The sequence below is a fragment of the Drosophila rhopaloa genome, unplaced genomic scaffold (assembly GCF_018152115.1).
Source record: "Drosophila rhopaloa isolate 14029-0021.01 unplaced genomic scaffold, ASM1815211v1 contig_203, whole genome shotgun sequence".
NCBI classification, from domain to species: Eukaryota; Metazoa; Arthropoda; class Insecta; order Diptera; family Drosophilidae; genus Drosophila; species Drosophila rhopaloa.
This window is the reverse complement of record NW_025335088.1, coordinates 3707647-3836162: the sequence shown is the minus strand read 5'-3', so window position 1 is coordinate 3836162 and position 128516 is coordinate 3707647. Positions and strand designations below refer to the sequence as shown.

General features: G+C 37.7%; 5 protein-coding genes across 11 annotated transcripts; 4 read left to right on the top strand and 1 right to left on the bottom strand.

Moving 5' to 3' along the window:
* The first annotated feature begins 28790 nt into the window (after positions 1-28790).
* On the top strand, positions 28791-35994 carry LOC108052471 (forkhead box protein J1-A). Of its 3 annotated transcripts, XM_017134855.2 has the most exons (6): positions 28791-28932; positions 34443-34780; positions 34853-35036; positions 35099-35485; positions 35552-35653; positions 35709-35994. In XM_017134855.2, exons 2-6 carry the CDS (start codon positions 34446-34448, stop codon positions 35964-35966), a joined length of 1266 nt encoding a protein of 421 aa, XP_016990344.1. In that variant the 5' UTR covers positions 28791-28932; positions 34443-34445; the 3' UTR covers positions 35967-35994. The 3 variants fall into 3 exon arrangements, with proteins under 3 accessions (XP_016990344.1, XP_016990343.1, XP_016990342.1); XM_017134854.1 differs by having other exon boundaries at positions 28792-28932; positions 35099-35653; positions 35712-35994; XM_017134853.2 differs by having other exon boundaries at positions 28792-28932; positions 35099-35653.
* Positions 35995-56716: 20722 nt separating this feature from the next.
* On the bottom strand, positions 56717-57968 carry LOC123037888. The gene is made up of 2 exons (XM_044460665.1): positions 57482-57968; positions 56717-57420 (listed from the first exon to the last, which is right to left on the bottom strand). Exons 1-2 carry the CDS (start codon positions 57786-57788, stop codon positions 56717-56719), a joined length of 1011 nt encoding a protein of 336 aa, XP_044316600.1. The 5' UTR covers positions 57789-57968.
* A 9608-nt stretch (positions 57969-67576) lies between these two features.
* Positions 67577-71513, top strand: LOC123037887. The gene is made up of 2 exons (XM_044460664.1): positions 67577-70696; positions 70761-71513. The coding sequence occupies exons 1-2, from the start codon at positions 67577-67579 to the stop codon at positions 71511-71513; spliced, it is 3873 nt and encodes a 1290-aa protein (XP_044316599.1).
* A 20914-nt stretch (positions 71514-92427) lies between these two features.
* Positions 92428-106332, top strand: LOC108040293 (serine-rich adhesin for platelets). 3 transcript variants are annotated; one of them, XM_044460673.1, is made up of 5 exons: positions 92442-92525; positions 92702-92887; positions 95965-96018; positions 105701-106026; positions 106083-106332. In XM_044460673.1, exons 2-5 carry the CDS (start codon positions 92713-92715, stop codon positions 106290-106292), a joined length of 765 nt encoding a protein of 254 aa, XP_044316608.1. In that variant the 5' UTR covers positions 92442-92525; positions 92702-92712; the 3' UTR covers positions 106293-106332. The 3 variants fall into 3 exon arrangements, with proteins under 3 accessions (XP_044316607.1, XP_016973196.2, XP_044316608.1); XM_044460672.1 differs by lacking the exons at positions 105701-106026; positions 106083-106332 and adding an exon at positions 96392-103561 and having other exon boundaries at positions 92428-92519; XM_017117707.2 differs by lacking the exons at positions 105701-106026; positions 106083-106332 and adding an exon at positions 96392-103561 and having other exon boundaries at positions 92434-92525.
* LOC108047790 lies at positions 106216-115098 on the top strand. 3 transcript variants are annotated; one of them, XM_017128144.2, is made up of 8 exons: positions 106216-106277; positions 110181-110413; positions 110471-110600; positions 110661-111160; positions 111223-111707; positions 114663-114732; positions 114794-114871; positions 114942-115098. In XM_017128144.2, the coding sequence occupies exons 2-8, from the start codon at positions 110198-110200 to the stop codon at positions 114975-114977; spliced, it is 1515 nt and encodes a 504-aa protein (XP_016983633.1). In that variant the 5' UTR covers positions 106216-106277; positions 110181-110197; the 3' UTR covers positions 114978-115098. The 3 variants fall into 3 exon arrangements, with proteins under 3 accessions (XP_016983633.1, XP_016983632.1, XP_016983636.1); XM_017128143.2 differs by lacking the exon at positions 106216-106277 and having other exon boundaries at positions 110135-110413; XM_017128147.1 differs by lacking the exons at positions 106216-106277; positions 110181-110413; positions 110471-110600; positions 110661-111160; positions 111223-111707 and having other exon boundaries at positions 113670-114732.
* The last annotated feature ends 13418 nt before the right edge of the window (positions 115099-128516 follow it).

Sequence of the window (128516 nt, the reverse complement as noted above, 5' to 3'; positions counted from 1 at the left end):
CAGATCCGTGAATCGGCTCGGTTGGCAATTCAAAATCGACGAGCGAACAACAGAGGTCAACAGATATTTAATGTGCGACGCAGAACAAGGGATTTATCAAGTGTTGATTTGCATCGAGCTGCGTTTCGATACGACTGCAGCTTCCATCCTAGCGTTTGCATTGGGCAAATGGGCGTTCTTTGCGAGTATTGTGGTTCTTTTTGGGTACATATATCCTTTATTTATTGGATAGTCTCTTTAATGAGACTAACAATAAGTAAATCAAATCTTAAAAATAAAACTTAACTAACAGTCATGAAGATTGACATTAGACAAATAATTACACAGGCCAACAAAATTTTAGAAAATCCCGGACCCAAAAACTGGACCCACTTTTTCTTATGCAATTTTTCGCGCTGAATCCAAATCCAAATTTTGAACATTAGCACCAATTTTACCTCAAAGTGCACAACCTAACCTTTAAAATTCTTTTCTAGTTTTTTAAATACGACTATTCGTTCCTGAGATATGACCATTTAAAGAATGCCACTTTAATATTTTTATTGAACCCCTTAACGCCCAAACCAAAATAAGAATAGTTATTTACAGAAACTTTACGAATAACCGTATTTAAAAATTTGTATTTGGATTCAGCGCGTTTCGCATAAGAAATGCGTGTCCAGTTTTTGGGTCTAAAAATTGTTGGCCTGTGTTATTGATGGGCTGATCGAGCTTATTTGGGTGCAGTGTAAGTTTGTTGTAGGCCGCATTCTGCTTTGATATTTCATCTTCAACAGGCGGTATGCCAAGATCCCTGTGGATGTTTTCGCAAGATTTGTGATCGTGAGCGCTGTATGACGTTGCTGTTGCTTCAGTTCCCCCAAAGCTGGGAACCGTAAGCCCAAATTGGTTTAAGGGTGGAATTGTAGAGCAGAACTTTGAAGTCCACACACGGAGAAGAACGAGAATTTATAATCCAGAGTAGGCTACTAGCTTTAAGTTTCAGATGTATTTTCTTGCATTCACTGGGCCTCCGCCATTTTAGGCGTCTGTCGAGGTGGACGCCAAGATTTGTTACATCGCTGGCTGGGCGATCTGCCTACTATTCAAATTGAAGCGGGGGGCAATAATGTCTGTTAAAAGTAATCGTTATATGTTTACACTTTTGTTCTTTAATTTTGATTCGCCACCAAGTGATCTGCTAGTTGAGCTGTTGCTCTAGTTGGGCATCTCGAGCGGCTCAGGATTGTGGTGTCGTCAGCAAATGTGGACGTAGTCATCCCCTCCTTTGTAGGAATGGGTGCTGTGTATATGACAAATAAAGTATGGCCCAGTGCGCTACCTTGTGGAACGCCAGCTTCAATGTTATACTTGTTGGATGTTTAGGCTTTACGAATTTTTATACGGTTGACTTGCTCTATGGTTCCGTGGCTTTACATTTTGAGCTCTTAGATATGGTCTTATGCGCGTGAGTAGGCATTTTTTTAATAATTTGGAAAGGCACGATAATAAACTTATTGGCCTGTACGATAAGGGAATTGTGTGGTCTTTCCCAGGCTTCGGTATCATTATCCCGTTATCCCGTTAAATAGTTTGCATATAACATCGACTGCACAGGTTGGGAAGTTCCATTATCATTTTGTTGGTTATCAAGTCACCTCCGGGAGGCTTCTTTGGTGTAAATTGCTTTCTAATGAGATTAGCAATTTTAGGTGCTCGAAAAACAATCGGCTCACTTGCAATTTCAGTGCGATGTGACGGTACATCAAAAAATGTGTGGCGGTGTTTAACTGAAATACATTTCGTAGGTGTAAGGCAAAAGTTTTGTCTCTGTCTTTGTCGCTGCGGGGTTAAATTTGAATGAGCTCTCCACAAAGGATGTTTTGTACTGGTCGGCGATAATTTCTCAATGTACCGGCGCTGCGCAAGCTCTTCTTTTGTTTGTAAGTCTGTGGCGATCTGCTGGATTACCATGCGCGTCGTAGGCGTCGTTGTTCCCGAACAAGTATTACTATTTGCAGATCAGTTTTTTGGTTAGTACGCACAATTGTCTCTTTCTGTGCTGAGATTTTGGCTGCTGCCACGAGTACGGATTCCAGGGCATCAGATCAGCAGTTGATGTCATTATCAATGTTGAGCGGTGGTTAGATCAATGTGGGAACTTCCTTACTTCTTGTACATTAGCCAGTTAGCTCTATGAGAAGTCAGCCTTACTTCGGGGCTTCGAAGAAGAGTTATTAAAACCAGCGAATGGTCCCATGATAACGATAGCGATTTGGCGCTTACTTTCTTGGGAGGTTCTTTGTCACAGCGAAGTCAATTAGGTCCGGAAGTTTTTTGGGATCAGCTGGCCAGTACGTAGGGCTGCCATGGGAGACATAGTCGAGATTGTTGCTCAAATTTATAATTGTTTTATACAGCTGCCTTCCTTCCAAGCAACAGTTTAAAAATAATGAAAACTGTAGAGGGCACAGGAGATTGTAGAGTTCTCACTCTTGTTAAAAATGAAAGCATTAAAACCCTGGGGCTTCAATGGGAACCTCAGAAGGATTTATTTAAATTCAAAGTAAATTGCGGTTAGTAAATTGTGTTATCAACATTATCAAAAATATATGACCCATTGGGATGGTTGGCTTATGTGACTATTTCAGAAAAACTTTTTATTCAAAAATAATTACCTGTAATCTTTGCTGCAAAGGTCCGATATGGCTAGCTGAGTCCAAAAAGCATTTGGCCTCGCCAGCAATCCACAAAAGTTGTACTGAACAATTCAATTTTAAATAATAACTCCGATGATCCTATTATAATTTGTTTAAGAAGCTTTCCAGCAAACAAAATATACGCATAATACTATACGTCACAAGATTCTTTCAGATTAAAATAAAGAAGGAATCCAATTTTTCCCTTCTATTTGTAAGGATGTTAATAGGATACTGTCATTGAATCCGTTATACCATCCTATCCTTCGTGTCGGAGGGAGACTTCAGAACTCCTGTGCAGAATTTGGAGCATCCAGTAATCTTAGACAAGTGTCATTTAGTGTTTACTAAATAAGTTTATTAATCTATATCTATCTATCTATCTATTTATCTATCTATCTATCTATCTATCTATCTATCTATCTATCTATACTTGATTTGATTTGCATAGTTCTTGGGATATAGTTCGGTATTGACAAATGAAAACCATCGCAATTTCCTTTAATAGAAATCCTTATCGAGAATTAACGATGACTCTGTTGAGCACCTTGGCCAGCTGTTCCAAAGTCATCCGTTAGATGGCGCTATTGTATTGCGCGTTAGAGTGGGCGTGGCAAACTTTTATTAGGCCAATCGATAGGTATTGACGGAACAAATACATATCAATTAAAATTTTCATAATAGCATCAAAACTGTGGCCACAGCTTGTGGCTTGTGGGCGTCAGAGGGGGGTGGCACCATTTTGAAACAAACTTGCGCTGCGTAGAAACTCCTAAAATCTACATGCAAAATGCTAATCTTCTAGTGATCCTGAACAAGAATATATATACTTTATAGGGTCGGAAACGCTTCCTTCTACCTGTTACATACTTTTGCACGAATACAATATACCCTTTTACTCCACGAGTACCGGGTATAATTAGTCTCTTAGAAGGCATAAAATCTGTCGACAGAAGGGTATCTGTCTCGGAAGAGAGAAAACCAGAGATACAAAAAAGAGGTACAGCGAGAATATCTAACCATAGTTTTCTAATGTCTATGCTATTAACACATGGATCAATAAGTCCCGAGACTACCCAGAGATATCGCTCGTAGTAAACCAGTAACCAGGTCTTTCTAAAGTACTATCTTTTACTTAAAACGTGTTAAAATTTTAAGTCGATCGGACTAGAAACAGCTGAGTTAACGAGGTTGGAGTAAAGTCGTTTTTAAGTTTGTTTAAAAAATGGAAATATCAAAATTGAACGAATTGGGCTTTCATCTGCTTCCCCACCCCCCATACTCTCCAGATGCTCCAGGGAAAAAGATTTGGCTCAAATGAGGAGGTCATCGCTGAAACTAAAGCTTATTTTGAAGCGAAAGATAATTTTTTTTATAAACATGGTATTGACAAATTGGGAAAGCTTTGGAACGATTGTATCACCCTCAAAGGTGATTATGTTGATAAACAAAAAAAATTTTGCTAAAAAAATGTTGTGTTCATTGTCTCGGGACTTATTGATCCATGTGTTATTTATATTCTGACAATTTTCTTAAGCTTCAGCTAAAGTTGATCAACCCGAATATGTGATAGAGAAAATAAATAAAGTTTTCTGGATAACACAGAACGGCAGATCTCAGACCCAGAAGAAAATAATAAGCTTTTTATGGCTCAGGGTAATTCAAGAATTATCTTATGGCCATAGAGTCCATTCGTTCAAAACGGTTGGGATTTTTTACAAATGTGAAACTCCGATTCCCACAGAGCACATTCACCATCCACCTTCCGATAACAGCTGATCTGAACAGCTGTGGTTCATCATTTTAGCCCGTTGCATTTTGCACAACATTTGAAATGAGCACAACAGCTCTATAACAGTAACAGGCTGCAAGTGATCTACGCGATCAACCAAATCGAACTAATATGTCTGGGCTTTTGCCCAATATTGTCTAAATGGTAACAAATCAAGTTCATTATATATATATATATGTTTGTTTTATTATAATTTCATATTTTATTTTATTTTTAATGTTAAGGATGGCAGACAGCCAAGCTCAATTCAATGACATGATCTCGGTCTGCACTTGCTGCTCCTACAGCTTTTCTCGAGCGCTATCTCCACAGGCTCGGCCTTGTGGTCAACCTTTTCGCGCTTTGCGGGGTCCGCAGAGCTGCCTGAGCGTTGACGTTCGCTGCAGAGGCTTCCAGGTCAGCGGGGTCCACATCTAAGACCTTCAAAAAGTATTCCCTAGTACATGCAATAAATAAATTTAAAACGAAAAATATAAGTCTGGGGACATATTCTCTTTCTCCAAGGTGTTCTGCTCGATGTTGTGAGTACGGTATGCGCCTAGGAAAGAGTGGAACAACTGTTAATGCTGCTACACGTATGGATCAGTAATTAATTAATTATTACAAGTATACACAGCATTTTTTGATTTGGCGCCTTCCTTTATAAAAAGTGGCCCGCCATTATTTTTGAAATTTTCGTAGTGAATGTTTCAATTTTCACTGTCAAGAAAAAAAACAACAAAAATAAAGTCCTTTTGCTGAAGGCATGAGGTTTGGTTCTACTACATTGTTAAGGTCTTAAAGATTGTACGGGTTCTATGTTTACAAAGAAATAATATTACAAAAAAACTGTCAAGAAAAAGAACTCAGAGTTGCACCGAAAAAACATCGCCTAACTATCGCATAAAAAGTCCGTCAAATTTGGATGGGGAACTAACTGGGAATTTTCGGAACGGCAAAACCTTATGGACCATCCGTTCAACGAATGGTGGATGGATCTCTGTGGGAAGACAGCATTAACGGGCTGCCTTTGGGATCGGTATGTCACATTTTATTTGGGATAATGGAAAAAGACGACAGGTTACAGATGAAGAATAATATGAAGAATGTTTTAAGTAATGAGCATAGCCTCAACGAGTTAAAGAGAAAGCAAACCTCCTTAGTCGATTCTACGACTAATATATTGAAAAAAAAATGACTAATGAGGTTTACTCCAATTTTAAGGGATTAAACAAAATAGTTAAGAATATGACGAGTGTATACAAGAATCTTATTATGTGTAAAAGGAGTCTATCAACTTTTTCATGTTAACCAAGCCCTTAAGTAACGTCATTGACGAATGCAAGAAAATCCAAGATTGAATCATAAGAAAAAAAGAATAAAAGAATAGGCACATGATTAAAGGAGGCGAGGGGCTGACTGTAGACGCAAGAACAGAGCTGAATAAAAAATCCGAAAAGTTGGGTAAACGAATCCGCTGCTTTCGTAAGGCAAACTTTCACCTTTTATATATCCGGCTATGACTGGTCCGAATTTTATTCATGCACTAACGTGGCTAAGGCCGTTAATATCTTTTATAATGCATTCTTTTATCTGTGTGTTCCGTTATACTATCCGTCAATTTCAAATAAACCTCCGTGGTTTAATAAAGAGTTGTCACACCTAAAAAATATTAAGTCCAGACTTCTCAATAAATTTAAAATGTGCGGTTCACAATCTGCCTTCTCTCGGTACCTAAGGGCTCGGTCAAATTTTATCGTGCTTAACGCCCGGTGTTATAAAAGCTATTTGACTCGTTGTAGGGTCCAATTTTCACAATATCCAAAACAGTTTTATAATTTTGTTAACACTAAGCGTAAATCAGCCTGTTACCCTGCATCGCTATCATTCGAAAACTCTACGGCAAACTCTGATCAGGCAATTGCCGATCTATTTGCCCAGTTTTTCCAGACAACATATTCTGTTTCATCCCGTCCAAATCCGTCTTATTCAAATGCCATACCCAAGTCGAACTTGATTTTTTGTCCGAGGTTAAGCAAAAGCTCCCTTCTTTTGGATCTCCATAAAGTTAAGCCAGTCTATTCACCGGGTCCGGACGGAGTTCCAGGCTACGTGCTTAAATACTGTGCTGAAACTCTGTGTAGACCTCTGTACAAATTGTTTACCTTGTCTTTAAAAACATCTCATTTCCCACTTATTTGGAAGGAGTCATTTGTCATTCCCCTTCATAAGAAAGGAAATAAATGCAATACAAATAATTACAGAGGCATATCCATATACACCCCATTTGCAACATCTTTGTAGATCGATTACATCTCCATGTCAACATGGATTTATAAGGCGAAGATCTACGACGACAAACCTCTTGGAGCTAACGTCTTTTGTAATAAATGGCTTTAGAAAGAACATGCAGACTGACGTAGTTTACACTGATTTTAGTAAAGCGTTTGATTCAGTAAATCACTCGCTTCTTGTATTAAAGCTAGACTTATTAGGGTTTCCATGTGATCTCCTAACATGGATCTCAAGTTATCTGAGTGGTAGGACTCAACGAGTCCTCTTTAAAAACTCGATCTCTGATTTGATCCGAGTTACTTCAGGCGTGTCCTTATGTACGCAGATGACGTTAAGTTATGCCTGCAATATAACGAAATTTCTAGCAGTTCAGACTTACAATCTGACCTAAATGCTTTTCAAAAATGGTGTTGTGAAAATCTTTTGGATTTAAATAGCGCTAAGTGCAAAGTAATGACATTTTTTCGGGTGAACCCACAATATGCCACGTATACGCTGGGTGGTTGTGCGTTGTCTAGAATTACGCATGTTGATGACCTTGGCGTCCTTCTTAACCTAAAACTTAAGTTTTGTGACCATATTACATCTATGGTGAATAAAGCCAGGGGAGTACTTGGATTTATTAAAAGGTGGTTAAAGGAATTCGATGACCCTTATGTTACAAAGACTCTTTTCATTTCACTAGTCCGTCCAACTGTTCAGCAGTTTGGAGTCCTCAGTATGGTGTACATATAGACCGGATAGAGTCTGTCCAAAATAACTTTTTATTATTTGCTCTACGGGGCCTTAACTGGAATGCAAGCCTTATTTTACCATCCTACTCTAGAAGACTTCTCCTTATTAATCTACCATCCTTAGTAAACCGTAGAACGATGCTTGGCACAACTTTTATCTATAAACTTATTCACGGGGATGTGGAGAGTCCCGAGTTACTGGGTCGCATAAGCTTCTCCGTGCCTAATAGAATTACCAGGAACTATGTTCTTCTTACATTAAATATTTGTAGATCCGTTTAGAGTACTGTGTAGCGACTATAATAGACTATACCATATTATTTCTACTACTGACTCTTTGCCAAGCCTAAAAGCATCAATTTTATCTTACCTAGCACAAAATTAGTATTAGTATTAGTCTCGTACGTATTTCTAATCTTAGTCTGTCCGCTTCTACATTGCGCTTTTTAACTTCTCGCGATCTCGTTTTTACGCCTATTTGGCTCCGCGCGTAACAAGCACTGCTTGGTGTCGTAAGGGCCACTTGTTTGCGCTGATCATAGTGCATCAACGTCCGAAATGAAATAAACACAGACTTATAAAAATAAAATTCATTGTTACCCATGGTTCCTCTGGTATCTGAGTTAGCATTTTGCTGGCCGCCTGCAGTTGATTGGGCTTGTACTTCAGGCCAACTTTGCCCTTGCGCACATAGTTCATGGCGTCTTTGTGTGTTCCTGGCCAGTAGTACAGGGTGGCCAACCGTGCTATGTTTCTTCTACAAGCCCGTTCTGTGTAGTATGTGCCTATATAGTGATTCGCCTTCGCTCGCACATCGTTCTGACCCAACTGCAGCCAGTTCTGCCGATGTAAATTTCATGCCTCTATGGGTCTCTGGCAAAGGTTCTCTTGATAGGGCTTCTGCCATCACGTTTAGCTCTCCCTTCCTGTACGCTATCTCGAAGTGCCCATCGTGCTATCCTTCCAGAAGGGCTTTCGATGCTGTTTATCCATTTTAATGTCATGTGGTCCGTTACCACTTTAATATGGTAGCCTTCTAAGTACGGTTTCTGTTTCTGAAAGATGAACCTTTTCTCAACCGGCCACCAGTCTTGCCTTCTCTTCTTTAAAAGTCTGCTGGTGCTCCGGCGTCCATCTCCACCTTGTGCCTTTGCGTAGTAGATCATTAAGTGGTTTTACTATCCGCGCAAAATCTGCCACAGATCTTCGGTACCACGAAGATACATCTAGGTATTGTCGTAGTTCGCGTATCGACGAACGCGGCTCTAGTTCGGCTATAGCTGCTACTTTCTCGGGATCTGTGCTTATTCCTACGCCAGTAACGCGGTGTCCGAAGTACAGCAGCTCTTGCTTGAAGAATTTTCACTTTTCAGCATTTATTCTTAAGTTTGCTTCCTTAAGCCGGCTAAACACTTCTTTCAAGTTGTCTACGTGATCTTTCAGCGTACGTCCGATTACAATAATGTCGTCTTGATACGCAAACGCGTATGGTGACATTTCCGGGCCAATAACCTGATCAAGAGCTCTTTGACGGGTACTGTAAACGCCGTGAACTGCCAACTGTTTTCTTCCAGGGGGATTTCCCAATATCCGTCTTTCAGATCTAGACTGCTTATGTATATTGCTTCTCTGAGTCCAAGATATAATTGATACGCGGCATTGGGTAGGCATCGTTTATAGAATTTGCGTTTATCTGTCTGAAGTCATTACAATAAGAGAACTGTATCTCCCGTTGGACTCTTGGGTTCTTGGAATAGTATCTCTGCTTGATTGGTTTGTCGTCCTTCATAATGTTTTGGTGCTCGGGCACTATGGAAGTTCCTGTCATGGTCCTAAATTGTGCTAGCTGTTTGTCTAGGAATTTCTCAATCTCCTCTTCCTCAGTTACGGGTTGAACTACCGCCACCGACAACCTTTCCTCGAGCCATCCATTGTGCCGTTTAGTTGCAGATATTCATCATTCATGCCCGGCGCATTTTATTTCCGCACCGACTCCTGTGAGGAAACTCCATCTCAGAACTAACTCGCACACCACTCCTGGAAGTATTAGAAGATTTATGCCCATTCGTTTGTTGCCAATCGTGACCTCGAACTGTGAGTTTATTACGCTGCATCTTCCATCTGCCTACCTATCTTGGCGACTCGTCCTTGTGATCCTTCCCTCACCGGCCAATGTGTCCGCCAGCTATTCGTTGATGAAACTTGAGTTGGCTTCCGTGTTATTTGTGGCCTTGTACGCGACACCACGGTCGCGGACAACTGCTGCCCTTCCTCAATCAGTTTTCCAGTTAGTTTGGAGAGGAAGCATTTTGCGAATCTCTGCGAGAGGCTGCCCGTTTCCCGCTTTGTGGCAGCACTTTACGCTTCTAACTCCCACCTTGCCCTACACCCAGTAGAACAGTAATCGCTAATTTCTGCACCCTCGTGCCCGATGTTCGTGGCCTCCACATCGCGGAAATGCCTCCTGTGGGTGCATTATATGGGTTTGAGCATTGGTGGCTCATTGTAGATTGTGTTATCTGAATGGTGTTTGGTGGCCTCCATAAGGTTTTAAATTGCTGTCTTTGCTGTTTGGGATACGGCACTGTCTTCACATCTCCTGCATGTAATTTGTATTGTAGGTGTCGTTTTGTTTCGCGAAATGTTGTACTCGTGTAGGAATTCTTCTCGCTCTTTGTCCAGCACTTCGCACGCGTCGGCCAGGATCATCAGTGTTTGTATGACCTCTATCTTGTATGTTCTCAGCGAAATCCTCAGGTCTGGCTTCTCAGTGCCATCGAATTTGAAAGACCTAGGTATTTGCTGCTCCACTCTTACTATTTATCTTCCAGCTCAACCCAGATCTCAGCTTATCCTGGGTCATTCTGGTTTCTTGTTAGGCACTCTGAAAGGGCTTTCAGGCTCCTCCGTCCTGCCTTCCAGAGTGATGCCAAGTTTCGTTGCTACTTTTGTAAAGTCCTCCTTCTTGAGGAGGTAGATCCAGCCTTTTTCCATTTATGCTTGATGCTGATTCTCAAAGACTGGACAATCACGTTTTTGTGCGACAGATTTAACGAACTGATTTTGTTTATATTCTGCTTCCTACGAATGTCGTGTGGCTAATTCAGCAGATGTGTGTATTCGTCCCACCAAATTTATACAAAACGTGACCACACGGTTGTCTAGTGAGAATGCACAAAAGACTGGATCACAGACAGGGCTGACAAAGTAGAGAAATGACGCCTTCTCCGCCGTACAGTAGGTGCTCCTTAGTCGTTCTCCTTTCACCGTGGTTGCTCCCGAACGCGTTGATTTGGGTCTCCTCGTTTCTGGTTTCCGGTTTACTCCGTTGTCGTTGACTTCGCGGCTGTGAGGGTTGGATTGCGTTCGCAATGTGTTCTTCAGAATATCTCGAGGCTCATATGAGCGCGTCAACGTGGTTCATTTTTGTTCCGGCTGGAAGAACAATCTATAAGTCAAATTCTTGGATTCGTAGCCACCATTTTGCTATTCGGGGAATGAGCTCTCGTTATTTCATTGCGTTTTCAAGGCATTACAGTCTGTGATAACTTATTTTTGCCATAAATGTAGTAAGTGCCTAGATGCTAGAGCCTCTTACTTTTAACTGTGGTAGTCTTTCTCTGGCTTTGAAGTTGCTCGACAATAATAAGCAATTGGCTTAACCTTATCCTTTTTCCTGTTGTGACGCTTCCCACTGAAACTTTTGATCTTTTCGAAATAGAATTCGCAAGCGCTCTGGTGTAATGGCGTATCCAGCTATAAATTTTCGAAAATACCAAAAAAAGTTTTTTCACGTCGATAACATTGGTCGACTTCGGGAACATTCTATGGCACTCGTGTTAACCTCTCCGGGACTGATGCCGTATGCATGTATCTGGTGACCTAGAAATGTAATGTAATTTATGTTCAAGGTAAGTCCGCCCTCTTGCAAGACTTGAAGAATACGCACAAGCTTCTCATAAACGTCTCAAACGTTTGGCTACCAATAAGGATGTCCTCCATGTAGTGAGTCATGTCACCTTTGTGTACGAGCTTTTGTAGTTCTGCTATGAGTTGATTAAAAGCAAACCGATCGGGAGCCGCTTGAACTCATATGCCTTGCAATCCTGTAGAGAAAACATTGACCCACTGTAAACTTTTCCAATAAACCGGGCATTTGGCCCGGTTTGAAAATTAACAGGAAGTTTTTCGACAGCAGTGACGTTTTAAAGAACTGTTGGTTGATGGAATGTTCGTTGAATTTTGGTATCTCCTCGCTCAAAATTTAAAGTAAGTTGAGCACTAATGATGACGTCTTGTTATAACAGAAAGCCCTCCTGTAAAGGATTGTCGTCTTACGTAGCAGACTTTGGATGTGATCATTTCGGCGTCGATGTCTATATCCAGAACTACCGCTTCTGTAAGAATACATGAACCTTCGCATATGCCTGTAATCTTCATAGAACACTTGTGACGTTTGTAAGGAAGTTTCTAAGGCTGGTGTCGACTCAGTCTAGCTAGGATCACATTACAGAGAATTTAAAAAGTATGAACGGCGAGCTGACGATAGGTGTTAGTTGTCAGTCGCCGTGTTAAATATTTAAGATTAGGGAAAATAAGGCTTTAAATATATTGCTTTTATTCTTCTAGGTACCAATTCTGTCCTGCTGCTTCACTGCGACTGTCTCTGCTGCTGTCTCATTGCCAAACGGCCACCGGACGTATACTGGCTTCTTGGTCAGTGGCAATCGGCTGATCCCTCTGCACCAATTCGGATTTAGGGAAAAGCATGGAACTATCGAACAGGTGAACCGCTTAACATCTGAAATTCGCACGGCTTTCGAACACAAGCTATATTGCAGTGCCTTATTACTGGACGTATCACAAGCATTTGATCGCGTCTGGACCGACGGTCTGGTATACAAAAAAAACCCTCCTACCGGAAAACACACACAAGTTGCTAGAAACAGAGTTTTCACCGTGAGATGTAAAACCTTTACTTTAACCATCCGTAACATCGAAGCTGGAGTACCCCAAGGAAGTGTGCCTATACCAATCTTGTACATCCTTTACATGTTATTTATCCTCATGTCAACCTTCGCTGACGACACTGCCATTATCAGCCGCTCGAAATGCCCAAAAACAGCAACAGCAACAACAGCTCATGAACTACCGCTCCCCCCTTCCACCCGAATATAAAGTACTACTGTATAACTCGTGCTTAAAGCCGATCTGGACCTACGGTTCCGAGCTCTGCGGAAACGCAAGCAGCAGGAATATAGAAATTATTCAAAGAGTACAATCAAAGACCCTACGAATAATAACTGGAGCCCCCTGGTACAACCGCAAAGCAAACATTCAGAGAGACCTGGATATAAATCCCGTAAAAGAAGAAATTGTTTCCAGAAAAATGAAATATGAAGCCAGACTATCAAATCACCCAAACCTGCTAGCCAGACAACTCAACCGGCTAAGCTATCATTCCCGTCTACAGCGGAATGATTTCCCATCCCTTTTCAATAACATAAATTAACGTAACATAGATTAAGATTTGAAAACTTATTGTTAGTCTCTTAAGTAATAGAGATCAAATAAATAAGAATAAAGTATTAAAAAAAAAAAATCGTCCGCTGCTCAAGGACTGGCTTTTGGGTTTTTTGTCAGTCAGTCGTTTAATCAGCTTTTCCTCCATATGAATTCGCTGTGGATATTCCTCTGCCACATACAACTTCCACAGAACGTGTTCCTCCTCGTCTGGGCGTCATCCGATATGATGGTATAACTGTTGGTTCTGTACAAGTATTCAGGAAAATCCTCGGGCTTATCCTGGACTAGCTTCGTCATCCGGTGGAGCCAGTTGCATTGGGTTGGGTTCTCCTCGACCATCTGTAGTAGCTCTAATGGAAAATGGCGTCAACAACTATGTTTTGACTACCCCGTCGATACTGTACATCAAAGTGGTATTGCTGAAGTTCTAGCGCCCATCGTTCAATACGGCCAGTGGTTGAATTAAGCCACTTCAGTGCGAGGTGGCTGGTTATTACTTCAAATCGGTACCCTTCTAATTAACATCGAAGTTTTCCAGAAAATTGCTAGACACTCCTTTTCAGTAGCTTAATAATTCTCTTCAGCGGCTACGAGACGCCTGCTAGCGAATGCGGTGACTCGCATTTCTCTTTGAATTGTTTGGCTTATCACTGGAATCCGTTGGCTGCGCTTAAAGAAACTACTTTTTTTCGAGTTGAGGTGAAGATTCGCTTCCCTCAGTCGTTGAAACACTTCACGTAGGGGCTTAACATGCTCTTCAAGCGTGGCTCCGATGATTATAATGTCATCGAGATATGTGAAAGCATGGGGTTCCATATCTGGCACGATTACACTATCAAGCGCTCGCTAGCGGGTGCTGAATGGAGACCGAAGGGCATCACTTTTCAGTAATACTGTCCTTTTCCAGGCACTGGCATTCAGTTGTCGAAAGTCGACACCTTTTTCCTGTTTTCTTGCCCACAAGTACAAGTGGAGCGCTATGGGGACTCCGTGAGGGTTCTATGCAATCGTTCCCCAGCAGCTCGTCAATCTGTTCATCAATAATCCGTTGCACCGCTGGATTCCTTGGTGATGGGTTGTTTGATGGGTTTCTCATCGCGCATGGTGATGGAATGCTAAATCTAGTCTAACTGGGGTGCCTTCTTTTGTAGTCCTAGTGGGATTCTGCGTTGTTCCCTGCCTTGCTCTGGTGCTCTGCTCTGGATACTCTGGTGCTTTGTTCGATCTCAGGTCCCGTGGGCTTGTAGTTTCCTGGCTCCGGCGGAAAGCGTTATTTCGTACATCTGCTGCATCACTAGGTCCAAGGATGTTGGTTAAAATCGCTGTGGCTTGAGTCCTGCTCTCGGGATTGCAGGCTCTTGATTCGGGTTCCTGTGCCCTGTGATGGGTATAGACTTCGGGATGGCTCCAGCTGGGGGAATAGGTAATAACACTGGCTCGTCTTTAGTGGTGGATCCAAGGGGAGGCCTCAACGCCGCACAGAAAATCCATTCCTAGAAGAACGGCTTCCATGATGGAGAGTAAAACAAGTAACTGAAACCAAATCCACCGCTGGTCTAGTTGGACCTTTGCAAGTAGTGACTTGTTAATCTCCTTCTTCGAACCTTCAACTAGGCTGGCCCGCGTTCATACCGTCCTTATGTTATTGTTGTTTATTGTTGAACGAGTCGCTCACTCATGAAACTCCTGCTGGAGCCCGTATCGATTGTAGGATTGAAAATCTGCGCCCGTGCCTGACGGAGAAACCTTCCATTCTTTTTAGTTTCGGGTATTTCTCTTGGTAGTCGCCGTCCGCTCCCCGGAGGCGCGAAGACCTCTCCCGTTTCACGAGTTAGCTTGACGACAACATTTCATGGTGCGGATTAATAGGCGTCCTCAATCCCAACAGAAAATGATCCTGGGAATGGTACAGTCGCGCGAGAAATGTCCTTGTTGGGCACAATGTCCACAAGCCTGTCAAAAATTCGGAACTGCTTGCAGATTTTCCAAAGGATTCCCAATTCTAGTCTCTGGGAAAAGTGCAGATAATACCGGTTCTCGATCTCGCGTTTCCATGGAGTTGAGTGGAGTTGTCGGACAGTACGGTCAACTTCTCTAAAGTCTCAAACTCGTGTCTCCTAATAAGAAGCTGGTACTCCGGTTGTAGGTTGTCGTAGATCCGATCTAATTCCTTGGTGGGATTGTATCCAGTTCGTTACATCATCAGTTGAAGGCTAACCAGATATTGTTTGAAGGATTACCCGCGCCGCTGGTATCGGGCGCGTATTTCGTCTTCAAGCCGCTGAAAATAATTGGGTGGCAAGAAAAAGTCAAGGGGTGCTGGCTTAAACTTGGCCCAAGATGCTCCGAGTAGCTGGCTGGTTCTGAACCAGAGTCTTGCGGTTCCCGTTAACAGGCCTGTAGGCGTTGGCTCGCTCCTCGAGGTGTGAAATAAACGTGATTGGGTCGGTGGTTCCGTCAAATGTGATTCCCCAGATCCTTAGCTTCTCTGCCAATGTACTTTCCATGGACTTTTCCATTGTGTCCAGTGAGAATTCCGCAAGGATAGCCTCCAGCTCCATTCTGCGAAGGTATGAGATCCAACGGGGTCCCTTGCTTGCAATACGGGATGTTTAAACTGGGTCAAAATGGAATTCCGGCGCAGCGGAATAAATTCTTAAAGACAGAAAAGGATAAAAAATTGACAAAGCCAAATACCAAAGGCTCGAAAGCAAAAGGAATCAAAGTGGAGATTTTTATTATATTTGTGGGTTGGTGACTGTACACCCGCTGGTAACTTGACGAAAGCTAGTACCGTCTTCCCATCTTGGAGAACGGGGGTACGTCCCCAGACTTATATTTGTGGTTTACAATTAACTAATAAAATATGTTTATTGCACGTACTAGGGAATACTTTGTGAAGGTCTTATATGTGAACCCCGCTGATCTGTAAGCCTCTGCAGCGGAAGTCAAAGCTCATGCAGCTCAGCGCACCCGAAAAGGTTTACCACAAGGCCGAGCTCGAGAAAGGCTGGCGGAGCAGCGAGCGCTGACCAAGATCATGTCATTGAATTGAGCTTGGCTGTCCTGCAATCCTTGGCATCAATAATAAAATGAAATATGAAATTATAATAAAACCAAAAACAAACATATTGTATTTACTGAACCTGATGTGTTACCATTTAGACAGTATTGGGCAATAGCTGTTTTTATTTTTTCTGCAGGCTGGCAAAAATCTGCAGACATATTAGTCCGATTAGGTTGTTCGCGTAGGTCACTTCAGTCTGTTACCAAGTATCATTTATAGAGCTCTTGTGCTTATTTTAAATGATGTGCAAAATGCAACAGGCTAGAATGATTAGCCACAGCTGTTCAAATCAGCTGTTATCGGATGGTGTATGTACTCTGTGGGAGTTTCACATATGTCAAAAATCCCAACCGTTTCGAACGGATGGACTCTATGGGAAGAGGATATAACAAGGCAGTGAATTGTGTATCTGGGCTCGACGACGACTGGATCTGAACTCTGTTAGGCGAAGACTTGCAGATTTTGCGATCTTGACTCGATCCGTAGCCCAAGCGATAGGCCTTCGGTAGTCGATCGTGTCAGCGGAGGAAGAGAAGGTGTGAGAGTCAAACAAATGGCGCGCGGCTTTGGCGCGAGTTGCTGTGTAAGTATGAGTGTTCTTTTGCTGCCCTCGTCTTTTCCCTATCCCTCTCTCGACAGGGATGCAAGGTACAGGGATTCAGTTCGCTCTCTCTTTAAATGCATATATATAAAGGTGTTTCACGTGGTGAACTCAGCGTTACTTGCTTGATTTTTCTTGAAATTTGTCTAGGTTATATTTATCAAATTTCTATATATTTCTTCCATTCTCAGCCAGAACTGCTCAAGGTCTCTTCTTCCTTCCTTTTCTGGCTTACCGCGACAGGGTACGCTCGTAACTGTACTTAAATTTTTACCCTATCTTAAGAAATTCACAATTTGGTCTTTGTCCCATTTTTCTTTCATGTCCCTGTTCGGGCGCCATCTGTAAGGAAGTTTTTAAGGATGGGGTCAACTCAGTCCAGGATCACTTTACAGAGAACATATAAGCTGGGACATGGCTTAGATGAACGGCGTGCTGACGATAGGTGTTAGTTGTCAGTCGCAGGGCTTAATATTTAAGATTAGGGAAAATAAGCTCAAGGCTTTAAATACATTTATTTTATTCTTCTAGGTACAAGTTACAATGGAAGTACCAAGTTTGAGGTACCTACTACTAGCCCCACAAAGACAGGATTTATTATTCCCCACTTAAATTTGCAAAAAGGACATTCGTTTGTCTAGGTTATCTCTTCTTACGTAATTCTTGTGGCTGGTCGTCGAAAGGTTGGCCCCCCTGCTATCCTATAGGTACTTTTGAACGAGCCGTCGAAAACCGTTGGCGGGCGTTCGCAAAAGTTTTTCTTTGCTGATTTTTGTTTTCGGCGCATATATCCTATTTAACCTAATTCTAACCAGAATCAGCGGGAAAACTTACAAGCACGTATTCGTGTCCGCGATCCACTATACCTTTTCTAAGTTCTTTTGGGTCACCTGCTGGCCACGCACTCACCCGCTTCTCCTCTCCACACTCGCACACGCTTTTTTTTTCTTCTGCAGGTTTTGCGCTCCGCCGCTGGTCCTGGGCGGGGAATCCTGCCCTGCTGCTCTTTGTTGAGACTTTCCGGCTGCGTTGATCCTCATCCTGGTCCTTTCTGATCATCGTCCTGGTCTCTGCCCGCCTCTGCGACTGTCTCTGCTGCTGTCTCTTTGTGGCGCCAAACGGTTACCGGACGCACACTGTTTTCTTGGTCAGTGCCAATCGGGAAAAATTTTAGGAGTGCGTTTCGTCTGTGTGCGTGTGGTGAATTGTCAGAAAAGCGCGAAAAATTTTGGCAGGCACGATATAAACAACGCCTGTCTTTTCCAGTCTTCGGTATCAATTTGACAACAGACTTTTTCCATTTTTTTGGGTAGTATCCAAGAATGACTGATTCTGTCGGAGAGCTTAAATTTGGATGAGCTCTCCACAAAGAATGCTTTGTACTGGTCGGCGATAATTCGCAAGCTCTTCTTCATGCTTTAGGGTTGCGTGAGTCTGTTTCTTCGAATACGAAGATATGCTCGATTGTCAAGCGCATCGTAGACGTCGTTTATCCCAAACACAATTGTCTCTTCTGGTGTTGAGATTTTTGCTGTTTGCTTTTGACGGTAACACAGACAGGACTTGACTCGTGGAATTTGAAACGCAAGTCGCGACTTTTTCCTTTCTTTTCTTATTTATAATTGAACGCCCTCTATTTACAAAATAAGATTTGCTGTTGGCTATAACTCTATTGGGCGTTGGACTAATTCGGCTCTAGTTCCAGTGCTTAACGCAACAAGCGCTTTTAGTAGGAATATTAACTCGTCCACTCGTCCAAGTTTCCCTCTTTGAATGTTACTGCTTACTTTCAGATCACACGCAGTAATTCCTTTTCTACGTGAGCGACTGAGACAAGTATTGCTTTTATTATTTCGTAACGTTGCCGAATTCAACTTGCGAATTCCTGATGGCTTATATTTGCTCTGCGCGTGGTTTAAATATTTAATAATTTCTGTATTACATACTCCGCATCAGACGGATACTGTAAACACCACTGTTTATGAATGAAGTGGACTGTATTGTTTTATATATAGGTTTTGAGATTTTTATTAATGTTAAGCGGTTTTACAATGTGTTTTGCAATTAGCGAGCTGTTGCGGTGAAGTCAACTATATGAAAGCCCAAAAAGCAGAACAAAGAGAATGCAGAAAAACGCGTGATATTTCAATACTAATGCAGATCTACTGCATTTTCGGCTATGCGTGTGAGTGTAAAGCTTTTATGTAGAAAACAAAACAATGATGAGCGTGTAACTAGGTGCTATTATATGCAGATATTAAATGACCGATCTATTTCTCAACATCCCGGCCCCCCTGAACGACGGTTCAGTTCAAAGGAAGCACAGAAATTTTCGTAATGGGCCGCTTGTATATTCCTCTGGCAGTTTTAACTGTGACCACACGGACCCTCTGATCTGAAGTTGTATGACTCGTCCCAACAGCAACATTCTGAGCATCTTGTTGCCATTTCGTGCGAACTTGAAGTGTATTGAGATACTCTAAGTTCTAGCGTTTCCAGAACCAAACTCTCGGTGATTTCCTGTATATATGTTCCACAGTGCATGCATATATATTGTGCTGTCCTTGACAATATATACAGTCGCGAGAAGACGGACTTAATCCACTTGCATGATAAGCGACTTGGCGGCGACTACTCTGGGGTGGTCTTGGGGGTTGCATTACGTGTATATCCTGACAAGACAAGTATCACAATGAGCAAAAAGAAAAGTGAATAAATCATTTATGGTGACGTCTTCCTTGGACGACAAACTACGGTTGACCCAAACTTGTTTGATTTCGGGGTCTAACTTGGATAGAAAAATATGAATTAGCCACACATCGCGGCTGTCACAGTTCAGCGCGTGTAGGCCTCGAATACATTCGTCGGCGGAGTCAATTACCCTACGTAACTCAGAGATATTCAAATTGTAGGCGGTTGGCAACGAAAGAAAATTCTGAACAAAATATCGAGCAATTAGCGTTTTATTGTTATAACGATTTTCCAATTTTTCCCACGCATCTTGGTAATTGTCATTACAAACGGCAATATGTTTAATTAAGGAAAGTGCTTCCCAATCTAAATAAGATTTTAAATAATGAAATTTTTGACACTTGGAAAGTTTCTCGTTATTGAGCTTAAGAACAAATCACTTAACTGGCTCCCATCCTCGTCTTTTCCAGAAAATGTGGGAATGCGAATTTTCTCAAACCTTAAATTAGCTGCTCCCGATGAATTATGAATTTTTTCCAGAAGTTGGTTTTGTCCCTCAAATAGACGTTCCACTGTTGTTGATAGCAAAATATTCGACTGGTCATTATTCACAAAGAAACTCGAAACAAAACGCGGGAATCCGGCTACTCGAACATATCAAAATTTGTTATGTTTATAAATAAAGTGGACTGTATTATTTTATATATGTATATGTTTTGAGATTTTTATTAATGTTAAGCGGTTTTACAATGTGTTTTGCAATTAGCGAGCTGTTGCGGTGAAGTCACTAGAGTCCAATTTCCGGCAGAATTTTAATTTCAAATTTAATTGACAATTATCATCATCCTATTTTATGTCTTAATTCATTCTCATGATCAATTTTCGGAGAAAATTCTCTTAAGCCGAGATTTAATTATTAAACTCGAGCAGGGCAGTCCATTTTTGCTTTCGAATAGTAAAGTTCACCTCAAATAAATAAGTGAAGAGCAGTGAATACAAAAGTTTGACCTATTGGAAATATTGTAATAGGGAAAAAGTAAAATATAAAATAAATATATTTATTTTTTAAATATTCGCAAAGAAGAATTTAATTTGTATGTATCAAATGTATTTACAGTCAGGCCAGGAAATATGCTAGCACTAGCAATTCATATTCTCGACCAAGTCATACTCAAGTGATCCTTTTTGGTCCACTTGAGCTTATGGATTTGTATATATGTAATTACACTGTAGAAAAAAAGGTGTATCGCTCTGTTTTTTAAGCGGTATATATCGGGTAAGTACCCGCTACAGTGATATATGCATACTACAAGACACCAGAGGCATACTAGAGGTTAAAAAACCAAAATGAAAGAAGTTATAATTAAAAAGTATTATAGTGATATACTAATTACAAGACCTTATGAGTAGAAGTAGAAGAACTTATAACTATAAAAGCTTGGGAAATGAAAATCATGAGGAAGCCGAGAAACAGAGAGTGCCGACTAAGAAAAATAGTTAAATACAAAATTTGAAATTTAATTAAAAAATGGAAAGGTATGGAAAATTTCGCTATTATTAACTTCCGTTTTGTCTGACTAAAATAAAAATTTGGTTACACACAGAAATCGTATAGAAAGTCAGTTGAGGAGGAAATCCGTCTCGAACGACCGAATGATGGGCAGTAAAGTGGTGGCCTTGATCCGGGACAGGAAAGAATGGTAATGAAAGTAAATGCATTCCAAAAGAAAAACTGTGAAAAAAGTTTATCAGTTTATCCTTTATCTTCATGGATAGTGGAGAGCGGAAAGATCTGCTGGGATCGGAGAAGGAGTTCTCTAAAGTAACTTGGGACATAAAGAGTCTTTTTGAAAATTGTCTTTCTAAGAGAAACAATGGAGCCATCTTAGCCCATTTCTATTTACTTTATTTATTAAATACTTATGTATGTATGCTGATGACGTTAGAATATGCCTTATGAAGTCAAAATGTCACCGTTAATGTATACGATATGGTAGGACTAATTTTAAGACTATGCCAAACCATATAAATTTGTTGACTATTGCTTATAATAAATCCATGCATTACTGTATGTTATGTTATGTATGCTAACCTGTATGAGAACGCTATGCTACTTATAGTATTTTAAGTCCAGAACGCAGTCATATTTCTTACCACTATAAATACTTCTACAATTTCATCGATGACCAAAGTAGTAGGATCTTTATAACAAATACTAATGAAGATCCAGCCGGACCATTTGATCCAAGCAAGCATTATTCCGACAAAAAGAATAATTGCTGTGCCTGAAGCTACCAATTCGGGGAACCGCCGAATCATTCTTTAATCAAAGGAATTGTAAAATAAATTGTACATTGCCCTAACCCAAACTAGAAGACTCAATACAATAAATGTACAGGCACAAATGAATTTTAGAATTAAGGTTTATATGGATGATACAAATTTCAAACTATTAAAAACTAAGGTTTGCTCAGCCTTTGGTTGTAAAAACTCACCACACTCTGACCTGCTCTACCAGATTAGAAGGGAGTCCGTACCCCAAAAAAGTCCTAAGGCAACAAGATTGCCACCAGAACGTTCCTGTGCGGTGACTGATTCTAGAGAATCACCTGATTATTTTATAATTCCGCACCTTCCAGTTCCATTAGGTACGCTCTTTGACCAGACAGGGTCTGCAAAATTTAACGGTAACTAAGAAGAGAAAAGTAAATCTTCCACTCCCAAGGAGTGCAAGCGCCAAACTTTCGGATTCGAGTCGCCATCGGGAAAATGGTAGAGACGGAAGGGCCTTTCCAGAAACTCTATATTGACTTTTTGGGAAAGTATCCTAGGGCGAAATAAGGTCATGGTATTATTTTTCAATGCTTACATTCCCATCGAAAACAATTCCACAAAACATGGCCTAAAGGCCATGAAGGACACGAATGAGTCGAACGTGGTTGATTTTTATGAGGTGTTCCATAAGTTCGGTGTTGAATATAGAAATGGTTCATTTGGAAAAGTTCACCTCAAAGATGTTCGATGAGATAATAGATAGCTTCGTCTCATCAAAACGCCAGTACACTCACCCCAGAGTAATGCTGTAGAGAGGGTATCAGGGTGGTCGCATCAATTCGCAGCTTTTAGGACGAAAAGACCGTATTCGGCCCTCGTTTTTTCAACGGTGCGTGTTAAATGCTGGTTGACTTTTATTTGGCTAGCTGTTAAATCGCCATATTTCTTTGGTCCATCAACCCGAAACGTGCAGCCACCAGCCGGCTCTCCAGCTGGACTGGACGGGAGCCCACACTCGACGGCAATCTTCGCCAGTGAGTCCATTCAAAAAAAATATTTGGAAGTGGCAACAATATTGACACCAGGCCGTTCCTGTGCCGTGGCAGTACGTTAAAACCCTTTCTGGTCATTGGCCTCCCGCCTTTTATTTTCCTGGGACACCAAGAAGCCTTAGGACGGCTCTGATCGGATCTCCAATAGGCCCTACAATCGCGCTCAGGTCCATTTTAGCAGCCGAATACCGGGACTACGAGTTAAACAGTTTAATTGACAGCATAAGCATAACCTAAGCAACATAATTCATAAATATATATCATAATTCCGGAACATTCCAGTTTCCCTGTTCTTGATGCACACTTGGTCTGCAAAATTGAACGTTAGGAGGGAAGAGGAAAGTTAATTTTCGTAATCATAATTAACATTACCAATAAGTACTTTTGGAGCAGCAGTAGGGCTTGTAAATGGTAATGGTTGTCAGGAACACCCGCAAGTAAAGCTTGGCAACGAGTTTGAAGGGACCTGGTAGAATCCTCCGGATTATACATGGTCGCATTTTCATAATACAAAATTCGACTAAATTAATACACGTTTTAAAATTTCCGTATTCGGCAATAACAACGCCTGTGTAAACGAAAAACTTAAACAAAGAAACAAAGACTTCTGATAATAAAAAAACCGAGGTAAAAAAGTCGTGGCGATTGCACTCTTAACATACAAATTGTCTTATATCTAATTTACTGACGAATATATAAGAATACACTTTTAAAAATTTTCTTCAAAGGGATTTTTCATTTCCATTGAACAATTTTTCCTCCTAGCGTTATACTGCTTTACCGAAGCTAGTCAAGCTCAGAGTTGAAAAATAAATAAAAAATAAAAATAAAAATACAACACTTCAGGCCAGGATAGGCAAGCAGCCAAACAGTCATTCTTTCAAAACATCAATGTGGCGGCACAATAAACATAAGATGCCACCAAGATACATTTACAAATTTACCACTTTCCTATTTTGCAGAATATTAATAAGTTCTCTTTCTCTGTTTTCCTTTTCTGTTAACCTAAGCATTGTTGTACCAATAAATGCGAAAGAGTGTTTTCAATAAAATCATTTACCACCGCAATCATAAGAGGCTTTCGCCTTGCGTTAAGGACTAGTGCTAGTTGCGTCAACCAACCAGGACATTTGAACTTGAGACCAATCAACTCGGAAAGTAAAAAAACTAGTCAGCAAGGCGACCAAATTGGACAACCATTTGGATTCCGATACATTATCGTCGGCAGTTTGGAAAAACCCCTGTGTTGAATAAACATTGCTCCAATGTAAGACTGTTAAGTTTATTTGACCAATTTTGTTGGAGTTTCTGCAAAGTAAATATTAAAATGAATAAATCGGACAGAAAGCAAAGGCCTTCATATCTTGAGACAAATATGGCAACACTTAAAGAATTCTTTTTGAACATAAATACAAGAGGTCCATTTGAGAATTTATGAAGAGTTTGACAACGCAATTTAGAAAGGCTACTATATAAAAGCCGAACGGAAGTATAATTAAGTGCAGAAGACACTCATGGCCAAGTGCATTTATCACAATCAGCACTGATGTGCAGCTAATAAAAAAACATCCCGAAGTTTTTTGAAAAATGGATAAAATTATCAATTTTTATACCCTTGCAGAGGGTATTATAATTTTGGTCAAAAGTGTGCAACGCAGTGAATGAGACATCTCCGACCCTATAAAGTATATATCTTCTTGATCAGGATCGCGTCCTGAGTTGATATAAGCATGTCCGTCTGTCTGTTTCTACGCAAACTAGTCTCTCAGTTTTAAAGATATCGAATTGAAACTTTGCACACACCTTTCGTTCCTTTGCACGCAGTATATAAGTCGGAACGGCCGGGATTGGGCGACTATATCCTATAGCTGCCATATAACTGAACAATCAGAAATGCCATAACTTAAAGTTAGGAAGTTGGGATTTTGTGAGAGTATTAAGAATGCATCATATGATTTATTTTGGAGAATATAATTTACAGAATATTCGGCAAGGGTGTACAACTTCGGCTCCGCCCGAAGTTAGCTTTCCTTTCTTGTTAAGCATGGTTTCTGATAGGAAAATGGTTCATAAAAACAAGCGGAAAGAGTGACAAGTCGTATAAAACTCAAGAAAGAAAACTTCATGGAAGCTTTTGGAAAGGGTTTTTAGACTTTATGACAGAATACGAGGGATCATTATTTTATATCCCACCACTGTGTGCTAAACCCCGATAGTAGCACAACAAAGATTACTAGTCATATTTTCCTGCAGAAACAAAACTATATATCAAAACTGTTGTGTCGAACACGATAGGGGTGGAAATATACTATGCAAACACATCAATTTATATCACAAGCTGCAACAACAGGACGCCAACCCCAACACCAACGCTAACAGCTGGAGAATTACAAGCAAAATTTTCAATTGATCTCGAATTTCCCAAGCGTTACCAGACGGTAGACTAAGGAAGCAACATCTCATCGTTATCTTCCATAATTGGAGAAATTGAACTAGTCAGAAACAGAAGGAGACTAGAAAAATCTTTACTTCTGTACAATTCAAAGCGTTAAGTATTACTTCCGTAAAACGAACCAATTGTAAGAATGCTTTCTTCTGGATTTTCACGGAGAAAATATACATTACGCTGCTACAATTTTGGATTCTCAAAGATAAAACCATGGCGTAGAACATCATTCGCAGCCGTATAAGATATACTAGAGTCACTCTAGACTATTGTAACCCCTGTGGATAAATTACAAAATCGTAAAGAGGAAAGAGGGTAGAGAAGGCATTAATCATCGCATTTAGCTGTTTTCCACAAAGGCAGTTCCGCTACGGAAGGTGTCAAACTAACACCTTAGAAGAATAAGAAAATTATATTTTTTTGAATTTAAATTCATCCCACTACGAGCACCATTATTTGGAGGCCTATGGGAAGCTGGGTGAAATCCCCAAAAATATAACTTGTCATGACCACGGCAACAGCATCGCTAACATTAGGGGAGCTAAATATACTCATAGCAGAATTTAAGGGAATTCTCAAACGCTCTCATGGATACACCAGCGCTGACCCCAAGACATTTCGTTATTGGGGTCTAGTTGGTGACAAGAGTGAAACACGTGTCCTAAAACGAATGGGCAGCTGAATACTTACAGGAGCTTCAGGCTCTACATAAGTGGAAACTGCAGCACTAAACGAGAGGGAAGGATTACTGGTTTTGGCTAAGGAAGATACCCTTTCGGCTTTGAGTTGACCATGGGGACGAATCATCAAGACTTATCCTATATCCTATACGCCATAATTCTAAAATAGACCAAGCTGTCATCATCAATTTGTGAAGTGACAAAAACGACATGGTGTGGATAAAAGCGTACTAACCAAATAAATGGATCTTTGCGACTAGTCTTCCAATGGACCTCTAGGCTGTCTGCAATGGACGACCTTCCGCAACACACCTTAATGGAACTGAATTTGCACGGTTCATTAGATGTGAAATAAATAATTAAACTTAGCTTCACCCAATATTTAAAAATCTGTTTAAAATGAATGAAGTATTATTACCTTGAGACAATTATACTTTAATATCACATACGATAAAAACGAACATAAAGAAATTAATTCAAGGATATCGCTTGGACGACAACACACGAGGACGTGTGCTCTGTCAGGAAGGCCTTATTGTATTCTTTAAGAGTGAGCCTCCTGTATTTGCAGTGATTTGCAGATCTCTACGTTTATACGGACATGCCTTAATCGGCTATTGATCCTGATCAAGAATAGCGTCGGAAACGCTCCCTTCTACCTGTTACATATTTTCCAACGAATAAAATATACCCTTCGATATCTCGGAAACGATAAGAGCTAGAGATTTGGGATTAGGCATGAAGATTCAAGGCTTTCTTGCGCAGCGCAAGTTTATTTCAAAATGTTGGCGCGCGGAAACGCATTTTTCCAACGAACACAATGGATTTTTATAACTTTACGAGTAACGGGTTATAGTTAAAATTAAAAAAAATATGCCTATTAAAAAAAATATTATTAGCATTAGCAGTTGTTTTTAATGTTATGTTATATAAAACTATAAGTGTTATAGTTATATAAACTATAAATGTTATAGTTATATAAACTATAAATGTTATAGTTATATAAAACTATAAATATAACTATATAAAATAATTCTCAGAAATATGGAAAAAATTTAATTTGTTTCATTAAAAATGTTATTTATTAACTTTTTTTCATAGCCAACAACTTCTTCCGATATCCTTATTTCTACTCTGCGGTATGCAAAATCACAAGAAGAGTTAAAATCAAATTATTATAGTTCGGATATGATGAGTATATTATATAAAACTTCTTCTTCAAATTGTAATAATTAAGTAAAAAAAGATGAAATTAGAAAGGAAGTAAATATCGGCAAACCGAAGTTTTTATATCCTCGAGCTGTTATAAAAATTCAATATTCAATGTTTCGATTTTGATGACTAAAACCAATGCATTTTTCGATCCTTAATTCTGAAATCGTTAAAAATGACTACATCTTGGAATATATGGATATATGTTAAAAAACAACTAAGTTTAATTATAATTTCCATTTTTTCCCGATTTTTCCTATGACAGCTACATGATATAATAGGCCAATCTGTCTCATTCCGTGTTAAATAATACATGCAACAAAAAATAAGTTTTGACTAGTCGGAAGTGTGCCCTTCTATGCATTTCAAAATTTTGACTGATATTAACAAAACCCGATGCAAGGTTATACCAAATTACAGTAACAAAATAATAATAATTTTTTAACTTTTAACTTTTGTAGTTCTATTTTTGTATTTTTCATATACAGAATTTTTTGCAATGCTCATTGTCTCGTTTGACTCAAAAGTTATGATTTTAGCAAAGAAAAAATTAAATTAATAAAAATTAACTCATCCTTTCAAAAAGTCGTTCGTTTATAAACCATTCTAAACAAGAAAGGAAAGCTAGCTTCGGGCGTAGCCGAAGTTGATATACCCTTGCAGAATACTCTGTAAATTATATTCTCCAAAATTATTCATATGATGCATTCTTAATACTCAAAACAAATCCCAACTTCCTAACTTTAAGTTATGGCATTTCTGATTGTTCAGTTATATGGCAGCTATAGGATATACTCGGCCGATCCTTATGACATTCGGTAGGTCGGATTGATTGGCCAAAAATAAAACCCATAGAAAATCCCAACTTCCTAACTTAACAAACACCAAAGTTATGGCATTTCCGATCAATCAGTTATATGGCAGCTATAGGATATAGTCGGCCGATCCCGGCCGTTCCGACATATATACTGCGTGCAAAGGAAAGAAGGGTGTGTGCAAAGTTTCAATTCGATATCTTTAAAACTGAGAGACTAGTTTGCGTAGAAACAGACAGACGGACAGACGGAAATGCTTATATCAACCAAGGAGGTGATCCTGATCAAGAATATATATACTTTATAGGGTCGGAGAGGTCTCCTTCACTGCGTTGCACACTTTTGACCAAAATTATAATACCCTCTGCAAGGGTATAAAAAACCGTCTCCATGAGCACTCATTATCTAAAGTTTCACTTTCACTATCTTCGCTATTTTTCCTGAATCAATTGATTTTCCTTTTGTCTTGTTATGCACACCTCTTAAACAAGATACCTTTCTTTTGGAATATCACTCGCTTCGATCATACCATCACATCAGATTTGCTGCAATACTCGACTGTTAAAAAGTTTATAAAATTTAATTTGAATACTAAACCTATGATTTACACTTACATAACATTATGGTCACATTTACAATTCAAGATTGTAATAATGATATAAATGTAAATTATTGAGAAATTTGACAAAAAAGTGGTGGATATACATAGTTTTTGTATGTGGCCAGCTTGAAGGTAATTAAATGTCTGCTTTAATAGGGTTGTTGCAGTGACCTTTTCCGAAATTTGTGGACGTTATTTCGTCGGAAATAGTCGGCTCGGGATTTGCTGCCGAGCAAATTAAGAACGAAAGCGAGTTCGACGTGGACACGGCTCAGGTGGTAACGTTCGACCACATGAGCAGCGTCCACTTCGACCCTATAAGGCCGAGAGAACTAGCCTAACCTCCTACAACTATTTGGTATTGTAAAAAATGAGGGTTGCTTATAGACCAGAGACACAGGTGCAACAGCAGAGAGTAGCCGTGCAGTACACTTCAAGCAGTTGGTCCGAAGGAGTTAAATATAAAAGTGATTTCTGTCGAAATTAAAAGTAATATAACACATAAAATTCGTTGAAATCGACTAGCAGATAAGTATAAATAGGAGTGAATAGTTTTAATAAGTGTTTTAATAAAATAGTAAAAGTTAGTGAGTCACAAATGAAAATGCTTTCGGTTCTGATAAATGAGTTCTTTCAAGATGGCGTTTAATTGACCCAGAACCATGAGCTTAATAGTATTCTACTTGCATAACACTTTTCCAGAGCCAATATTAGTAATTAAAATTATTTAATAAGCTCGACTATTTCATAAGTTTAAAGGTTGATAATTCATACACTACTTTATAATACATATTATTTTTGGGCAGGTGTCGAAAATGTGTGTCGTCGTGTTCTATGTACAAATTTTACATTTTTATCTGGAGTTTTACGGGTATATGCTAGACATCAAAAAGGATATTTCGATTTTCCTACAGTTTTTTATTAATTTGCGAATTATTCATTTAATGGCTGTTTAAAAAGTCAATAAATTTATTTATTTATATTATTTATGTATATTTATTAATTTATATATGTATTTTTCCAATTGGAAAAAGTTTTATCCAAATAGCCTCAAAACTGATAAACCTGTTTGTCTAGAAACGGACGGACAAGAAGATTTATCCGGTGATGCGGATTAAGAATATATTTACGTTTTAGTGACCTAAATATATCCATCACTACGTTGAACAAAGCTGAAACCTATTCAAGGGTATGAAGATAATATGTCCCTCAGTTTTAAAGCGATCTGCTCAAAAGTTTCCCAAAAGCTGTCTTTCTATTGCAGGGAGTATATCGGATCGGACGACTATATCATAAGGCTCCCATAGAAACAATCGGGAAAAAATTACTGTTTTAATTAAATTAAAATCGGACATCTATATCATATAGCTCCCATAAGAAAATCAAAAAACAAAAACAAAAAAAAATGAAAAAATTTTATTTTTCAGGATAAAGTAATTTTTAACTAGCTTAGAAATTCGCTTTCTATTCAATTTAGTCTTTCAGTTTAACGCTATTTGGATACCGTTTGCGAGCCCAGCTTAAAAGCAAGCGCTCTGAAACTTCTACAGTCGTCCTAAAACATGTGTACACAGATCAAGTTTGAAAAGCGTCTATATCCTAGAGCTCCCATAGGAACAATAGGATATACCTTGCAAGAATTGAAGATATTTCGCACAGTGTAAAAGCTATTGTCATGAATCTTTCCAAAAGCGCGTGTCGATCGGACGTCTATATCCTATAGCTCCCATAGGAACAATAGGGTGATATCGGTCCAAATTTGATGTTTTTCAGAATATTTCGCGCAGTGTATAAGCTATTGACATGAATATTACCAAATCGTTTTTTTATGCATACCTTGATCACCCTTGACATGAATATTTCCAAATCGTTTTTTTATGCATACCTTGATCACCCTTGCAGAGGGTATTATAATTTTGGTCAAAAGCTTGCAACGCAGTAAAGGAGACATCTCCGACCCTATAAACTATATATATTCTTGATCAGGATCGCGTCCTGAGTTGATATAAGCATGTCCATCTGTCCGTCTGTCTGTTTCTACGCGAACTAGTCTCTCAGTTTTAAATATAACGAATTGAAACTTTGCACACACCCTTCGTTCCTCTGCACGCAGTATATAAGTCGGAACGTCCGGGATCGGCCCACTATATTCTATAGCTGCCATATAACTGAACGATTGGTGTTTTTAAAGTTAGGAAGTTGGGATTTTTTATAGATTTTATTTTTGGCCAACCGATCCGATTTTGGAGAATATCATTTTCAGAATATTCTGCAAGGGTATATCCACTTCGTCTCCGCCCAAAGATAGTTTCCTTTCTTGTTAATTTATACTATTGTATTGGTCATTTTGAATCTGGTTTGGAGGGACGGAACCATTCACTTCAGAAATACTGGGATAATCCAAGGAAACCATCTTGTGGTATACTATTATTATTCACTGAAAAAGCATAGTTAACAAACAAGCAAGTGGTTTGGGCAGTGCCTTAGATCGCATCTAGAGTCTGAAGAAAATGACACTAGAGGAATAAATATAATGTCAGTGTGTCTCAGCCGTTAAAATTACCCAAGAGTATATCGAAATTAAGATGAGTTAAATAAGGTGAATAGGTGAATTTAAAAAGTCTGCATTGACGGGATGGCGAAAACATATTGTATTTGCGTTTTGAGTTAACAAAGGATTGCTGTGAGATTCGTTTTTGCACCGTTACTAGAGATAATATCATTATAAAATCACTTTGAATTTTGCAGATAATATTTGGATTTGAAAAACTATACAAACTTCTTATACAGTATTAACAGTTTTATAAATGACCACGGAGGGGTGATAGAGGTTTCATAAGCTAAAGAATGCGAAATTTTAGATAAAGATCCAGATATCTTTGGATAAGGAAGCTGTTGTTCGCGAGTTATCAACCGAGTCAAACATTCGACGTAGCAAAGGTGTCGTAAGAGTATTAGAAACATATAATACCTGGAAATTTATGAAGTTGGATGATAACGGTCCCCTGGAAGGGAAAGCGGAGTGGCGCGATGTATAATGTCTTGAGAAAAGTCTGATACAATAATAAGATCTATGAATTGAGTGCTGCTTGGATATGGAATTATTTAGCCAATTAATCAATACGAACACGAAATCGTTATTATTCGTACATGCAGTAAAATCGACACATGCTGACCAAGATAATTGTATGGTATTTAAGTCACCCAATATAATTGGGTGGTCAAAATCATCAGCGGATGAGGAGGAGATATTCCTGATGGTGGCAGGGTTCTGCAAATCGGAGTTTTGGAATCGGTTACAAAAAGGTTGCATTCAATAAGACGTCACATCGTCGGGGTCCAAATGGTCAATGCACGGAAAGATAATTCTGATTTTACTGCAAAAAGGAGACCTCCACCTCGTCGAGAGGGGTTCTCACGTATTTAAAGAAAATAAATATTGTGATTTGTAGAATTTGTGAACTATTATTTTGGAGCCTTCTGGCCAAAGTCCAGGATTTAATGCTTGCGGGAGAAGGGATTCAGGAGGAATAATTTTAAAAGAGGAGTTTTTTGTTTTCTAAATAATACAAGGTGAAACGCTATATGACATACCTTACTCAGCTAACCAATTTAAAATAAATCAATTTTAGGAAGCGCTATCTGCCTAACTGCAGGGCAAACACCATTCTTTAACTCTCTCAAATGTATGAATCCAGTTTTTAAATATGCAAATATGCTTCATAATGTAATGGTGCGATTCGGAAAGGATAGTGTTAATAGATATTAACTGATTAAGTATTTTAGTGCTAGTTTTGACATATTCCCATTGTTCTTTGTAGCGCAGTCGGTAACAGAAGAGAAGCGAGCCAAGCCAACAACAATTCCAATGATTTCTTTTGTATCGTCTCAACTCACAATTCAAATTGGTGTTGTTCTGTTCCCGACTCTACACTTTTTTGTTACGTGAAGTTCGTTTGATTAGAGTCGGTAAAATGAATGATACCTTGTAGTACCTTGCAATAAATTTTAAATTTGAAAATCAATGCCTTATTATCCACAAGGTTTTGTTAGCGGAAAACAAATATTTTAGGGACAGACATTTTAGGTCTTTTCAAGAGGCGGATCTAGGAAAAGGATTAATTCCAGATCATAATGACTTTTTGATACAATTTTATGACTTTTTTCATTTAATTGAAAATAACTTTGAAGAAGTTCAAGAACCAAAAAAGATTAATATAAATATTGATACTTTTTTAGACCAGCTGTAAAATGTATCTAAATAAAAACATTATTTGTAAGAATTAAACTTGATTCCTTTGAGTGTGTTTTCTTGTATTTTTGTGGAGATGCATTTTAGTTTCATATACAAGACCTATTGACATATTTTATAAACTAAAAATATTGGTTAATAATTTCTCTTTATTAATGGACTCTGCTTCTTAATGGCTTAATAAATTATATATTTTATATCCAATATTTATTTATATACAAATGTATATTTATTATATCCAAAGTCTCAATTTTTACCTTAGCGGTTACAAAAATGTGTAAAACTTCAGGTTGCTTATTTATAAATAAATATTTAAAATTCGGTCGGGGTAAAAATAAACTTTATAAATAAATTTTTAAAAAAATCTTTATTTATTGTATTTTTTTTCATTTTCCGGTAATAGTTCAATTCTATTTCTCGATTTACTCCAGAAGACATAATTGATGATGTTATGAAATGTGTTCAAGAAAAATAGCCACCTCAGAATATTACAGTTGGACAATTTAAATTTTAAATCACTCGTATATTATCCTCATTCAAAATATCTGTTCCCCAAGACGCTTTTTATGTTTTAAATAGTAAAAGTTCTTGATCTGATAATGAACTAATAATAAAATAATTCGTTCCCAAGAGACAGAGATTCCATAATCGGCCTTAAACTTGATATATTATATTATGAACACTTATATATTCTAAGCCTAGCAAAATGTTAGAGGACCTAATAAATATGAAGCTTTATGCTAGCTCCCCTGCCTTTAATGAGCATGTTTAAACTTTTACTGAAACTTGGCTGAAACCGGAAATATCCGACTCAGACATTTGTCAAGCAACTTTAATACTTATATGGTCATTACTGTTAACTAAGCTGTTTTACGTCAGAGATAATACATGGCTCGATCAGATTGTTCATAACAGTCATTGCTATTCTATGTATTTGAATCCATGTATAGCCGAATTTAAAAATGATCCTAAGCAGTTTTATAATTTTGTGAATGCCAGGGTAACAGTCAGATTAAACTCAATTATTGTGCCTACTGATTCTAAAATTGCAGATATAATTGCCACGTTCTTCAAAAATACTTAAATAGAACAAATTGTATTTTTTCCGGTAAAAGCCCTGTATGTGTGCGTAAGTTTGTACTATTAGGTTCTTTACACCATAGTTTTCCCATCTTTCTGAAAAGATTTTTTATTATTCCACTCCATAAAAAGGGAGGCAAGTCGGATGTTAAAAATTAAAGAGGATTTTCTAAATTGTCTGTAATCCGTAAAGTACTTTCATATATTATACTAAAGGACTTAAAAATAAAATGCAGACTAATCTTATATATACCGATTTTACCAAGGGTTTTTCATTCTGTAAACCAATCTCTTTTTATACCCTTGCTAAGGGTATTATAATTCTGTTTCAATACCGTTTGCGAGCTCAGTTTAAGCACGTGTACGCAGATGAAGTTTGAAAATCGGACGTCTATATCCTATAGCTCCCATAGGTACAATATACCTTGCAAGAATTGATGATATTTCGCGCAGTGTAAAAGCTATTGACATGATCTTTCCAAATCGTATTTTTTTATGCATATCTTGATTTGGGTAAAAGCACGTGCCGATCGGACGTCTATATCCTATAGCTCCCATTTTTTCTTAAATTAAAACTCGTAATATTTATGGTTTCCAAGATCTCAATATTATTAAGATATGTTAATATCAAATCACACAATATTTTTATTATTTTTAACGAAAATAGGTCATGACAGACCTTCCGAATAGAGAAGACTACCCTTCCCTTCGGGAAGCAGAGGACTCCGACGAAGAGCGAGAGCTAACCAACCTCAACTGGCTTCTGCGAAATCAAAATGTTGCTTGGCCAAAAACGATAGATTCTAATACAAAGGAAAGTTGTAATATAAAATCCGTACCTCACAACTCTAATATCCGACGAAACCAAGTCCAACTGATTTGTACAAGAAGTGAGAATACTGTTAAAAAATCTAAAATATTTCTTGAGTCTAAAGCACAAAGAACAATAGCAAAGCGACCAACTCCATCGGAACGCTTTGAAATATTTGTTAACAAAGTTAAAAGGTAATTAAAATATCAATTTTTCCACTCTATAATGGTATAACGCAAATATATGTTATTCAAAATGCTTTATAGGGATTTAACAGAATATGAAAAATTGGCAACTAAGTATGAAACTGATGTGACTGAGAAACCGCCTTTTAACTATTCACATATAATTGGGATGGCTATGCTTAAAAATGGTCGCATAACTTTACAACAAATATGCGCATGGATAGAGGCAAAATTTGCATTCTTCAGAGTACGAAAGAAATGGAATGTAAGTACTTTAAAAATTTGTATTCCTTAAATTTGTATAATTATTATGCATTTTTTATAAAGAATTCCATAAGGCATAATTTATCACTACACCACTGCTTTCGCAACCGAAAAAGAGAAGAAAAAGGCAAAGGCGGTTACTGGGAGTTGGGGGTTGACCCAAAAAAGTGTGAAAGAAAACGCATTCGTAATAGAAAACTAAGTCATGCAAAACTAAATCAGACTGCTAAATACCATTATTCACTCACAACACAAAATAATGCCCAACCAAGTGTAACAAAAGGTGAGCCGTTATCAGAAAAAGAGCATGTGAAATTATCTCAACCATACTATTCACGATTAGCTAAGATGGCTAGGGCAAATAACTTCTCAGAAATATCAGTAGCAAATCACTTAAAAAAATTATCGTCAACTCCAACAAAAGTTAATTTTGAGGATTCTATCGCTGAGGTAAATGGAATTCAATTTGAAAATTGTCCGTTACGAACCACAATTAACGAGGACATTTTCCAAAAGAAGTATGAGCTTGAAAAAATTAAATTTAGCGCTGGAGATTTAATAACGGAGCCTCAAAACTTAAACTGTTTCATATCCCACAAGTTGGACAGTACCAACACGGTAAGATGCTAATATATTATACGAATTTTGTTAACTTAAACTATATAAATTACAGCAGATTTCCGGAGATGACGATTTTAGTGCATTCGATAATATAAATATATATTCCGATATGACACCTGTGCTGGCATGTACATTAGAAGACCAAATTATAACATCTGATATATCGGGTCCTTGTCATCCATGCAACATAACAATTAATTATGATTACACTAACTTCCGACCACTAGTGGAAAACATTGATGATCAATATCAGTTTCGAAATGATGATTTATTAGATAACCTTCTTGATGTTTGTATTACACGCTATTAAAAATTTGAATACATTTTTCGCACAATAATATTGCCTGGAATATTTTTTCAGAAATCAGATAAGAATTCAGTTGCGCCATATTTTTAGAATACATGAAGGTAATGAAGATTAACTTTTTATAATTAAATACACTTGTACAGCAAGTAAGTAAACATTTTCTCGGATATTAACAACGATATGGCTTACAATTATATACTCTGTTCTAGATTTTGCCGAACAGCAAAATAACGTGAGAAACACAAATTTTAGGGTAAAGACCACTTTATTAACACAACAATGTATAAGCATATTTTTTGGTTTTCCATACGAATATAATTTGATGCTTTTGTGGATCCTGTGGTTTTGGTTAATGCTTTGCAATAATAGATGGTTTATAATAAATGGCAAGCACTAAGCAAGGGCATCCACAGGACATATATGTCTTATAATTTGTACATAGCATTAACGAATCTGCTTACAATAAGGTATTTTCCTTTATATTTTATTAAATTGAATTTATAGAAGTGGTAGCTCTTTCTGTTTGCCTATTGTATTGCGCCATCTACCCCAAGACATTGGTACCACTGGCCATGAAAGGCGGAAATGTAGACGCTAGCCAGGCTTAAGCGTTTAATGAGTTTTTGGGCGTTAGAGTGGGCGTGGCAAACTTTTATTAGGCCAATCGATAGGTATTGACGAAACAAATACATATCAATTAAAATTTTCATAATAGCATCAAAACTGTGGCCACAGCTTGTGGCTTGTGGGCGTCAGAGGGGGCGTGGCACCATTTTGAAACAAACTTGCGCTGCGTAGGAACTCCTAAAATCTGCATGCAAAATGCCAATCTTCTAGCTTTTATAGTTTCCGAGATCTCAGCGCTCATACGGACGGACAGACAGACGGACAGACGGACATGGCTAGATCGACTCGGCTAGTGATCCTGAACAAGAATATATATACTTTATAGGGTCGGAAACGCTTCCTTCTACCTGTTACATACTTTTGCACGAATACAATATACTCTTTTACTCTACGAGTAACGGGTGTAAATATGCGAGCAGCACCCTCGTCCTGCACTTTCAGTGTTCTCGCTCTCTTCCGCTCTCTCAAATAGAACCCCGTTTTCAAAAATCCAATAACGTTACAATTAACACTCAATATGTTCTAAAAGGTTTGTTAAGCAATGGTGCGATTCGGAAAAAATTGAACAGTGTTGATAGATATTGCATAAAAAGGTACTTTAGTGCTAGTTTTGACATAATCCGCCCAATAACTGGCCTCAACGAGGTCTCTAAAGTGTTTGGTGATTTGCAGAGTGGGCGTGGCAAAATACAGTCAACACAATATTTATTCGGACACCCGTGATTTTCAATTTGATTCATTAATAACTCAACAAAAACGTAACGAAACCAAACAATTTATATTTCATCGTAAAGGCTAACATTCTTAGAATATATTTTAACAAAAAAATAAGGTACTTTCAACAGTAAAATGAGATATTTTCTTAAATGAACTTGAAAAGTCACAATTTTACGCACAGAAATTATTCGTACACTTCATATAATATTAAAAAAAAACATATTTCTTGATGTTTTAATATTTTTAATATTTGGTGGGTCCTCCACTAACATCAATGACAGCTTGTAAGCGTCGACCCATGCTTTTTACCAAGTTGCTTGTCTCATTAGCGCTAATTTGACCCCATTCAGCCATCAATGAAGTTTTTAAGGACTCCCTGGACGAAATGACGTGCTTCCGAATCCTTTTCTCAAGAATATCTCACACATGTTCTATGGGATTTAAATCAGGTGACTGGAAAGGTGTTTTCAGCTGCTTGCAGTGATATAAAAGCCACTCTTGCACCAAAGACGAAGAGTGTTGTCTTGTTGAAACAACAATGTCTTCGGATCTAGACCAAGTTTTATATCACTTGGAATCAAATTTTCGCTTAAAATGTTTTTGTACATATTCTTATTAATTTTGTCGTCAATAACCATTTGACCATTTGACCGACTTCTCCTGCCGATACACACCCCCAAATCATTACATTCCCGCCACCATGCTAAACAGTTGGAATTAAGTTCTTCTCATTCATGGCTTCATTTGGTTTCCTCCACACTTTCGAGGGCCCATAGTGTCCAAATATATAGAATTTGGATTCGTCGCTAAAAACTACGTTCTCCCAAAACGAATCAGGGTGGTTATATGCCGTTTTCCGAACTCCAAACGCTTTTTTTGTTGATGGCAGAAATTAATTGCTTTCGACGAGCAACTCTGCCATGTAAACCAGCTTTGTACAGGTAGTTTCGGACGGTTTGGGCCCAAACTTCTTTTATTTTCGCTTGCTCTACATTCTTTTGAATTGTTGTAGATGTTGTTTTCGGATTTTTCAGGACTATAAACATAAATTTCAGTCCCTCACGTGAATACAGAATCTTAGACCTTCAAGCTTTCTTGTGATTTGAAGCTCATTATTCCGTTTTTAAGTATTTTTTGATTATACTATGTATTGTGGAAGGTGATTTTCCAATAATACGACCGATTTCGCAATAACTACGATTTTCCAAAAATTAATTTAAGATAGATTTTCGAAAATCTAGTGACAAATCTTGAACTCCTTCCATTTTGACCAATCGCATCAAAAAAACACATAAAAACTAACAATAAACAAAAAAAAAAGCATGCAGAAAATTACTCCGAAGTAATTTCAACTAAACTACTTTAAAAAGAATCACCGATTACCGTTGAGTTCAGAAATAAACACAATAAATGAGAAATGTACGAATAATTTTTGTGCAACATTTTAGCAATTTTTTTGCTTTTCTTTCAATATTTTTAAGGCTAATTTAAAAAATTAAATTTTTGTTTGTGAAATGTCTTCTGAAAATCACTGTTTCTATGATACGTACAAAAAAACCTGCTAAAATTACGAAAATTCCTGCAAATAAGCTGTTAAACTTGATAATAGACAGTGTCCGAATAAATTTTGTGCTGACTGTATATATGGAAATAGACGGACGGACGGTCAGTCGAGCATGGCTTTATCGACTCTGATATTGATCCTGACAAGAACATATATACTTTACTAGAGCACCCGGCGAACTTTGTCTCGCCCCAATTTCACGACTTCATATAACCCAAGAGTAATAATAAAACACTGGTAATTCAAATTTCATAAAAATTTATTTGACTCGAAATCAGTGGAGAGCGATGTGATAAACAATATTTTTTGTTTTGTTATTCGGTGCAAAAATAAATAATGATGACGGCTTTCCCACACGCGAACAGGCTACGTATAATTGCCCATGTGAAAAACATTGATATTCCAGATTAATCCCGCAGACATCCAACGATTGGCATTGCGATTTATTGATTGTCATCGCAAATGCCAATCGAACTGGGAACTGAATCCTCTTGAATTGGAATGGAAGATCTGTTGGAATAATCGAAATTCGAAATTCTCCTTTAAATTTGCCCTTAATAATCGTCGCATGAATCACGTTGATCATCAGTTTTTTAACGGACAACCGCGTACCGTTGCATAATCTCGGATGATTTAGATTAAGCAGCATTATAATCAGTTGCAAATTATGCGGCGGAGTTCCTGACACATCCAGTGAGTTAAAAAATTCTGTTGGACAGTTGGTCGCTTCATCCTCGTTGGTCACGCTGTCAACGGATCTGTATGAATGCAGTTCTCCAGCGATTTGACTTTGAGTAACGAAATTCAAACTATCTACGTCCTTATTCTTCGCTGCTAGCATTGATTCTGGGTTGTGGACTCCGCAAGGGCCATGGATCATGCTCGTTGTCACAATGGAATGCAAATTAACTATAACTTTAATTAAAGATTCTAATTAATATCGTAAACAATTTATTTTGGCAGAGCTTGCTACTGAGTTCTCACGGGTTCTTATCTTATAAACATTTCCACCCTCGCAAACGGCGAGCCAAGCTTGAGACAGACGTAAACAAATTTCCCCTAGCTAGCCGCCAAAGGCCAGCCAAACTTTAGACTAAACATCCGTTAGAATCCCAACACCGCGAACCCTCTTTTTAGGCATCGCGTTCGCTTCCAAATTTTCCATGCTGATCACAGCAATCTTAATCGGGAATTAGCTTCGGAAACCAAGACTTCGGAAAATTACGAAGATAAACTTTAAAAGCTTCGATCCCGAGGCAACAAGGGAAGAGAACCAACTCAAGCTTGGGCAGTCGTGAAATAAGTCTAAGAATGATTGTATTCTAAGTCTAAGTGAAGTTTATCTAATAAAAATTATATTTTTATACCCGTTACTCGTAGAGTAAAAGGGTATATTGTATTCGTGCAAAAGTATGTAACAGCTAGAAGGAAGCGTTTCCGACCCTATAAAGTATATATATTCTTGATCAGGGTCACTAGCCGAGTCGATATAGCCATGTCCGTCTGTCCGTCTGTCTGTCCGTCTGTCTGTCTGTCTGTCTGTCCGTATGAACGCTGAGATCTCGGAAACTATAAAAGCTAGAAGATTGGCATTTTGCATGCAGATTCTAGGAGTTCCTACGCAGCGCAAGTTTGTTTCAAAAAGGTGCCACGCCCCCTTTAACGCCCACAATCGCTTATATACGATTTTAACAATTTAAATATTTCGGAAAAGTAAAAATGCAGTTTTATTGTGTTTATCAATACCTATCGAAATGTTGAAGAAATTTTTCAAATCGGACCATTCGTTAAAAAGTTATGCGTGATCAAAGTTTCTATCTCCATCTCCCTCGCACTTCCTTTACCTGAGTAACGGGTATCTGATAGTCGGGGCACCCGACTATAGCGTTCTCTCTTGTTTTAAATACATTCGGTATCGTATTTGTAATTGGCGCTCAACGTGGGGCCCGCGCTGTAAAAAATATCGAAATGAAATAAAAGATAATCGCGAGTGTTCCCATAAAAATAAATCATAGACCTGAAAATAAAAAAGGTTTCTATGTAAAAAAAACAAAACGTACCGGATAAAAAAAACCAGAGCATAAAGTGAAGATATTATTGTGCTGAGAAACAACTAAAGTGAAAATCCAAAAAACACAATTAAAAGTGCAACACTTTAAATAAAGAAATAAAAAAAGGGCCAGAATACGCCAAATAATAAAAGTGAAAAATTACAATAATATATTAAATAAAACTACAAAAAATAATAAATATTTCCAATAAAAAAATAAAATAAAATAAAATAAATATAATATTTATAAAACGCCAAATATAATAAAAAAAGAGGTGCAAAAATTAAATTTACAAAACGCAAGGTGCAAAAATACAGCATAATTTTTAATATTCCTAAAGAGTAATATAAATCATCAAAAAATTTTGTTGTTTTTTATAAAATAAAACAAAATAAAAAAAATTAAAGAAAACAAATAAAAAAACATACAAAAAGCTACACGAAAACAAAAAAAGAAAAAACTATAGAAAGTGACACACACAAACAATTTGATAAAACCAAGAAGTACCAAGAAAAGGAACGAAACAAAATTACTGAGAGAAGACTAAGAAGACCCAGGACCCACCAGGACACAGAAGACAACAAATCGTGAGAGTAGAATTAGCATTATAAAAATATTTAAATAAGAAAGAAATTATTATCTACAATTCTAAACAATATTCAATATATATAAAACTAATCTTCATAAATAAACAAAGATTTTGCTAAAAGTGATAGATTAATCCTGGAAGAGTTAATAAACGCATTACAAAATTTTAAAATGACTGATACAAATGGTCCGTCGACTAGCCGAAGCGCTAACAAACAAACACCCGAACAAACATTAATTACAGATTTAATTGTCCGATTGATTGCTAGTAATGTAACCCCTTTACAAGACGAAATAAAAAATTTACGTACCCTTTAAGACTCAAGAGCTAATTTAGTAACCGAATATCAAGTCAAACAGATTGACGATAACATAACATGCGACGAAACTTTGGAGGTAGTAAAATCCGTTCCCCAGTTTTCCGGAAGTTTGGAAAATTATGTGGGCTGGCGGGAAGCCGCTGAAACCGCAATGGGATTATACGTTCGTAAAAGCCGCAGGTATTTTGTAGCTTTAACCATTTTAAGAAATAAAATACGGTTAGTTATGGACTTTTATAATTTGGTTAATAACCTTAACCTTACTAATAAATAAAACCATAATGACTTACGGGAAAGAAAATCCCATAACCACAGAAACAAACCTCAGACATAGGCAAAATGCCTTGAGAGTGTTTATAACTGGACTAAACGGCTCAATTTCAGGCATGTTATTTTCCCCTCAACCCTCCAGACTTGCCAAACGCATTAGCCAGAGTGCAAGAAATGGAAAGCAACCAGATGAGGGCACAGTTCGCTTATCGTTTTAGCGCTCCTCAACGCCGCTTTGTCGAAAACCCACGAACTTCATATGATTCATATTATAAATTTGACAACAATAATCAGGGCAATCAATTGCGCCTGAATAGAACCAATGATAATATTCAAAATTATCAAGGGCAAAATGCCAACTACCAATACACTAACAAACATGGCTATCAAAATAATAGTTATCAAAATAATAATAACCCTCAAATTACTAATAGCTATAAAAACCCGAATAACTATCAAAATACTAATAGTTATCAAAATCATAATAACTATCTGTATAACAACGCTCGGTTCAATTCAAACCCAACTAATAATGTTTGGACACAAGCGAATAATACTTATCAAAACAGGAGTGAGCCAATGGAAGTGGACGCCAGCATCCAATTCCAAAATAAAAATTATAATCCTAATAACCAATCATTTCCCAAAGGCTGGCAATACCAAAACAAAAATAATAATTTCCAAACAAACTCCTATAACCAAGAAAGAAAACCATTTCAACAAGCAGAACAGCCAGCTAAGCGCACACAAGTTGAGTCATCAGCTGAGTCAAATGCGCATAAATAATATTCAAGAGGACCATTTTTTAGAAGAACAATAGGCCTGCCACACATTTTTCGGCAGGACAAGAAAATAAATAAAAAATTTAATATTTTGATAGACACAGGAGCTACAGCCTGTTATATAAAAAAAGGCATTTACCAAAACGGGATAGAATTACCTATTTATAAGAGAGTATCCACAGTCAATGGATACTCAATAATTAAAATATACCATTACATAACAATTTTTCAAACAAAACACATATTTTATGAAATAGAAGGTTTAAAAGCAGATTTAATAATAGGATATAATTTACTAAGGAAGATAGGAGCAGCTATTGACATAAGCAATAATACAATAAAATATAATGGGAAAATGGAACAATTACATTATAAAGAAAAATTAAACTTATTAGAATCAAATAATGAAACAAACATACTTCCCCTAAAAAAATATATACTAGACTAGCAAGGTAGCCCGCAGCTTCGCCTGCGGAAATTAAGATTAGCAATTTCCTAACTATATCGCTTAAAACTATACTTTTGATTAACTTTTTTATTTGCTACTTTATTTAAACTAAAACCATTCCACATTTCCACACCACCATAGAGGTAGAGGTTTTGGCGCGTTTTTTTTTTGTGGTTTCCCCATGAGGCCTATTCCACAGTGCATTTTAATTAGAAATGTTTAACATTTTTGCAAGACTTCTCTATAAACGATATTTTTTGATTTTCAGAGGAGCTAACTCTTGAACAGGCCACATAAAACTGACCATGAGAGAAGCAATCGTCCCTTAAATCTAGTCCAGCTAGTTTTAAGGTCTGACCTTGCGATTTATTTATCGTTATTGCAAAGCAAACTTTTACAGGGAACTGAAGTCTTTTAAACTGAAACGGTAGATTTGATGGTATTAGGGGTATTCGTGGTATAAAAACAATTTCTCCTTTGGCACAGCCAGTAAAAACCACAGCTTCGATTAAATTGTTATGAAGAGCTTTTACTTGCAATCTTGTACCGTTACATAGTTTTGGAGGTCTTAAATTTCTCAACAGCATAATTGGTGCACCAATCTTAAGCTTTAGAATGTGTAAGGGAAGTCCAGGTGGATTTTGTTGGTTGAGAAATTCAACCGGAAAATGAACTGCTTCATCAACTTCAGTGACTGAATCAATAGAATTATACGTAACTTCAATACCATCAAATGATTTTAACAGTATGTTATTTATTACCACAGCTCTATCATTTCTAGCAGTTAATATTGCTCTCTCCGAAAACCAATCTAATGATTTGGTTGAGATTTTTGAAATTTCCGGAAATATATTTGATGTGAGCTCCTCAAGGGAAGTTACAACAGTTCCTAAACCTGAAGGAATAATTATTTTTCCTTCGACAGTTGGAAAAAGACCGTCTCCAATTCTCAATAATGTATGTGCAAAAATTCCAGCAGTTGTATCGCCTTTTAAATGCACACGCATGTTTTTTGTTAGGCACAATTTTTGAATAGTAGGCCAAAGACCAATGCCATATTACACCGTTTAGATATTGAGCAACATGGTGTTTCTACATTTATTAAATCCAATGGAGTTTAAACACAGAGTGGGCTGTGCGTCCCCCATTTAACAGCGTAGCAGCTATACCTGAAGAAGCAACAGCCAATGCTACATTATTATTATGTCGTAATTTTGCTAACAACAAATTCAATAAAAATGTCTTGCCTGTGCCACCGGGGGCATCCAAAAAAAATATTTCACCGTTTTCATTTTTAACACTTTGTAATATTTTTTGAAATGCCATTCTTTGCTCATCGTTAAGGGAATTTTCGTCTTTACTTAATTCGAATTCATTAATATTGTAATTTATTTCGTTTAAATATTCCCTATTTTGAAGTGGTCTACTAACTCTAATCGGTTCGGGCAAACCATAGTCTAATAGACACGTACCTCCAATGGACAGTGTTATATCTTCGATTAAAATAAGACATTTATTAAACACTCTATCCAGTAGATCTTGATTGACTTCTGCCACTATTAGAGAAAACTCGTACAAAATGTCTTCTGAAAAGCTTTCTTTATACATTTCCCAAAGATGTGCGGCATCAGCCATGTGACAATTTACTAACATCACCGCAAATAAATCACGTAATTGAATTGGCGATTTACATAAAGCTGCTTCCTTTAGGGTATATTCCCAGTGTGTGTCATCTTCTAGTAAGCCCAAAGCCTTACATGCCAATTGAAATGTAGCATACGTAATGTTATTAACTGTTTTAAGAAATAAGAATGAGGTTGGTCCCCGCACTTCATGAAGAAGTAGTCTTAGGTAATAGCATTCCTAAAGAGTTGGTGTTGTTGTACAATGTGGTTTCCTTGCAATTTAAGGGTCGTGTTTTCAAACCGAGTTCTTACCAATCTTGGATTTCACTTTCCAAAAAAAAAAAAATGTCAACATCATTTTTGGCAAGAACTGAAGTGGGTTTGAACCCACGACCTACAGATCACATTACATTTATATACAACCTCTAACACCTGAGCTATATTGCCACTAAAATGCATTACAGCAAAAGATCATTTAATGAGAAGTACAAATGTATGCAAAAGGAGAAGATTAAATGGTTGGTTTTATTGTTGTTCACTTGCACTTGTTGTCGTTTGTTTTTTCCCATAAAATTTTTAGTTTCTTGCTCATCTATTGATTTCACCTGAACACATTGCGCATGTTGCGGTACATGTTGCGCAACGTGTTGCGGGAAATGCTGCGTGAAGTGCTGGACGGGTACGGGTTGCGGGACGTGTTGGCACACAACTGGAGGCGGAACTGCAGCTTGATACGGATACGAATAGCTAGCTGGAGCTGCCGTGTAATTGGGTTGCCATGCAACCCACTGCCCAGCACCATTTCCATGGGGATTCATTTTAAAACTGACAGAATTGCTGCCTAAAAACATATATAAGTCCAAATTTGCCGAATTACGGATGTATGTGTGCGTATTCCATCAGTTTACTTCCCTCTCTTTGAACTTAACCTTTTTGTGCCGAAGATTTTAAATATGGTAGGATCTTTTTCTATAATTATATTAATTTTAATTTTTTTTAAATACCGATCGCTTACATTTTATTTTGCCACATCTTTTGTTTTGCAGTTAAGGGCGATACATTATATTGAAGGACAAAAATAAAAACAAAGTGTTTTTCAAAAACAATCTAAAATTAAGACTCTTCATTGTTTTTGTTTATATTTAGATTAGAACTCTTTATTTTTAATTTTTTTTTTTATTTTTTTTAATTACAAATTGAAATTAAAGAATTAAAATTTTAATTTAACAAATATACATTTTTTTAACATTTAAGCCATGCTATGTTTACTTTCTTCTAGTGATGTTATTGCTTGACAAATAATATTAATGTACTATTACTATTAAGAATGTAGAAAAGGTAATTTTATGCACATTGGTAACGAAAGGGTTAATAAAAAATCACATACTGTTGACGATTTAGAAGAAGTTTAAAAGAGAATCCACAGTAGACAACGCTTATAAGGAAAGCCAATATTTATGTAAGAAAAATTAAGAAATATGCCAAAGGAAAAGTTAAATGCGTCCCCAATAATACAATTTCCTTTATTTTTATCTTGGTTAACAATTTTAAGAGGCTGTCCATCTATCACCTAATTACAGTTTTGGCGTTTTTGGGCCCCCAACCCCTCTTTACACACCTTCTTTCCACACATTAAAAAAAAAAAACAATTGGCAAATAATGAAGTATTTGTACACGACCAACAGGTTATGTTTCACTTGAATAAATTACAGCAAACGGTCATTTAATGGGACGTAAAGAAGTATGCAAAAGAAAAAGATTATATTAATAATAAAGACAGGTGGGGGACGCCGTGAATCAAATTGTTTAAACATTTGCATTTGTTTAAACAATATGAGGCACGTGTAATAAAGAGCGTGAGAATCAATTGGTTTGAATATTTAATGTTCTTTTAATATTATCAATGCGATTTGAATTTTAAATGACAAAAATCGGTTACAAAATGTCTTAAATCTGTTGTGGAAATGTAAATTAAATATTCTTTTAGCAAAAGGATATCAGTATTATCTTGATTTTTTGGATATACATATTTCGTGCGTGTGTGTGTACATAGCAGAGCGAATCATTGTTTATTTTTGTTTTTTACAAATCCAAAGTTTGTAGATAACTCAACATTTGAAAACAAATGAAAAGATTTGCGATATAATCGATTTTTTAACCGCGCATTTTAAATTTTTTGTGACTGGTATTTTCATTTTTTCCCCTGCGCGGTCACACTTAAAATGCTACATACACTCATTTACGACTTAATGCAAAGTGCGCCAGCAGAACATACATACAAACATATGTGGAGGCCGTGACGTCACGCATAAGAGAATTGGAAAATATTGGTGACTTGGTTAAGGAGGCTGAATTTCCAAAAAATTTAAATGCAGTTAGTTGCGGCTATGCCATAAGATTATGATCATAATTTTTTTAAACCATTTTAACAACATTTATAACAGAAAAATGGCAAAAGAAAGAATTAAAAAAAAAACGAATCGAATTTTGGGGCACTTTGGGGTCGTTTATTGTTTTAATTTGTACCTCACACACGTCTCCTAATTATTTCAGAATTATGCGGATTTTTCTAGATTTTTATGTCAATCCGCTCTGGTAGGAATTTACCACTGACCCATTTTTTATTCGAAGACTTTTATATAGTAGTTTAGATTAGATAGATATTTTAACCATGAAAGTTTTTCGAATAAAAATACAGCTAGCATAGAGAGTTTGGGGTATATAAACCCCGAACAAGCCATTAATGACAATTCCGACACAATCAGTTTGGGACAATCAAGTTCCGAACGCGCCGTCGACGATATTTCCGACACAGATGAGTCAAACAGTTTGGGATCTTCAGATTCCGACCACGCAGTAGATGTCAAGCTCGACATAAACAAAATAAACATTTCAGAAGACGAAAATATAGGAAGCAACTTCGACAATACCCTCGATATTAATAATTTAGAAAACACTACAGACGAAACAATAATAACCAATTATACAGAAAAAATAGTAAACACAATAAAAAAAGTACACTCAGAAATAAATACGAATCTTCCATTCCGGACAGATGTCCGATGCGAGATAGACACAATTAATGACAAACCAATTTATTCAAGACAGTACCCATATTCACAAGCAGTAAATGGGTTTGTGAATCAGGAAATAAGTCGTATGCTTGAAGACGAAATCATTAGACCCAGCAAAAGCCTTTATAATTCGCCAATGATTGTAGTATCAAAGAAAGGTACTAATGAAGACGGCACCCCCAAACACAGCATTGATTTTAGAAAATTAAACCTCAACACAATTCCGGATAGATACCCCATGCAGGATCCGTCGGTTATTTTATCTAACCTAGGAAAGGCTAAATATTTTAGTACGATAGACTTAGAATCAGGTTTCCATCAAATCTTGATGAAAGAATCAGACGTAGAAAAAACTTCATTTTCCATTAAAGCCTAGTATCCAGATCGACGAAAACTGTACGCCAGTCATGAGAGAGAGCGAGAGGCAAACAGCTGGCGTTCACTTTTCGTCGGGCCTTTTTTTCACGTCGGTCTCCTGATCGACGAAAAAAATACCAGAAAATTCCATAGCGTTGCCAGTCTGCGGAAACGTGAACCCTAGCGAAAAGATTAAAAAATTTAATCTTTTGGCATGCGCTTCTCACTGAACATTATAAGAAATGGAGGGAAAAACTCAAAAAACTCACAAAAGTCGATTTCAGGTGTTTACATGTGATGACAAAATAACATTAATATTATCTGGGGTGCCTCTTGTCAGAGCAAAATGTTTTTAGGTCCAGAATGTACGAAAAAACACAATAAAAGTGCAGCTATGAACTTTAAATTAGCAAATAATTATCAGTAGATTAAAAAAAACAACTGTTAAATTTAAATTGTATTGTTTTCTAATTTCTTTGTACAGCGGCAGACTTGTCTTGCCAAGGTATTTGATAATATCTTTTAAAGGCTCTTTCCCGCAAATACGATATTTGAATTTTAACTGCTTGTCAACAAACCCAGCTGATTGACAGTACGACCGTAGCACGCTTAAATCTGATGAACTCTCAAACTTTTGGTCACACTGGAAAGATTAAAGTTTTTACGCTAGCGTAATCGTTTGTCGATCTGGATACTAGGCTTAACAACGGAAAATACGAATTCATAAGAATGCCATTCGGGCTTACAAATGCGCCCAGAATATTCCAGAGAGCAATGGACGATATACTTAGAGAACATATTGGAAAATTCTGCCATGTTTACATGGACGATATAATTATTTTTTTTCACTCCCTCAAAACACATTTAAATGACCTCAATTCGATAATTAACATTCTACACGAAGCCAATATGAAAATATCACTAGAAAAATCCCAATTTTTAAAAATGGAAACATCATTTCTAGGATATGTAGTATCACAGAACGTTATTAAAACCGACCCTCAAAAAATAGAAACCATATCGAAATATCCTATTCCCAAAAATATCAGAGAGCTGCGTAGCTTCCTGGGACTCACAGGATACTATAGAAAATTCGTAAAAAATTACGCGTCCATTGCCAAACCCCTAACCAGATTTTTAGAAGGCTCCAATGGAAAAATTTCAAAGAGAATGTCAAAGAATGTCTCAATTACTCTAGATGATCCGGCAATCCAGGCCATTAACGAACTAAAAGAACAACTAATTAGCTACATAGAACTAGTTCAACCAGATTACACAAAAAAAATTACATTAACAACAGACGCCTCTGATTTAGCTATAGGAGCAGTGCTCTCCCAAAACGGAAACCCAATTACCTTTATATCTAAGACACTCAATAAAACCGAAAGAAATTACGCTACCAATAAAAAAGAACTTCTAGCGATAGTTTGGGCACTAAAAAACTTAAGAAATTATTTATACGGAGTATCAGGACTAGAAATACATACGGACCATCAACCGCTCTCTTACGCTATTTCGGATAAAAACCCAAATGTTGAATTAAAAAGATGGTTTAATTACATAGAAAGTTTTAACCCAAAAACGAGGACGGAAGCTAACTTCGGCAAGCCGAAGTTTTAATACCCTTGCAGACTTTGCCGAAATTGCTAAAAGTGAAAAAGTAGTGAAAGGAATAAGGTATACATAAGTAAACTAGATTTGCATCGTTTCAAGTTAATTGCTTTTATACTGCAAAAATGTCATATACAAATAGAAAAAAAGGGATACTTTCGCAGCCTTAAAATTAATTAATTAATTTTTCCTATCTCCTTTAAGATATAGACTTCCGAGCGGCAAGTGCTTTTACCCTAATCAAGATATGCGTAAATAAATAAGAATTGGAAAAATTTATGATAGTAGCTTACACACTTCGCGAAATATTCTGATAATCATCAAATTTGGACCGATTTCACCCTATTGTTCCTAGGGGGGCTATAGGATATAGACGTCCGATCGGCACGCGCCTTCACCTTGATCAATGTATGCATAAAAAAATACAATTTGGAAAGATTCATGTCAATAGCTTGTATACTGCGCGAAATATCCTAAAAATCATTAAATATTAACCGATTTTACCCTTTTGTTCCTATGGGAGCTATAGGATATAGACGTCCGATCGCCACGCGCTTTTACCCTGATTATATATAAGCCTGGTACTACTAATGTAGTAGCGGATGCCCTCTCTAGAATCGAAATAAATAATATAACAGAAGAAGAGAATGAAGAATCCACGGATTCTGGCACTCAACATTCAGCCGAAAGCAGCTTTGATAACATAATTAACGAAACAAAAAAACCCCTTAATCAGTTTAAACAACAACTTCTATTAGCAAAAGGAAACTTTACAATACATGAACAAATCAATGTCTTCGACAACAGAAGCCATATCATAGAATATGACCAACCAGAAAACTTAATTACAATTCTAAAAGAATTTCTACAACCGAATATTAGCACAGGAATCCACTGCACCCCTGAAGTATTGTACGAAATTCAAACTCCACTAAAAGACAATTTTACAAATAAATTTCTATATACAAAAGTTTTTGTTCAAGATATAACAAATAACGAAGATAAAGCAATAATAATAGAGGAAACCCATTGTCGAGCTCACAGAGGATTAGATGAGAATTATAAACAAATCAGCAGGCTATACTATTGGCCAAACTTATACAAAAAACAAGAAAGGAAAGCTAACTTCGGGCGGAGCCGAAGTTGATATACCCTTGCAGAATACTCTGTAAATTATATTCTCCAAAATTATTCATATAATGCATTCTTAATACTCATAAAAAATCCCAACTTCCTAACTTTACAAACACGAAAGTTATGGCATTTCCGATCAATCAGTTATATGGCAGCTATAGGATATAGTCGGCCGATCCTTATGAAATTTGGTAGGTCGGACTGATTGGCCAAATATAAAACCCATAGAAAATCCCAACTTCCTAACTTTACAAACACGAAAGTTATGGCATTTCCGATCAATCAGTTATATGGCAGCTATAGGATATAGTCGGCCGATCCTTATGAAATTTGGTAGGTCGGATTGATTGGCCAAATATAAAACCCACAGAAAATCTCAACTTCCTAACTTTACAAACACGAAAGTTATGGCATTTCCGATCAATCAGTTATATGGCAGCTATAGGATATAGTCGGCCGATCCTTATGAAATTTGGTGAGTCGGATTGATTGGCCAAATATAAAACCCATAGAAAATCTCAACTTCCTAACTTTACAAACACGAAATTTATGGCATTTCCGATCAATCAGTTATATGGCAGCTACAGGATATAGTCGGCCGATCCCGGCCGTTCCGACTTATATACTGCGTGCAAAGGAAAGAAGGGTGTGTGCAAAGTTTCAATTCGATAGCTTTAAAACTGAGAGACTAGTTTGCGTAGAAACAGACAGACGGACAGACAGACGGACAGACGGACATGGCTATATCAACTCAGGAGGTGATCCTGATCAAGAATATATATACTTTATAGGGTCGGAGACGTCTCCTTCACTGCGTTGCACACTTTTGACCAAAATTATAATACCCTCTGCAAGGGTATAATAAAGGAATATATCACGAATTGCGAAATTTGTAATACAAATAAATACAACAGAAATTCTGACTAAGTACAAATTTTCTTATATGTACCAGAAGCTCAATAACAATTCTAAATTAGGTTTAAAGGTAAATCTGAAAAGATCCTGACGAAATTTGGTATGTCGGATTGATTGGCCAAATAAAAAACCCATACAAAATCCCAATTTCCTAACTTTAAAAACACCAATGTTATGACATTTCCGATTGTTCCGTTATATGGCAGCTATAGGATATAGTCGGTAGAAATTTGGTAGGTCGGATTGATTGGCCAAAAATAAAACCCATAGAAAATCCCAACTTCCTAATATTACAAACACCAAAGTTATGGCATTTCCGATCGTTCAGTTATATGGTAGCTATAGGATATAGTCTGCCGATCCTTATGAAATTTGGTAGGTCGGATTGATTGGCCAAAAATAAAACCCATAGAAAATCTCAACTTCCTAACTTTACAAACACGAAATTTATGGCATTTCCGATCAATCAGTTATATGGCAGCTACAGGATATAGTCGGCCGATCCCGGCCGTTCCGACTTATATACTGCGTGCAAAGGAAAGAAGGGTGTGTGCAAAGTTTCAATTCGATAGCTTTAAAACTGAGAGACTAGTTTGCGTAGAAACAGACAGACGGACAGACAGACGGACAGACGGACAGACGGACATGGCTATATCAACTCAGGAGGTGATCCTGATCAAGAATATATATACTTTATAGGGTCGGAGACGTCTCCTTCACTGCGTTGCACACTTTTGACCAAAATTATAATACCCTCTGCAAGGGTATAATAAAGGAATATATCACGAATTGCAAAATTTGTAATACAAATAAATACAACAGAAATTCTAGACTAAGTACAAATTTTCTTATATGTACCAGAAGCTCAATAACAATTCTAAATTAGGTTTAAAGGTAAATCTGAAAAGATCCTGACGAAATTTGGTATGTCGGATTGATTGGCCAAATAAAAAACCCATACAAAATCCCAATTTCCTAACTTTAAAAACACCAATGTTATGACATTTCCGATTGTTCCGTTATATGGCAGCTATAGGATATAGTCGGTAGAAATTTGGTAGGTCGGATTGATTGGCCAAAAATAAAACCCATAGAAAATCCCAACTTCCTAATATTACAAACACCAAAGTTATGGCATTTCCGATCGTTCAGTTATATGGTAGCTATAGGATATAGTCTGCCGATCCTTATGAAATTTGGTAGGTCGGATTGATTGGCCAAAAATAAAACCCATAGAAAATCCCAACTTCCTAATATTACAAACACCAAAGTTATGGCATTTCCGATCGTTCAGTTATATGGCAGCTATAGGATATAGTCGGCCGATCCTTATAAAATTTGCTAGGTCGAATTGATTGGCCAAAAATAAAACCCATAGAAAATCTCAACTCCCTAACTTTACAAGCACTTAAGTTATGGCATTTCCTATCAATCAGTTGTATGGCAGCTATAGGATATAGTCGGCCGATCCCGGCCGTTCCGACTTATATACTGCGTGCAAAGGAAAGAAGGGTGTGTGCAAAGTTTCAATTCGATATCTTTAAAACTGAGAGACTAGTTCGCGTAGAAACAGACAGACGGACAGACAGACGGACAGACGGACAGACGGACATGCTTATATCAACTCAGGAGGCGATCCTGATCAAGAATATATATACTTTATATGGTCGGAGATGTCTCCTTCACTGCGTTGCACACTTTTGACCAAAATTATAATACCCTCTGCAAGGGTATAATAAAGGAATATATCACGAATTGCGAAATTTGTAATACAAATAAATACAACAGAAATTCAACACAAATCCCTATCGGAGAAGCTCCAATTCCAAAAATAGAAGGTCAAAATTTACATATTGATATTTATTACGCACAAAATCTAACGTTTTTAACTTGCATCGATTCATACTCTAAATACCTCGTTGTAAAAGAAATTAGTAACAAAAAAAACATTGACTCAAAAGTATACGAATTACTTCAAACATTTCCACTAGTAAAAACAATTATGACAGATAACGAGCCGAGTTTCGTATCGGCACAGTTTAAATCCTTTTTACAACGTTCTGGAATATCAATTTATTATACAGACCCTAGACATAGCCTATCCAACGAACAAGTTGAAAGAGTTCATTCAACCTTAACAGAAATAGCTCGTTGTATTAAAGACGAGTACCGCCTCCTAGATTATTCTGAAATTATTATAAGAGCAGCAAAAAATTACAATTTGACAATTCACTCAGTGACAAACCAAAAACCTTACGACATCTTGTTTAATAAAATAAATCATAGCGACTTACCAGTCAAATTACAGATAGCACAAACTAAAATGTTAGATCATCAAAATAAAAATAGATTACAAAAAAATTATCACGTAGGAGAAGTAGTATACGAAAAAAGATTCGAAGAGAGAAACAAACTAAATCCAAGATTCAAAAAACAAGTCGTTCAGGAAAACTTACCAAACAAAGTAATAATTAATAATACAAATAGAATTATTCATAAAGATAATATTAAATAATTCATCTCTTAAGCCTAGTATCCAGATCGACAAACGATTACGCTAGCGTAAAAACTTTAATCTTTCCAGTGTGACCAAAATTTTTAGAGTTCATCAGATATAAGCGTGATACGGTCGTACTGTCAATCAGCTGGGTTTGTTGACAAGCAGTTAAAATTCAAATATCGTATTTGCGGGAAAGAGCCTTTAAAAGATATCATCAGATACCTTGGCAAGACAAGTCTGCTGGTGTACAAAGAAATTAAAAAACAATACAATTTAAATTTAACAGTTGGTTTTTTTAATTTACTGATAATTATAAGTGCATAGCTGCACTTTTATTGTGTTTTTTCGCACATTCTGGACCTAAAAAACATTTTGCTCTGACAGGAGGCACCCCAGATAGTATTAATGTTATTTTGTCCTCACATGTAAACACCTGCAATCGACTTTTGTGAGTTTTTTGAGTTTTTCCCTCCATTTCTTATAATGTTCATTGAGAAGCGCACGCCAAAAGATTAAATTTTTTAATCTTTTCGCTAGGGTTCACCCAAAACTCATTTCCGCAGACTGGCAACGCTATGGAATATTTACTACTTAAAAACGAAAACGATGTAATGACTTACGACTCCTTTGAGGACCTATTCCATACTACTAATTTAAGTTTTTACAAAGAAATAATTCAAATTGAAAATAATATTAGTAATAAAAGTCCGAATTCTGAATTAGAATGGGACATTGCACAAAATTTAAACATTATTAAAATCCTCATGTCCCAACTATTACCATCTAGAAATAAAAGGGGTATTAACGAATAGGGAACCGTATGGAAGTGGCCATCAGGTACACCCGACCATGACGACTTAATAAGAATTGAAAATAAAATTAACGAACAAACAGAAAACAATAACAAACAACTTACAATAAACTCACGAATATTTCAGGAAGTACAATTAATCACCAAAACCCTTGATTCAATCATTTTTAAAAAAGAAACAAAAGTAAGACAACATCGTCTGAAATTAATTACACTCGATATTCAAAATTTAATCGATACTATCACTTTAGCAAAAGTCGACGTTTTCAATACAAAAATTTTAAATGAAAAAGACATAAAAGAAATCTTTAGACACGAAAATAAACCAATTGTTCTATCAGATTTACTAGACATTTCAACATTCAAAATAGTAAAAAACCAAGATTTACTTATAATATATATAAAAAACCCAATAATTAATAATATTTGTAGTTTGTATACATTAAGGGCAATTGCCCAAAATAATGGAAAATTAATAATAGACGATAAGACAGCGTATTGTAACGGAATATTTTATAAGATAACAAATTTTAAAAAAGAAATATTTAATAATTATTGTAAACTTTCTAACGAGAGTTCCTGTTTCATAAATTTATTAAATGGAAAAAAAGCAAACTGTTCAAAAATTAGGAAAAAAATAAAAACTTTGAAAATTTAGATGATGGCGCCATTCTCCTCACCGGAGAAAACATTGTTAACGAGACAAAATTAAACGGCGCATTTCTGATTTTATTTAACGAAAGCATCGTCATTAATAACGTAAAATACATTAATGAAAAGCAAAAAATGTTAGAATACATAACACAATATAAATATAATAATTATATGATCACAGACTACATCTTCTCAAACGATTCCGAATTAAGTTTAGATAACATAAACATCATAAATCCATTTTTAAAAATCGGAAATACAAAAATACCCCTAGAGCTAATATTGTTAATATTAATAATTACCTCCTTAATCATATACAAATCACCCAAAATCTTAAACAAAATAATACAACATATTCAAAAAAAACGCACCAAAAGAGCCAAGCTTGAGACAGACGTAAACAAATTCCCCCTAGCTAGCCGCCAAAGGCCAGCCAAACTTTAGACTAAACACCCGTTAGAATCCCAACACCGCGAACCCTCTTTTTAGGCATCGCGTTCGCTTCCAAATTTTCCATGCTGATCACAGCAATCTTAATCGGGAATTAGCTTCGGAAACCAAGACTTCGGAAAATTACGAGGATAAACTTTAAAAGCTTCGATCCCGAGGCAACAAGGGAAGAGAACCAACTCAAGCTTGGGCAGTCGTGAAATAAGTCTAAGATTGATTGTATTCTAAGTCTAAGTGAAGTTTATCTAATAAAAATTATATTTTTTTAAATACATTCGGTATCGTATTTGTAATTTGCATCTCGGGATCAGTTTGTTTATCTGGTATTTCGGCTGAAATAATCGAATCAATTTGATCTGGTCGGATCTTGTCGAACATCCAAAGCAGAATGTGTGCATGTGGTAGGCCACGCTTCTGCCACTCAACCGAGTACATCCAACCACTAACTGCGCCAAAAACCTTCTGCTTAACGATGTAATTCATAAGTACTGTGATCTTTTGCTTGAATACTCGTGCAGTGATATCAGGTCGATCGCTAGATGTTTGTCCTGGAAGCAACAGATTCGTAATTTCGGGCCATTTCGGATTGCATGTGAACGTTATGAATAAATCCGGGCGTCCGTAATTACGGACATACGTCATCGCATCTTGAGCGTACTCATGCATATGGCGCGGGCTTCCAACATAAGTAGCTGGGAGAATGGTCAAACAAACGATGTTGGCCGCGTGACCTTCAGTAGCGATGGCGTCAAGCAAGTGGATGTACTCGTCTGAGCGCAACTTCGACTGATTGAAACGAATGAAATTGAGACGCTCCGTTTGTACTTTGACGTACATGTCGACACAGTACTGATGAAACAATCGGCGGTATCTCAACAGATGATTGTCAACATCTAGGCGAATCATCAATCGATACGCATAAAAATTCATAGAGCTGACCTTCTTATTCGTTTCTTCTCCTAAAATTTTAATTCAAACTTATTTGTAGAATCAAAAAGATGTGATGACTTGTAAACAAACCTGTCGTTGGATTGACCATCTTTATGTTGAAGTGATACCCATCTTCTCCACGACAGAACATCAACGGGTATTGAAGTGCATCATATGACCGATGAGTCTCATAAACTCGCTGCAAGCGGCAATCATCCCGACGCTTGAGAACAATATCGCGTGATTCCACATTCTCGCCAACAATCACCACTGCGACTTCATTAATAGTGGGAGCATTAAATTGGCCTTTTGTCAGCGCTGATAATGATTTTGTGGTCGTCAGAATGCATTGTATCCAATGCGGTTTTGAACAATCCGGCCAATTCATTACGCTCATGCAGAAGATTTTGCAATTGTTGTATAATTTCACGTTTAGTTGCAGTGAAAATTGCACAACGCTGATTTAGTTCATCTTTCGAATCACCAATGAAGTAGATCTGAAGGAATTTATGATCTTTGTTTGGTGGGGGTAACAAAACGCCCGCTCGATGGTGAATTTGCCCGTGAATCTGAATGTTGGGATGCAATTTTGAAAAAATGAGATAATAAAGCGACGCCATTACCTTATAAATCGGATTGTAGCCTGGTTGATGAACAACCTCGGCTCCAATAGACGTCATTTGAAAGCATCCGTTATATTTTTGTGCAAGCTTTAGGAAGCTGTTTGATTGGGCTGAATTTCCATATAGTAGCGAATACAATGGCTCTGGTGGATGAACCAAAACGGGCAATTTAATTTTGCCACCTGCACAGCATAAGCCGGGGGTTTCCAATCGAAACTTCAGTGCAGTGCAATGCTGACATACGACAGACAATGAACCAATAACAACGCAGCTATAATCTTTGTAGGGTGTTTCGGAATGTTATGCGAATGCAGCGCGATTCAAGTTATCATTTGCGGCTGGTCTTCTTTTACTCACATTTTGTCGGGCAAAATGCCGATGCATTTATTTGTGCACGTACCTCTTGCGTTTGATTATTACGGACATTCTGAGAATGTATCGCATTTCGTGAACGCCGTCCAAGTCTTGATCTCAAAGCAGGAATTATTTCCAATTAAAACTTTGGCAATGCTTCGTTAACTCGATTTTTTACAGTTTTATGTACAACAATGAAGGCATTATTTCCAAAGCCTGCTGTTTAAACAGTTTTATGTACAACAAGAAAGGAAAGCTAACTTCGGGCGGAGCCGAAGTTGAAATACCCTTGCAGAATATTCTGCAAATTATATTCTCCAAAATTATTCATATGATGAATTCTTAATACTCATACAAAATCCCACCTTCCTAACTTTAAAAACACCAAAGTTATGGCATTTCCAATCGTTCAGTTATATGACAGCTATAGGATATAGTCGGCCGATCATTATGAAATTTGATAGGTCGGATTGATTGGCCAAAAATAAAATCCATAGAAAATCCCAACTTTCTAACTTTACAAACACCAAAGTTATGGCATTTCCGATCAATCAGTTATATGGCAGCTATAGGATATAGTCGGCCGATCCTTATGAAATTTGGTAGGTCGGATTGATTGGCCAAATATAAAACCCATAGAAAATCCTAACTTTACAAACACGAAAGTTATGGCATTTCCGATCAATCAGTTATATGGCAGCTATAGGATATAGTCGGCCGATCCCGGCCGTTCCGACTTATAAACTGCGTGCAAAGAAAAGAAGGGTGTGTGCAAAGTTTGAATTCGATATCTTTAAAACTGAGAGACTAGTTCGCGTAGAAACAGACAGACAGACGGACAGACAGACGGACAGACGGACATGGCTATATCAACTCAGGAGGTGATCCTGATCAAGAATATATATACTTTATAGGGTCGGAGATGTCTCCTTCACTGCGTTGCACACTTTTGACCAAAATTATAATACCCTCTGCAAGGGTATAACAATGAATACATCTCTTGAGCCGATAGCGACTTTTCCGGCAGGTTTTCCCAATATTTTCTTATGCATTAACCTTCTTCTGGCAATTACAAACAACTGAAAAAAAATTTGAGCCAAATCGGCCCACCCGTTCTCTTGTTTTGCGATGTCGTACATTTTTTGCACCATTTTTATACCCTTGCAGAGGGTATTATAATTTTGGTCAAAAGTGTGCAACGCAGTGAAGGAGACATCTCCGACCCTATAAAGTATATATATTCTTGATCAGGATCACCTCCTGAGTTGATATAGCCATGTCCGTCTGTCTGTTTCTACGCAAACTAGTCTCTCAGTTTTAAAGCTATCGAGTTGAAACTTTGCACACACCCTTCTTTCCTTTGCACGCAGTATATATGTCGGAACGGCCGGGATCAGCCGACTATATCCTATAGCTGCCATATAACTGATTGATCGGAAATGCCATAACTTTGGTGTTTGTAAAGTTAGGAAGTTGGAATTTTCTATGGGTTTTATATTTGGCCAATCAATCCGACCTACCAAATTTCATAAGGATCGGCCGACTATATCCTATAGCTGCCATATAACTGATTTATCGGAAATGCCATAACTTTGGTGTTTGTGAAGTTAGGAAGTTGGGATTTTCTATGGGTTTTATATTTGGACAATCAATTCGACCTACCAAATTTCATAAGGATCGGCCGACTATATCTCATAGCCGCCATATAACTGAACGATTGGAAATGCCATAACTTTGGTGTTTTTAAAGTTAGGAAGTTGGGATTTTTTATGAGTATTAAGAATGCATCATATGAATAATTTTGGAGAATATAATTTACAGAGTATTCTGCAAGGGTATATCAACTTCGGCTCCGCCCGAAGTTAGCTTTCCTTTCTTGTTATATATATATATAGGGTCTGAAATCCTTCCTTCCTTCTACCTGTTACATACTTTCCGACGAATACAATATAACCTTTTGCTCTACAAGTAACGGGTATAAAAAGCTATTGTGCAACTAAGTTATTTAAACTAGTAACAAGTCAAATGGAATGAGCGATAATGATGAGCGATGACGTCAAAAGGTAAGCTTTACTTTTATAATAAGCTAACATATGAATTTATTATTTATTATATATAAATATAAAGCTGGAGGGAAAAGACGGCATAGAAAAAACGTGCAGCTCCCGTGGGACCGCTGCAAAGTTATTCATTACATGGCGGATGGCAGTAAGGTTGCCGCTCATCTAGTAAACGGTGTAAATCGGCTACGTTCCCGGCCCCTCAAATACTTCAGAATGCCTGCTGCGATGTTGGCAACTGCATGTTTTTTGGTTAAACTATACAATACGCAGCCGCATGTGCGTCAATCGTTCGGAACTGGCATAGTTCGACTAGTTTTGATTAGCTGGATCCTAATGTTTGAGCTTCCAATCCTTTGCTCTGCTAGGTTACAATTGGGATTGCTCCAGCTACCACCTCGAGTTGCGCAGCTTGCATTGTCGGATGCACGTTGGACACTTAGTAGCTTCGGCCGATATAAACGTAGCGTACAGATTAGACTTCTGGATGAATGTACTCATTTGTAGCATAGCAGATCTGTACAGTAGTATAGTGTTCTTAAAAAAATACTGCACTCATTCTTTACTGTACAGTGTACTCTATAGGCCAGAAGAAGATAGCACAACATTTTCAGTGTACTCACTTCGAGTGAGTACAGTATATGCTTGTAGTCTTCGAGAGTGTGTACATTTGTCCTTTTTTAAACACGCTGTACAGCTTGTGTGTTGACTGTGTACAACTGTGCAGATGAGTGCAGTCAAAAATTGCCACCACTGAAGATATGGTAAATATAATAATGTTCCTTAATTCCAATATTAATAACTTAAATATAGATTCTTTAATAACATAAAATAATTGTTATAATTATATTTGATTAAAATATTAATAATTTCCAAATTCGTTATTTTATATTAAATACATTTAAAACTTAAATACAAATCAATTTTTTAATCCTATTATTTCTATGACATACACATACGAGATCTATATATGTGTTAAATTTCACTCACTGTACAGTAAGTATACTGCACACCAAAACACTGTACAGTGCGTTGACTACTGCACACCAATTTTGCTGTACTCATCAACAGCTGTACAACTATGGAATGAGTGAGAACACTGTCAATCAAAACAGACAATACTAGCCTACTCACTCACACCCAAATATACTGTGCAGAAAAAAAGTGTGCCCACTTCTAGACTAAGTGATTCTATTGTCGTTTTGGATGCATTCATGCAGAAGTCTAGTACAGATTGGTCGAGGTCACTAATGTTGCCTGCCATGCATTTTCAGGGTAGGTCTTGTAGGTCAGCCGGTGCTCAATTTGCCGGCTCGACACTTTGGTAATTTGAAGGTTTGTCTTTTTTGTTTCATTCGAGAAATGTAGATTTTGAATATTTGTTTTAAAATCACGAAACGGCATCTATATATATAAAACTGTTCATTGAAAACTAAGAATCAACGCACAGCCTAAACTAATTAAATGACCCTATTAAAATTTTTTACCATTCAATTCTTATAACACTAAACTGATTTGCTAAGATTTATTTTGGCCACAAACATGCCCCCATTTTCTTCCAGTGGCAAAAAACCCCCAATTTCTAAAAAAAAAATTTGACGCTAAACGCGTTAATCAATCGATGCGATTTTTGGCCAAAATTTAGTCCTCTACATAATGAAGATTCTATTTAATTTAATATTGGATATTTTTACTATTGTTTACTATTTTTTATCGATTTTTGAAAATCTAAGAATCTGCCTCAATTTTCCTAACGGCAAAAAAACACTGATCTAAGTCAATTAGCAATATGAAAATTTATCGAGGGAATCCTGATACTTTAAGGATTCATATGGTGGTTTTACTGAAGCTCTAGGTCAATTCTAAAAAAAAGTTACATTAGCCTAAAGTAGAAATAATAATTCCAACAAATTATACACAAGCATTGAACACCGAATGCATTCTCTCGCACTGTCTCTCTCTCTCTCTATGACTCTGTGTAGTACAATATTTGTGCGGCGGCTGATCTTGATTTCTTTTTAAAACTTAAAATTAAAAACTTAAAACTAAATTAAACTTAACAATAAATTAACAATAAATTAAAATTAAATTATACCAGCAACACACACGAATAAACCCCGTCAAAGCGTTGGAAAAAGGGCAGGGGGGCAGTCATCATCTCCATATATAAAGCTATCAGTAAGAAAACTGGGAATCAACGCACAGCCAAAACCACTGGTTAACAATATTAATATGCATTTTTATTACATTCTAATAACTTTAAACTGATTTGCTAAGATTTATTGGGGCTCCCCAAGTGGCCCCAATCGCTTCCAATTGCAAGAAAGGTCAATTTTCCTTTCAAAAATTCTGGACGCTAAACCGTTTTAGCAATCGAATCCGTGTTTTCGCCCAAAAATAGTTTAAGACATGATAAATGTTTAAAAAATTTGACCGCTTAGATTTAAGGCTTTTTACTATTTTTAACACCCGTCCTAAAATTACAATTTAGCCAAAAATATCTTCAAACGTCGAAAAATGGCTCTTCTAAACTGAGTATCAAATATCTTCTAAACAAAGAAACTAAGCAAAAAGTCGATCTATTATCGAATTCAAGTGTCTCCATAAGCATCATACGTTTTCTGATATGAGTGCAAAAATGGAAACCGAACGGCTTAATTATATTTGAGCAAATCAAAAAAAGTTGGGAGCAGAAAGTTACATATGTACATCTTCAAGACGCTATAGGTAGGGGAGATGCAGATATGACTCAACTTGGTCAGATGGTGATTTTACCTTCAACTTTTACAGGCTCTCCTCGATATATGCATGAAAAGACCCAGGATGCTATGACTTATGTCCGACATCATGGCCGACCTGATACTTTTATAACATTTACCTGTAACCCTAAATGGGAGGAAATAACGAATGAGTTGTTTCCAGGCCAAAATCCTCAGAATCGTCATGATCTGATATCTCGAGTCTTTCATTTAAAAGTTAAAACATTAATGGCGCTGTTGGTTAAAGGCCAATTGTTTGGTGAAGTACAGTGTTTTATGTATTCTATTGAATGGCAAAAACGTGGTCTGCCCCATGTCCACATACTTATTTCATACATAAGAAAAGTAGGATATTGGGGTTATCCATCGCAAGCGAAGCTGCGTGCATGGTGCCCGCAGCGCCATTAATGTTTTAACTTTTAAATGACTTTTTTCATGCATATATCGAGGAGAGCCTGTAAAAGTTGAAGGTAAAATCACCATCTGACCAAGTTGAGTCATATCTGCATCTCCCCTACCTATAGCGTCTTGAAGATGTACATATGTAACTTTCTGCTCCCAACTTTTTTTGATTTGCTCAAATATAATTAAGCCGTTCGGTTTCCATTTTTGCACTCATATCAGAAAACGTATGATGCTTATGGAGACACTTGAATTCGATAATAGATCGACTTTTTGCTTAGTTTCTTTGTTTAGAAGATATTTGATACTCAGTTTAGAAGAGCCATTTTTCGACGTTTGAAGATATTTTTGGCTAAATTGTAATTTTAGGACGGGTGTTAAAAATAGTAAAAAGCCTTAAATCTAAGCGGTCAAATTTTTTAAACATTTATCATGTCTTAAACTATTTTTGGGCGAAAACACGGATTCGATTGCTAAAACGGTTTAGCGTCCATAATTTTTGAAAGGAAAATTGACCTTTTTTGCAATTGATTTTTACCAAACTTGGGGAGCCCCAATAAATCTTAGCAAATCAGTTTAAAGTTATTAGAATGTAATAAAAATGCATATTAATATTGTTAACCAGTGGTTTTGGCTGTGCGTTGATTCCCAGTTTTCTTACTGATAGCTTTATATATGGAGATGATGACTGCCCCCCTGCCCTTTTTCCAACGCTTTGACGGGGTTTATTCGTGTGTGTTGCTGGTATAATTTAATTTTAATTTATTGTTAATTTATTGTTAAGTTTAATTTAGTTTTAAGTTTTTAATTTTAAGTTTTAAAAAGAAATCAAGATCAGCCGCCGCACAAATATTGTACTACACAGAGTCATAGAGAGAGAGAGACAGTGCGAGAGAATGCATTCGGTGTTCAATGCTTGTGTATAATTTGTTGGAATTATTATTTCTACTTTAGGCTAATGTAACTTTTTTTTAGAATTGACCTAGAGCTTCAGTAAAACCACCATATGAATCCTTAAAGTATCAGGATTCCCTCGATAAATTTTCATATTGCTAATTGACTTAGATCAGTGTTTTTTTGCCGTTAGGAAAAATGAGGCAGATTCTTAGATTTTCAAAAATCGATAAAAAATAGTAAACAATAGTAAAAATATCCAATATTAAATTAAATAGAATCTTCATTATGTAGAGGACTAAATTTTGGCCAAAAATCGCATCGATTGATTAACGCGTTTAGCGTCAAAATTTTTTTTTAGAAATTGGGGGTTTTTTGCCACTGGAAGAAAATGGGGGCATGTTTGTGGCCAAAATAAATCTTAGCAAATCAGTTTAGTGTTATAAGAATTGAATGGTAAAAAATTTTAATAGGGTCATTTAATTAGTTTAGGCTGTGCGTTGATTCTTAATTTTCAATGAACAGTTTTATATATATAGATAGATTATAGAATATATAAACCTTATATATATACTGCAATTTTAATACCCTCTGAAAGTGTATAATAAAAATGGGATTAATCCGGTTGGGCATTGAAGTCCCATTCCTGGATGAATGCCTTTTTGAAGTCATTTATCGTGTCAAATTGGCGACCATTAAAAACTTTATGGGAAAATCCAAGGATTGGGCTTAGATAGGTACATATCTTTCTAGCTGCCATTTGTTATACGAGCCGTGTGGATGAATACGGCGATCTTCCTTCGACAAATATATCCCACGAGGGATTCTGCCGTTTAATCAAAATTATTACTCATTATTTTATTCTACATTAAGCATTAAACAACAATTTTACTTACGTTCCCCTGATTAAAGCATATTTTTAAATCACACTTCTTAGCTTAATCGGTATCAATAGCACACTAATCTGAATTAGTACATAAATTGCGTATAAAAACCGCAAGTTCCAGCAAATATTTTTAAAAACGGTACAATGAATAACGCCTAAAGAGGACAATTTAAGTAGGGGTATTCATAATAGGTAAGAATACAAGCTTGAATACCTACAAAAACTGTAACTTAAAAAAATATAATCAAATTGAAAAGTGCACATATAGGTACTTCTTTACCTGAGGTATTTATACCTAGAGTTTCACATCATATGATAAGTAATTTTTTTGAATCCAAGAAAAAACCGCGATTAATAGCACCTGGGAAAAAGTGGCTATTTACAAAATAACCTTATAAAATGAAAATGATTTTTATAAAAAATCACCCAAGCCCCAATTAGCAAAATTGTAAAAAACAAGAAAAGAAGCAAGCCGAAGTTTATGTACTCTTGCAGCTATTACAAATCGACTACATTTCGATTTCTAGGCCTATATTATTAAAAACAATGAAGCTATGTTGATTTTGCGCTGCATTTGGCCATCCTTTCTATGACAGCTATATGATATTGTTATCCGATTTTAATAAAATTAAAACCGTAATTCCATAATATTTAAATATTACCAAATCCCAAAGAACAAAAAACCACAAAGTTCAATTTTTTTCAATTTATTTCCCGATTGTTCTTATGGGAGCTGTATGATATAGTTGCCCGACCCGGCTCGTTCCGACTTAATAGAAAGGCAACTTTTGGGAAAGTTTCAAGCAGATATCTAGATCGACTCTCCTGGTGATGCTTATCAAGAATATATATACTTTATATGGTCGGAAATGTCTCCTTCATTGCATTGCAAACATTTGACTGAAATTATAATACCCTCTGCAAGGGTATAAAAATATATCTGCCTGTCAGAACGTGAGAAATCTTTTCGTCTCTTTTAAGGAATTATTTAAACAGTCACGTGTGGAGCCCTATTCTCGGCGTAAAAACGAGATCGCGAGTGGTATAAAAGTACAATATAGAAACGGACAGAGTAAGCTAAAATATAATGTTTACAAAACAAAATACTAATACTAATTTCGTGCTAAATAAAATTAAATTAATGATTTTAAGATTGGCAAAGAGTCGTTAGTATAAATAATTTGGTATAGTATCTGTTGGGCCACTATTGAATCTTGAGAAAAACATGAATGTAATTTTGAAGTATTAATTTTCTTGAAGTGTATGGATCTAATTTGTTAACCTGAGCTGCGCTCTCAGTGGTAAAGCTTAAGATCTCGCTCTCATGTAATTCACCACACTGGCCACGAAGGCTATTATCCAACGTAAGAATAAAGAGTTCAATTTTGGTACTGCGACAAGACGGTTGGATTTGCTTCATTAACTTAACTATCCCCCCGACTCCCTACAGTCTCATGTGGGTCAGGAAAACGCTCCTGCTCCATCAAACATTTTGGCGCCCAGCGTGGGGCAGGATAGTTAATTTAAAAAATTTTAAAAATTAAAAAAAAAAATCCTTAGTGTTCAAGTCAACCTGATCGCCCAAAGTTAATTCCGTAAGCCGCGCATTGTTACGTTACGATTCGCGCTACTTCATACATATGTGATGCGCTGCTCAACGTTCACCTAACGACACACGCACACTTACATCCGTAGACACGGCAGTACAACCCCCATACACCATCGTTGGAAGGCGCGGGTTGCTCAGAAGATCTGGATTACGCTACGCTGTTCCCAGTCAGCTACGCCACTTATATTCTCGATTGCGGAGCCGAATCTCCATCGCCCCATCGACAATATCATCTCTAACCTGGAAAATCGTTTTGCTGGACTACGTAACGCCACAACGGTAAGGTTACGTCATCAGTGCCAACGCTGCCAGAGCTCTCACGCCAATCGCTGAGTCTCCTTTGGTCTCATTCCGCCGTCACTGTAGTGCTTTTGGTTTAAACCTGCAAGTCCACTGTACACGCGTACAGTCACCACGAGTGCCAATAGCAGTCACCGCGCAACGCATCAACCTGGAACTGGTTCATTGCGGAACCAAAGCGCTGCCATATATTGAACTACACAAGTTGGCAGCATACGTCTATAACCACACACCAGAAGCTCTAATTTATAATTACATACACTTTACAAGGGCTTATTGTAAGTAAATCACAATAACCATGTGTCCCACACCGCTAGACGTATTAAAACAAAAGCGATCTAACATACGCAGGAGCATTTCCCGCATTGGAGCAGCAGTCGCCAAGACGGAGAAGGTTGAGAAGCCAAATGCCGCGCTGACGCCAGCCGAACTCACGTGTCGGCTAACTATTTTGGAGGCCTACTTCAAACAAATCATGGCCGTCCAAACCGAAATCGAGGCACTCGACTCAACCGAGGAACAGCTAAACTACCGGGCCGAGCTGGAAGATCTGTTCATCGCTACAAAGGTGACCATAAAGGATCAGCTTGGAGACGACGTGCACAATTCTACGCCGCTCGCCCAAGACACGCTACTCAGGCCTGGACCAACATCATCTCTTAAGCTACCAACTCTTGCGCTCCCGACCTTTGCTGGCGAGTACGCGGAATACAGAAATTTTATTACTACGTTCCTGCAAGTTGTAGATCAGCAGGAAGCGCTATCGCCGATCGAGAAGTTTAATCACCTCATAAACTGTCTCAGAGGCGCCGCCTTAGAAACCATCAAGGCGTATCAAGTCACTCCAGAGAATTACAGCAAGGCCTTACTTCGCCTAAAGAGCAGGTACGATAACCCCACCATCGTATTCCTGGACAACATAGCGTCACTCTTCAAATTGCCAACTGTGACCACCGAAAATAGTGTACAGTTGCGCAGCCTGGTTGACAACGCATCAGCGTTGTTTAACTCGTTGCGATCTTTAGGATCCGAAGCGCAGATAGCTCAAACGATGTTGATTGCTATTGTCATGGAAAAGGTAGATAAGAGAACCCGGCAGCTCTGGAACGAATCTCTCACGTTCGCAGCACTACCCTCTTGGAATGCCTGCCTCTCCTTGATTGAACGGCACTGCCAACACTTGGAGTCCTCAATACATCACATCGGCAATCCGAATACGGCTCAAAATACATCCGGCAGAACGCGACAACCGCAAGCTCCACGCATGGGCCACAGCTTTACGTGCTCCACGCAAGCGTGTCCTATATGCTCTGGCAGGGATCATCGGATTTTTAGATGTTCGCGACTGCAAAACATGTCGCCTGCCCAACGTCTAGAAGCTGTCCGGACAAAATCGCTGTGCACAAACTGCCTTGGAAAGGCTCATCATCCGTCAAATTGTCCATCTTCAAATAGGTGCAGAATATGTTCACGGCTGCATCACACTATGCTTCACTTCGATCCGTCAGGACAGGAATCCAGGAGTCCTAGGCGGCCAAGTCCGACTAATGCGCCACCTCAGCACCATGTCGCTGAGGCCGTCGCTCACGCACACGTGGATACCCACCACGACCAAATCATTCTGGCTACAGCCATAATACTAGTGCAGGATGCTGTGGGCAACTACGTACCAGGACGTGCACTACTGGACTCTTGCTCCCAAGTTAACTTCATGTCCGAAGACTTCGCTCAACAACTTCGTTTGCCCCGAAGCAAGGGACTTATCGACATTCGAAGCATTGGCGATTCTTTCACCCGCATCAAGCATCGCATTTCGACCGTTGTAAAGTCACGATTCGGTGAAGCAGAGTTACCCGTCGAATGCTGTATAACCTCGAGAATCGCCTATCAACCCGATGCAGAAATCGACATTTCATCATGGAGCCTCCCAGACAACGCTCCACTGGCTGATGAGAGATTTTATCAGTCTCGCCATATCGACCTTCTTCTTGGCACAGAAACGTTCTTCACCGCTTTGTCTATTGGCCAAATCAAGTTGGGTCCCCATCTCCCCATGTTGCAAAAGACGATCTTTGGATGGGTAGTATCAGGGCGTACCGGCAATCAAGGCCATGCCGCCCAAGCCCATAGTTTCCTTTCATCAGAGGATTCAATAAACCTGAACCTGGAGCGCTTATGGCGCATAGAGGAAGTTTCTACTACGCCATTAACACTTACTCCACCGCAAGCTAAATGCGAATCGATCTTCCAAAAATCTGTCTGTCAGGTAGCGGATGGAAGACTGATGGTTCAACTGCCCTTCAAGGATGACCCTAATCTGTTGGGAAGGTCTCTTGAAACAGCACGGCTAAGATTTGCATCGTTGGAACGTCGCTTAAGCCGAAACGCGAATTTGCGAGCCGAATACACGAATTTTATGGAAGAATATGAGCGCTTGGGTCACATGGAATTAGTAACCAGCCCACTCCTCAACGAACCCCACTACTACATACCACACCACTGCGTGTTTAAACTCAACAGCACGTCAACTAAGCTAAGGGTAGTCTTTGACGCCTCGTGCCCAACAAGCACCTACAAGTCCTTAAACGACATCCTTCTAGTTGGACCCACGATTCAACCAGACTTGTTTACAATCTTACTAAGGTTCCGGACTCATCGTTATGTACTAACTGCTGACGTCGTCAAGATGTACCGGCAGGTATTAATTGATCCATCGCATCGTAAATTTCAGTACATCTTATGGAGAAGCTCCAACGACCAGGAGATTCGCACATACCAGCTGAACACCGTTACTTACGGCACCGCATCAGCGCCGTATCTAGCAATTCGCAGCCTGTCTCACCTCGCCAATCAACATGCAAGTTCACATCAAATTGGAGCAGAAGCCATAAAATCGTGTTTCTATGTGGATGACTTTCTCGGTGGAGCAAATAAGCTAGATCAATTGAACCAGATTCAAACCGAAGTCATCGCTATCCTCACGGCCGGCAAGATGGAACTGGCAAAATGGCACTCCAACCATCAGGATTTCGTCAATGATACAACGGTCAAGGAGCTAAATCTCGACGACTACGCTACGACAAGCACATTGGGACTGAAGTGGGACCAACGAGAAGACATCTTCAAATTCTCATTTAACTGCAGCACAGCTCCGGAAAGTATCACAAAGCGAACCATTCTCTCGGTGGCCTCATCCCTCTTCGATCCGCTGGGACTTGTCTCGCCAGTTATTATGGTGGCAAAAATCCTTCTACAGGAAATTTGGCTTCTTAGATTGCATTGGGATGAATCAGTGCCAATGACACTCCAACAAGCGTGGCTATCGTTCGTGTCGTCGCTACAGCATTTGGACTCTCTGCTCATCCCACGTTTCTGCCTGCAGCCCCATTCAGATGAGCTCCAACTTCACGGCTTCAGCGTTGCTTCAATAAGAGGGTACGGATGCCGATGGCCACGTCGAAGTTCATCTAATCGTCTCAAAGTCGCGTGTGGCACCAACGAAGAAGAAGACGCTGCCGCAGCTCGAGCTCTGTGGAGCGCATCTTCTAGCACGACTCTACAACCAGATAAAGACAGCCTTTCTACAACACACGCCCGAGACGTTTCTGTGGACAGATTCACAGCTGGTGTTGCATTGGATTCGACAACATTCTGCAACACTTTCTACGTTTGTCGGCAACCGGATATCCGATATCCAAGAATTCACTCCAGACTGTCAATGGAGGTTCGTTCCGACACGGCACAACCCAGCTGACATGATCTCCAGAGGATGCAACCTTTCAGAACTCACCAACTCAACATGGTTCCACGGACCTACATTTCTATCAAATCTGCCGACATCATGGCCACCTAATGTACACGGCAATCTGGACATGGATGTCGTATTTTCAGAAAAACGCAAATCAGCATTCCTTGCATCGACATCGACTTCCAGAAATAGAGTCTTGGAAGCCCTCCACAACAAGGAATCACACCAGTCTGGCCTAAGATTGGTAGCATGGATGCTTCGATTTTGCGACCGATGTCGGAAGAAAAACCCCTTCACTACGAGGTCACTTTCCCCACTGGAACTGCGAAGGGCCATGCTTTGCGTCGCATGGAACCTACAACAGCGATATTTCATCGAGGAAATAACTCTCTTGCAAAAAGGCGCGCCGGTTCGTAGCCATCTTAAATTCTTATCGCCCTTCTTGCAGATCACAGATGGATTCAACCTACTTCTCGTCGGAGGATGATTGGAGCTCGCATCGATCCCAGACACCCACAAGCATCCTATATTGCTTCCCGCTAAGGATGTTGCTGTCGTCAACTACGTACGTCATCTACACCTGCGGAACTACCACGCTGGACCAAGGGTCCTGGTGGGACTAATGCGGCTGGAGTTTTGGGTCGTGAATGCCCGAGATGTCGCTCGTCGTGTTGTACGCAACTGTGTCCACTGTGTGCGCTACAGGCCTAAGCTGCTGCAACAACTTATGGGCAGCCTCCCAGTCGAGAGAATTACCCTGTCAAGACCATTTGCTCGATGTGGAATAGACTTCTGCGGGCCGGTTCATACCTATCTACGCGTTCGAGGAAAGGTGCCCGTTAAAAGCTACATCGCAATATTTGTGTGCTTCGCCACAAAGGCGGCGCATATCGAAATCGTCGGAGACCTATCAACTGATTCGTTCTTGGGTGCTCTGAAGCGGATGATCGCCAGACGTGGTCTACCTGCAGACATCTTTTGCGACAATGCGACGAATTTTGTAGGCGCGAGCAACAAGTTGCAAGACCTGAAGGACTTTTTCTTCAGCACCAAGAACCAGCAAGACATTATATCGTACTGTACAAACGAATTACATACCTCCTAGGGCTCCACACTTTGGCGGCCTCTGGGAGGCTGCCGTTAAAAGCGCCAAGAATCTCTTGTACCGCACGCTCAAGGATGCCCGATTGACCTTCGAGGAGCTCTCAACTGTCGCTGCTGAGACTGAGGCGATCCTAAACTCTCGCCCGCTCTCTCCACACTCATCGGATCCCAGCGATTTGGCCGTCTTAACGCCTGGTCATTTCTTAACCGGGGACGCTCTTCGAGCACTCCCAGACTGGCCTGTCAAGGATGATCAGATCAACTGCTCTCAACGATGGAAGCGTGTCAGCGCCATCAAGCAACACATCTGGAGGCGCTGGTCTACGGAGTATCTTCACGAGCTTCAGGCCAAATCAAACTGGACGACTGGATCTTCAAATATTGCAGTCAACGAAATGGTCCTAATCCACGAAGATCATGTCCCTCCTCATCGATGGCTGTTAGGTCGCATCGAAGCAACTATACCAGGTCAGGACAACCACGTCCGGGTCGCGGATGTTCGGACGTCAAAAGGAATCATAAGGCGACCGATTCACAAATTGGCCCGTTTACCAATTAATTTAAAGTAACTAGGTACTTTCAATGGGGCCGGAATGTTGGGCCACTATTGAATCTTGAGAAAAACATGAATGTAATTTTGAAGTATTAATTTTTCTTGAAGTGTATGGATCTAATTTGTTAACCTGAGCTGCGCTCTCAGTGGTAAAGCTTAAGATCTCGCTCTCATGTAATTCACCACACTGGCCACGAAGGCTATTATCCAACGTAAGAATAAAGAGTTCAATTTTGGTACTGCGACAAGACGGTTGGATTTGCTTCATTAACTTAACTATCCCCCCGACTCCCTACAGTCTCATGTGGGTCAGGAAAATGCTCCTTCTCCATCAAACAGTATCCACAAGATTTTTAGGCCAAGGAGGCTTCCTTGTCGAACTCCTGAAATTTAAAATTTACGTTCAGTGTTAACCAAACCATAAAACTCTTACGATCCTGTGAAAATTGGTTAGTTTTTTAGGAAAAGCTCTAAGATTAAATGTTAGACATCGTACAGTAGTTCTCAGTTCTTTTTAAACACCCAATCTGATTAGATAAAATCAAATTGCAATAGTCAAAGTACAAGATTTTTCAGGTAACGCTGTCGAGTTTTTATTTTTTTTCGATTTTTTAAGGCACTTGAAAGTCAAAAACTGCGATTTTTTTTTGTTTTTAAATAATAAATTTAAAAAAAAACTCTACATCGTTACCTGAGGAATTTAGTAGAGATTTATTTGATATAGATTCTTTTTCTGGTTAATTCGCTGCAAAATCGGACCATTTGTACAATTTTTTATTGCCAATACGAATAGTCTCTGTAAAAAAACTATTGAAAAGTAAGTGAGATATAGGCAATCTCTCTCACAGAATCATCTGAATTGAAAAATCAAATTGTTTTATTTAAAGAACAAATTTTCCCAGATAACGCTGTCGAGTTTTAATTTTTTTTTCGATGTTCAAAGAATTTAAAAGTCAAAAACCTTGATTTTGCCTAAAAATCTGAGTTATTTGTTGTTGTGAAAATTATAAATTTTCCCAAAAAAACAAAAACAGGTACGACAGCGTTACCTAAGGAATTCAGTAAAGAAGTACTGTGCAAAATTTCAAAAAGATTCGTCCAATAGGTTTTGCAGCATCGTGTACACCGATTTTGAAAATGGCAACTTTTCAGGAGAGGGTTTTAATGTTTTGGTCACCATAACTTCGGAAGTTCTACTCGGTTCAATCTAAAATTTTAACACAATATTCTTAAAATGTTGTGCATACAGTGAAAAAAAATGGAAACAAAATTTTAATTCTGTACCTTTTCCTTAAATAATTTTGATTGGATTAATCAGCTTATGCGGACAAACTACTTTTTGGAAAACAACAAAAAGCACTTTAACAATAAATTTCAGAAATCTTATGGTCAAAGAACTTTACTGCCAGATAGATGCAATCTTTATAGTCTCTAAAAAGGTCTTTTTAGTTTGACAATTTTGTAATTTTTTAAAAATCTATTAGCTCAGCGGATTGTAGAGTGAAAGTAAAAAAGCACATCGAGAGGGCATAGTGCTGACAATTTAAAATAAGTAGGTATTAATATTTTCAGATTTCTAGGCCAATGCTATTGTGAAAGTTATCTTAATAGCAGTGTTAGTAAGAGAATAACAATGTGTTTTATGAAAGTGCTACAAGTGCTCTTAAAGACTCTGCCCCAGGCATTGAAATAGCCTTGAATAGCGGTATTTTTATGCCCGGGCAAAGCAGAAATTTCATCGTCTTGGTTTTCTGGCGGGTATAAGCAGAAGAAGTCAATATACATGTGTTGCTTTTAGGTGAGCCGCCTGTCCAAAATAAGCTCAAGGTACAGGACACAGCTACCACAACATAATTACGTTTGCCTAACGAATTACGTTCTCCAATGGTGCCCGGATTTCCTTGCCAAAAATTATTTTGCAGAAAAGATTGCTGTCGACCGCTCTAAGGCATGTATAAATTATATTAGTTTCTCCCATATTCTTGGCCACACCACACCTTGATACATTTCCCGAATGCTCAACAAGTTTTTACAGACACGGCAAAACGCAACATTGATTTTTTAATTTTGAGCGCACTTCCCCACAACTCACAGCTCGACCACCACTGGTTCCACCGGGCAGTCAGGTTTAGTTCGTTCTCTCGAGCCCCCTTTTCACGGAAAATTTCGTTCAAGGAGAACAAATCTATGAAGATGATGTACAAAAGGACACGAGACGATTGTCGGAGCACTTTTCAATCTGCAGAAATGGGGCTACAAAAATTGAAAACCAACCATCAAATATACCAACTCCAGATCTTTCTAATAATAACATCTTCAAAATAGACAACAAAGACTCATTCAACACATTAGGGTTGTATTGGCATAAATATGTATACGGGCAATCCTTCTTTCGATCCGTGGCACCAGTCATTATCTCTTTCAAGATACTCTTGAAAGATGCTTGGAATTTTCGTCTACCCACAGAGTCCTAGGATTGGGACGACTCCTTGCCAGATGTACTTGCCAAACGATGGCAACAGATCATACAAAACCGCTCAGATATTCAACATATCTACATCCTCGTTGATTGATAACGACTTAAAGAACGTTTCATCTTTACATCTTCACATGTTTTGAGACGGATTATTCTTGAAGTGTGCTGCATGCTTTTAGGGTCAATGTACTGATAGAACCGTAACAATCCTAGCACTTCACAGTCGCGTCACGTCGACCAAGTCACTAACAAGCCATTTCAAAAGTGAAATTAGCCTGGGCAATAATCTGTACGTAATTAGCCAAGTTGATCTGTGAAATCTGATCTTTTGATCTTTTTCGAAGCGTTCTGTGAAATTAATTTATTTGTGTAAAACACCATTTGAAAAGAAAAAAACAAATGGAAACTGATCTCACAGGTTTGTACCATATGTTAAATGTATTAATTGTTTAAATTGTGCGTGTTTATACTAACATTTTGTAAGTTTATAAATGCACCTTAAGCTGAATTTTGAGGAACAAATTTCAACTTCGGGAAGAGTTTTGAAATAGAAGTTTGTATTAGTTTTCAGTGCGTCCAAGTGTATGTTGTAGCGTTGTCAATTCTGAGCAAAAATCTGTTAGTCTTATTGTGCACATTTCCGGACTATTGGTGCAAATTGAAGTTTTCTTAGATAACCTCACTTTCTCCAACGCGGACTTGGTTGCTGTTTGGAATAGCGAGAAGGGCCGGCTTGAGCAAGAAAAGGCTACACAATGTTTGATGAACAAATTATTTATAATATGAGGAACATTTTGATACGTTTGACCTGTCAGTTGCCCGTCAATTTGGACAAATTCGAATCATTTTGCATAAAAACTGGCGATAGTCGATATGTATACGATATGTATACGTGGCTGCCGATGAGATTTGAGTTTGATGGAATTTTTTCTTTTTGCTTTTGTTGCACTTATTATCATCCACTTTTATAGGCATAGAGCAACAAATTTCAGCTCCTTAAATTTTATAAATTTTTTTTTAGTTTTAACCGATTGTTCCTATGGGAGCTATTGTTTCCTGATCCGAACGATTTTCACAATATATGTGGCAAGGGACAAATAATGACGATTTGTAAAGTTTCATGTCGATATCTCCAAAACTGACCGAGTTATTAATTAATGGCACAAAAACAGGTCAAAAATCCCATAGTGCAGTGGTAAGAGCCTTGGATGAACTAAGCACCTGAAAAATATTGCCAAAGGGCTAGACATTTGCAAGCTAAAGGTTGCTAAAGGTTCCGCCACCAGAGGAGATAAAATAAAACAAAAACACAAAAATGTTTTAAGCACTTAAAAAATGCACTAATAAAAGTATTCGATTAAATTGCAATAGACCTCACCACACACTTCTTTACTATTCAAACCCAAGTAAGGAAAGGGTGAATACGTGTATTACAATTGAGTTATACAATTATAACAAAGGGCTTTGTTATAATCCAAGGCACTGATTCAGTGGGTGAAGTTAGAGATTTGATAGACAATAGATCTCAGAGTACAATAATATATGGGTGCCCTAAATAAAAAAAAGTGACACTATAGTTGCAACAACGATAGAGTGCAAGGAAGTGAAAGAAGAAGAAAGCAAGGAGGATTAGAAGGCCGAGATTTATGATACAAATTTCACAAAAACAACACTCATAGACTTATCAGGACGAATGACGATACCGATTAATAGCCAACCTTAAGGGAATATAAAAGCACAATTTTTAAATATTAGAAAAAATAGTGGCCCAAAAGAACAGAACACATGGATCAAGAGTAAATGATTGAAGAAAAATTTGAGGATACAAATCATTTACCGTATCAAGCTGTAACTAACAATAAAATTAAGCTTTTGATGCGTAGCAAAAACAACTAATAACAAGAAAGGAAAGCTAACTTCGGGCGGAGCCGAAGTTGATATACCCTTGCAGAATATTATGTACATTATATTCTCCAAAATTATTCATACGATGCATTCTTAATACTCATAAAAAATCCCAACTTCCTAACTTTAAATCACCAAAGTTATGGCATTTCCAATTGTTCAGTTATATGGCAGCTATAGGATATAGTCGGCCGATCCTTATGAAATTTGATAGGTCGGATTGATTGGCCAAATATAAAACCCATAGAAAATCCCAGCTTCCCAACTTTACAAACACCAAAGTTATGGCATTTCCGATCAAGCAGTTATATGGCAGCTATAGGATATAGTCGGCCGATCCTTATGAAATTTGGTAAGTCGAATTGATTGGCCAAATATAACACCCATAGAAAATCCCAACTTCCTAACTTTACAAACACCAAAGTTATGGCATTTCCGATCAATCAGTTATATGGCAGCTATAGGATATAGTCGGCCGATCCTTATGAAATTTGGTAAGTCGAATTGATTGGCCAAATATAACACCCATAGAAAATCCCAACTTCCTAACTTTACAAACACCAAAGTTATGGCATTTCCGATCAATCAGTTATATGGCAGCTATAGGATATAGTCGGCCGATCCCGGCCGTTCCGACTTATATACTGCGTGCAAAGGAAAGAAGGGTGTGTGCAAAGTTTCAATTCGATAGCTTTAAAACTGAGAGACTAGTTTGCGTAGAAACAGACAGACGGACAGACGGACCGACGGACATGGCTATATCAACTCAGGAGGTGATCCTGATCAAGAATATATATACTTTATAGGGTCGGAGATGTCTCCTTCACTGCGTTGCACACTTTTGACCAAAATTATAATACCCTCTGCAAGGGTATAATAAAAGTCTTAACCCAAGATGAAAAATATATTATCGATATTTTTTCGATATGGCGTAATTGGCAGTATGTACGTCAGCGGACATTGACAAAATGTATCTCCCTAAATATATCTGAACAGATCAAGAATTTTTGCATTTGTTTTGAAGAAATTTTCCCAAAGCACGAGTTACCTATGTTAATGCATCAGCTCCATATTAACACGTTGAGGACGGCGTGACCCACCGGACTACGAATTATTGTTTCATCTGGCGGTGTGATCCACCAGTTGGTCACGACGGTTTTGATTTAGAACTATTTTTTGCTAAATAAAATAAAGCTACAAATTTTTAAATATATTTATTAATACTTATGAGTTTTTTAAAACCTTTTAAACATAGTGGTGGTTTGTTTTCGCAAACTGCGCCTTCCTCAACGATATGATTGATTCCTTTTGACCAGGCTTCCGAAATCAGCTGTTATTTTGTCGAGCTGGAAAGAAATTTAAAATGGGTCAGGGACCCAATTAATATTAGATCTTACATTGAATTTAGGGAAAATCAAAGTAAGGTGCGAATGATCTTATTTAATGATATGTTAATTTTCGTGAGCCAAAACAAGTTGGATACAAATTTAATAATTTAATTTAATACACCCTCAAAAAAAGTTTTCATTAAATTTAATTAATTAAATTTATATATTTTTTAAAAAGAAAATTTATTTACATTTCTGAAGCTGTCATAGTATGTTAAAACTATTAATACATAATGCTAAAACATATCACTTTATAACGAGGTAAAAGAGTCGTGAATAAGAAGTCGAACCTTCAACATTAAATTTAATTATATTATTGTGTTAACACACAAAACATTTTATAAAATCGTCTCATTAAGTCGTTTATAAACAAAAGACATGAAAAGCAAAAATATGTTCGTCTTGGCTAGTGATTATCAAAAGTTTGTCATTTATGTTTTTTCAGTTCAGGTAACTTAACATAATGCAAAAGGTCAAGGAACCATTTAAATTAAATAACTGGCAAGCCTCAAATGTTTTTAATTATTCTATTGTATTGATGTTGAAACATTAAACCGTACATGCGTCTATTAGTAAAAAACTTCGGCTTGCCGAAGTTATAATACCATTGCAGACATCGCCGAAATTGCTAAAATTGAATAAGTAGCGGAAGGGATAAGATATACATAAATAAACTAGATTTGCATAGTTTCACGTCAATAGCTTTTATACTGCAAAAATGTCTTTTACAATTCTTTCTACGGGAGCTATAAGATATAGACGTCCGATCAGCACGCGCTTTTACCCTGATCAAGGTATGCATAAAAAATACGATTTGGAAAGATTCATGTCAATAGCTTTTACACTGCGCGAAATATCTTCCATTCTTGCAAGTTATATCCGATTGTTCCTATGGAAGCTATAGGATATAGATGTCCGATCGGGGCGGTTTTCAAACTTGATCTGCGTGCACATGTTTTAGGACGACTGTGAAAGTTTCAGATCGCTAGCTTTTAAACTGAGCTCGCAAACGGTATTGAAATAGCCGGACAGTCGGACATGGATATATCACCTCCCCTATTGATCCTGATCAAGAATATATGTATATACCTTATGGGGTCGGAAACGTCTCCTTCACTGCGTTACAAACTTCTGACCAAAATTATAAAAATTGGTAAATTCCAGCAGTTTAGACTAAATGTTTTTCAAACATGGTGTTCTAAAAATTGTTTGGATTTAAATAGCGCTAAGTGTAAAGTAATGACATTCCTTCGGGTGAGCCCACAATGTGACACTTGTAAACTGAGAGGTTGTCTAGAATCACGCATGTTGATGACCTTGGCGTCCTTCTTGACCCAAAACTTAAGTTTTGTGATCATATTACTTGGTGAATAAAGCCACAAAGATTCTGGTCATTTCACTAGTGCGTCCAATCCTGGAGTACTGTTCAGCAAACTGATTTTGGTGTCCTCAGTATGGTGTACATATAGACCGGATAGAGCCTGTGCAAAATAACTTTTTATTATTTGCTCTAGTAAAATGCAAGCCTTATTTTACCATCTTACCCTAGAAGACTTCTACCATATTGTCAAACGGTAGAACGATGCTTAACGCTACTTTTATTCATAAACTTATTCACGTGGATGTGGAAAGTCCCAAGTTACTGGGTCGCCTAAACTTATCTGTGCCTAATAGAATTACTTACTCTTACTCTTACTTAAATTCAGCACGGTAAATCTTAACCGAGCACTAAAATATCTAGTAAAAACAGAATGAGAACCGGTATTGTTATATTTCCTAAAAAGTCTGGACCTTACATTTCCTCTTTGCTAAACCAAGGTGATTTATTGGAAATTGACGAATAGTACCACGGAACACAGGAATTAAAAAATGAGTTTATTGCAGTGTAAAAAACATTAACTGCATCGGACATATTATTGCAATATTTATATAAATTATTTGCTCTTTTTAGGATCTAATGTCTAATATCTAATGGTCTATATTTTAATAAATAGTTAAGGATAGTTTCCGAGGATTCAAAGTTAGCAAAGGGTATATGCAAGTTAACACACCCAGTTCCCACAAAGACAAATTGTCAAGTTGCAGGCCATATCCGGTGGCCAACACGCGCAGTAAAGAAACCGCCGACTCTGCACTCCGAGGGCAGTTGCCCGGAGCCACTCAGAGCACTCGCGGAGCGAGTGATCGCCACCGGCCGGATATCTGCTGCTGACCTGGCGCTTTACTTCTGGCGCTGAGAACACTTACTCAGCGGATGATCGCCACCGGCCGGATACCAAGTGCTGACCCGGCACTTTAGCGGCAGCGCTGCGACCAGGCAAAAGCCTCGAGCCGCGGCCGGACCGGGACCTTAAGTTAGTCTAAATTTGTACTCCGCAGCCTTAGCTGTGTTTTGTAAATCAAGTCTTGTTTATCCTCTACCTTAACAGGTTTAGGAGTAATAAATAATAAACTTAATATCGCACCGTGTCTTTATTATCCTCTGCCTTAACAGGTTTAGGAGAAATAGGGATTAATTAAATACCAAATACCAAATCTAAATAACTGGCGCTCAACGTAACCGATCCCGCGATACTCGGTACCGTGCGAACTGCAAAAAAGTAATTTGCAATTCAAAGTTAAAGTATTAAAAATACTCGCGCGACACCGTGCAGTGAATTTTAAAAAAAAATAAAGAAATAATTAAATTGCCTATAAAAATAAAATAGAATAACGGCAAAATAAATAAAACAAATAAAGCATCGATATTGGCAGCAGAGACATATAAAATAAACGCAAAGAAATCAGCGACGGGAAATAAAGGGAAACGCAAGACCCCTCACCCGCCACCCGAGAAACGACAACGACGGCAGAGACAACTGCAGCGGCGGCAGAGACAACTGCAGCGGCGGCAGAGACGACTGCAGCGGCGGCAGAGAAGGCAGCGCGTTCAGAGCCAACAAATAAAAAATCTCGACGGCGGAGTAATCATAAGAAATGTGAGTAGGCTTCTTGTCTTTTTTTTCACTCGCCAATAAATAATGTATTCGGAGAAGTAAAATTGCCGGTACAGTGGGCACATTATTATTTTCCCCACACAAATTTTTTTATTTTTAATTAATAAATAAATAATAAAGTATTCAGAGAAGTAGAATTTCCGGTACAGTGGGCGCACATTATTATTTTCCCCACACAAATTTTTGTAATTTTTGAACAAATTAATTATTAATTGCCAAGTGAAACAAGGAGTGTTTTTCTGAAAATATTAAAATATTAAAATTATAATAAAATCTATTAACGGTGGGAACATTACTATTCCCCGTGCATTAAATATTTATTTCAATTAATAAAATGAATTATTAATTGAAACAAATAATATATTTCAAAATTTTTTAATTGATTTCTTATAATAAAAATTACCATTCTCACATCTAATTGTCGGAGTAGGAAAACATTAAAACTCATTTACACAATATTCAAGAAAGCTCTTGATCGGATTTCGTCGCACCCATAGAAATTGGTGCTACACCTTTTTATTTGAATTTTTTCTCTCTTCTACTGTCGTTGTGGAAAAAAATAAATATAGAAAATAAATTATTCTCATGAAATATTTCGAAATACGGACCTATGTATAGGGTTAACGAGGGGGTTTCATCGGACGAGGAGGTTCTCGAGGAATATAGGAAACTCTTAAATACAAACGTAAAAAATAACAAAAAAGGAAAGCTAACTTCGGGCGGAGCCGAAGTTGATATACCCTTGCAGAATACTCTGTAAATTATATTCTCCAAAATTATTCATATGATGCATTCTTAATTCTCATAAAAAATCCCAACTTCCTAACTTTAAAAACACCAAAGTTATAGCATTTCCAATCGTTCAGCTATATGGCAGCCATAAGATATAGTCGGCCGATCCTTATGAACTTTGGTAGGTCGGATTGATTGGCCAAAAATAAAACCCATAGAAAATCCCAACTTCCCAACTTAACAAACACCAAAGTTATGGCATTTCAGATCAATCAGTTATATGGCGGCTATAGGATATAGTCGGCCGATCCTTATGAAATTTGGTAGGTCGGATTGATTGGCCAAATATAAAACCGATAGAAAATCCCAACTTCCTAACTTTACAAACACCAAAGTTATGGCATTTCCGATCAATCAGTTATATAGCAGCTATAAGATATAGTCGGCCGATCCCGGCCGTTCCGACATATATACTGCGTGCAAAGGAAAGAAGGCTGTGTGCAAAGTTTCAACTCGATAGCTTTAAAACTGAGAGACTAGTTTGCGTAGAAACAGACAGACGGACAGACGGACATGGCTATATCAACTCAGGAGGTGATCCTGATCAAGAATATATATACTTTATAGGGTCGGAGATGTCTCCTTGACTGCGTTGCACACTTTTGACCAAAATTATAATACCCTCTGCAAGGGTATAAAAATTACCAACATTCCGAAGCAGATTGCCCATCTAGCAGTAGGGCAGTATTCATTCGAGACAGCGTTCTCAACGTCACAAACCCAGAAACCCAGCAAGAAGCACAAGATATGCAAGCAGAACAGATTGCAAATATGGAGGCCGCCATAGCTGGCGCACTCCAAAAACAACAGCAGCTATTTGATGAAAAATTAGCCGCAATTGTAGGGGAGTTAAACTCATTAAAAGTTAAAGATAATGTCCCACCAATCAAAACATTCGAAGAAATTAAATTATAACCACAAAGAGTACGTTGTGACGAACCTCTTGACATGGTCAAGTCAGTCCCAGAATTCGACGGTAAACAAGAAAATTATGTTTGCTGGAGACAAGCTGCCACCGCAGCCTACAAGGTATTTGAGAGCTATGAAGGCAGCAGCCGACATTATCAGGCTGTCGGAATACTGAAAAACAAAGTAAGGGGACCAGCGGCTGCTGCACTATCCTCTTTCAACACGGTATTCAATTTTCATGTCATACTGGCGCGCCTAGACTTCACGTATGCGGACAAAACTCCGACACACGTAATTAAACAAGAATTAAGCTTGTCGAGGCAGGGGGAACTACCTCTGCTCAAGTATTACGATGAAATAGAACGGAAGCTAACGCTTCTAACTAACAAAACTATCATGACACACGATGCAGCCGCAGCGGCCGTCCTAAATGAACAACACAGAGAAGACGCTTTGCATGCGTTCATATCTAGGTTAAAAAAATCACTGAAAATAGCCGTTTTTCCGGCACAGCCACGGGACTTGCCGTCAGCATTAGCGTTAGCGCAAGAGGCTGAATCAAGTAACGAAAGGAGCATATTTGCGGCTACCTTCGCCCGGCACAGTGAAGAAAAATCATTTAAGCCGAGCAACCAGCGACAAGCAGGTTGGAAAAATTATGAGCAGAACCAAAATCAAGGGGCAATAAAAAAAAACCCCCACTTCGTTAGGACCCAGAAAGGAGCCAACAACCAAAATGGTTCTTTCCGTCAGAAGCCATATAATAGCACAGGGAATAATCAGGGCCAGCCAACACCAGAGCCAATGGAGGTTGATACCTCCTCCAGATTTAGGCAGCCCACAACATGGCAAAAAGGGCAGTCGGCACGGTTTCAACAAAAAATAAACTTCATGCCGGAGGAAAATGGACGACGAAGATTATGACTCCATTGCCCAGGCCTGCGCTACTGAGATGGAAGACGAGTTAGACGCAGAGGACTCCTGTAATTTTTTAGGGTAAAGTCCCTGCTCCCCTACATTACGCGTAAGGTAGCAGGAAGTGAAATAAAATTACTACTAGATACAGGCACTTCCAAAAATTATATCACTCCACTCCCGGGGCTGAAAGGCATCGTGGCGGCGGAGAAACCTTTCACAGTGAAATCAATACATGGCTTCACCAAAATAGACAAAACAAGAAAGGAAAGCTAACTTCGGGCGGAGCCGAAGTTGATATACCCTTGCAGAATACTCTGTAAATTATATTCTCCAAAATTATTCATATGATGCATTCTTAATACTCATAAAAAATCCGAACTTCCTAACTTTAACAACAACAAAGTTATGGCATTTCCAATCGTTCAGTTATATGGCAGCTATAGGATATAGTCGGCCGATCCTTATGAAATTTGGTAGGTCGGATTGATTGGCCAAAAATAAAATCCATAGAAAATCCCAACTTCCTAACTTTACAAACACCAAAGTTATGGCATTTCCGATCAATCAGTTATATGGCAGCTATAGGATATAGTCGGCCGATCCTTATGAAATTTGGTAGGTCGGATTGATTGGCCAAAAATAAAATCCATAGAAAATCCCAATTTTCTAACTTTACAAACACCAAAGTTATGGCATTTCCGATCAATCAGTTATATGGCAGCTATAGGATATAGTCGGCCGATCCCGGCCGTTCCGACTTATATACTGCGTGCAAAGGAAAGAAGGGTGTGTGCAAAGTTTCAATCCGATAGCTTTAAAACTGAGAGACTAGTTTGCGTAGAAACAGACAGACGGACAGACGGACAGACGGACATGGCTATATCAACTCAGGAGGTGATCCTGATCAAGAATATATATACTTTATAGGGTCGGAGATGTCTCCTTCACTGCGTTGCACACTTTTGACCAAAATTATAATACCCTCTGCAAGGGTATAATGTCTAGTTTCAGTTTTTAACGTAAAAACACCCTTTTTTATATTAAATAACCTTAAAGACTTTGACGGTATTATCGGGCTCGACTTGCTTAAACAAGTGAATGCGAAACTCGATTTTACTGGCAATATCCTGCTTACAAACAATGGAACTGAAAAGGTCCAGTTTACTAAAGCAGAAAACGTTAACTTTATAAAAATCGATGATGAGGATGTTCCCCTGGCAATTAAAACCACCTTTGACAAAATGATTGTAAAAAATCATAGGGCCTTCGCCGACCCAGACGAAGCATTACCGTTTAATATTAACACGATCGCCACGATTAAAACTGACGGGGAGCCGGTGTACTCCAAGTCGTACCCGCATCCCATGGGTGTAACCGAATTCGTCAATGTAGAGGTTAAACAACTTCTTGCGGACCGCGTAATAAGGCCATCCAAGTCCCCATATAACAACCCTACCTGGGTTGTAGACAAAAAAGGCACAGAACAAAATGGCGTTAAGAAGAAGCGATTGGTTATCGACTTTAGGAAGTTCCCTACAATTTCGACAATACTGTCGAACATGGGCGAGTCACAATTCTTTACGACACTCGACCTCAAATCAGGTTTTCACCAGATAGAGCTGGCGGAGAAGGACAGGGAAAAGACTGCCTTCTCTATAAACAACGGCAAGTACGAATTCTGTAGATTGCCATTCGGACTCAAAAACGCCCCAAGCATATTTCAAAGGGCCATCGACGACGTGCTTAGAGAAGGAATCTCTAAGTTATGCTACGTGTACGTAGATGACGTCATAATATTTTCTAAGACAAAAGAGGACCACGTTAAAGACGTGGATTGGGTACTAACCAAACTCCTGAAAGCAGGCATGAGAGTATCCCAGGAAAAATCAAAGTTCTTTAAAAAGAGCGTTGAGTACTTGGGGTTCATTGTGTCACAAGGGGGGCTTAGAACTTCACCTGAAAAGGTAAAAGCCATAAAGGAATTTCCCCAACCAAAAACACTTTTCGACCTCAGATCCTTCCTGGGGTTAGCAAGCTACTACAGGTGCTTTATCAAAAACTTCGCGACAATCGCAAGACCCCTGACAAACATCCTAAAGGGAGAAAATGGGAAAGCCAGAAAATACCAGTCAAGGAAAATTGACATAGATTTCACCAAAGAACGGAGAGAAACTTTTGACAGACTAAAGGAAATCTTGGCGTCAGAAGATGTTCTGCTCTCGTATCCAGATTTTAAGAAACCATTCGATTTAACAACGGATGCATCGGGCTTTGGTTAAGGGGCGGTGCTATCCCAAGATGGCCGCCCAATCACAATGATTTCACGTGCCCTACGTGACTGCGAAAAAAATTATGCGACCAATGAACGAGAACTCCTCGCCATTGTTTGGTCACCAAAAAACCTCCGGAATTACCATTCCGGAGTAAAAGGCTTACAGATTTTTACCGATCACCAGCCACTAACCTTTGCTGTCTCGGACAAAAATCCCAACGCGAAGCTAAAACGTTGGAAGGGGATTATTGATGATCATGGCGCAAAACTAGTTTATAAGCCAGGCAAGGAAAACCTTGTGGCGGACGCATTATCCCGCCAGAACATAAACGCCTTAGAAGACGGACAGGAATCAGATGCAGCCACAATACACAGCGAACAGTCGCTTACGTACACGATTGATACAACTGACAACCCAGTAAACTGTTTCCGAAATCAAATAATAATTGAGGACGGAAACAGCTTCTCGGTAGACACATTTATCTTGTTTAAGAGTAAGGTGAGGCATACAATTAGATGCCTGAAACTGAAAAACCAACTAAACGACACTATCGAATTAATCATTTTGGCAGCTAACAAATATAACAATTCAATTCACTCAGTAACCGACAGGAAACCAATGGAAATAGTTCACTCAAAGTAGGAAAATTCAACAAGCCCAAGAAAGGAGCCTTGACCACGCAAACAAGGGTAGGACTTATAAGGACTATCAGATCGGCGAAAAAGTTTTTCTTAAAGCAAACAAGCGCCTGATGCCACCGACCATAGAATACCGGTTATAACAACAGACCTTAAGCACATTCACAAGTTGGTAGCTACCCTAAAAATCCATCATAGGTCCGCTAGAAGTATAAACTTAATTGGGACAGCTTTAAAGGTCATTGCAGGCACTCCCGACTTCAATGATTGGGAACAGATAAAATTCAATCAAGAGCAACTAATGAACGCAGACGAGGGGCAAACTGAATTAAATATTAAATTTCAGGAACGTTTCAACGAACTCGCGAGCGCAATGAATCAAATTCAGAAGTTTGAAACCAATAAAGAAACACACCTCTTGGAAATCATTTTGGCAAAAAATAGAATCGTTATCACAGATCTGGAAAATATCCTAATGGGCTTAACCCTAGCAAAATTAATTATTGTAAGTCCGGCAATTCTAGATAGCTCCGACATTGGCGAATTTAGGGACAAGCAGCCTATTAACATTAGTTTAATAGAAATATTAGAAGTATCTAGTATAAGTGTTTTTCAAAATTTCGATATCCTCCATTTTCTTATTAAATTTCCTAATCCTAAGTTCGTATGTAAAAAGATATCGGTCTACCCGGTCCAGCACAACACAAAAATACTGGACTTTGAAAAAGAAAACCTAGTCGCTGAGTGCCAAGGGCGAAATCTCAACATCGGATACTGCAAGACGACGGTTGGCGCCACCTTCTGCAGGGAGCTGCAAAATGGTACTTGTGCCCAGCAACTAGTTTCCGGAGCCACTGCGCACTGCTCCACGCTTCCAGGGCATCTGGATCCAGTTACGGTAGTAGATCACGGCACCCTCATAGTGAACGAGGCCAACATGACCATAACCGACGACCAAGGACGGGACCAAAAAATATCTGGGACCTACCTGGTAACCTATTCCGACAGAATAAGTCTCAACGGAACTTGGTTCATAAATCAGCTGGGAAACTCGATGAAAAAACCCGCCGTATCGGCCATGGCCGTTGTCAACATCACGGCACACCAAAACCGGCTAAGTCTCCCATTTCTCCACGAGCTGAGTGGAGCTTACCTTGGGCTCCCTCCTCAGCTACTCCATCACCCTACTCGCCTCCTTCCTACTGTGTTCCACTGTTTGGCTCGGGTACCACCATCTGAAGACCAGGAGCCCCGTCAAATCAGGGGCTAACGGTGACGTAGAAGCAGCAGGTCACCGGGACGGCGACCATTTAAAAGAGGGAGAAGTTAACACACCCAGTTCCCACAAAGACAAATTGTCAAGTTGCAGGCCATATCCGGTGGCCAACACGCGCAGTAAAGAAACCGCCGACTCTGCACTCCGAGGGCAGTTGCCCGGAGCCCGGTCAGAGCACTCGCGGAGCGAGTGATCGCCACCGGCCGGATATCTGCTGCTGACCTGGCGCTTTACTTCTGGCGCTGGGTAGGATGATCGCCACCGGCCGGATACCAAGTGCTGACCCGGCACTTTAGCGGCAGCGCTGCGACCAGGCAAAAGCCTCGAGCCGCGGTAATAAATAATCCCTAAAGATTATAAAATGAAAGACCGATTTTTAAGGGGATACGGCCACAGCCCAAACCGTAAGAGCAAGAGCAGCCAAATTTTTTCACAGTATTCCATTGGGGGCGTGGGCGCCCACTAAGATCCGATATGTCCCCCCAGTGGCCCCAAACAGCTCCAACATCCATTATTCTAAGCAAAAAAAGTTGATGTATTTAAGCTTAACTTCTAAACTGGTTGGAATTTCGATATTTGGTTTTTTCCGAATTTTAGGTTTTGAAAAGGCCTAATTAGAAATCTAAAAGAAATTTTGATATCCCCCATAATTTGGGGGCTACATTTAAAATTAACTTTTCGATTTAAAAAATCTAAACCGCTGCTCCGATCAAGATGATTTTTCGCTCAATAGTTATTCTATGGCCCAAATGCTTAAGTTTAATTTTTCAAGTTTTTAACATTTTTTTAAGTATTTTTAACGAATTTATTTAGATTTTCTAAGTCATTGCGTTGTATTTTGCGGGAGCCTGTCGAGAGAACGAAACCCAGAAGCCAAGAGAGCGACGGCCGAGAGAGCAACAGCCAAGAAAACTGATGAGGGGGAGGGGTAGTGCTGCAGGGAAAGGGGGAGGGGAAAGAGGCAATTTAAGTTAAATTTGTTTAGGATTTTAAAAACTTAAACTGCTGCTCCGATCAATATGATTTTCGATCAATAGGCAGTCCTGTGGATCAAATGCTTAGGTTTTATTTTTCATTTTGTAGCAGAAGTAAGAGCCTTATTTAATTTCCACCATGGAAGAAAATAGAAAATTACTACAAATTCTGTAAGCAAAGCCAAAATGTTTCCAAGTTAAATATTAATCTTAAGATTCGAACTTTTGACCAAATACGTATGTACATATGTATATTTGGATATGTTTTGATTTGCTTATATGTACAATACATGTACATACATACAATGTGTGTGTATGTTTCTATTCGAAAGTAGATAATGTGCTTAAATACAAATAAAATGATTTATTATACCCGTTTATCGATCAAATGTGGAATCTGAAAATAATACGTTACTTTGCTGTTTTTGTATTGGATGCCAATCTTTTACTGTGTGTACAAAGGTTTTCGTTTCATTCAAAACAAGAAATTTGAAAACAACAAATTCCAATTTACAAACAAGTATACATATTTGTGCGAAAATAAAAATTGCATTGATAACATTGTAACTGATAAAAAGTATACTAGCTCACGACTTTTACTTGGATCACTTTCATTTATTATATAGCTCTGCCAGTATCCTTCTGATTCTCTCTCTTGAAGGATCTTCTACAAAGGTTGTTAACACAAAGGTTTTCAAAAAAAGGGGCAAATAAGAAATAAGAAAGTCCTGACAACCCTAACTCCAAACTAAAATTAAGTCGTATACAATACAAAAAGCGTTGGGGCTGAGATGGGTGAAATATTTTTTTTGGATGCACCTGGAGGGACAGGTAAAACCTTCTTGACAAACTTATTGTTGGCAAAAGTTCGAAGTTAAAAAAAAAATAGCCCTAGCTGTAGCATCTTCCGGTATAGCTGCTACCCTGCTCAATGGAGGTCGAACTGCTCATTCTACATTTAAACTTCCTTTGGATTTAGTTAATTTAGAAGCACCTCATTGCTCTATTTCAAAGCAATGTAATATGGCTGCGGTGTTTAAAGATTGTAAGTTAATTGTTTGGGATGAGTGCACAATGTCACATAAAGGTGGGCTTGAAGCCATAAATAGAACCCTGCAAGATATTAATGAGTACTATGTTGATGGGTGGTATTACAGTCCTGCTAGCTGGAGACTTTCGCCAAACCCTTCCTGTTGTGCCAAGAGGTACAAGAGCTGACGAAATAAAGGCCTGTTTAAAATCTTCATTTTTATGGCCACAGATAAACAAACTAGCGCTCACGAAAAATATGCGAGTGCACTTAAAAGGAGACAGTTCTGCAGGAATTTTTGCCGAAACTCTTTTAAAAATTGGGAATGGCGTCCATCCAACAGCTGATGGAAAAATAGTTATAACATCACGCTTAGGAAATGTAGTCAAAAACGTTCAAGACCTTACATCCAAAATATTTCCAACATATCATGTAAAAGCTTAGATTGGCTATCTGAGCGCGCCATTTTGATAACGAAAAATGAAAGAGCAACCACTATTAATAATTTATTGCAAAACTCATTTGATGGTTTAGAAGTCTCCTATAAATCGGTCGACTCTGTTCCTGATGCTGATAATGCTGTTCATTACCCTGTTGAATTTTTAAATTCTTTGAATCCTCCAGGAATTCCTCAGCATAATCTGTCTCTTAGGATTGGAGCACCCGTAATGTTATTGCGAAATTTAAGTCCCCCAAAGTTATGCAATGGGACACGATTGCAGATAAAAGGTCTTCATAAGAATGTAATCGAAGCAACAGTATTTACGGGGTGCGCGAAGGGGGAAACAGTGTTTATACCCAGGATCCCATTAATACCATCCAGTCTGCCGTTTAAGTTTAAAAGGCTACAATTCCCTCTAAAAGTTTGCTTTGCAATAACTATAAATAAATCGCAGGGGCAGACTTTGAAGCTGGCTGGACTAGATCTTAGAGAAGATTGCTTCTCTCATGGACAATTTTATGTCGCATGCTCTAGAGTTAGCTCTGCCAGTAGCCTTATTATTCTCGCTCCTGAAGGATCTTCTAAAAATGTTGTTTACACAGAGGTTTTAAAGTAATCATATTAATTAACATTATTAAACCTAGAAAGTTTCAGTGGAATAGGTCTAATTGAAGATACCACATTAAAAAAAACGCGCCAATTTCTCTACCTCAGGGGAGGTGTGGAAATAGGAAAGTCTTGACAACCGTACTCAAAACTAATTTTAAGCGAACGAAGTCGCGCCGGGTACAGCTAGTAAATAATAAACTTAATAATAAACTTAATGTCTTTATTATCCTCTGCCTTAACAGGTTTAGGAGAAATAGGGATTAATTAAATACCAAATACCAAACCTAAATAACTTGCACAAGAAATTTAACGTTTCGGCCGCAAGCCAATGACCAAACAAAAACATTAGGTGTAGGGTTTTTCTGCATTTGGTAGGTGTTTTTCAGCATTTGGTAAGAACTGAAATCATTTTTTCTTACCTGTTGTGCCAGTGGTTGCAAATGCTTTCTCTCGAACTGCCCAGATGGCCACATTTAATTGCTGGTGACTGCATTTGCGAAATTCGGGGCGATTCTGGGTTTTGAAATTCAAAAGCCTCAATGCAGGTTTTCTCGTGAACTCGAAATTTTCGAAATTTATTGTCGAAATTTGGGTGATTGGGGATTTTGCTGCGTGTTAAATTAGCCAGAGCCATAAGATGGTGTAAGTGTTGTATGATCTGCACTAGACTTGAGAACATAATTTGCCTAGGAGGTGTACATCTACAGGAAAATGTAGAAACTATGTAAAAACTTGTTTTTTTGATCATTGCATATGATCATTGCATTTAGGCATACAGAAACAAAATCTAAAAAAATATTTACATGTTCTGTTAAATTTTATCATAAAAATGGGACAACTGCCAATCATCAACATTTTAATTGTAATAGTTTACCTTCACTGTATTAAGCGGCAGAAGTCTCACCGCATACTGAGGAAACTCCTAACTTACTCACGGATTTGGCTCAAAGGTGTCTTTAATAATTTGTAAAGGTACAGACGTAGATTATACCGTGAGGTATCAGTTTTATAAATTGTTAAATGGATCTATTGAAGTTGGTCAAACCAGCCAAACAACCTTCGTGTAGCCCGACAACAGAGCAACAACCGGATGAGTCTGTTATTGTGCCAGAGAAATCAGTTCTCTGACTTTCGTTTGTATGGTTAGACGTGTGTGTTCCTCATAGCTACAGCCAATTTTAAAACTCACATAGGCTTTGCATAAGTTGATGTAAAGGTTGAACTAAGCTTAGATACATATTTAATTTGTTTAAAAAGTCATAAAAGAAGTAAATCTTTAATCGAATATATTTGCAGCCATAAAAATTGATTGATTAATATTGTCATTAGACAATAGAAGAGTTTACTTTTCGAAACTCACTTAAAAGTGCATTTCTTTTTAACACCTTTTAGAGGAGCCAAAAATGTTGCAGCCACGCAAAACCAACAGCATATTGGATCGACGTTTAAAAAATGTCCGCTCACTTAATTACAGAAGTGGAATGTTATATTTCGGCTTTTACCATACAAACTTGAGCCTTGCTCTGTTAACAACACTCATTTTAGCTATGGTCCCTATTGAAGCTTCACAGTCAACCAGTGAGTATAACAAATATGTCAAAAACTTTCGCAATGTTTTCGGTACAAGCTTAATAGACCCATATGGTTTTTTTCTTCACAAAAACTCATGCTGGTTAAGACCATGCACGTTTAACATTTTATTAAAAACTGTATATCTTTAACAATATAGTAAGAACAATTAGGTTAAAGTTATGAATGGTCGCAGGATTAAATGTTCCAATAAAGAAGGCCGTATATATTGACATGTATTGTGAAATTTTTATTTCGTACATATGCGTATGTTTATATATGTATTAATCGCTATACAGGCTACCTGAGATATTCACACGTTAAACCTGTTTTAAACTGGTACTGTGGCTGAATTGGTTATTTGTGGAAATCTTCGGAAAGCCGAATTCAATATACCCTCGCAGCTTTGAAACCCCTTTTTGTTAAACAGACCCTTTATAATTAAAATTATGCACAGTCAGGTTTATAAATACAATAGTTAAATTAATTATACAAGTTAAGGGGTATTTTTTATACGAATTTTTATTGGCGATACGGAAGTTTTAGTTCAAGTTTTGTTTTGCCATGTGATAATACAACATTTAAACAATATGTGAAAAATTTTCATTCCATAATTTTGAAAAGTGAGTGAGATATAGGCAATCTCCGACGGTGGTTTACGGTGTACATCGTAACTGGCCACAGAATCATCTGAATTGAAAAAATCAAATTGCATTATTAAAAGGATAAATTTCGCCCGGTAACTCTGTCGATCTTTTATTTTTAATTTTTTTTTCGATTTTTAAAGGCACCTTAAAGTTAAAAACCTTGATAATCGCTCAAAAATCCAATTTATTTGTTTTTGTACATAATAAAAATTATTTTTCCCAAAAACAAAAATAACATCGACAGCGTTACCTGGGAATTGAGTAAAGAAGTACTGTGCAAAATTTCAAAACGATTCGTTCAGTTGATTTTGCAGGATCGTGTACACCGACTTTGAAAATCACAACTTTCGGAGAGCGTTTTGGACTCCCCAAAATCAAACTGCCCATAACTTCGGAAGTTTTACTCGGATTCATATAAAATCTTAACACAATATTCTTAAAATGTTCAGAAAAAAAAATAAATTTAAGCTTTAAGTTTAACTTTTTAAGTTTGAGAGTTGCCTATTAATTATTTTGATTTGCATGATATTTTCATTTAAGTACGGCTTAAAATCATTTTCTATACCTTTATTATAACAACAGATTAAAATCATTTTCAATTTTAGTTTTTAGATGGAGTTTTATAGCTGTTATTATTGGCTTTGTAGTAATATTTTTAATTGTTTTAAATAGTGACTCCAAAAATTGTTGTTTGCTTATCTAATTAATTTATCCATACTTGTTTAATACTTGTTTCGTGCAGTTTTCTTGTGCAGTTGAATAAGAACTATAGTTTTTTAATTGAAGGCTATTTTTTTTTTACGTAAAATTTTGGTATACGTTCAGTTTCGTTTTGCAAGTAAATTATAGGCTTTCCCAAATTTTTATACCACATCATTTTTACATTCAATACAATAAAAGGTCTAAAACAGATCCCTGAAGGGCGTCGTGCCTAACATATAGGAACAAGGCAGAAACTGATTGGGAAACTACAGACAACAGATCACGATAAATTGTATAATTTTTATCACGTTATGTTATACTTTTATTTGTATTAATTCCCAATTGCTCCTTTTTCATATAGCTTAAATTGTAAAGGGCTGTTTACGTATAAACGGAAAGATGGCCGGACAGACGGACGGATATACGGACGGACAGACAGCCGAACGGACGGACGGACGGGCAAACGGACATGGCTATTTACTTTATTTGGAAATACTTGAAACGTAGTCACTTTAATTGTAATACCCTCTACAAGGGTATACAAAGGGAAAAGATAAAGTCAGTGTTAAAAAAAAGGTTTATGACAAACAAAAAAAAAGAGCATGAATTTATCAATTTTATGTCAAATGTATCTATTTATTTTTTTTTTAGTTTTTTTACTTTACGATTTGGTTTTCTAATCATATATCGAATCCCCAATCGCAGTAAAAATAGGGTGATAAAGCAGAGTTTGACGATTTGCCTCTTTTTGGAAAATTTTTAAATAACATAATAAGGTCTTGAAATTGCAATAATAACAAGTCCTATTCAGACGATGTATTTTAATTTTTAGCAAATAGTGAAACAGATTCAAAACATTTGGATTTTTTAGGAACCAATATCCGATTACAAGATAACCAAGAAACTTTACAAAACTTAGATAGCTTTAACTTCAACAATTCTCTTGAAAATCGAATTTATACGGACTTTTAAGCTTGGACAAAATGGGATAAACCTAAATGGACACACAACCATTTTTGTTTCCATTGAACAATAATAATTTTTCTAATCTGAGATATAAGTCCAAGAAAAAAGTAAGATCTAATTTTGTGCTAATGATATTTAATACGAGGGGCAGTGAGTCCAAATTTGAGGTTATAATAAAAAGTCTATTATAGTAATAATCTTCCTCATGCAAGACATAGATCTACACTGATTAAATATTAGGGAAATAAAATTTCTACTTAATCTACTAGGTACAAAAAAGTCTGATGACGCAAAGAAAAAAAATTGAATTGTACTTATTTAATTGTGGGCTCCAGACGTATGAACCAAAGTCTAAAGTCTAAAGGAATTAATCAAGAATTCCTTTGAACACTTTTAAAAAACCCAAGCACACCTGTAGCTTTAAAAACCATGGACGATATTTGATCAGAAAACTATAGTTTTGGGTCCACAATCATTTACAAGAGTTATTGTATCCAAAGAGTTAAAATAAAATAGATAAAATGACATTCATTTCATTCATTTCAGTCGTGAATAAGTAAATTCATGAATTATCTTTCATTATACCCACACGAGAAAAAACTTTTATATTTAACCCAAATTTTTGTATTCGTTTGTAAGTCAGAATTTTTTCAGAAAAATGTGCCATACAAAATGAATTTTTTTTTAAAACGACTGTACTTTTTATGTTAAAGAATAATTATCGGCTAATGAAACGCTTGAGATTTTTTCATGTGATTACTTTATTTACAGGTCACCCTTATCTAGTGAGTCCGACACCAACTTTGGCAGCGATAGCCTCTGATGGTAAGACTTATTATTACCTTATTGCACCATATTATTTAGCAACATTTTTATGTACTTTTTATAAGTAACTTTTTAAATGACGTAGTATTACATTCTTCTATTTTTAATAATGATCTGTTTATAGTATTTTTAAGAACTATATTATAATTTATATAAAAACTTAAATATTTACAATATTTCTTATTAATTTTTGTATTTCTTTCTATGATTTCACCATCTTTTGGAATGTACATTCTGGAAATATTGACTAACCTTTACTTTTCCATTTATCTGCACAATATGATAATGTCCCGTATTCTACAATGTATATATCTGTTCTTTCACGCTTTTTCTGTTTTTTCTTTAATTTCTAATTCTATTTATAAATAACAAGATATAACTACTGTTCTCTTGGTAAATAATGAATCAGGACATCTTGGCGATAGTCATGGACGGTTTTTGACGGTACGCCCAGAATTAGGTGTTTTGACTTCAACAGCTAGGACATTTATTCAGGATGGAATAACAACAGAATTTGCTACTAAGATTGTTGGGACTACTTTAAATAACGGTCGCCTTTACGCACAATATCTCAAAAAGAGTTCGAGAATTCTTTATCAAAACGAACATCTAGCACCATCTGTGGTTACTAGTTGGGTAGGTGAAGAAGATTCTCAGCAAACGCCACTATATTTACAAAGTCACAATGATCTCTTTAACTCGGATGACATTGACTGGCAGGATATCGACGATAGCCTAGGTGTTCATCGAGGCGAGTTTGTTGGTAACACCGACTTTGTAAGCTATCAAAGCACAATACTTAAAGACTCAAGGGTTCCTGCTTATCAAGATAATGAACGTCTAACATCTCTACACGCTGTAGGTAGCAATAATGATACATTGAAGTTTGACTCAAAAAGGACAGACGAAATCAAAAAGATTGTTGATAATAAGGTCTTATCAATTGAATTTTTGGAAACATTTACTGTTAAAAGCAATATTGGTCATTTTGAAAATTCTGCGTTCAATCAAGTCACAAGCGACTTATATGCTCCTAGAGAAGAAAGAAAATACGGACCAAAAAAATCCATTGATTCACGTTCTGAAAAAAATATTAAAGCCCAAGAGCATCGAACTGGCCACCAACAATTCTTAGCTACTGTAACTTACTATGGATTTGCAGAGTTTACTACAATTGTTGGAGATAGTGTCATTGTTTTTTCGCCCAGTACCATTCAGAGCAGCATGCATTTTGGACACGTTACTTCGATAAAGGGCAGCCCCACTTTACAACCCGAATCACTGAGTAATCTGTCAACAGCTAACACGGCGGAAAAAATCGAAGTTTTAAGCACAAGGTCAAGTCTTGGATTAGATATTAGCGAAAGTGCGAATGATAAGGAGAGTCATTCCAACAACTTTTCAACTCCAGAGTCAAACATTTTGCAAACAGAAAAATTCAGCAATATATTATCAGTTGAGGTGGAATCTAGTAAAGTTTTTTCTCAAGAAATCCTTCCATTGATTTCCACAGAAATTAAGGACCTTAAATCAGCTTCAATTGATTCTATTCATGGTTTGGAAAAACCAAAAAGTCACATTGAACCAAATATTCAAAAGCAGGAAGGGGCTACAACTATATATATTGATGATGATCCTTTCACCAGTTTCGTAAAGCTAAATGATTCATCAAGCTTAAAATTAAATTCATCTGTCCAAGAAAAAACTTTTCAATATATTGAAACATCTGAAAGTAAAAAAACAGTTGACATTTTGACTTATCAAACAATTCCGGCTATTATTAATAACAAGAACGACAGTGTGGGTAGTAAACCAGTCGTTGGGACGAGTAATGATAATGACAATAATTCCATTAAACTATGCAACCATACAACGTCACAAGTTTTTCTTACTCAGATGCCTAAGTTACTTAATATAAGCAAAGAGAATAGCATTGCTATCGACGCCAACCCACTTTTCGCCTATGACATTGTAGAAACAACTAAATACTATTGCATACAAGCTTCACAACCGGAACAAAAGAATGAATTAAATAGCGATATTGTAGACCACGAGTCTGTTACAGAAAAATATAAAGAATTAATGTCGACAGAGTTTATAGATGATGTAGATGAAACTACAGCTCGAGATTCAGAGGACTATGATGTGACTACAGAAAATGAATATGAAATCGATGATGATGACTACGACAGTGTTATTAATGACGCTGATTTAGTATATAAAACTCTATATACAACTTATACATATTTAACAACATTCTTTGAAGGCTCTCGCACTACGATATCTAGCCACACTGAGGTCTTAACAAATATCATTTCCTCGACAATTGGGAGTTATGGTGAAGCGAAATCGAGCACCTTAGGTTATTTTGAAGAGAACAAGAATATTGAAAGTACAATTCGACAGGATGACCATAAAGCTGTAGCTTTAGCGTCTAAGTATACTATACCTATTGAAATTGTTAGCCTATTAACTGAGGAAAGTAAAAAAAATATTGCTGAAAATAAAACTACTGATAAGATAATAACTTCTTTTATGGAAGACTTAAAATATAGTAAAACCTTATTCACCACATATACATATTATACATCTATTTTTACTGATAACGACACTGAAGTACAATCACGAACAGAGGTGGTCACAAATTATGTTACAACAACCAGCGATCCCCAAGCCACTAACCAGAATTTTGTAACATCAGAGGTTCTTTCAGCCCAGCACGAAATCGAAAAAAAGGAACATATGCCTTTTGAAAAAGAAGTTAATTCCAGTAGATTAAGTGACGCGCGTCCAGGTACTTTTATTAAAACAAATTCGCTTGATGACCAAATAAGCTCGGAAAGTAACACGGAGGAGATCATACCATCAGCAACTTTTCTTCTTCAAACAAGTTTTACAACATTTACCTTTTATACAACCATGTATGTCGGCGATGACACAAGTATAATCAGTCGTCTTGAGACAGTAACAAACGTAGCTACTGAAACTTTGCAACCTACAAAAATAGAAAATTTAGAGGAGTCTTCGTTTCCTATTACTTATTTTACAACATTTACTTATTGGACTAAGTTAGCTAAAGATGGTGAGATTACTACACTAAGCAGAGAGGAAACATTGTCCAATGTTATTCAACCCACAAATATGACAGTAATAGCTGTTGACGAATCGTCAAGGACAGCAGAAAAAACATCATCGAGTGACATCGAAACGCAGACCCATTTGAATTCTGAAAGCGGTAGTATTTCCTCTTTGACTGATCCAAGCTTTCGATCTGACATTACCACATATTACACTACATATACCTATTATACTACTTCATATAAAGTAAATATGACAATTATCGATTCACGTTTAGAGACCCTTACTAACGTAGTGACATCCGGAGAAGACCCTACTTTAACTCAAGCCACTTTGGATATAATGATTAAACCTAGTCAGCCTGTTACTGGAGAAGAATATCAAATTATAACTAATACACCGAATATTGTTCTATACGATTATAAACAAATAATAGATGCGGAAGAAGTAAGCACTTTGTATTTTACAACCGAAATTATATCTTCACTAAATAGTGAGGGACATGAAACGGAAATAACTAGTAGCACCTCAAGGTTGCACATTGACGAATCCAAGAAGTCTATTTTGGCCACCATCTTAGGTAATATATCGGATGAAAGCATATCTAGCAATAAATTGTATAAGACAGGGTTAGTAAGGCTTATTGAAGGCAAACGCATTCAAAATAGTACAACTACGTTATACCAATCAAAAGTTATTGGTACTGTCATAGACAATCGATATGCGCAGATAATAGAGAGTACATCAAGCTTTTTTTTTGAAAACTCAAAGTCTAACGATAATTTGCTCCCGACAACCGTTCAAAACAATTTTATGGCAACCCAAGACATGAATTCAATTGAAATGAAATCTTTGAAAAATGAAAATGATAACGAAACATTTTCTTTAAAAGACGAAAAAAACTCAAAAGAAGAATTAGATATTGACGTAGATGAGTTGACGACACCACATACAACGAAGAGGCCATTCGCTCCTGTAATAAGGCCGTTTGCTTCAAGAAATAGGCCTTCATTCGCACCAAAACAGAAAACAGTACTTCCAAGTAGCGCGACAATAATAACAAGATCGGACATCACACCGACTATTACGGCAACACCTGCTTTAAAATCAGTTGGTAGATACAGCTCGTCGCGACGGGGTGTGATATCCAATGTACCAACTAATCCCAACGAGTCAAATTTAAGCCAGGGTCAGTCATCGAGGCGCCTTTTCGGACGACCAACCAAGTCATTGACTAGTTTAACAGATACGACTGGAACTCAACAGACCAGCATTGGATTTTCACCATCGAAAAACCGTTTCGCGTCTTCTTCACGCTCATTAGTGAGTTCCAGGCGACCCAATATAAATGTAAATTATCGGTCATCAAATGTTCCTGGTTTTCGTGGGTCTGGAATAATACCCAGCTCGAGGCTCCGCATAAAGCCAACTAACTCAGGATTGCTACCAAGCGATAGGTTGACACAATCCATAACATTCGCCAAAGAGCTAAGTTCAGAAAGTAGTGGCGAAGAGGAGAGTTCAACAGATGAAGTTAACGAAGAGGAAGAAAGTACCAGACGTAATAACAACCCTCTACTGCGGTTTCGTCGGCCTATAAATGGTCCCATTGGATTTACTCCTGTAATAAGACAAAGTACTGGCAGTTCTTCAGCAGTTTCTCTCAGACGAAACCCATTATCACCCCGATCAAAAATCTCGACCACAACAAGCAGCACAACTACAACGACGGTCAAACCCCGTCCTCGAAGCTTTCAGAGACCAGTTGTCCTTCAGCCAAGATCGAGACCACAAAACACACTTTTTCCACCACGAGGACTTTTCCAAAGTGTCCAGAAAGAAGAAAGTCTGAAGTCCAACGATAGTGCTTCTGAAGAATATGAAGACGATGATGAAAATAACGCCGAAGACGACTTGCAAGAAAATGTTCATCGTAGTAAGCGGTCTATCCGATTTTCATCTAGCCCTGGAATTCAAAAAAGAGTACGTCGGCAAACAGATACAGTTAACAGAAGTAGATTTCGATTTCGTCGGCAAAACCAAACAGCGACTTTTACAAAAGAATCAAAGCTCTTGGGCTCTGATGATCGTACTGAAACCACATCAACTCCCCGTGAAAAATCCAGCTCACGATTCGGATCAAGATTTCATTCTCCACAGGGACAGCAACTAAACACGCATACAACACTGTTAGACTCAACGACAGCCCCCAGTCATAGATCGATTCGTCCGACTAGGCCAACAACGAAACGTTCTCAGTTTACGCTTAGAGAGAAAGACGCTACTTCAAAAAGCACTTCACGTGCAAGTTCAACTAATAACTTCCGACGTCAACCGACAACCGTAAATGCTTCAATAAGGCGTCCTGTAGTTCCAAATACAGGAAATTCAAACAGCCGAAGGCTAAAGAGCTTTGTTAGCTATAACAACAAAAATAATGGAGACCACGGGCGACTTTCAAGTACTCCGCGATCCCGAAACTCAAACTCTAATACATTGAATAGAGGAAGAGGTCGTGGCCGAAATCGGAACGAATACTCCTCTGACTTGCAGTCCAATGAACATGAAGTTCAAACTATTACAGTTACCCATTTTTTACCTTCTGAAGTTACGGTACCAGTAGTTAGCGGACATATAACTGAGTACAAAAATATTGTCACAGCAAAAACGAGCACAGAGCTTGTGGGCCCAAATCAGTATATGCAAGTGCTAGGGACAAACGGATTAAGTTCTATTTACTTAAATCGAATGGTATCCAGTGTAAATATTGCTGGTGCCACAGAGCATACAAAATATCTGTTGCATGAATCTATCACAAGCTCTGTAATTTTTACACCAACCACAATCCGCGGCAGAAAGACGTCCTTTTCACATATTATTCCATCTACAGCGTATTCCGTAGAGTACCTAGTAACTACACTACAGCCTCAAATTTCTGATAATGCACCGCTTGCTAACATATTGCTATCCCAGCTACTTTTGGGAAATTTAAACTTACCTGCCCATCCAATAATAGGTGCTGTTGGGCAGCAGCCAGGTGCTGCATCGGCTGTAATACCCACATCTGTTGAGCCTGTAACTGAATATCGCACCCACACTTCCACATATGTAACTACAATCTTTGATGGGAAATCCACCATTCTTCCGGTGACATTTCAAGGAAAAAAGATTCTCACTACTGTCTATGACACTACTGCACAGACAATAACAGCTACAGAATATAGTGTGGATACCATAGTGAACACTGTCCCATTCGCTCAGAACATACAGTCCGTTGCACCGGCTGCACAGGTAAATAATTTATTGTTGCAACAGTTACTTATTCAGCAACAGCAGGAGTCTTTATCACTGGCTCAAGCAATATCGAACACTTTACCACCACAAATATTTTTGAGTGACAATCTGCAGGACCTGAACGATGTTTCACGGTCATCAATAACATCTGATGTCATCGATAATGTAGGATATGATTCGGATGTTGTGCCAATCAGCAATGACTCTCAGCTTACAAAAAGCCACCGAAAAAAGTCACGAAAAACAAGCAGTGGGAATAAGCGCAGTAAACAAAGTCATACAGCTGCGGAAAAACAAGATCCAAATGTAGTAACACTTTATGTATCGGGCCGAAGACCAGGCGAGTTTAGTACTGTTTTGTCAACCGTAGGAAGCGAGTATGATCACTCAGTTTCTTTGCAAAAGAGGCAAGTAATTTTAAAAATTCAGCCAACCGTCACTTCGACAGCCAAAAATGATTATTTGTATTATACCGATGAGAGCGAAAATGTAGAAGAAGATGATATTTCTCTTCCAAAAGATCAAAAAGGTTTTTCGACGGTTGAAGTAGGATTTAACGACTTGAGCGATCGGACGGCATCTTTAGAAAGCATTGTTGGTAATGTAGATCTTTGGTATGCAAACTCGAGTGGACAATTCGAACTGTCGTCGACAATCAATTCAATAGGAATCTAATTCCTTACATTAAATTATTTTGTTATGGCATTCCCAAAAGCATATAAGGATGATTATTAAATCTGTATAAAAGCGAATTAAGACCATCCCCTTTGGAAGATGTCCGATTACTAGTCAGTGATTAAAAAATTTTCAACAGGAATCTTCTTCAATACTCAACTATGCAAAGACAAGAATACACCATTGCAATTTTAAAACTATCAAAACCATTAAATTTGCTTTTTTAATTCTTAATGTTCATAATCTATAAATTTACTAAATTCAATCTAAACAATAAATTAATTATATTAAATGAATCGACAGAAAAATATACATATCCACGAAGCTTGTATGCGCTAGCGTAATTATTCGCATTATTTTGACTATCACATTGAAGTGTACAATTAAGCCAACTCAAGTTCACAGCATGTGTTCACATATTGTGTTAAGTTAAGATTAAAATGACACAAATGTTAACATTTTACCAATATACAATATAAATCTTTTACCAAAATGAGAAAAATGTATTGTTCATTAAACCAACTACATTTTCCTATCATATCAGTTAATAGAATTTATTTTTTTGCCAGTGCCTTGATGATAACTACTCACAAATCCAGTTTAAAAAAAACAATTATCTTTAGAAGAAATTTTGACAGTGAGGCAAGTAATTCAATGATTATTACATATAACATTTCTTGGACTAAAATCTTACATTTTATTTACTGTATAGCAGTGCTTTAAGAATAATTTTGTAATGCTGGTATTGAGTTTTTAATTTTAAATTATTGTGGTACGAAGAAGACCATTTTTTGGGTAACGTAGTTTATTTATATAGTATTACTTTCTGACTTATATCTAGGCAACTGGTTTTCTAGTTTATATATGTAAGTGTTATTATGTGTTTGTAATGAATAAGTAGTGGCATAGTTTCAACATGCCAATAATAAAATCGGAATGTATATATGTATAAATCTACTTTATTTAATTATGTTCCACTAATTTCACATAAAAATGTATATATATATATACGAACAATAAAAATTAATTTAATATGTTTTTAAGTATCTGTATTTATTTTTTAAGGGACTTTTGATGCTTTTTTTTGTGATCATTTAACGAAAACAAAATTGAAAGAAAGAAAACTTCGGCAAGCCGAAATGTGTATACCCTAGCAGCGGTCACAAAAATTAAATATTCTATATTTCGAATTAGATGCTTAAAAACAAAGCTAGGTTGACTTCCTGGCTAGATCGAATTGAGCAAATCGGATAAAACTTTGAAATTCAAATTGACCTTCCATCTGGAGGAACCAAATCATAGCCAAAGGGGGCAACACCGGCTCGACTTTCCTCACTAGGTTATTCTGGTGCGGAGGAGTGTGAAATTGATGTAATTACTGCCGGTTTCCGGGGAAAGCCTAGTATCCAGATCGACAAACGATTACGCTAGCGTAAAAACTTTAATCTTTCCAGTGTGACCAAAATTTTGAGAGTTCATCAGATTTAAGCGTGCTACGGTCGTACTGTCAATCAGCTGGGTTTGTTGACAAGCAGTTAAAATTCAAATATCGTATTTGCGAGAAAGAGCCTTTAAAAGATATTATCAAATACCTTGGCAAGACAAGTCTGCCGCTGTACAAAGAAATTAAAAAACAATACAATTTAAATTTAACAGTTGTTTTTTTTTTAATTTACTAATAATTATTTGCTAATTTAAAGTTCATAGCTGCACTTTTATTGTGTTTTTTCGTACATTCTGGACCTAAAAAACATTTTGCTCTGACAAGAGGCACCCCAGATAGTATTAATGTTATTTTGTCCTCACATGTAAACACCTGCAATCGACTTGTGTGAGTTTTTTGAGTTTTTCCCTCCATTTCTTATAATGTTCAGTGAGAAGCGCACGCCAAAAGATTAAATTTTTTAATCTTTTCGCTAGGGTTCACCCAAAGTTCATTTCCGCAGACTGGCAACGCTATGGATTTTTCTGCTATTTTTTTCGTCGATCAGGGGACCGACGTGAAAAAAAGGATCGCTCTCTCTCATGACTGGCGTACGGTTTTCGTCGATCTGGATACTAGGCTGAAAGAGCTTCGCCCTCGCCGTAAAATACTGGGATGTGCTTGGAATTGAGTACTGCCTCAAGGCAGCTTCAAGATCTCCCGTAGTCAAGTACCAGGCAAAATTTGCATATGATACGATATATAATTTTGATCTAGAAAAAATCACTAATGTATGCTTACACTTGCCGAGTGTAGTTAATAATTTAAAATAAACCACTACAAACATTATTTTTTTCATGATAATTTTTTCATTGTTTTGCAAATATTTTTACTTTAACGGACGATTCTTGCTCTACCGTCGAGTAGTTGTTACACTTTTAGTCAATCATGCCAAAAATGTTAATTTTTTAACACTTTCCTTTTTCTTTCAGTTTTAATATTTTTTTATTTGTATACAACCATTTTATTACAATGTTGTTTTACATAGACACGAAGGGAAGGTCTTCAACACGTACCATCTGGTTTCCCTTAAAGTCTTAAGAAATATATTTGTCCGTCCCTTTCACCCTTCCCGTCTCTTTAAACGCACATGCAGCCGACAACGCCCATGAAAATAAAAAATGTTTAAATTGTCTTTTGAAACCAATATAGGATACAATCGAAAAAACGTTTCTCGTTTCCATGCTCATAGCAGGACGGGGAGAATTAATTCTAGGTACATACTGGACTATGAAAATGAAGTTTTTTATCGCTCTGCTTCGGAAAAAATATTGGAAGAGGCCAGATATAATCTTGCCACTCACGTTATGTCAAACGGAGTCGAGCTAATAATAGCCAGTGAAAAAGGAAAGCCCATTGGAAAAGTAGCTGTGAATTCGCACCCAAATTCAACAACACAGCAATTTTATAAACCCTTTACTCTGGCCCCAAGTACACTTACAAATCAGATGATTTTAACATTGCCTCTAGTAAAACAGGTAATACTTACATACAAGTTTTTAATTAATCAATAACTGGCTAACTCATCCCATAGGACACATTGAATAGTCCCGATAATTCATTTATAACCAAAATTTGTCTTTCTACCTACACTTATCGCACAACCTATGTGGACAAGGGAAGCTCAAAAGTGGTAAGCAAGGAAATGGTTATATCAAACAGCCTTACAGAAGAGCGAAAGGATCTTCATGCAAGTAATCCGTTAGTTAGAGAAGATACTTTCTCAAAGGTAAGCATAACATAAAATACTATATTAAAAGCCTTTTCTTATAATTTGTTAACAAATTTAGACCCCAGAGCTAGTTGTTGCAATGTTGCCAACAACTTATCACTATTATAACACGATAGACAGAGGCCAAACAGAGATAACTCCAATAGTAGTCACATCAGAATATACTATTATAAATACAATCACGAATCCTGGAAATTTGTTGAACCTTCTAGATCCATCCAAAGATCTTTCGCGCACCATAAATACGACTACCGAATACGATGTATTCCGAAAACCGTCATATGTCACAAAGAAAAACAATCTTACCCAAGTCGTTATCAGAGAGTCAATTCCAGCACCAATTTCGACTCATACTAATACCATTTTTGATTTAATTTTGGGCAAAACAACTAGTTTAAAAAGAACTGATGATCTGTTAATATACTCAACAAAGGTTTTATTAGAAACATACACTTTTTGCTCATCAATGTTTAGAAGTAGTTTGACTGAAAAATCTTCGAATATTGATATTAAAAGGACTGTCTGTAAAAGTGATCCAAGTGTTCCTACCCAGAAAAAAAATCTTCTGACTCACGTTCTAAAAAATATTGTTACCAATACTGTGAGTAGTTCTTTATTAAACGCAGATCTAATAGTTTCGTTAAAGTCCGAGCTTATGCTTAAAAAGGGGAAAAACCAACGACAAACTATTATTACAATGGCCACATTGTTGGGAGGTGAAATCATTCAAGTTACAGCAATGAATATCTTCGAAAAACCAAATACATTTACAACTTCAAAAGATTATTTCAATTTAGCAATGAATGCAATCAATGCTACTTTGAATAGTAGTGAGCATAAATTAGCTTTCAGTTCTAAAGAACCAAACTATTCCGAGAATATTGGCAAGATATCAGAAAAAACATCCATTCAAATAAACAATAACAAAAATAATACAGATTTTACATTATCGGAGTCTGAAAATAGTGAGGTATACGTAAAAGATAATACAAAATTAAACCCAATGTATAGTTCGCTTGTATCCCAGGTCAATATAATTGGCAATGTAAACTTAGAACGCTTTCGTCCAATGTTTAATGTTGTGACACACTTATTAAAAAAACAGTTTATTAATATACAAAAAACAGAACATAACCGTAAGACATTTATTAAAAGAAAGAAAAAAAATAACAAAGTTCATTCTAATAAGTCCTTTACAACTGACACGCAAACTGTATCTGCAACAATTGAAAATCCAGTTTATATCCCTTTAGAACAAAATGAAAGTGGTACAAGTAAGATAAAATACTTAAGTTCAAGAGATATAGAACAAAAACAGGCTGATAGTCTGGCTAAATTAAGAATTAATACTTTACATATGTATCCCCCAAAGATAGAAGTAAAACCAAACTGTTTAAGAGATATTCTAACAAAACTGTCGCATGCTCGAAAATCTGTAGAAAGCGCCAAGATATTTAATAACGCGTTAGGTAATACCGGTATTCCTATTAGACCCGGTGAAGTTATAACCGCCAGCGCTAATGTAATTTTTGGGAAACCCAATGTGGATGTAAATGTGGGTTCAACTACAACAAACTATCGTCATTTAACTCAGTTTAAATCATTGTACCCCAGTATTCCACTCCATTCAACAATGTTACATAATTCCCCTTTCCATAAGAAAATAATTATAATGGAGTATGCCAGTATATTGAAGCCACCACCACCACAAATGCCACTACAATATATAACAACATTCAAGTCTCAATTGGAAAGAGCAACAGAAAAAAATATGTTTCCAAGCATTGATTTGGTACAAAAATATTCGAGCATCGATCGTTATTCTTCCGAACCACTTACAAGCTTAAATTCAGCATTTTACAGCAAACATATTTTAGATGTATTTAGAATGCCACAAATATTTGGTACAAGCCTACCAGCTAGAAAAAGTTATATTATCTTGTCAAATACATTTGACTACTCTTTTATTCATGATTGTTCTCTAAACACTTTAAAACCAACCCTGTCATACCAAACGCCTTTAATTGTATCAACGTTTTCGGGGCTTGAACAAGTCAACATGAAAAATGACGTCCTTAGCCATACAATTAATATGCATGCCCGTCCTCTAACATTTAAAAGGGAATCTGAAAACATTCCGTACGCAACTGCCGTACAAGGACATTTTAATAGTTTTTTGTTAGATCGTGTTAAAATTACTATGAATGACGCTAAAGTTGATGTTCAATTAACACCCAACCATAAAAGGATCTTTCCTGTCGAACACACGGATTTGGTTTCAGATGAAACTCTTACAAAGTTTAAACAAAGAAATAATAATTTAAAATTTGTAAATATTTGGAAGCAAAACGGAACAAATAAGTTCAGTAAAAATAAAGTTCCCTATCAATTTACTCATGACTCATATGCTACATATGATAAGCCAACAATGAGTATCCGTGAAATTTTTAATGAAAGCGTGAAACAAACTGTGCCAGATCAAAATGCAGATAACTCAAATGAATCTTTGCATTTTTTAAAGTTTATCTCTTCCAAAGAGTACCATCATAAAGATAAGACGGGATCAATTAAATGGGTTTCCATGGTTAAACATATAAGTGATATTACAATGCCTAAGAGCAACGAAAAAACCACAAATTATATGATGTCTTCAAACAAACAGTTTCACACCGGCAATTCAAATAAGAGGTTTCTAGCAACGGATGAACAGTTTAATCTAAGACCTTTTATAGAAGATACAATTGATTCTGTAAATTCTAAAGTGGTTCCGAAAACAAGTATTATTAACGCTGTTCAGTCCACACTTACAGGCTCATTACCTATTTTCGAACGCCCTCAACTAAGATCAAGTATATTTAAAGAGTCAAAATCCCTTAGGTTAACGACGAACGACGATCTGGAGTTGAAAACACATTTAGTTAAAACAATGAATAGTCACCAGTACAGTTCAGTCATACCAGTGACTAATTACACATTTATATTAAAATCAATAAGAGAGCCTCTTTCTGACTCCAATAAAATTATGCGTGTTTCGACCTTACAAATTAAATGTCAACACAAAGACTGCAAAAATAATTTGTTAACGGCATTAAAGGACGATATCAAAAAGCTTGAACCATCTGAAATGTTACATGATGATAATTCTGCTTTTAAAAAAACAATGGAATGGGATATAATTTCAATGCACGTTAAAAATTCGAAGTTAATAAATCATTTGATTTCTACCTCTAAACATGCACGGAAAACAACTAATTATTTTAATATATTAAAACCCACCAAATCGAATAGTTTTGGTCCAAAGAACTTATCCGTAATCAAAACTAGTACAACAAACCCAATTTTTATTAGGTTACAGAAAGTACTTACATCATCACGAATAAATATGCAGACACAGGTTATTTCAGAAAATCGGGTTTTGCAGTTCAGTCAAATCTCTAAGCATTTCAATACATCCGATTATATAGAGCAGCCAACGAGTGTAATAATTGGTCCCAGTTCCTCAAGGGATGTAGATAGTTCTAAAACCCAAATTAGCCTAAGGCATTCCAAGCATTCTGTTTTTAGAAACGAAACGAGCTTGCCAGTTATCTTGGAATCCAACCCAGATGAGGTTATGAATGCTGCCAGAGAATCAAATAGTAGGCCCATTGGTGCCGTTCCTGTTGGTTCTCTTGCGAATACGAATTATTTAAAAAAATCAATTTCGGCTGATGCTTGTCATCCGCCGTGCAGGTCAAATAAAAATGAAATTTGCGTTACATATGCTAACAATACACAATCTTCGAATCTTTGTGATTGTCGACCAAGTTTTGGACGCATGTTTCCGGATCGCCCTTGCAAACGTATGTCTTACGATTGACTCGTTTTACTATAAATGACTTTCTTGCCAATTTGTTTTAGCTACTTACACATATGAAATGAATATTCAAGTATACTGGCCAAGAAACCATTCATTAAAGGTCAACGACGGGAAAAAAAATTCAACAACCGAATTTCATCATATTAATAGGGTTTTATTAGAAGCCGCTGATCGCATGGTTATGCAATCTGATTACAGAGACATATTTCATGATGTGCAATTACGAAACATTTTTTTAGAAAAAGATACGTTAACAGCTACATTTTTACTTCAGGTGAGCTTTTAAAAAACTAAATAAACAAGAAATGAAAAATATTTTTTTCATAAATAGTTATCAGAGAATAGCGACGAAAATCAGCTCACATCCGTATTTAAAAAATATTTACGACAAAGCAACTTTAGTATTGGAAGCACTGGATTGCACCCTTCACAAAGAAGAATTAAACTATTAGCTTTCAAAGGTTGATATCTAAAAAGTTTTAAAAATATTATTTTAAATGTAATGCTTATTTCTCTTTCAGATTTTGATGAGTGTGGTAATGAAAATTTTAATGATTGCTCCATCAATGCTCACTGCTTCAACTTGATTGGCAGCTACACTTGCAGTTGCAAGGAAGGTTATATAGATATAGCTGATAACGCTTTATATCAAGGTCGCCATTGCTCAGATAAAACTATTGGCTGCGATAGGTGTAACTATAATGGCAAATGTATAAAGGAGCCTGTCGACAAAGGGCACCAGGCAATAACTACATGCAAGTGCTATTCTTGGTACACTGGAACGAAGTGCCAAGTTAACTTGAAGATTATAATAATCATTCTTTTTACGAGCGGCACAATTTTGTCAACTCTGCTTCTGTTCTTGTTTTTACTAATAAACACAAAACTTCAAAAGCATGGTAATTTGAAAACAAGGCCATTATTTACTGCAGCTTCCATTTTACATCCTAGTATAATAAAATCAAACGACGGAGAAACTAATAGTAAATTTACCGAAAACGTGAAGTCCACTTCAAAAAAGGTAACTGCAAAAATGTAACAAATTTAATTAAATAATTCATTTGTCTTGTTCTTATTTTATAGAAACCCAACAGTGTGAATAATTTCAAGCACCTATCACTTCAAGAAAAAAGGGCGACACGAAATTGCAAGGTCGTTTCAGCTCGTAATATAAGCAACGATTTTAAAACAATAAGAGAAATTGAAGAATATGACTTTTCACATTGTAGTACCGACCTTAGCCCTGATCATAAGGAACAAAACGATCGATCTCTTACTCTTATGATTCCACGAGCCAAATTTTGCATTTTTCAGAAAGCCTTTTTGAATTATAACGCTAATAGATCAATTATTGATAATGAACAGCAAAATATAATGCATAAAGATGATGCTAATATACTTCCCTGTAGACCTGGACTTGCTCTGAACTGTAAGAATCATTCGAAAAGTTCAACGTTGTCAGATATAAATATATACAGAGGCATCAGTACAAAGAGATCTTCTCTGGTATCTGCGGGTTTTGAGGTATCTGCCGTTGTTACCGATAAAAATGTATTAGAAATCCCAATGTAAGTGTCTTTTTCTTTTTACTTTCCAATCACGGTTTGAAAAAGCTCTTAACGGTTTTAAGTTCTGGAAGCCCTCGCATAACTTATAACAACGAATGCTAAAGCAATGTTCTAATTTTGCTGCAAACTTTTCACAGCTTAACAATATAAAAAATACATTACTTTCAATATTAGTATTTTATTTTTTCGCTTTTGCTTTGCTTTAAGCCGGCAGACTTGTCTTAAGGGCCCTTCCCTGCAGATTTTCCGTTGGCAAACATTTTTTTCGAACTGAATACTACGCTTAAGGGCCGTGTGTTCATAATCTTGCTCTTGATCTGCATTCGTCGCCAGTGTTTACCCCTGAAGGGGCGCTAATGAATGGTTTAAGTAAAACAATAGTGACATCAAATTTAGATTAAAATTGTGGAATAAGAAGACTACGGCGAAAAGTCGGTCGAAAAAATAAGTTTTGCACAAAATTTTATACAACGGATTTTGACTCTGCGGTTTTCCCCGAGTTCATATATTTCAAAGAATCTGGTTTACTTGTAACAGCTTGTTTACAATTTTTTTCTTTCACCTGCTGCAAAACTCCATATCTTGTACAAATTGATAGAACTCAGCGATAACTTGTATTTGAATTTTGCGCTGTAATGCTGCCCTAATTTTCGCGGTATAGTTTTTTCGAATTTTCGCCCGAGTTTTCTCGCCGAAGCCTTCTTCAGTTCTTCAATATTCCTAGAAGTACAACTTAGCTGTGGTTGGTCATATAGGTGATGTGCGGTAGATCGGATCTATTAGGAGTTCTGCGCGAATCAAACAAATATTATTAAGATCTGTGATGACAAAAAGTTTTGCCGGGTGACTGGGTTTTAAGATATTTCGTGGCCTAGGCGACTTTCTAACTCTTTATAGACAGCTCTAAAGCTGGCAGGGCATACCTCAGTTGAATGTGTATCTCTGCAGGTAAAGCTGACTGCGGTTAGAGTCCAATAGGTTTTGATGTGTTCATATTACAGGGACTTCATGCATTGAACGGGTCCATTTCGTTTGTGGAGTACCTTAACTGAGATTTTACTGTGAAGTAGATATTGGAGCTTATAGATTGGGTAAACTTCATTTTTTTTAAGGGCACATCGTCAGCTTTACCTAAAACATTGCCTGATGGTACAGGTACTCATTGGTACTTTTAACTTTTCCACTCGTTGAGAGGAGTAAACGTTGTTTTTGATTGACGAAGAATGAAGATCGTCTTGCTTTATTCATTTATTCACATTGGCTTTTGTTTATATTAGTAACACAATTTGATGATTTTTATTGATTTAATTAAAACAAGCAATTGTACGCATTTCTTCTTAAAAATATTATTGGTTTCTGCAGCACCCTTGACATTAGTAGTTTATATACCCTTGCAGTTATTACAAAACTACATTTTGATTCCTGTGCCTATATTACTAAAAACAATGAAGCTATGTCGAGTTTGCGGTGCATTTTGCCATCGTTTCTATGGCAGATATATCATATTGTTGTCCGTAGTAAACAATCACAATATCCCACAGGAAAATTTTGATAAACAGGAAAACAGCTAAATAAAATTTGTTTTTCATCTTATTATTTTTTCATTTTTAGATTTTGCTATGGGAGCTTTATGATATAGATGTCAGATATTAATTTGATTAAAACCATAGTATTTAAATATTACCAAATCCAAAAGAACAAAAAAATTTTAAAACAACAAAGTTAGACTTTTTAAAATTTTTTTTCCGATTGTTTCTATGGGAGCTATACGATATATTCGCCCGATCCGGCTCGTTCCGACTTATATACAACCTGCACTAGAAAGACAACTTTTAGCAAATTTGTAAGCTTTAAAACTGAGGCACTAGCTTGCGTAGAAACGGACGGATGGACAGACGGACATGGCTAGATCGACTCTCCTGGCGATGCTGATCAAGAATATATGTATATACTTTATAGGGTCGAAAATTTCTCCTTCACTGCGTTGCAAACTTTTGACTGAAATTATAATACTCTCTGAAAGGGTATAAAAATGAACATGTCTAATAGCATTTGGTCGTATATTATTATATGGACACGGATGGAGTTGGCAGTATTGACTCTGGCCTAAAATTATCGGCTTTCTTCCATCGATTCGCGGGTGTTTTACCGCCTGTTGTCGGCACCATACGGTGTGGGGTCGAAGAAAATTTTTCTGAAGTGCTTAGATTTTATCCGACTCATGATACAATAGCATATTATTCGCATGTTATTGTATCATAATCCGACTCTCCTTGGCTAGCTGCAGCCTCCATAGGTCACAGAACTCCATAGTTTTCTGCGCATGTTTTCAACGCAAATGATTTTACAAGAACACGGTGGACAATGCTGTTACAAAGTAGGCGGTGGTGAGCCAGCAATTTTCCCAGATGTTTCCATATCCTTTGGACGCACTGTCTCCTTGCACTCCCGCTACAAATAACACCCGAGGCACTGTTTCACTCGGAAGCTCTCAGGTTTAAGTTATCTCAATCAGTTCTAATTTGGGAGAATTAAAATTCTCCTGTAGAACCAAATAAACGACCTCCGCAAAATTCCTTAAAAAGTCTGAGTTCTTCTATACCCATTTACGGTAGTTTATTTCAAGTCCTAATTTTTCTACGACTATGCCGGTGCTTATATAGTTTAAGCTCAAATATAATTTAGTAAAGTGATATATTAAAAACTGTAATATTCTCGTAACAGAAGTCAAGGTTCTAGGTCTTATTTTTCCGGGACTCCTCATTAATTTACCAATTGAAACGCTGGGACTAAAAATGCGTCGAATAACTTTTACACCAGATAAAATCAACTACCAAGATACAATTAAGCTCATGGATTTTAAATCTATACATACATACCTGTCTTAGCAGAACAAATTTTTTTACACAAAAATTACTTATTATTCATTGTAACGTTTTTAATATTAATTTAAAGATTACATAACATGACTTCTTTTAATGAAGCATATGATGTGGATGAGGATAACGCAATCTCCTTAATTGAGGTAATTTTCTTAAAATACATTATTTAAAATTCGACTCAATTTCTTTATTGATTTAAAATAGGATGCTAATACAATGACTGAAAGAGATTTGGGCTCCACTTTTTTGTTGCCACATACACATCTTTATAAGCCCGACAAGGTATGTATGATGCCTCAAAAAATAAACAAATAACAGACAATATTTAATTTCAAAAATTAATTCGTTTCAGATTCCGTGTGACCTTGCTGGAATATATTCGTCATGAACATCTAGTTTTCAATGTTTTTTAATTTTTATCGATAATTATAAGTACCTAGGAACCTACAAAATATGAGTATATGATAAATGAATAAGGCTTAATAAATCTTGTTGAAAAATTTCCCCCATAAGCCTAGTATCCAGATCGACAAACGAGTATGCTAGCGTAAAAACTTTAATCTTTCCAGTGTGACCAAAATTTCGAGAGTTCATCGGATTTAAGCGTGGTACGGTCGTACTGTCAATCAGCTGGGTTTGTTGACAAGCAGTTCAAATTCAAATATCGTATTTGCGGGAAAGAGCCTTTAAAAGATATTATCAAATACCTTGGCTAGACAAGTCTGCCGCTGTACAAAGAAGTTAAAAAACAATACAATTAAAATTTAACAGTTGTTTTTTTTAATGTTATGATAATTATTTGCTAATTTAAAGTGCAAAATATAAGTTTTTAAATTCCATGTCACTATCACTTGAAGGCAGATTTTGATTCCACTTTCGCTGAGACCGGCAGCATTTGATTTGCTGGTAGGTGATCTAGGATTTCATCTTGTGGCTCTCTTATTTATTTATTATTAAAGATAGAGAAGTTTACAAAACTAGACTAACTTAGTTGTTATAGCGCTGGCAACAATGCCTTCTGATTTTATGTTAATGATATGATATCTATTTATTAGTAAATTTACATATTGTTAATTGTAGTTTTGCTATTTATTTGGTAATATTTGTTATATTTGTAATTTTTGGTTAAGTTTTATATTTTGTGGTACGTGTTTGAGGTTTTTAAGAAAGTTGCGATATTTTCTAAATTATCTGGGTTGAGGTCTTTGAGGAGGTTTATTGGGTTTGTGTTTTTGAAAATGGACAGTTTAGTGGGTAGGATTGATGGGCATAAGTTTAGTAGGTGGGGTATGGTATTATTTCAGCAGAAAGTAATGATGAGTATGGGGGTAGTATACCATACATATTTAATAATATTGGTAACTTTTGTAACTGCGTAAGATATAGTCGAGTTAGTTTTTGATCCGTCCGTAAATATGAATTTGTGTGAAGTAATCCAAATGGAAAACCCTCTTCCCACGGCGGTAAGCAGTACAATTCGACACCGAACACTACTAACTGTGGGGCGGCTATTATGCTTGAACACTGCGGATGAAGGAGCGCCTCCTCACAGCACCAAGTTACTACTACTGCGTGTACCGACAAATACCAACCTTTAATGGAAATTTAATGTCAGCCAAAAGCTATAAACTGTAATAAATGGCACTTACCTGCTTTCAATCCATTGATCCAAATGATGTTACACTGACCTTCATCTTGCTTCGAGCGATACCTGAAAAAAGTAAACAAACTGTTAATATTTATTAAAATTATCTGCAAACAAACGCATGCGGTATCCACTTAACTGAGGGGCGGCTGTTGAGCTTGATCACTGCGGATGTAGGAGGGCCTCCTCACAAGACCAAGTTCAGCCACGAAACTGCATATTCTACTTTATGGCACTTACCTGCTTTTAATCCACCGATCCACCTTATGCGACACTTTTTTTTCACCTCGGTCCTCAGATCGACAAAAAAATACCAGAAAATTGCATAGCGTTGCCAGACTGCGGAAATGAACTTTGGGTGAACCCTAGCGAAAAGATTAAAAAATGTAACCTTTTGGCGGGCGCTTCTCACTTAAGCCTAGTATCCACTTCGACGTAAACCGTACGCCAGTCATGAGAGAGAGCGAGAGGCAAACAGCTGGCGTTCACTTTTCGTCGGGCCTTTTTTTCACGTCGGTCTCCTGATCGACGAAAAAAATACCAGAAAATTCCATAGCGTTGCCAATCTGCGGAAACGTGAACCCTAGCGAAAAGATTAAAAAATTTAATCTTTTGGGGTGCGCTTCTCACTGAACATTATAAGAAATGGAGGGAAGAACTCAAAAAACTCGCAAAAGTCGATTGCAGGTGTTTATATGTGAGGACAAAATAACATTAATACTATCTGGGGTGCCTCTTGTCAGAGCAAAATGTTTTTTAGGTCCAGAATGTACGAAAAAACACAATAAAAGTGCAGCTATGAACTTTAAATTAGCAAATAATTATCATAAAATTAAAAAAAACAACTGTTAAATTTAAATTGTTTTGTTTTTTAACTTCTTTGTACAGCGGCAGACTTGTCTTGCCAAGGTATTTGATAATATCTTTTAAAGTCTCTTTCCCGCAAATACGATATTTGAATTTTAACTGCTTGTCAACAAACCCAGCTGATTGTCAGTACGACCGTAGCACGCTTAAATCCGATGAACTCTCGAAATTTTGGTCACACTGGAAAGATTAAAGTTTTTACGCTAGCATACTCGTTTGTCGATCTGGATACTAGGCTTTAGAGTAAAATTGGTGGCCAGAAGTGTGACCGGTTGTGTAGCACATGGCAGATCCGAAGTGTACAGAGTGTACATAATGGGACCCAGGACGCTTCCCTGTGGAACGCCAGCTCGAGCAGTTATAATGTTTGACCTTTCCCCTCTTACCTCGACCATAAAACATTGATCAAGCAAGTATGATTTTAATAAGAGGAATTGGCCGGTCGGGAGCAGGGACTTCAACTTATGGAGTAATCCAGCATGCCAAGCGCGGTCAAACGCTTCCTTGACGTCGAGGAAAATAGCGGAGCTGTATTGCTTATTTTCTAAAGCATTTAAAATGTGTTGAACACCTCTATGTGCTTGTTCTGGTGTCCCATGATGATGCCTAAAACCAAACTGGTGGTGGGGAATGGCGTCCTGCACGCTTCTTACGCCCATAATTCTACTTAGAAATATCCTCTCGAATATTTTTGAGAAAGGTTCTCCGGTTTTCCTGGCTTTGGTATCATCGTTATCACAGCACACTTTCATTGGGATGGAAAGTGGTGGATACGTAGCAATGAATTATAGAGGAGGACAAGGAACAGGATTCCCTTTTTTGGCAAAGCCTTGGCAATTCTACTATCAATGCCATCGAATCCAGGCGCCTTACTGGGATGTAACTTACGAATATGAAGGCAGACTTCTTCTGGGCTAACTCGTTGGATCGGTGGTGCATCAGGAGAAGGAGCATTAAGAAAGGTCAGTGTTTCTGAAACATCCTCGGGACTCGCGAGGTCAAATGGCTGAAAGCGTTTCTCTAGTTCGTCCGCAAAAGCTAGAGAAATCTCTGAGTCAGATCTGCACTATGTGTCGTCAGCTCTTTTTATGAGGATCATTCGAAGAGGCTGTCGTTTCATAATTCGTGTACATTTCCAAAGGTTGAAGCCGTACGATTTGGTGGCATCCGCGTTGAGGAGCATTTAATCAAAATATTCGCGCTGGGTTTGGTACAGAAGTTTTTTAAGATCATCTTCGGCACGACGATATGAACTTTTGTCGACTGGATCTCATATATCTGCGACGTAGGGATCTTTTCAACCTTACCAGTTCCATTACCTCAGGTTTTAAAAGAGCCTGGGGTGGGTTGGAAGGGTTTGAGTCTTCTCCACAAACATCTCCACAGCGTCGTTGATGTCCTCAGAAGAGTTTAACACCATATTGAGTTTAACAAGCCGGTTGACTGCTGCTTGAAAGCGAGGAAGGGTCGCATTTCGAGGAAGGATGCGAAGCCTGGAGCAAATTTTTGGCGAAGCTACTCTGAACTTGATGATCAATGGGATATGATCAGAGCTAAGCTTAAGACTTTCTGTAATGGAAAGACAATCAGACCGTATCCCGCGTAAACAGCAAAGTCAATGGCTGTTGATGTTCTTCGGCTATATGGATAATATAGCCGGTTGGACTTTGGATCTTTGAACAAGGTCTGCGAGAGCTCTTCCGCGGGTGGTTGAGTTTCGAGACCCCCACAAACGGTCCCCTGCGATTATGAAATTTTATCCCAGATCGTCAAAGAGCTTTTCAAAGTCGTCAGCAGAACATTGAAAGTTTGGTGGACAATATATAGACGCAATAGCTGTCTCGCCAAGGTCGGTTTTGACTTTGACTGAGACACATTGAACATTTTGACTATGTAGACTATAGAACTGGTAACATTGTAGACAGGATTTTATTATAATTGCAGAGCCACCGCGTTTTCTATCGGCAGGATGAGTTGCTTGATAAATAGTGTACCCGTGCAATTTGTAGTATGACCTTGAGCAAAAGTGTGTTTCACTAACCAGTATAATATCAATATTATGACTATGCACAAAGAGCTCCAGCTCAAGTCCGTCGGGGATCCACACACCACTCATGGTTGTGTTACATTAACTGGGAGAGATCCAGCTAATGATTGAGCTGTTCCTTAGTTTTTTTGTTTGTAATAACTTGTCGATCTGAGCAACAAGGTCCGACATTCTTTCGTTGGATTGTAGGAACAGTTGCTCTTGACGCTGCCATTGCTGGTCGTTGATCAATTGCTGCGGGTTGCGTCGGTGTTGTTGACGGATAGACAGCTGCTGGTGATCTGGTTGTTGTTGTTGTTGAGGAGCCAGTTGTTGCTGTGATGGCTGCTGATGCTGTCGAGGCGGTGCTGTTTGATGCTGACTCTGCATCCTGTTTTTGCTGCTCAGTGGGGAAATCTGTTGACTCTGTGGAAGAGTCATAGGAACTTGTTGGAGCTGGGGACTGCTAACTTGACCACGGACAGCGTTTGCATTTACAATTTTTAGGAGTTAGCTGTTGGGAACAGTTCTGCGATGGGATGTGACATTTTTCCGTCGATTAGCAATCTGCTGATATACGACACTGCCTTTATAGCTAGCTGTATGGTTTCCGCCACAGTTAACGCAATTGACAGGGTGAATATCTTTTAAGCAGGCCTCCACACCGTGTTGCAGGCCACATCTGACGCAGCTGAAGAGTTTTTGGTGTGTCCAAAATCAATGATTTTTTGTGTGTCCAAATGCTTGGCACCGGTGACATTGAACGACATCATCCTTTTTGTAGGGGAGTTCAACTTGAACCCTTTGCCGACAAAGTGTCTTCATCTCATGGATGTCTTTGTTATTTGCCGCCGCTTCTAGTTCAACAAAAACCAGGTTGACGAACTTGGTTTTGTCAAAGCGGCTTCTAGCTCTATTGACAAATCGAACCGTGTGTCCAGCCGAGATAATACTTTCCTTAATATTTTCATCCGGGACGGAATGATAAACACCACGGATAACTACACGAAAGGATATATCTTCTTTCAACTGCCAGAAATGGTATGGCACTTTTTTAAGGGTAAGGGATTTTGTTATAGCTCTGTATGCATCTGAATCTGCAGCTATAATGGAAACAGAGTTGTTGGGATGGCATTTGAGGGAGTATTTGGACGGGTCAACGATCTTGTCTGTGGATCTAATAAGTCCGTTCTGGTTCTCACAATGATTAACCACAATTAGGGGTGGTTTGTGAGAGGGAATTCGTTCCTGGCTGCCAGATGGACGACTGAGAATCTTGTTGTTGTTTCCGGTATTGTTGCCAACTTTGGTGTGGACAACGTTGTTGTTGCTAGTGTTGTTGGTAGAGCTGTTGCCGTTGCTGATGTTGCTGCTCACCTGTCTTTCAGAATCATTGGGGCTGACCGTATGAGGAACTTGGACGTGTCCAATGTCTGTGTCCATGTCCGACAGTTCTGAGAATCGGTTGGCCGAAACATTCGTTTTTGGGGAATTGGAATTTCTCAGAATTTTGGTGATTGGTGATGCTGAATTCGATGATCTTGAGTCAAGAGACCGTTTGTTGTTAGCCGATCTTGGTGTCCTAATCGTCGCCATTTATGGCTGCTAGTTCCGGCTCATTGTCTGACGATGGTGTAATGTTGTACGAGGGGGAAGTATATGGAAGTCTAGCTTGCTTTAGTACCTCTTTCATTTTTTGTTGATTTCGCGCCACAGTCTTACTAATGTTTAAGTCATCTTCGGAGTCCGAAAGACCAGACATTATAGGTATTATGCACTGCTTTGTACTGCTTTACCGACTTCTTGAATATTCAGGCCCTTCGTCTGGATTTCGAAAAGTATGATCGTAGTCTTGTGGGCAAGGCGTAGGCCCCGCAGTTGGGCGGAACCCAACTCAAACCCTCCAAGAGAGGTGTGAAATTCAAATTTATTTGTTTCTTTTATTTGGAGAATGTTGTTAAGATCAAAATAAAATTCGAATTCGTATTTGGACAAACTAGCGGAGTTTTGCACTTGCTTTGGCTTTCTGTTCCACTTGTTCTCACGAGAAGCACAACTAACTGAGCGTAGGGGCACTGACACCGCGACTTTAGAAGTCGGATTCACAAAAGTAATGAATTTTGCCACGAAGGTGGACTTGTCCATAGACTCTTTACAATGAAATTCGCAGCGATAGAGAAACGCGTCTGCACTCCACGAAAGCATGATCGAGACTGACTCTTGTAAGAGCAAAGTGTTTCTTAGGTCAAAAATGTACGAAAAAACACAATAAAAGTGTAGCTATGAACTTTAAATTAGCAAATAATTATCAGTAAATTAAAATAAACAACTGTTAAATTTAAATTGCATTGTTTTTTAATTTCTTAGTACAGCGGCAGACTTGTCTTGCCAAGGTAAATGACAATATCTTTTAAAGGATCTTTCCCGCAAATAGGATATTTGAATTTTCACTGATTGTCAACAAACCTAGCTGATTGACAGTACGACCGTAGCACGCTTAATTCTGATGAACTCACGAAAATACAGTCACACTGGAAAGATTAAAGTTTTTACGCTAGCGTACTCGTTTGTCGATCTGAGTACTAGGCTTAAACAAACCAACGCGGCGTTGCCATTTAATGGAAAACAGCTGTTGCAGTATTATCAGTACTACCTAATATAGTTGTAAAACTAATTCACTAGTTAAACTGGTTTTATATATAGTATTTTTATTTAGTTCTAGTATATTTACTGCCACAGGGCTTCAAAAATGGTATAAGCACCATTATTGTAAAAACCTGTAAAGGCCTATATGGCCTTTATTTGTATTTGTAAAATACAAACACAATTTGTTGATCAAATAAAAACTGCTGGGCACACACTTGTGTGCTCAGTCTTATTTGTGCTTGCTTTAACAACATCTATGCACACTAAAGAACTTACGGGCCAAATTAAAAGAAGAAACGGAAATAAAAAGAGGGATACTTTTTCTCCCGCCAAAAGTAGAACTAAGTGCAAGAAGTGGTCTTTTTCTCGTTGCGACAAGGGTGTCTTGCGCGCCTAACCTAAATTTCTTGTTCTTTTTGGCGCCATAACCAAATCTTTTCGCGCCAAAACCTAGCTTTCTCGCGCCAAAACCTAGCATTTTGGCGAAAAATACTGACCACTTGGCTTTCGCGCCAGTTACGAAGCATTTCTCAGGCGGAAGTAGGTGACTTTTGCTGCCAAATTCACACAATAAGCGTGCACCCTAACCAATGCCACATCACCATCCGATAACAGCTGATCTGAACAGCTGTGGCTCATCATTTAGCCCGTTGCATTATGCACAACATTTAAAATGAGCACAACAGCGTTATAAATGATATTTGGTAAGAGACTGCAAGTGATCTACGCGAACAACCAAATCGAACTAATACGTCTGCAGATTTTTGACAGCCTGCAGACAAAATATGAACAGCTATTGCCCAATATTGTCTAAATGGTAACAAATCAAGTTCATTAAAAATAAATGTTTATTTTATTATAATTTCATATTTTTTTATTTTAAATGTTCGGCTCCATGTTGTAAGTACGGTATGCGCCTAGGAAAGAGCAACACCTAATGCTGCCACACGGATGGAGCAGTAATTAATTAATTATTACAAGTATAAACAGTATTTTTTGAATTGGCGCCTTCCCTATTCAAAAGATACCCGCCATTATTTTTTTAAATTTTCGTAGTGAATGTTCCAATTTCCACTGTCAAGAAGAAGAACTCAGAGTTGCACCAAAAAAACATCGCCTAACTATCGCATAAAAAAGTCTGTCAAAATTGGATGGGGAACTAACTGGGAATTTTCGGAACGGCTAAACCTTATGGATCATCCGTTTAACGGATGGTGGATGGAGCTCTGTGGAAAGAGGGCATAAGAGCATGCCTGTTGGGGATTGCATTTCAAGTGTCACTGATTATTCAACTGACTATAACTCTGTACCTCCTATTGCATTAAATATCCAACTAATTGACAACGACAATAAAATTACTAATAAAGCAATAGCAAATAATAAGGGAATAAAAATCTACGCTGATTGCAACATGAATACTAATCCTAAACCTGTTAATGCTGTCAGCAATAAACGGGGTTTCACACTTCAATATAAATGCTCTTACCGACATGCAGTGGAGATGATGAATCCACAATGGGACGAAAAAGATCTGAGTACCCCAACCATAAGTACAAACGCTAACCTGGTCCAGACAGAGGACCCCCTGTGACTATATTCAGAGCCAGTTAAATGAACAAGGTTATGTACATAAGCAACATCAAACACCGACGAAGGAGAAAACCATTGGACATATTTGAAGTAGCGCTAGCTCTTACCACGGATCATACTAACGACAAAATCCTAGATATTCCAACAATAGGCAACCAGCGTGTAAGAGTAGAACGGCAGCTTAGACGACTGTAATGTGCCTGAAATGTGCCATCGCTGCCAAGGCTACCCCTCCACGGAATGCACGCAGACCAGAATATCCAACCCTAAATGTGCGAACTGTGGCCTAAACCACATTACCAGCTATAAAGGATGTCCTGGATTTAAAAAAGCATAGTAGCGACACTTTCTTTGGACCGGAAACTTTTACTCCACCACCACAGTAAGCAACTTGTAAGCAGACTGCGTACTTCAGCTAAGCAACTCAACTGGATTATCGGAAAACAGAGTCAACTTTCTCCAAGTAGCAAAGTAGTGCTTTATAAACAACTAATAGCGCCTATATGGCATTATGCCCTCCCTTTTTGGTGTGCTTGGTTTCTAATACCCAATTCAACAAAGTTGAAGTCACTCAAAACAAGATAGTCTGTAAGGCTGTCAAATCTGGTAGATATGTCAAAAACCGTATATCCGTGACCTTCACAACGTCAAAACCGCCAAAGAAGTGCTTGACGAAGCCAGTGACAGACTTGCTACCTCCCTAGTGAAACCTCCTAAATATAGAAGTTAAGCAACTTATATATAGCATAGCTCTTTATTCCAGAGGAGCCAACTTCGTCAAGGTACAAGGATATGATAGGAAAACACTTCCTACCTCTAACGTAGGTCAAAAACTCCTATATCAGGCTATCCAACCATAGCAACCATTTCCAACGCTTATACAACAGTAGGGTTGTCGAAAATTTTAAAAATATCGTATCGATATTTTTTTTATATATATATATATAATATATTTGATACTTTTTGTGTTAAATGAAAAAATTGACCGCCCACAAAGAAAGACAATCAGTTTCTTTTTAATAACAATAGTATTTTATTATATATATTTTATGACCAGTCGCACACAACACATTTGAGGGCGGACTCCGTTTTTTATATCCTTATAGTTTGATTTTAGACTCAATTTTTTATTTCGCGCCTGAATTCTTTCACTCGATGTCGCTTTGGAATTCAGAGTGACCAAAGTCAAAAATATCAAAAAAATATATCGGAATTCCGATATTTGGGCAAATAAAAAATCACGATATAAATATATCATTTTTAGGAAAAAATATCGATATATTGATATTTTGATATATTATCAACAACAGCAGCAAAACCAAGAGGAGCAGCATAAGCTACTTCGTAAACAGTAGGCAAAGGACCAGCTTGAGGAAAGTGATCCTCTGAAACAAGAACGAGCTATAGCACTTGGAATACCACAGGAACAGTCACCTATATCATGGGTCAATATGATGACACAGAGACTCAGGAAAGGAAGCATATCACGCTATGAAATGGCGCAGAAAATCCGTTTTGAGCCTGAATATAACATAGTCAGCGCATCATTATGACTCCGCTTGAGCCGCATGAAACTCCACCCCCAATGCAATAGCAGATCCGGAAAGTTAGCCTTGACAAGCTTAAACTGCAAATACAAAAAGAACTAGATGAGGCAAATGACACTGATGAGAGAAGTCAAAAAAAAATCATACCTTCTCTACCTAATCCTTTTGTATTACAATTCCAGGTCACCCTAGATGACTACTCCCGGCAGCAGGTGAATTCAGGACATCCTCTCCTGAGTACCTTTGTGGCTGCCCTGTGGGAAACAAACAGTCAAGTAATCCAAATAGAAAACCCTTCTTACCACGGCGGTAGGGCGTCAACAATTCGACACCGAATACTACTAAGATGAATTATCTGCAAACAAAAAAGGACGGCGTGTACCAAAAAATTCATCACCTAAAATTATGTTAGCCAAAAGCTACAAACTGTAATAAATGGCACTTACCTGCCAATGGCCTTCAAGCTTGATATGAGCGATACCTGAAAAAACAAGAAAGGAAGCAAACTTCGGCAAGCCGAAGCTTATATACCCTTGCAGTTGTTACAAATCTACTATATTTCGATTTCTATGCCTATTTTACTAAAAACATTGAAGCTATGTCGATTTTAGGCTGCATTTTTCCATCGTTTCTATGGCAGCTATATAATATTGTTGTCCGATTTTAATTAAATTAAAACCATAATTCCATAATATTAAAATATTATCTGCTTTTAATCCACCGATCCTGATGTGACACTGGCCTTCATCTTGCTTCTATCGATACCTGAAAAGAAATGTAAAAACTATTAATTCTTACTGAAATTTTAACTTAATTTACTGCGCCACGCCAATTTGAAAATTGTAAACAAACAAAGGCGGCGTTGTCATTTAATGGAAAACAGCTGTTGCAGTATTATCAGTACTATCTAGTATTTTTCTTAAACGGGCACACATAAAAAAACCGGTGTTGTAAAACTAATGCACTATTTAAACTTGTATTAGATCTGGTATTTTTATTTAATTCTAGTATATTTACTGCCACAGGTCTTCAAAAATGGTATAAACACCAGTATTATAATAACCTCTCTCTTTATTTCCTGTGCTAATTGCGATCGGAGTGCATTGAATAGACTCCTCTGATATATGCTGCAAAGCTTTATGTTTGAGATTACTTTTTACAAAGGTTGCGACTCCACCACATCTTTTAGATGGGTGTGGTGCAGAGTATCCATCTCCAGCGTAAAGGTTCTTGAACGCTGAAAGCCAGCTGACTCTGGCTGCGGAGACCTTAGCTCCCTTTCCTTTAACTGTAAGGGCTGCTTCTTGGATGCATCGGTCGAAGGACTTGTACTGGAGCCCAGGATCCCCTTGTCCTTATCTTTGGGCAATAATCTTTCCAGTCTCGACTGCTCGAAATGCAGGATGCGATCGGTAATGCGACTATGACGCCTGGGCGACGAGTTCTCCCCAGGCTCTCCGGCGGGTGGGGCGTGGGAGGATGCACCTGAATGGTCGGGAGCTATACATCCAAGACCATGGTTTGGGGACGTGCCTGCCTTTGTGTGCTGTCGTAGATGAAGGTCTCCGCCTGCTGCAGTTGGGAGAGGCTCTTTCGACTGGTCATGTCGATTCCCGCCGAGTGTCTGTCCAGGCGATAGCGCTCCTCCAGCTTCAAAGCCATCTAGCGGGCCAGCTGCACCTCACGTCTCTTGGCGCTTGTCATCAGCGGTGCCAATATGGTGTGGCCATCCAGCCGGAACCGGAAGGAGGCGGTATCCATAAAACTGGAGGCACTGCCTTGCCTTTGTTCCAAATCGACGAGATTCGTATTGGTGTATTTTTGGGCAGTATAAGGTTTTTTGTGAGTGTTTGGTTGTTTGGAAGTCTCGTTTTTGTTCTAGTGGGAGGATATTGGATTCATATAGCAAGTTATTTATGCGCGTGGTTCGGTAGGCGCCAAGGGCTAGCCGAACTGCAGTGTTAAAATGTGTTTTTAGTTTGCTTAGCACGCTTTTGGGAGCGTGTCCGTATAGAAACAAGCCATACTCCATTTTTGCAATGACTGTTGTTAGATGATTTGGCTGGTTTGAAGATAGTACAGAGTGGGTTTGACTTATCTTTTAGGAAGATTTTAAGTTTAAGGTCCTTTGTGAGTTGTGATGCTTGTGCTCATGTTATTCTGGTGGGGTTGGCGTGGTCAGTTTCCATGGCTTCGGTGACGTCTTGATCGTGTTGGTTGTAGTTTTGGAGAATTTCTTTCGATGGCAGTGTTGTTTTGATTGATGCAGAAGAGGTTGTAGGTATGTTTGACTGGTTGTGACCACATGATGTGAATGTAGTTTTACATTTGAGGATGGTTTCTTTGTTGATGTATGAGTGTTTGGAGATTGAGTTCTTGTTTTCCCCTGTGTTGTGGTGTTTGTGAGTGTGTTTGCGTATGAATTTCTGGTTTTGGATCCGTGTCGCTCAAAGTATATACCTGCACCTGTTTTACTGTCTACTTTTTCGGTGATCTTTATGGCAGTTGTTTACTGAATGTGGGGCATTAGCAGTTTAGAGGGCTGTGTTCAGTCAAGTTCAGAATTGATTTCGCAGTTTAGCCATTTTTTAACGTTTTCGCAGAGTTCTCCTTCGTTGGCGTGTTTATCTTCCGAACAGTTTACACATTTATCTGTGTTCTTGCATATGGGTGCAATGTGTCCGTAGCACTTTCTACAGTGCAGTGGGCGGGGAATGTAGTTGAGAACTCGAACGGTTTCGTAGTCAACTCGCAGTTTTTTAGGGAGTTGAAGTGTTTCAAATGTAGTTATTAGATAACGCCCCTTGAAAAATGTAGTGTTTTGTGTTCGTTTGCTGCTATTTCGATATCTGCGATGTTAGTAAGTTTCAGAAGTTTTGTGGCTTATATGTTGTTTTTGGTTTTTATCAAAAGTGCGCCATCTCTGCTTTTTTCACTGAATAGACTCTTCCTTCGCAGACAAAGTCCACGGTTTTATTAATGATGAAAGGGGAAATCTGGTGGCTCGTGCATGGTTGGTCGTAAAGGGCTTGCGCCCGAGTTGTAAGAGTTGGTGTGTTTTTGTTGTTGCCTTTTTTTGATACCTTTTGTTGTTGATATTTGTTTGTCAACATTTTGTTGATAAGCTTTTTGGGTTTTTTGCAAACGCGGGATCGGTGCTGTTGTAATACTACTTGTCTTTTCGGAGGTTGTAGTGGTACTGTAGTGGCTCTCTTATTTGGCCACTATACGAGGGCAGTACGATAAGTACTAGCCTTACCGCCACCACGGAGTATAACATGACAAAAATCCACGATCTCGTATGAAATTTTGGGCATGAGAAAGCTGTCGGCGCGATGGGGGCCGCGTTTGCTCACTCCGGACAACAAACCCAACCGTGAGACCACTTCAGAGCAGTGTTTGACGCTGTTTAAGCGCAATCTGAAGGAGTTTCTGCATCGTTTCGTGACCGTCGACGAAACATGGATCCACTGGTACACACCAGAGACCAAGGAACAGTCACCCGGCGAACCTGCTTCGAAGAAGGCGAAGACTGTCCCATCGGCCGGAAAGGTGATGGCCACCGTTTTTTGGGATTCACAAGGTGTGATCTACAGCGACAATCTG

What these genes read in the sequence shown, in the direction of transcription:
- LOC108052471 (XM_017134853.2), top strand. Translation starts at nt 34,446, where the DNA reads ATGACAGACCTTCCGAATAGAGAAGACTACCCTTCCCTTCGGGAAGCA. An exon ending in TTTGTTAACAAAGTTAAAAG is followed by an intron (nt 34,781 to 34,852) that starts GTAATTAAAATA and finishes AATGCTTTATAG; the next exon opens with GGATTTAACAGAATATGAAA. An exon ending in GAGTACGAAAGAAATGGAAT is followed by an intron (nt 35,037 to 35,098) that starts GTAAGTACTTTA and finishes TTTTTTATAAAG; the next exon opens with AATTCCATAAGGCATAATTT.
- LOC123037888 (XM_044460665.1), bottom strand. Translation starts at nt 57,788, where the DNA reads ATGAGCGTAATGAATTGGCCGGATTGTTCAAAACCGCATTGGATACAA. An exon ending in GATGGTCAATCCAACGACAG is followed by an intron (nt 57,421 to 57,481) that starts GTTTGTTTACAA and finishes TTAAAATTTTAG; the next exon opens with GAGAAGAAACGAATAAGAAG.
- LOC123037887 (XM_044460664.1), top strand. Translation starts at nt 67,577, where the DNA reads ATGTGTCCCACACCGCTAGACGTATTAAAACAAAAGCGATCTAACATA. An exon ending in TCCAACTTCACGGCTTCAGC is followed by an intron (nt 70,697 to 70,760) that starts GTTGCTTCAATA and finishes ATCGTCTCAAAG; the next exon opens with TCGCGTGTGGCACCAACGAA.
- LOC108040293 (XM_044460672.1), top strand. Translation starts at nt 92,713, where the DNA reads ATGTTGCAGCCACGCAAAACCAACAGCATATTGGATCGACGTTTAAAA. An exon ending in TGAAGCTTCACAGTCAACCA is followed by an intron (nt 92,888 to 95,964) that starts GTGAGTATAACA and finishes CTTTATTTACAG; the next exon opens with GTCACCCTTATCTAGTGAGT. An exon ending in GGCAGCGATAGCCTCTGATG is followed by an intron (nt 96,019 to 96,391) that starts GTAAGACTTATT and finishes ATAAATAACAAG; the next exon opens with ATATAACTACTGTTCTCTTG.
- LOC108047790 (XM_017128144.2), top strand. Translation starts at nt 110,198, where the DNA reads ATGAATATTCAAGTATACTGGCCAAGAAACCATTCATTAAAGGTCAAC. An exon ending in TAAACTATTAGCTTTCAAAG is followed by an intron (nt 110,601 to 110,660) that starts GTTGATATCTAA and finishes TTTCTCTTTCAG; the next exon opens with ATTTTGATGAGTGTGGTAAT. An exon ending in AATGTATTAGAAATCCCAAT is followed by an intron (nt 111,708 to 114,662) that starts GTAAGTGTCTTT and finishes ATTAATTTAAAG; the next exon opens with ATTACATAACATGACTTCTT.